The 144,179-nt window shown below is 39.6% G+C and overlaps 2 protein-coding genes, 1 non-coding gene and 2 pseudogenes across 4 annotated transcripts; 2 read left to right on the top strand and 3 right to left on the bottom strand.

Annotated features, from left to right (window-relative positions):
- Nucleotides 1-45,305: 45,305 nt before the first annotated feature.
- VCPKMT (valosin containing protein lysine methyltransferase) lies at nt 45,306-50,947 on the bottom strand. Of its 2 annotated transcripts, XM_049767536.1 has the most exons (6): nt 50,625-50,947; nt 50,387-50,497; nt 50,157-50,229; nt 49,072-49,191; nt 47,812-47,916; nt 45,306-46,368 (listed from the first exon to the last, which is right to left on the bottom strand). In XM_049767536.1, the coding sequence occupies exons 1-6, from the start codon at nt 50,888-50,890 to the stop codon at nt 46,354-46,356; spliced, it is 690 nt and encodes a 229-aa protein (XP_049623493.1). In that variant the 5' UTR covers nt 50,891-50,947; the 3' UTR covers nt 45,306-46,353. The 2 variants fall into 2 exon arrangements, with proteins under 2 accessions (XP_049623493.1, XP_049623500.1); XM_049767543.1 differs by lacking the exon at nt 49,072-49,191.
- A 987-nt stretch (nt 50,948-51,934) lies between these two features.
- Nucleotides 51,935-139,224, bottom strand: SOS2 (SOS Ras/Rho guanine nucleotide exchange factor 2). Its single transcript, XM_049767018.1, has 23 exons — nt 139,098-139,224; nt 109,780-109,905; nt 106,217-106,348; nt 105,156-105,320; nt 101,056-101,262; nt 98,160-98,303; nt 93,826-93,936; nt 85,300-85,398; nt 81,189-81,316; nt 80,093-80,745; nt 79,495-79,576; nt 77,524-77,646; nt 76,666-76,769; nt 73,915-74,137; nt 70,814-70,933; nt 70,465-70,627; nt 67,027-67,144; nt 64,642-64,814; nt 62,704-62,820; nt 60,635-60,896; nt 59,921-59,962; nt 54,989-55,098; nt 51,935-53,636 (listed from the first exon to the last, which is right to left on the bottom strand). Exons 1-23 carry the CDS (start codon nt 139,182-139,184, stop codon nt 53,124-53,126), a joined length of 4,002 nt encoding a protein of 1,333 aa, XP_049622975.1. The 5' UTR covers nt 139,185-139,224; the 3' UTR covers nt 51,935-53,123.
- Nucleotides 86,310-89,437, top strand: LOC126000993 (nuclear receptor-binding factor 2-like; annotated as a pseudogene).
- LOC126002750 (uncharacterized) lies at nt 115,739-115,854 on the bottom strand (annotated as a pseudogene).
- Nucleotides 121,206-121,312, top strand: LOC126003246 (U6 spliceosomal RNA). Its single transcript, XR_007493778.1, has one exon. It is a non-coding gene; the product is annotated as a U6 spliceosomal RNA (small nuclear RNA).
- Nucleotides 139,225-144,179: the final 4,955 nt, after the last annotated feature.

Genomic DNA, 144,179 nt, shown 5'->3' with positions numbered 1-144,179 from the left:
CCGGTGGTTTGAATCCTGGCATCTTATATGGTTCCCCGAGACTGACAGGGGCGATTTCTGAGCGTAGAGCCAGGAGTAACCCCTCAGCGCTGCCGGGTATGACCCAACCCCCCCCAAATATTTCTTTTACTGTGCTCTAAGACATCAATGCTACCTTGATTGATTATACCAAAATAAATGCAAAATAGTGTTGAGACTCTTTTGCCTGAAATTACAAATATGTGTTCATATATTTTTAACCATTTATTGCCATCTCAGCTTCTCTTCTAAATATTATTTATATGCCATTATTGAAAAGGGTTCCTCTGCCCAGTCACACAAATCAAACCTCCTTTTGCTTTATATCTCTCTCATTCTTTTTCCATCTCTTGTTACCAAACACAAACCAAACAGTCTCCTGATCTCTCTAGAATTGACCCTTTCCATTAAAACTCCCTTTTGCAAGTCTGTTCCTACATAATTCTAACAGTGATGGGTTTGTTTTGTTTTCAACCAAAGCCATACCTGGCAGTGCTAGGGGCTTACTTCTGGCTCTGTGCCCAGGGAATCACTCTTGGTGGGTTCTGGGACATCATATGCAGCGATGGGGATGAAACTAGGGTAAGTCAAATGCAATCAAGATAAAGCACTTAAACCCTCTTAAATGTCTCTCAAGACCCCATGACACATGAAACAGAGATTTTACTTGCTTCTGCTACAGTATTTTCTTCTTTTTTGTCAGTGGCTGCAAATCCAAGTTTTGCTTTTGAAATTTTTGTGTCCTGGTAATAGTTATAGTCAAAGCAGAACACAAAAAAAATAGCTCTTAGTCTTTTTTTCTACTCAAGAGCAACTATTGCAAAGCATGGAGTGTAAGGTTCAAAAACATTATTTTATTGCTGACATCTGCTTTAGACATGTAACTGAATTTTCCCTGATTGATGAATCAAGTTGATTAATCTTGATTTCATAGTCCAAACCATATTGAATGGACTCCAGGTCAGAGTTAGCTTTCTGGAACACCAGTTCCAGCTCATTGACCTCTGACTCCATGTTGAGTAGTTACTAGCTGCTGAGTTTTAAATATACACCTTGACTTGGAACTTGGCCCTGAACTTCAGACAGATTCTCTTATCAAATGGCTGGGTGAACTTGTCCACCTGGCCATCCTCCAAATTCATCAGGGTTGAGTCATCATTTCCCTTGCTAACCCACTCTCCTACACTTCTTGTCATCTGTAACTCTACCAGCAACTTAGTGCCAAAGATGATATTTTTGGTTTTCTGTTTTGTTTTGTTTGTGACTTCATCTTTCTTTTTTTAATTTTTAACATAATTTTTATTTTAATTGTTGTGGCTTACATATCGTTCAAAGTAATATTCCAGGTACATATTTACATTGGACTTCATCCTTTCTATCCATCCTACCACCACCCCCCAAATTTAGAAGGACTGTCTGGGGTTAGGAAAAGTAAAACGGGCTGTCCTGAGGTTTGTAGTTTTGGAGGATATGATGGCCTCTTCCTGGGAGAAGATTCCCCATAGCAGTATTTTGGTTTTGACTGACTCTGAATGTGCCAAAGCTGAATCTTAAGAACACTTAGAAAAGACCCCAGCTGGTGCACAGTATAACCCACTTCAACCCCTAGTATTCTGGATATTCATCATAATAATTAACTACACACCTCCAATGATATTTTTCCATCATTTTCTGTACATATATGACATATGTTTTTCTATGTTCCTCATTTTTATTACATGCTTACCTTTCTCCTTTGTGAATATGTGTTTCCTGAAAAGCAGAAAACTAAAGCCCCAACTCTGTCACTTTGAAGCTGTTCTCTAGCCCAAGCAAGTGGACATACTTCCCAACTTCAGTTGTTTCATTGCCATTGAAGCCTTCTGTTCTAATCAGTTGTTCCCATGTTTTTTTTTTTTTTCTAGAACAGCATTTCCAATGAGCCTCTGATCAATATGTCTGGAGTTCACTCTCTTTATTCCTAGTGTCAAGATCCAAGGCCACAGTTTCTCCAGCCTGAACAACTCTACAGCTCCTTCCTGGGCGCTTTTCAGTGTCTATATGTTCTTTGACCTCTGGAAGAACCAACTAAAACACAGTTTCAATCTTATCTCCTCTCCCTGAAATTCCTGTATATATAATAGTCAAACACAGATTTTCCAAGCTAGCTGGACTATCTCTTTAAAACATAGCTTCCTGAGACTCCATAAAGGCAAGGATCTGCTAAGAATGGCTGGGTATTGGTCTGCCTGATAAATGCCCTCTGCATGAGCCAGAGGTCTCACTCTCTACTCTGGACTCTCTCATGTCTTTTACACCCCAGGCATGCTCTTCCCTTTACACACTGCTCTCCTCCGTCATCTCACTTTTGACCTTTGTTCTGGCTTGTTTTCTGCCAGGGAAGCCTTCTCTGAATGACACTTCCTTTTTCTATTATTTATTTATTTATTTATTCATCTTGGTGTTTAGATGGAACCAAGGCATGTACTCTAGCCCTGAGCTACATCTAAGCCATAGACCCTGACTTAAATGGATAACTCTTTATATCATTATAACATTGCCCTCAAAGTATCATTTCACCCAGGAATTTTTTAGAAATGTAGAATTCCAGAGCTAGTACAACATGTAAAGTTCTTATATAGGGCTCTTGCCTTGACCGCAATGCAACAGGGTTCAATCCCAAGACACCATATGTTTCCCTAAATTCCACTAGGAGTCATCTTTGAGCACAAAGCCAAGAGAACCTGAGCATCACCATATATGGCTCAAAAACAAAAACAAAAACAAAAAAAAGAAAGAAAAGAAGAGGCCGGAGTGATAGCACAGTTGTAGGGCATTTGCCTTGCATGCAGTTGACCTTTGATGGACCCAGGTTCAATCTGAGGCATCCCATATAGTCCCCCGAGTCTGCCAGGAGTGATTTCTAAGCCCAGATCTAGGAGTAACTATGAGCACCTCTGGGTGTGGTCCCCCCCCCAAAAGAGAAAAAGGAAATGTAGAATTCCAGGTCCCACAATAGTCCTGCTGAATTAGAAGCCAAAGTCACTATGCACAGGACAGAATATGAACTTTATGACTTAACTGAAGAGCATTTTTATTTTCTAAATGTCTTCTCAGACTGCATGCACTTACTGGATATTCTTCAAGACAGACAATGCACATTCGAAACATTTCACAAATTCAATTTTCACAATCCTGTCACAAACTATTGCATTTAAAGTACTTTCCAAAGCTAACTGGAGAGATAATACAGTGGGTAGGTTATTTGCTTTGTATGATGCCAACCGGGTTCAATCTCCAGCACCACATTGTGCCCCATCCCCACTTCATTCCATCAGGAATGATCCCTGAGTGAAGAGCCAGGAGTAAGCCCTGAGCACAGCCAGGTGTGGCCCCAAAACAAAAATCACTGCCCAAAGCAGGTTTGGTTTTTAAAATAGAGACCACACCACACCATGTATTTTTCTGATGAACCACGTGGTGCCAGGGTTCAAATTGAGGGTCTTTGGTCAGAGATATAGTATAGTAGGTAAGGCTCTTTGTCCATTATCAACCTGGGTTCTATTATCCATAACCACATGTGGTCCTCAAAGTCACACTAGGACTAATTCCTGAGCACAAAGCCAGGAGTCATCCCTGAGCACTACCCAGTGTGGCTCCAGAATAAAAGCAAAAACATAAAACTCTGGGCTAAGCACATGCTCTACCACATGAGATATTCCCTCCCCCCACCCCCACAAGTGGAATTTCATTTGTTCAGCTCTTTCCTCTTCCTGCAATTTTATCTCTGGGTACAGGGGCCCACACATGCCATTGTGGACCTGATGTATTTACAGGGATTCTGCCTCCTGATCATGGTGCTCACACATTTCTTTTAGCTGCAGTGCTTGATGGCAGGGCACCCCTTTCACTGAGGTACTCAGGCACACCTGGCAGCAGTGTGGCCTCCACTGGTAGTTTTGGGGAATCATGGACAGCTGAGTTGCTCAGCACCTGGGAGACTGAGGGCATTGAGTCTAATCAGCCCGGCACTTGCAGGCAGGGTGCAGAGATTCAAACCCACACTTCTCAACTAGATCCATGTGAACTCCCCATAGGACCCCATGATAGTTTAAGGGGGCCACAAGTGACAATCACATCAATGGAGGTGGGGCACAGGTAGGACTGGGGGGCACAGGAAGAAACCAGCTCAGAGGGAACCAAGGTCAGAAAAGTTTTAGAAACACTGGGCCAAACCTCTGAGCTCTCTGTGGAGTCCCTTAAAGTATAATTCTACTCTCAGTCCTCAAAGATCAAAGGAACAACTTTTCTTTCTCCAAGTCCCATTCCCCATCAGGATGCCTCCACCATTTTTCCAGTTACACAGCAAAGTTCTCAACATTTCACTCCATGGATGATGCCATTCTCCTCTGCCCACTTTTCTGGAGAACTATCCTGGGACCTAGTCTCCTCCCCTCATAGAGTGAGGGGAAACTACAGGCCTGTTCTCAGCAGCTCCACTACTAGCTGGCAATGCTGCTCATGTCTTACTGAACCTCATCTTCCTAGTCTGTGCTATCTCTTGTGCTTGGCCGTGTCATTATTTTTATAGCACAGAGCAAAAATTCACCAGCCATAGATGGACTTTTTCCTGCTAATTGTGTCCCCAACATCTGTTGCTTGGACAGAAATGCCTGCACCATAGGTCACATTTCTTCTCTTTCAACTCCAGATTTGAACCTGGGGCTCTCTATATAAGACACCAGCACCCCTGTAGCATCCCTGGGCCAAAGGTCACTCTTCAGAGTTTTAGGCTTAGGGTATCTTGGAAAAGATCACAATCCTTTGGGAAATGAGTGGGGAACCTCCTATCAGCTGAGAGTAGGGATAATGAGCCCCTAGGAAAGGGGGCTTTCCCAGACCTCGGGTCTGCTTTCATTAGTACTGAGGCTGAGTTGATTATAGAAGCAGCCCAGGTGCTGCACAGAAGGTCCTTCCTGTCTTCAGGTCTCTGCTCACAGATCACCTCCTCAAACGGTCATGCCTGGCTCATCCTGTCCAACGCAGCCAACCTTGACGCCTTCTGTGCACTTTCTTCATGTCATGTTACCATCATTTATACTAATGGATTCGCTTGATTGCCTTTTCTGGTCCACCCTGGCAATGCTGAGCTGGTCTGTTGAGTTTATAATTATAGCCATGTAACTTAGCACAATTTTAGTACAATGAGTGTCACGTGATACAAGCTCAGCAAAAGGTTGTTGAACGAATAACTAAATGTATCTCAGATGTATCCTGGAGAAAATGCGTCTATTTAAAACAAGTATGGCTGTTTCAAAAAAAAAAGTAACAGTGGGTCTGAACTTTGCTACTTTGTTCTCCCCAACTTTTCCTCTTTTGAAGACTACTATATTCTAAGGAAGCTTTAGAAAGAAAATACGGAGGAGGTTTAGCTTTTTATGTACAAATCCAATAGGCATTATTTATTTTTTGGTTTCTGGGCCACACCTGGTGGTACTCAGAGTTTACTCCTGGCTCTGTGCTCAGAAATCACTCCTGGCAGGCTTAGAATTGAACTCGGGTTGGCCCCATGCAAGTCAAACGACCTATCCACTGTGCTATCACTCTGTCCCCACCAATAGACATTATTTTCAACAACAAACCTGTGAGTGCCTTTCCACATTAGACTACAGGATCAGTTAATCATTTTAAATCGTTAAATGATTTTTCACAGTCTGGGGAAGCAATAGTGTGTTTTATTGAATTGAGCTATTTCTCTATTTTTAAACAGCTTTTTGCTGTTATGAGCAAAGCCTTTCTGTGCATATGAATGGACATTCCTCAAAAGAAAGAGGAAGGTTCACTTGATGTCTAGAGCTTGTGTAGTTTTTAGTATCATAGCTGGAGGCCTTGAAACCATCCCTGGATGTCGGTAGATTGCTGCAGAGCTGTAGAAAGAAGATGCTCTAAAGAAAACTGTGTTGGTTCCTCCCTGGCATCTCACTGTGTGACTAGTGTCTCTCCCACAGTCTCTGATTCCTCATTGGGGAGAGAGGGAAAGTTCTAAAAGGGACTTAGCTCTATGATTTTACTCAGTCACTTCCTCTACCCATTGGGGTGGGATGGGAGCAGTGGGAATCAAGAAAATGAATGAAGTGTTTTTTGTTTAAGAAGAGCAGAGAGGGGCCAGAGATCTAATTCAGCTGGTAAGTTGCTTGATTTACACATGGCCAACTGGGTTTGACCCTATGGTTCCATAGATTCCTCTGAGCTCCACCATCTGGTCCTCTGAACTCCACCAGATTCCTGAGCGCAAAGTCAGAAGTAAGCCCTGAGCACTGCCAAGTATGACTAAACAAATAAAAAGTAAATAAAATTAAAAAGATAGGCTGGCGATATAGTACAGTGGAAAAGTGCTTGCATTACACTTAGCTGACCTGATTTCTATTCCTAGTACCAAACAGTATTCACCAAACACCAACAGGAGTAATCCTGGAGCACAGCCAGGAATCAGCCCTGAGCACTGCCAGATGTTTGGTTTGACCCAAAACCAAAAATGTCTGTATTTATAGTAATAATAAACAAACAAACAAACAATTGACCAAAAAAAGCAATCATGAAAAATCCAACTCTAAAACCTCTCAAATCTGAGGTGAACAAGATAAAGGCTGGTGCCATATTAGAATCCGGCAGTATTTCACTCAGCAAATATTTTTTGAATGCTGTAGGGCAGTCTAGGCACTAATGAATCAGGACATTATGACTTTAGTGACATAGCAACTTCCTGGAAGCTCATACTGTGTGAGTCAGTTAGCTGGTGGTGTGGGCTGAATGCTTGTATTTTCCAAAATTCGTATGCTGAAGCCCGAACCCCATAATCTGATGGTGATGGGAAGAGAGCATCTGAGGGTAAGATGAGGCCAAAAGGATGGAGCTCTGGTCTGATGGAATTGGAGAATTCTCTCTCCTTCTCTCTCTCTCTCTTCTCTCTCTCTCTTTCTCTCTCTCTCTCTCTCTCTCTCTCTTCGGGGATGGAGAGATAGCATGGAGGTAGTGCATTTGCCTTGCATGCAGAAGAACGGTGGTTCGAAGCCCAGCATCCCTATGTTCCCTGAGCCAGCCAGGAGAGATTTCTGAGTGTAGAGCCAGGAGTGGCCCTGAGCTCTGGGGTGTGACCCAAAACAAAAACAAAACAAAACAAAACAAAAGGCTGTTTTCTTGGGCCAGAGCGATAGCAACTGGTAGGGCATTTGCCTTGCATGTGGCCAATATGGGACAAACCCAGGATTGATCCTCAGCATCCCGTATGGTCCTCTGATCTTTCAGGAGGAGCCAGAAGTAATCCTGAGTGCCATTGGGTGTGGCCTCAAAATAAAATAAAAAAAAAAAACAAAACCATTTTCTCTTTCCAATAAACAATTCTCTCTCTCTCTCTCTCTCTCTCTCTCTCTCTCTCTCTTCCTCCTCCTCCTCCTCCTCTCTCTCTCTCTCTCTCTCATGAGAAAATACATTTCTATTGTCAAAACCCCATGTTCAGGGATGTTATTTGAGAGGAGGACAAAGGAAACAAACAAGAGAAAGAAAACAGCAAGTTCCCTTCTACAGGGGCTAATTCCTAAAGTGCACTTAAGAGATAGTACATCAGGTAAGGTATTTACTTATTTTTGCATGCAACTGATTTAGGTTCAATCCCCAACATCCTAAATGATCTCCAGAGCTGCCACCAGGAGTGATTTCTGAGCACAGAACCAGAAGTTAGTCATGAACTCTATTGGGTGACCCCTCTCCCAGAAAAGCCCATTTTGCAAAACCCCAATCACAACCCAAATTCCTCATTGCCTTGCTGCAGAGTAGAAGGGACTTTCAGACAGGACTGTCACTGGTCTCCCCTATGCAATGTACAGGTGGGCTGATGCAGCATAAGGAAGAATGTCTCCCTCCATAAAAGAGGCCAGGACAATCTGGCCCATCTCTTTGGTGGTAATGCAAACCACACCATGCACTGGTCTCTCTTAGCAAAGGTGACAGATTTATCTTAAGCATGTGGCCATGTGGCAGTGCCACCTAGTTTAGCAGGCTGGCCCAGAGCCCACCCCACCCCCCCCAATCCTAGAGTGAGCCACAGGCTGATGCACAGGGAGTGGAGGGTTCTATAACTTCATGACTTGATGTGGGCTGTTCCTAGTTCCAAAGCATACTGGGAGTTTCTGGGCAAATATTGTAATGGTATTTGAGTCTTGAGCAAGTCCCAGAGAGGATCCCCCTATGCCTTTCTTAAAAGCCTCTGCTTGGTGTTGGCAGCTCCATCAAGCCCAGGTGCAGTGGGGGCTGCAGCACCAGGCAAAAAACAGGCTTTCCAGAAACAGCTAGTCCTGCCAAGAAAGCTGTCCTTGGGGGAAGAGAGACAGGCGGAGAGAAGCAGAGGCCCAGTATGCTTCTCTCATCTCTCCTTCCAGGACACACAGCACTCCCCACCTTTCTGTCCCTTTCTCTGTCCCTGTTCAGGGGCAGATGAGTTAGTGTTGGATATCTGGAATGAGTCACACTCGAGTTTAGATTCCAGTTCCCCCAGCTACAACGGGGAATCATCTTGTATCTCCTCCAGGAACTAAGTGACAGACAGGGAAGGTGAACTGCAATCAGGGTTTCCCCCTAGGAATCCTGGCCCTGTTGGTGGGAGTAGGACCTCCACTGGGGGCGCGGAAGAGATTCTTTAGAGTAACAGCGATTCTGCAATCCCCCGCCAAACTGAAGAGGGGGAGGCACAGGGACTTTGCCTGTCTAATCTATGCACCTAAAATAAGCACAAGGCAGGAGATGCTGGGAATTTCCTATCATCCTACTTATACAGCTGAGTCACTGAAAACTACCCTGGTTCCTCAGCCACTCAGAGTGCGGAGGGGAAGACAGGCTTTAGCAGAAAGGAGGAGGCTCCCAACAGCCCTGCCTTGCACACAGAATAGCTTCACCTGGCCCAGCAGTGGAGCATCTCTCAGGCTCAGGGGCTGTGTGTCTGGACCCCCTTTATCATGGGTTCATGAAAAGCAGAGAAGGGGGGTAAGAGGGACAGATGTCAGGAAAGAAAAGCTGCACTCCATTGAGTCTATCATCTGTCCCAGCAAGCATTTAAGGACAGGTAGGTCAGGAGAAATGCCATAACTCAGATCACTGACTTTTATATCACTCAGCCAGTGGCTGAAACCACGGACCCACCGAGCTCCCCAGACTGCCTCCAGCAGTTCGCCAATCCTCTGCTGGCAGAATAGAGCCCCGTTTTACCATCTCGCCTCTCCCAGCCCAAAACAACCTAAATTCTTAGCTATAGTGATTCATTGAATCAGGCCAACTAGCTGCCTAGTTGGAGCCTGAGGAATACTATAGTGTGTAGAGCACTTGCCTTGCATGTGGACCCAGGTTCAATCTCTAGCATGATACAGAGCTAGGAGTAAGCTCTGAGCACCACCAGGTGTGAGAGAAGAAAGAAAAAGAAAGAAAGAAAAGAAAGAAAAGAAAGAAAGAAGAAAGAAAGAAAGAAAGAAGAAAGAAAAGAAAGAAAGAAAGAAAGAAAGAAAGAAAGAAAGAAAGAAAGAAAGAAAGAAAGAAAGAAAGAAAGAAAGAGAGAGAGAAAGAAGAAAGAGAAAAGAGAGAGAGAAAGAAAGAAAGAAAGAGAAAGAGAAAGAAAGAAGGAGAGAGAGAAAGGGAGAGAGAGAAAGAAAGAAAGAAAAGAAAGAAAGAAAGAAAGAAAGAAAGAAAAAAGAAAGAAAGAAAGAAAGAAGAAAGAAGAAGAAAGAAAAGAAAGAAAGAAAGAAAAAAAAAAAAAGAAAGAAAGAAAGAAAGAAAGGGAAAAAACTTCAACTCCTGACCCACCTTCAGGAAAAGCAAGAGGACTCCAGTTTGACTGGGGACTCAGCACTAACTTAACTTATGGGGTAGAAGATTTAGATCCCAAGTCTGCCCCTCCACCTCTGCACCACTGTCTTTGGCAGGACAGAAGCCCAACCCCCAACCTGTAGTAGGAGAGGAGGAAACATTTGCACTCCTTGGGGTTGAGTCAGCTTCGACAGCCCCTCCAACCACCTACCACAGAATTCGAAAGGGGAGGGAGGTGTGATTTTTACCTAGGCAATGGAAAAACAAAATGTCAACTCAGAAAAAACAGACTCAACAAAATGAGAACCTAATTCCATGCAGTGAGTTTGCCAGAGATGAGATCAACCTGCACAAATCAACTGAATCTCCTCTGCTAGCAAATGCTGCTCCAAAATCTTACTTAAAAGATGCCATTCACAATAGCAACCAAAATTGCAAAATATCTAGCCCTTCACCAAGAAAACACAAACTGGGCAGAGCAATGGTACAGCGTAGAGAGTGTTTGCATTTAATGAGGCCTATGCAGGTACAATCCCTGGCACCACATATGGTTTCCCAAGCTCTGCCAGGAGTGATCCCTGAGTGTAGAGTCAAGAATAAGCCCTGAACATTGCTTGGTGTGAGTCAGAAAGTAAAAAAACAAAACAAAGCAAAACAAAACAAAAACAAAACAAAACAACAACAAAAACACCCAAGTGTTTGCAATTCTAACCAAGGAAATAGAAAGTGATTAAACAAAGTCCACCCCATGCTTTGGAATTGGTAATCAAGTATAGGATGAAAAGTGGGATGGTTTGATAAAGACTAATTAGATTAATAATTAACCTAAAAGTTCAATGCAATCATAGTCAAGATCCCAGGGCGATTCATTTCTCTTTGAGGAACTCAAAAGATAAAGAAGTTAATTCTTAAAAAGAAGAACAAAGAAAAGAAACTAATTCAATCACACTGCAAATTCATCATAATCACAGCATGATACTGGCTTGATATCTAAGCTAGACCAGTAGAATGGAAAAGGAAGCTCAGTTATAGAGATACAGGAATATAAAGTGTCTCCAGTGAGGTGATATCTTGATCATTATTGAAACTAAGTCGTCTAAAGAGCAGCTTTCACATACTAATACCGCTGCTTCATTTTGGTTTTAAAATTCCCATAAAGAAAGTCTTTTTGGAAAAACTCCATGGATCAGTAAAACTAAATAAAAGCCAAAGGAAAGTGTCATAAGTTATTGGCATAGGGCTTGCACAGAGAAATTGAACCTCTAAAAATGTTGGCTCTAACCATTAACAGTGGCAATTTCTCACCTGCTATAAGTACTTACCAAAAATAAAAAAGATTACCACCACTATTTATTTATTTATTTATTTATTTATTTATTTGGTTGGTTTGGGGGCAAACTTGAGAGTGGTCAGGGCTTACAGCTGGTTCTGCATTCATTGGCTTATTGCTGGGGATTCTCAGGGGGGTTGTATGTTATATCAGGAATTCAAACAGAGTTGACTGTGTGCACGGTAAGTATCCTACGCCTGTACTGCCTCTTTTATTTTGGGCCCACTGCTGAGTCTTTTCAGGGCTTACTCCTGTATCTGTGCCCAGGAAACACTTTTGGCAGCTCAAGGGACCATATATGTTACTCAGGGATCAAACCAGGCTCAGCTGATATAACACAAGAGACCTATCCCCTGTATTATCTCTTAAACCCATTTTGAGATGTTTGGTTCTGTGAAGTTTCACTGACAGTGATGATTGTTAGCCACGAATCAGTCACATCATCTTCAACAAATAATGCCATCTATCACAGCCACATCTATTTCCTCTTTTATCAAGCAAAGGAACTAAGCTGTGAGTAGACACCTGCATGGACATGCCAACCTGCTTCTGTGAGCTTGTTCTTTTGACACACAAGGTAAAAAGTAGAAAAGGACATTTCTCAGGTTCCAGCATAGCTAGCCTTATGGTTATGATTGGTAAGAGGCATAGGGGTGAGATTAAAGCACAAAATTGATGCCAAACCCACCTTCCTATTTCTCGTTCTGCTGTGAGGGCTGACCAATGGTGTGCTGAGCAAGTGTGGAAGTGTGCAGCAGGAAGCATCTGGGAGTCCCATAGTGAATAGAGCTGACAGTGCTGAGAATACCTCTTGAAGGACTTGGGGACAAGGGTCAGTGGACAATAACAATTGCACTACTTGTGTCATTAAAGAACTATGAGGGAATAAAAACTATTTCCATAGGCTATTATGAGATAGCTATTAGTAGGAAAAGCTAAGTGGGGAAAAGGATGAAGGATGAAGGGTGTTACCCTTTAGAAAGTGGGACATGAGGAGTCAGAGAGATAGCACAGTTGAAGGGCATTTGCCTTGCATGCAGTTGACTCAGGATAGACCTGGGTTTGATTCCCGGCATCCCATATGGTCTCCCTGGCCTGCCAGGAGTGATTTCTGACCACAGAGCCAAGAGTAACACCTGAGCACTGCCGATGTGGTCCAACACCCCCCCCCCCCGCCACAAATGGGACATGCACACACACACATATATATATAGTGGGTGAGCCCTGGCATCACAGACAAGACCAGCAATATTGTGGCCAGTGTGTGGGTACCGTGGCCAGGAACTCAGCCCTCATGAAGAGTGTGAGAACCACCACTAAAGAACATGACCCAAGGGCACCACACCCAGAGGTGTGAACCCAACCACCAAGTGTGCCTGTGACCTCTGGTCATTGCAACAGCATCCACAGAGGGAGTGGAAGGGGACAATAAAATATTTCTTGGAAGAACAGATGAACATAAGAGTGTTCCCTGAGCAGAGCCAGAAGAAAGCCCTGAGCACAGCCAGGTATGTCCCTCGAGTCCCATAAAAATAAAACAAAATAAAAATGTGACTGAGACGTTACAGCCCAAGCTTTCATGAAGGTGGAAACAAAGGACAAGTGTCCTGACAGAGACTGGAGGGAAGGAGGAGCAGGTGGCAGGGAAAGTGGGGTGGGGCAGGGGGAGAGCAGGCATGAGGAACATTGACTGAGTGTCCCCTCCACAGCACCTGGCGCTTCAAATAAAGGCTCCTACTTTAATCTTTTACAGCTTTCCTTTGAGGTAGGTGTTTTTACTATCTCCATTTTTAAAGATAAGGAAAAGAGCAAAGAGAAGTCAAGTAACTTGATCATCTTCATTAAGCAAGTAGTCACTTTATAAAGTAACCAATTCAGAGCCAGAATAAAGCTCTTTATATGGAATTCTTTGAACCTCAGTGATAACCTATCTCTCTCTGTATGTGTGTGTGTGTGTGTGTGTGTGTGTGTGTGTGTGTGTGTGTGTGTGTGTGTGTGAGGGTGGTTCTATCCCTGTCTCTCTCTGTCCCCAGATGCCACATAGGCATGGACACAATGTTCCTTAAGAAACATCTTTTATTTTCTAGAAAGGGCACTAAGCATGGGTACATGGGGTGGACCCAAGCCTGGTCAACAATAACTCCTAAGCTCCAGACTAGACAGGAAGGGAGAGAATTTTCTCAACCACTGCCTTTGGGAGGGGGCAGTGTTCAGCACATGCTCTGGCTTTGTGCTCAGGGATCACTCCTGTTAAAGCTCAGGGAACCGTATATGATGCAGGGGTTGAAATAGGGTTGGCCACATGCAAGGCAAGTGCTCTACCCCCTTGTAGTATCTTGTCCAATGTCTTTGATTTGATTGCGTAGTAAACAAACATGAGGAACTTTAAAAAACAACTGATGTCAGGTCTCTTCCCCACAAATTCTAGTTTAATGGTGTGGGTCACAACCTTGGTTGGTGTAGAATTTCTAAAATCTTTCCAGAAAAGCTAAACGTGCTGCAGTTTGAAAACCAGGGCTTGAGCTTTTGCTGTGTGAGGGCTCAAACCCCTAGGGCCAGGGAAAATGTTAGAATGAGAATTGCTTTGTAGTAAAGGGCCTGAACTTATGGTGTATATAAGCAGCCTTATGCAGGATTCTGGTGTGTCCCAATGGTGTCCCTGCTCTAGGACTGACATTACTGCTCTAGGACTGACATTACTGCTCTAGGACTGACATTACTGCTCTATGTATGCAAATCTTTGGTGGTGGTGAATGTACACTTAGTTTTTATGTACATACAAAAGGTGCAATTGTAATCAGGTGCCTAAATTACAATGAAAAAAAAAATCACTGCTCTAGCTAGAAGACAGTTCTTCAGGTCATGATTTGCTTTTGTCAATTGGCACACAAAAAATAAGATAACTTTGACATCCCCAGGAAAAGGGATCGTCCATGTCTTTCCCCCAAGAACAAAATGTCACAGTCTATAAACATGTGTTTATATCAACTGAAACACAGAGCTGCTTTTGAGGCAGGAGCAGCAATCAAGATATGAAAGTACTGCTCAGTAATAGCTTAAGGCATGCTTGCCAAAGGAGCACTGGCAGCCCAAGAAAGGCAAGGTCCTTCAGGCAGAGAGAGTAGGCTGGCTGCTCCCCACTGCCAAGAATCAAACATATTTCCTGAGGCATCCATAGTAGACCACCACACACTCAATGACTTCACATGCCCAAGGCTGGCTTACACTTCTGAAGAAGAGTGGGCTGAAATCCAAGGGCTCATAGAGTGGGTTCCTGGGAGGTCTAAGGGAGATCCCTTTCCTGGGACAAGGAGATGTCTGCCCTGTCTACATGTGGCTGCTCTCCCCCCACATCCCCATATATGTCAGGTCTTTCTATACATGGCCATCCTCACATGTGCCAGCCCCCTCTTCTCTGTTTCATGAGGGCACCCATCACTGAACTCAGGGTCCACCCCTGATCTGTGATGATCTCATCTCAGGAGCCTTTATCTCATTATGTCTACAGAGAGTCTATTTCCAAATAAGGTCACTTTCACAGGTACTGAAAGTGAGGACTTGGGATATGCCTTTTTTGGGGAGAGAGGAGGGCCTTCAATCAAATCCAGATGCAGATGGGGAAAATTTTTCAATCTTTCTTTTGTCTGTTTGTGGGGTGGGGTAGGGTAGAGAGGGGAGAACTGGGCCATATCCAAAGGTGCTCAGGTTTATTTCTTGGCTTTGGGTCATGGGTCACTCCCAGTTAGGCTGGACAGATGTTTTGTGTCAGGGGAGACCATATGCAGTGTTGGACATGGAACCAGGGTGAGCTGTGAGGGAGATGAGTATCTAACCCTGTGCTAACTCTCCTGCCCAAATTCACTCTTACCCTGCCCTCCCTCCTGCTCACTCTGGGGAGAGAACTTGTATGCAATGTGTCAGCTTCCCCAGGAAACCTACGCCTGACCCGGAACCCAGAATTCCTGACTACCATTACAGAGTTTTAAGTGGAACAGCATTAATGGGTGCACTCAGGTATGCTCTGCACCATTAAATCCACATGTGTCAGAATGTGCTTGTGCCACTGCATCCAGGAGACAGAGGCTTTAGGAGGCTCTGTCATTTGCTCCTGCTTAAAGGACTTGCAAAGGGTAGAACCTGTCTTGATCTGGGTGATCCGCTGAGAACCTGCTGCCCCGTCAATGAAGATGACTCAAGACTTAGTCTCTCCTTTCCTCAAATAATTGTCCCCACTCCAGAGCTGCAGCCCTAATACAGCAGAGAAGGCACTTGCCTTGCACCCTGATGATCTGAATTCAATCCCCTGAACTCCAAATAGTCCTCCAAAATACAGAAAAGAGGGGCTCTGTCATGTGAGGTGCAGGCAGTGAGGAACTAGGGTGTTATCACCCCTCTAGTTTATTACCCGATGCCCATGGGAAATGGCCTGGTCTTTTCTTTCTCTTTCACTTTCCCATGATCTCATTTAACTCGTTAAAGAAACCCTGGATGCCAGGCAGCTTAGCCTCTGGGTGGAACTCAGTAAATGCTATGGAGTGATTGTGCTTGTTTGTTCCTGACCCTTGGAGCTGTAGAAAACCTGGTTGGTAGACCCAGTGCAATAAAAGACACTAGTAGCTACCACCCACTAATCCCAGGCACCTATAGCATGCTTGAATATACAGGAAGGCAGAAGTAGTAGGTTCTGATGCCAGTCCCTGGGAATTGGGGAAGAGGGTCTATTGTGCCTTGCAGGGTTGAGGCCATGCATCTCAGTGCTGCTAACATGCACTGAGTGTGATCAGTAGTTCTTCTGTTTGGGACCCCTGACACCTGTGCAAGCATCCCAAATTGAGTGAAACCCTCTCCCTGTAAGCCCTGCAACCAGGTGTGCAGCCCTGTCTTTCATGGTAGTAGTATCAGGGAAAGGTGAATGGGGGGAGGGAAATTTGAAAAAAAGTAAAAACAGAGCATGAACTTAACAGAGCAGCCAGGAAGAGTTTAGCGGCCATGGCTCCCCAGTTTTTGTCTGGAACAGGGATGTTGGCTTCACCCTCAGGGTCTACATGACCTCTAAAGGCTCAAGTTTGCAGTCTCACCTCAGCAAGGACCTTTGGCACTTCTGGAGGACACCCAAGACTCCTGTTGTTCAATTCTCTCTGCCAGCTCTCCACAGTTTTCAGTCACAACAGAAAAAGCTCCCCATCATGTGGAACTCCAAATGTGTGTGTATGTGTGTGTGTGTGTGTGTGTGTGTGTGTGTGTGTGTGTTGGGTTGGGGTGTGTGTTTGGGCCATACCCAGTGATGCTTAGAGGTTACTCCTGGTTCTGCATTCAGGAATTAGTACTAGAGGTACTCAAGGGACCAGATGGAGGGCCAGGGGCTGAATCCAGGTGGGCCAAGTGCTGTCCTACCCACTGCGCTATTTCTCCAGCCCCTAAGTAATTTAACTTCCTTCCTTCCTTCCTTCCTTCCTTCCTTCCTTCCTTCCTTCCTTCCTTCCTTCCTTCCTTCCTTCCTTCTTTCCTTCCTTCCTTCCTTCCTTCCCTCCCTCCCTCCATTCTCCCTCCCTCCGTTCCTTCTTCCTTCCTTCCTTCCTCCTTCCTTCCTTCCTTCTTCTTCCTTCCTTCCTTCCTTCCTTCCTTCCTTCCTTCCTTCCTTCCTTCCCTCCTTCCCTCCCTCCCTCCTTTCTCCCTCCCTCCCTCCGTTCCTTCCTTCCTTCCTTCCTTCGTTCCTTCCTTCCTTCCTTCCTTACTTCCTTCCTTCCTTCCTTCCTTCCTGCCTTCCTTCTTTCCTCTCCCCTCCCCCCCACCCTCCCTCCCTTTCTTCATTCCTTTTTCTGATTTTTTGGTTTGGGGGCCAGACCCGGCGGTGCTCAGAGATTACTTCTGGGTTTGGACTCAGAAATCACTCCTGGCAGGTTTGGAGGACCATATGGAATGCCGGGAATAGGACCCACATCCATCTTGGGTCGGCCTCATGCAAGGCAAATGCCCTACCACTGTATTATCTCTCCAGCTTTTCTCTTTTCTTCTTTCTTTCTTTTCTTTCTTTTTTCTTTCTCTCTTTCTCTCTCTCTTTCTTTCTTTCTTTCTTTCTTTCTCTTTCTTTCTTTCTTTCTTTCTTTTTCTCATTCTCTCTTTCTTTCTTTCTTTCTTTTTCTCATACTTTTGGAGAGTAGAGAGAAGTTCATGTTAATATAAAAAATGGATATGATTTGTTTGGTTACTCTATTTGTGAACTGACTGAAAATTAGAATTTAATCCTGATTTTTATCTAAAGCATAAAGGAGTGAATAGTGGATATTATAAAATAAAAGACTGCGCCATTGTTTTCAGGAAATGTCTATTTTTTCCAATGATATTTTAGATGTAGACAAAAAAGAGCAATGGAGACCAATGAACATTCTGGTCCCTACACATACTACAAATCATTATGTCATGAAATGCACATGCTTATGAAGAATGTCTATAGTTTCTATTTTTTTACCTTTACCACCTTGACTCTCTTGAGGCAGCTTTTGTATAGAGCAAAGTTTGTATAGAGCAAGATTCTGCTGTTGGTGAGAACTGTCATTCAGTTTAGTCTCTACGGAAAACTGTAGAGAGTTTCTCAAAAATTTAAAAACAAAACTCCCGTGTCTGCCTTGCAAGCGCTAGCCAAGGATCAGGACCGCGGTTCGATCCCCTGGCGTCCCATATTGTCTCCCCAAGCCAAGGGCGATTTCTGAGCACATAGCCAGGAGTAACCCCTGAGCGTCAAACGGGTGTGGCCCAAAAACAAACAAACAAAAAAAAACTCCCCTGTAATTCAGCAATTACCCTTTTTGGTGTCTATTTGAAAAATACAAGAACATTAATTAAAAATGTATATACACTTTGAAAATTATATATAATTTATAAGATCTGGAAACAACACAAATGCTCAACAGTAGATGAGTGGACATAGAATTCATGTTCTATACACACAATAGGATACTGCCTTAATAGAGTAGTTTTCTAGTAGAAAAAGGGAAATCTTGCCTTTTGCTACAACTTGGATGAAACTACAGGGTGTCGTGGTAAGTGAAATAAATCAGAGAATTAGGCCAAATTGTTTCACGCATATGAGATAAAGAATGAAATAAGCAAAGAGATTAAAACAAGCCCTGTATTTTGACAACAGAAAATACAAAGTAGCCTTTGAGGGAAGCCATTGGTGGAAGGAAAATGATGGACTATGGTGACAAACAGATAAAGAAGGATCTTTGGGGAACGTTTAAGTGGTAGAGGTGCAGTAACATAGCACATCAAAACATAAACATTAACACTTATTGTTTTTAAATGTAAGAAAGAAAGGCTCAGAAGTTTGATAAAATTTGGTTCCTGGGATGCTATTTATAAAATATTTGACCTTGAATAAGCTACTCTCTGATTTTAGTTTTATCATCTATAAAATAAGTCTAGCACTTATCTCCTAAGATGCTTACAAAAATTAAACAAGTAAATAAAGGTAAAACACATATTAAATTATTTATTAAAGCTAATGTGCTCTCAAAACTCAGCCTATTTAAGAATGTCATATTTCTGCACAGTAAGCATAAAAATAACTGCAAAAACGTTCCCAGCTCCAAGATCCTTGAGGCCACGAGTTAAAATAGCAAACATGCTCTTTGTCTCCTCGATCTAACAGAGCAATTTTCTTAGGCAATGTCCTCAACTGCAACACAATTAATGTAAACTCTTCATCTTTTCAAAATCATTCTGAAATCCCACTCATTAGTTTCAAACCCAGACTTGCCTTTGTATTTAATTTTACTTTTCTCAAGAGTAGAGAATGCCAACTTTCATATACAAAACATTTAGGTGATGAAGGTGGCAGTGATGGTAGGTGTCTGAAAGGATCTGATGGAGCATTTGGGCTGGTGTGTAAGGAATTTCTGTTGTTGCTACAGAAGTTGACATCACAGTGTCTGGCTGTTCTCCTCTGTGTAGGCAAAATGGGGGATTCCAGAAACCGTGTGAGCAAGCTCTCCCCTATCTGGATCTAAGTTTTGTTTCTTTAAAACAAAGGGTTTGAATACAGTGATTGAGGGGTTCATTCCAGTTCTAAAGATTCTCTTTGTCAATATGAATCTTCTCCCAGGAAGTTGGACTCTTTTTCTGGGACTACACAGACCCACCTGACAGACCTCCCTGACCCCAACCTCAACAACACACAACTGAAGCATACAGACACAGTAAAAGAGCCCGAATAGTCCCATTCACTAAGTGCTCAGCACTAAGGGCTTTATAGCCATTACTGCACTTAATGTTCACAATATACCTTTGAACAAAGAAGGGATTGATTTTTCAGGTACCTGAAGAGACCAAAGTAAATCCCAAATTGGTAGTCTAGAATCTTAAGTATAAAAAGCCAGGGTCAGATCAGTAGGGTGACTGAGAGCTCTTTACTTGTCTATAAATCCAAGTCCATTGCTTCTCAAGCCTTCTAACTCAGCCATATTTGGGATTGGGGATTGGGATAAATGGCCCTGTCCTCCTTGGATTCCTACTTTTGAACATTTTTTTGAGCCATGCTGATTTTATGAAACAACACTCATGGAATATTTTGAGGGTCCTGAGAACCTCCAGGGCAGAGAAATATTCTGTTTTTTAATTTTTTGCTCCTCCTCTCTTCTCATAGATTCACTCAAATGAGATTTAGCTCCTGTGGGTTTCAGTTTGTGTCAGACCCCAGGTAGAATGAATGAGGAGGGCTAGAGAAATAGACAGCATGTGAGGTCCTGCTTTGCACATGCTTTACCCAGGTTTAATCCCCATCTCAAATGGTTCCCAGGTACCGCTAGAACTAATTCCTGAGTGCGAGTTCAGGAGTAACCCCTGATCATTGCTGGGTGTGGCCATAAAAACAAAACAGAAAATTCCAATTAAATATTTGGGGCGAGGGCACACCCGGTGATGCTCAGGTGGGTTACTCCTGGCTATGCGCTCAGAAATTGCTCCTGGCTTATGGGAACCATATGGGATACCGGGGGATCAAATGGAGGTCCGTCCTGGGTCAGCCACGTGCAAGGCAAGCTCCCTACTGCTGCACTACCGCTCCAGCCCCTTAAAATTTTTTGAATGAGAAAACTGATGTACCCTGACTTTTTTGGGGGGGGGAGGTCACACCCAGCTATACTCAGGGGTTACTCCTGCTCTATGCTCAGAAGTTGCTCCCTGGCAGGCTTGGGGGGACCATAAGAAATGCCTGGTATTCGAACCACTGTCCTTCTGCATGTCAGGCAAACTCCTTACCTCCATGCTATCTCTCTGGCCCTCATACCCTGACTTCTAATGTCTGGTTTCAAGATACTTATGTCTTATTCTACCACTGTTACATAGATCCTTTATCTTCCATCTTTGCTTTAAGAACTGGTCAATCTCAATTTCTCTCCTACCTCTCTCTCTCTTTCTCTTTTTCCCTTTTCTCCCTCCCCTCCCTTGGTCTCCCCCCTCCTTCCCTCCCCTCCTCCACATATTTATGATCTCATTCACAATCTTTTGAAAGAGATTTCGGAGTACGAAAATAAGCACAGAAAAATTAAGACTGTCCCTTGATGAGACAGAATATTCCAACCAAGTGACAGTCAGGGCACTTAGAACCACAGTAACTAAGGAACATCTTTGGATCTGTCCTTTTTTTGACAAGTCAGAGAGCAGAGCAGTGATAAAATAGAAGTCAGAGAAACATATACTCAGATGGAGAAGCACTCACATTTGCTACTAAGCAGCTGTTTTTCCTCTGGATTCCCCCCAAGGAATTGGGGAGAGGGCTGGTATTCATTCATGGCTCTGGAAAAGGTGGATGCACACATCACCCAAAGGAGCAAGTAAGTCCCCAGAACCACGCACTGAACTGCACCCTATGGAACATGCCTTTCCCAGGGCAGAAGCACTGCTCCTTGGTCACTATGTCGGCTGCTTCCAACCTCTTTTCAGGCCTCCAGCCACTCAGAGGCAGACGAGCAGTGTGGGAGAACTTTTTGGCCCTCAGAAAGTTCAATTTAGCGGACAGGGCCTCATTGCAGCGGGGAAGGAGGGAGTCCGCAGCCTCACAGATGAAAATCCTACCCTCCTTGCTCTGTGCCTACTGGATCTTCATTTCCAGTAGATCTTTTCTTCCAGTATTCAGCCAAAAGAAATACAAAATGTCCAATTGAATTTTAGATAACGCCGTTTTATTATAAAATGGTCCTAAAGCCAGAGCTATGTACAGCAGTAGGGTGTTTGCCTTGCATGCTGCTGCCCCGGGAAAGACCTGGGTTTGATTCCTGGCATCCTATATGGTCCCCTATATGGTCAGGAGTAACCCTTGAGTGACGCCAGATGTGATCCCCCCCCCCAATAAAAGTCCTGAATACTGCATGGGGACCTATTCCCCTAATATTTGCATTTTAAAACAACACTAGTATTTAATTTCATTATTATAATATTTACTAAAACACCATGTGTAAATGGGCGCTGTACTTTTATTGACAACCAACACTATCACTCCGATTCACAGTGTTTTATTTTATTTTATTTTTTTTTTGGTTTTTGGGCCACACCCGTTTGACGCTCATGGGTTACTCCTGGCTATGTGCTCAGAAATCGCCCCTGGCTTGGAGGGACCATATGGGACGCCGGGGGATCGAACCGCGGTCCTTCCTTGGCTAGCGCTTGCAAGGCAGACACCTTACCTCCAGCGCCACCTACCCCGGCCCCGATTCACAGTGTTTTAATCTCTGTCAGTCTGAGCTATGTGTTATAAGGCAGACATTTATTCCATCCTGCTTTATCTGGCAGAGTGGAGAGGTGGCAGCGGGGGTTAGGGCATGTGCCCTGTATAGGCCTGGCCCATGTTCAATCTCCAGCATTGTAAGGTTCTGCAACATTGCTGGATGCAACCCTGGAGGCTCCCCAACACCCTATGACCTCAGCAGCACCTCCTCCACTCTAGCATTCTGTATTCCATGTAACTAATAGGGAGAATTGCAGGGGGAATTCTCTAAGCACTGCTCCGGAGGTCACCCCAAGCTCCAAATCCTAAATAAAAACCAGAAGTGCCTTTTATGAGAAGGTGAGAGGCAGAGGCTCTTGGCAGTTACTTAAAAAGAAGGGCCATGCCTAGCTGGAAGGTGGGACCCAAGGTGCATCCTCTCCTAACATCGGCAAACAAGTCTGACATTTTCCTTTTCATCGAGGCTGGCCTCTGGCTGACATCCTGAAGATGTGAATGGTTCAACAAAAGCCACACCACATACCTTTCATTTCCATTTTCATTTAGAATTAATCCCCAAACTGATTTATACTGTTCTGTCCAGAAAATACAGAGCTACCCAAAAGGTCAATTAACTCTTTTATATCCACAAGCATAAGTTTCCCAGAAAAATCTGGGTGCAGTACAGCAGGCTTTTTTCAGAGACACAGTTCTAAGAGTGTCGCCCTCCTCCTCTCAAGGGGCACCCTGACCCCACTACTCTTCTTGCCTCACTCTGTACTTCCAGGCTTATTATTTGGAAGAGTGTTTTGGTGGTAAGAAAGCAACTGTGAATTGTGTTCATGTTGCCACCGTAAGGGTAGTCCGCCAGCTATCAACCCCAAACAAAAGTGTTTTCCCACAACTTCCTTTTTCTCGAGAAACTCTTCTTTTGGTATGTAAAAAGCACACTGTGAGAGTTGGTTTGAATAAAGTAAAGGAATCTGGCTGTGTGTGTGTGTGTGTGTGTGTGTGTGTGTGTGTGTGTGTGTGTGGTGGTGTGTGTATGAGAGAGAGAGAGAGAGAGAAGAGAGAGAGAGAGAGAGAGAGAGAGAGGAGAGAGAGAGAGAGAGAGAGAGAGAGAGAGAGAGAGAGAGAGAGAGAGAGAGAAGTGAGTCCATGAGGCAGAAAGGCCATGAAGCAAAAAATAGGCTGATTCCAATGAATCTGTCCTAAAGGTTTGCTGTATTTCTCTAAGGATTCCTTCTGCCTGACTAAGGGTTAGAAATAGACGGTGCCTGGGGTGGGGGTCTCACCAACTTGTAGAACTTTATTTTTTATTTATTTTTTTATTTTTATTCTTCTTCTTCTGTGTTTTTTTTTGTTTTGTTTTTTTTGTTTTGTTTTGTTTTGTTGTTGTTGTTTTTTTTGCATCTCTTTACCAGTCCTGCACACTTCGATAATGCAAAATTTTGGAATCAAAACAGAGAGTGTCATTTGGGAATTACTTTATTTATGTATTTATTTATTTATTAGTTTTTGGGCCACACCTGGCAGCGCTCAGGGGTTATTTTCAACTCTGTGCTCAGAATCATCCCTGGCAGGTTCAGGGGACCATAGGGGATACTGGGGATCGAACCCCGGTCCATCGGCAACATGCAAGGCAAACACCCTACCACTGTGCTATTGCTCCAGCCCAGGATAGACTTTATCTTTGAGTTTTCTCATTTTGCAACAATGGTACCCACCCCCCTTATTATCTTCCTTACTCAGGCCCCAGATGTAAGTCCGGACATCTAACTAAAGCACTGCTCTAATAATACAGAAGAAATGTCATCTGGGTTTGGTCTTTGCTGTCACTTTACCATCATGTAAGATGCCCTTCTCTTTTAGTTTTGTTTTGTTTTTGGCGGAAATTACTCCCTGCAGGCTTGAGGGTGGAGGGGACAACCACATGAGTTGACCAGGATTGAATCAAGGTTGGCTGCAGTAAGGCAAATACCCTACCCTACCCCCATGTATTTTTTTGTTCTTATATTTTCTTTGGGGAAGCACTTGTTTTATTACACTTTCTCTTTTGACATGATTCAGCTATCTGGCCAGATTATTGTATTATTATTCACTTTGGTTACTAGGAGAGAATTTCTATTTATGGGCCTAGCAAGCAGAATGTAATGGTTATAAGACTCTTAATGTTGCCATAAAGTTGTTAACCTTGTGATTTCTGTTGTGTTCTAAGGTTGATTTCTTCCCTGCTCTTCAGGCACGCTGCCACCAAGTGGTGGTGTGACAAAATCAGTCTCCAAGGTGTGCCCTTTCCCTGACACTCAAGATGATGATACAATTTACAAAGAATTTAATATCTGGTGTTGTATTTTTCTACGAAGATGTGAAGTGTTTTAAAAATCTTTTAGCAGTTCTAGGTTTGGAAAGACAGTACAACACATAGGGTGCTTGCCTAGGGCACTTGCCTTGCATGCTGCCCTCCCTGTTCCATCTCCAGCCCCCATATGGTCCTCTGAGTCCACCAGGAGTAATCCCTAAGTACAGAGCCAGTGGTAAGCCTTGATCATGGCTGGATGTGATTTAAAAACAACAACAACAAAATCTATTAGTATTTCTGATGGAACAATATTGATTATTTTTTAAAACTTTATTTATTGATTGGTTAATTGATTGATTGGTTGTTGGGCCATACCCAGTGGTGCTCAGGGGTTACTCCTGGCTCTGCACTCAGAAATCGCCCCTGGCAGGCTGAGGAACTATATGGGATGGGATGCCAGGAGTTGAACCAGGTCCCTCCTGGGTTGGCTGCATGCAAGGCAAACACCCTACCGCTGTGCTATTTCTCCAGCCTCAAGATTGATTATTATTACTACTTCTAGTAGTAGTAGTTTAGGTAACATGGTTATAATATTTTAAACATTATAATGTATAATATAGTAATATAGACATATAGTATATAAATGTTATGTTATATATAAACATAACATTTATAATTTAAACATTATAAACATACCTAAATATTATAGTTTAGTTAACATGGTTATACTATTTTTATTTTATTTTTTATCTGATATACAATTACTATACCTCACCATACACCATACATGCCCAAGACCATATACTAATGTCCTTATTTTACTTCAAGTCCACTTCTTCATTCTCCTCCACCTCTTAAGGCGACGAACTTGTCATTATGAAGTACTGTCTGTTACTGTGTTTTGTTGTTCTATATTACATAGATAAGTGCAATCATCCAGTGTTTGTCTTTCACTCTCTCTGCCTATTTCACTTAATGACATATTTCACTAAACACAACACCCTCCAGTTTAATCCAGGTTGCATCAAATTGCAAGATTCTATTGTCCTTTACTGCTGTGTAGTATCCTATTGTGTATATATGCCATAACTTTTTTATCTGCTCATCTGAATAAAAATATTTTTTTAATTTTTATTTTTAATTATGAGAACAAAGATGCAAAGAAAGAGGACAAGGTAAAGTTACAGTGGAAGGACAATCACCAGTAACATAATTCTCAGAAGAAGTCCCCTTGCTGATATCTTAACTTTGAACTTTCAGCCAAAGAACATTAAGATAAATAAAACAGAATTCATGTACAATTACTTTGTCCCTCAAGTCCCCAGATTGTAACACATTATAATATTTCTTAACAGCACACAAGGCAATCTAAAGCCATAAAACTTACGTAACGCCTTAAATAGAGGCATAGTATTTTTTACATTTTCATGTACATGCATATTAGCTTAAGTTAACCTCAAATTTTAAGAGGTTTTTTTTTTTAAGGATTAGAGTCAAAGGAGCACAGTAAAAACGGTGTTAGAGTGGCAATTGTTGTTTGCATAGGCCCACCAAAATATGAGGGACATGGAAAGGAATAACCTTGGCCTAAATACAAAGAGACCCTACCCCTGAAGTTTCCTAGCATAAGACCAACTCTAGGTTCCAGGCAAGTTAGATCGCCCAATCCAAGACATTGTCTGTAGTGCCAACACACTTTTATTTTTCACACAGTCTCTGTTGTTGGTATCATGTTTCTGTATTAAAGATCCTGGAATCTGCATATCCTACATTGAAGTCAGGATGTGGAGTGTCCTCTCGTTTCACCTCACAATTAAAGGGCAATGCAGGGAACCCTGTCCTGTAAGCAGATCGTTGTTGTTATTAAGTCTTCTCAGTGTTAAGGGAAGTCTCTTTTGAGCAGGTCGATGTCTGAGCAGTGGTAGGGTCTTCTGTGGTAAAGGATTGCTTCCAGGTGATGTTATAGACAACCTGGATGTTTCGTGGATGGCTTTCCTGGTTCAGGGGTGAATGGAAAATGCCCTTTCTTCTAAGGCCTGTGCCAGGTCGTTATGTCAATGTTCAGGGTGTAAGGTCCCTTTGCACTACAAGATTTGTGTGTTCCAATCTCTATTAGATAGGATTTTATTTGTATGTATAGTATTTTTCAATTTTAATGTGCCTATGCAAAAAAGGAGGAATGCCACGTGGCATTATTGGCGCATATGGGGGCCATAAGAACAAGTCCAACAATCCCCATGACATGGTTCAATCATAAGCATTAAACTGGGGGACTATTTCACCAAAATTCCTTGTTGAACAACTCATAAAGAGAAGATAAAAAGTGGTTAGAATCGTCACTGTATTAGAGAACATTTAGTAAGACTTATAGCTGTCAGAGAAAAAACCCACAAAATATTCGAAAGAAATACGTGTACATTTTATGTCTCTTCAAACAGTTTGGGGTTGTTACACACAATGCATGGCTTTGGTCTGTGATTAGGATTGTGCAGTACTGAAGTTAAAAAAAGTAATGTGGGTTAGTGATGTTTGGGGGGGTGAGAGAGTTAAGGAGTAAAAGTGAGTTTTGTAGGGGTGTGGGAAAGGGTAGAATACAAAATGAACATTCTGGATACGCAAAACATAACATAAGGATAAGGAATACTCTTAATACATGCATATGTAGACTGGTCAGAAATTGCCAGTGACAAACAGTGCAACCGAGCAAATCTCAGTACACCCCAAGTTAGAACCCACCATTTCTGGCCGCCTGGGCTGGAACCCCAGAAGGCCTGTAGGTTGGGGGCAGAAGAGGGGAAGGCTGGGGGCCTATCAAGACTCCCAGCGCACCCAAGTTAGGGAGAAGGCCTTCCACATGGGGTCTCCCCAAATCCCATGCCGGCTAGAGCTATCCTCCAGCTCAAGAGAGGATCGATAGAGAGCCAGAAGCCAGGATCTGCCCGCCCTACACCCTGTGCCCTTCCCACCCTAGAGCTGGGGGAAGGACGGGGAAAGCTTGGGACCCCGTCCAGGAGGGACCCCCCGACACCACCTTGTCTGGCCTTGGGCTGCCATCCCAGAAGGCCTGGAGGCTGGGGGCAGAAGAGGGGAAGGCTGGGAGCCTATCAAGGCTCCCAGCGCACCCAAGTTAGGGAGAATGCCTTCCACAAGGGGTCTCCCCAAACCCCATGCCAGCTAGAGCTAGCCTCCAGCTCAAGAGAGCAAAAATCTATTTTTATGAATAATATTTAAATAAGCCTTAAACACATAATACCGGAAGCAACCCATAAGCAACAACCCAGTAGCAGCTCCTGAGTCCAGGAGTTATAGTCTAAAAACAGAAAGAAAAGGGGCAAAAGCAAAAAAGGAAAATAAAAGTTTACTTACAACTGTGCAAACAGATTAGAAGGGAATAGAATAAAAATTAAACAAATAAATTATTTTATTAGTTTTTTTTTACTCTAAAGGAGTATAAAAGCCTTTCTCTCTCTCTCTCTCTGTCTCTCTCTCTCTCTCTCTCTCTCTCTCTCTCACCATTTTAAGATGGAGGGAGTAAGGGCTCTGGATGGGACCATGCATAAATGCTTTTCCAACAAATTATTGATGGAACTGGCTGAGATGTGAGCATTAATTTTGTTTGTTTGTTTGTTTTTAGACCATACCTGGCAATGCTCAGGGGTTACTCATGGCTCTGCATTTAGGGATCACTTCTGGTAGTGCTTGGGGGACCATATGGGGTACTGAAGATCAAACTGATGTCAGCTACACAGAAAGCAAGTGCCATACTTGCTATACTATCACTGAGGTCCCCAGTGATCATTAATTTTATATGTCAACTTGATTAGACAATGAAAGTCAGATACTTGGTCAAAGGTTACAATGAATGGTTTTGTGAGGGTTTATTTGATAAGCTTAACACTTAGATGGGTGGTCTTTGAACAATGTATATTGCTCTCCCCAAGGTGGGTGGGCCCTGAACCAAGACAAATCATTAGCCCAGGGTAGGACCAGACTGAATCCTTCCATTTCTCTCATCTTTTGAAATACACTTTTGTTAAAGTGTTTATTTTGAAATGCTTGACAGATAATTTGTTAAATTTGATCATATGGTGAGTTGACATTTCTTTTGAATGGTCTCTCTGAGGATGAATAATTGGGCAAATTGACCCAGAGTTGGTAAAAAGCTTCTACAAGTTATTCATAAATTATAAAATCCCCATCTTTCCCCTTTAACCCATCCTTATGCTAGATGAATACCTTCTGAATTTGGCTAAACTATTAGTCAGAGTCGATGCAAAGTTGTCCTTAGGAACTCTAAACCTATGCCATGACAGGAATGTTCCTGAATGAGTGTGGACCATTAGGAACTGGGTCCTTCTCTGGCACAGATAGAATGCAGTCCTGGAAGGGGAAAAGATGGTAGGAAGATGGGAGAGGGAGGGCGGGCAGAGGAGCTCGATATAAGGGACCCCTCAGAGCAGAATGGGGAGCAGTGTGAGTGGGTTTTGGGGGGGGCCGTCTCAGTGTCTGAGGAACTAAAGCTGGATCCTGGTCCTGGCTTCTTTATCTGACATGATACTTGCAGTCCCTCCAACCCTAAACTCAGGGCTAATGATTTATAGTCAGGCAATCTTGTGCTTTCTAGATGTGTGTGTGTGTGTGTGTGTGTGTGTGTGTGTCTGTCTGTCTGTCTGTCTGTCTGTCTGTCTGTCTGTCTCTGTTTGTGTCTGTCTTTCTCATCCCTCCAACACCTCTCCCAACTTCCTAACAATTGGTCTGCCATCTTTGGGACCCGCAGGAGGAGGCCCATGAGCTTCCTCTCTCAGTGATACTGGCCACTGAGAAGAAACACCTGCAACCGAGCCCACCCCCCCCCAAGTTCTCTTGGAGGAAAGTCTGTCCAAAAGGCCTGATCTGAAGGATGCTATCACCCCTGTAAGCCCACTACAACTGGAGCTGCATCAGCTAAATTGCCATTGACAGCCTGTTTAAGATAACTTGCAATTCTAAAGTCTTTCTGGAATAATAAAATAAAACTCATTTAATAGGCTGGAAGAATCAAAGGAAACAGACACTTGAAAAACCTGGTCATTACTATGCTTCAATAAACAGAGTATAAAAATAATAATAAAGTAATAATATATTGCTACATTATTATGGAGGAGAAAGAAAGGAAGAGGAGGGGGAAGGAGATTGAGGAAGAGGAAGAAACAACTATGAAATTCCCAGCTCTGACCTCTCAAATTCCCTCCTTTAGAGAACAAACACTCACATAGAGAAGCTGACAACCCTCCAATGAATTCCTGGTGACCCTCTGAACAAAACAAATAAGAGATGGTGTCTAAAGAGAAGGAACACAGAGATAGAAGTTCTGACCCAAGATCAAGAGGTCCAAGAGGGTTTGAAAGGAAGCAAGCCTGAGGAGCCTTGGTGGCTGAGTTGTGAACTGCCTGCACATCTCTGGGCCTTCTGCTAAGAATCCTGGCTGGCTGGAGCTGCAGTCCATCCCTGACAATTGTGAACACTCTGGAGACCTGACCCTGATTATTTTCAGGGGAGAAGGGGGAAGAAGAATCCGGTCTTTTATGAACCGTGAACACCAAGCAGGATAATCCACATTCCATTCAGCAGTCAACTTGTCCTTCAGTTTTTCAATCCATTTTCCTGTTTCAGCATCCTCAACACACTGCAGGTGGCCAGAACAAACACTACCATTACCATCTCAGCCCGATCTGACAGACAAGACATAAACTGGGGCCCAAAGACCAGTCCTAGCATTGGCTGCTAAGCCACAGCAGAGCAGGAATTCATTCTTTGCCTCTGGCTCTTTTCTAGTTCAGGAAGTTGTCACCAAATGGCGTGAAGGCAAATCTTTAATCAGGACAGGGACAAAGTGACCCGAAGGGATTCTGCTACTCTGCTAATTGTGCTCAAGGCCTGCCTGCCATTCACTGTTTGGGATGATGTTAGCAAAATGCCCCTGATGAGTGAGAGCCATGGGAAGTCTGTGGTTGAAAGGTTCCCAGAGAAGATCAATTTTCTGGAGCAGTCAAATCATCCTCCTGATCAGGGGTTCCTGATTAAAGATCTGAAATCTCTCTTTTAAATTTCAGTCTCCCTATCAAGGTCTTGGAAAGACAGAAAATTGTGTCATTTTTATTGTTGTTGTTGCAGAATAATATATTTTAAAGGCTACCTGGGAAGTTATGCTTATGCTCTAAACCAGTGTCTCTCAACCTTCTTCCACTATATTTCTTCTGATTGTTTCTTCCTGTGACCCATTGTTTTACTGACTAGCTCCCTAGGTCTTTTGCCCTTGCTTGTTTTACACATGAGAACCCCGTGGAATATTCTTAGGGATCACAGTGGGTTATATAGACCCAGTTGAGAAATGCACCTCTAGAATCTTTCATTGGTAAGAAAGAGAAAGTGTCCAAGAACTAGGAAGAGAGCTCAGAGTTAGACCAATGTTTTGTATTGCAGGAGGTCCAGGTTCCATCTTGGTCTTTATTATCACACAAGTAGTACTTCTGGGAGTGGCCAGGAATGTGTGTCTCAAAAACAAAGGGAAAGTTGGCCAGAGAGATAGCATGAAGGTAGGGTGTTTGCCTTGCATGCAGAAGGACGGTGGTTCAAATCCTGGCATCCCATATGGTCCCCTGAGCCTGCCAGGAGCAATTTCTGAGTGTAGAGCCAGGAATAACCCTTGAGTGCAGCTGGATGTGACCCAAAAACCAACCAAACAAACAAGCAAACAAAACAGAGGGAAAGTAATAGTTAGAAAAAATAGAATAAAGCCTTTAGGTTTTTTTGTTTTGTTTTATTTATTTTTTTGGTCACACCCAGTGGGGCTCAGGGGTTATTCTTGGCTCTTGGTTATTCTTTTTTTTTTTAAATATATATTTTATTTAAACAACTTAATTACATACATGATTGTGTTTAGGTTTCAGCCATGTAAAGAACACCACCCATCACCAGTGCAACATTCCCATCACCAATGTCCCAAATCTCCCTCCTCCCCACCCTACCCCCATCTGTACTCTAGACAGGCTTTCTATTTCTATTTCCCTTATACATTCTCATTGTTAGGATAGTTCACAATGTAGTTATATCTCTAACTAAACTCATCCCTGTTTGTGGTGAGCTTTATGAGGTGGGCTGTAACTTCCAGCCCTCCTCTCTTTTGTGTCTGAAAACTATTATTGCAAGAATGTCTTTCATTTTTCTTAAAAGCTATAAATGAGTGAGACCATTCTGCGTCTCTCTCTCTCTCTCTCTCTCTCTGACTTATTTCATTCAGCATAATAGATTCCATGTATATCCATGTATAGGAAAATTTCATGACTTCATCTCTCCTAACAGCTGCATAATATTCCATTGTGTATATGTACCGCAGTTTCTTTTTTTTTGGTTTTTGGGCCACACCCAGCGATGCTCAGGGGTTACTCCTGGCTGTCTGCTCAGAAATAGCTCCTGGCAGGCACGGGGGACCATATGGGACACCGGGATTTGAACCAACCACCTTTGGTCCTGGATTGGCTGCTTGCAAGGCAAACGCTGCTGTGCTATCTCTCTGGGCCCCGTACCACAGTTTCTTTAGCCATTCATCTGTTGAAGGGTATCTTGGCTGTTTCCAGAGTCTTGCTATGGTAAATAGTGCTGCAATGAATGTAGGTGTAAGGAAAAAAATTTTGTATTGTATTTTTGTGTTCCTAGGGTATATTCCTAGGATTGGTATAGCTGGATCATATGGGAGCTCGATTTCAAGTTTTTGGAGGAATCTCCATATTGCTTTCCAGAAAGGTTGAACTAGATGGCATTCCCACCAGCAGTGGATAAGAGTTCCTTTCTCTCCACATCCCCACCAACACTGCTTTTTCTCATTCTTTGTGATGTGTGCCATTCTCTGTGGTGTGAGGTGGTACTTCATAGTTGTTTTGATTTGCATCTCCCTGATGATTAGTGATGTGGAGCATTTTTTCATGTGTCTTTTGGTCATTTGTATTTCTTCTTTGTCAAAGTGTCTGTTCATTTCTACTCCCCATTCTTTTTATTTGATTAGATGTTTTTTTTTTTCTTGTAAAGTTCTGTCAGTGCCTTGTATATTTTGGAGATTAGCCCCTTATCTGATGGGTATTGGGTGAATAGTTTCTCCCACTCAGTGGGGGTGCTCTTGTATCCTGGGCGCTATTTCCTTTGAGGTGCAGAAGCTTCTAAGCTTAATATATTCCCATCTGTTAATCTCTTGGTTAAGTAATCACTCCTGCAGAAACAGGGAACCATATGAGATGCTAGGGATCAAACCCAGATAAGCAGAGTGCATGGCAAATGCCTTACGAGCTGTGCTATCACAGCAGCCCCACCTTTAACATTATATAAATTATAAACCTGAACTCAGCTTTTCTTCTTTCTTGCACACACATACATAAACACACACAAACACACAAATCATACTCTAAACTTACATTTCATTGCTCTAAGTGAGAACTGTATCTAAAAGCAAAGCTCTAAATTGCTAAATTTCAATGTTTGCTTAGGTCTTATGTGCCTCTGATTATATTAAGCAAGATCACATAAGGCAACACCATCCGTATACAACTCCAATATTAAATCTGACTTCCTACTGGTGGTAATTTAATTCTCTTACAACTGCAGTCAATCATCTGTCAATTATCAGACTGGCTTTAAAAGAACTTCTAACTCTACTGTGGAAATAAGTGGTCATTTATGTCTTTAATAAATTAGTCTTTGAATCATTCTGGAGTTTTTTTTTTTATAATTATGCTTTTATTTTAGATTTTTGTTACTGAACCTGATTTTAAAAATACTGTTTAGTCAAAACACCAGGACTTCAGGCATCCATTATAGTAAATAACAGTTTAAAATATTACCTTACCAGGCTGAAGATATAAAACAATGGGTCAGTATTAGCCTTCCTTACAGTTGACCTAGGTTCAACCCCCAGCATCACAGAGGCTCCCTGAGCCCAGCTAGGAATAATTCTGAAGTGCAGAGCCAGGAGTAACACCTAGCATCTTTAGGTTTGGTTCCATAACCAATTAAAAAAAAAAAAAAAAAAAGGGCCCGGAGAGATAGCACAGCGGCGTTTGCCTTGCAAGCAGCCGATCCAGGACCAAAGGTGCTTGGTTCGAATCCTGGTGTCCCATATGGTCCCCCGTGCCTGCCAGGAGCTATTTCTGAGCAGACAGCCAGGAGTAACCCCTGAGCACCGCCGGGTGAGACCCAAAAAACAAAACAAAACAAACAAACAAACAAACAAAAAAAACCAGTGTACCAGTTTATTCAGAATAACACAGGAAAATAAGTTATATTGGCGGTGTCAAAGCTAGTGCTAAAAGGCTCACTAGTTTTTAAAATACCATGACTGTTCCAGACCATTACATTTAGTTGGTTTGGAGGTCACATTTTGGAGTGCTTAGGGGCCACATCTAGGTTTGGGCTCAGGTACAATATCTACAGGTGCAGGATTCAAACCAGGCACAACTGCATGCTAAGTAAGTACCTTTATCTTATGGAGGCTGCACCTAGTGGTCTCAGGACTTAGTTCTGGCTCTGTTCTCAGTGATTATACTCGCCAGTGCTTTGGGGCCCATATATGGTGCTGGGGCTCAAACCAGACCTGGCTTGGCTGTGTATAGTTACCACTTCTACCTGCATCTCTACATCCAGGAAAATACTTCATCCATACTAAAATGTATGTTGTGAAGTGCTCCCTTCTCACCCCTCTCACACCATCAGAGGATACTATTCTCTCCCAAGGTGGGACTCCCCAAGTGAATGAACATGGGGCAAGCATGATCCTATTCTGGCCTCTCTTCTTGTCTACTACCACCTGCAGGTAACACCACTTATCAGATTTTCCTCAAAGTTGGAAAACACAATGAAAAAATGTGAGTTCCACACTCAAAAGCAACAACAAGGGATAACCTTTTGGGGCCGGTGAGGTGGCGCTAGAGGTAAGGTGTCTGCCTTGCAAGTGCTAGCCAAGGAAGGACCGCGGTTTGATTCCCCGGCGCCCCATATGGTCCCCCCAAGCCAGGGGCAATTTCTGAGCGCTTAGGTAGGAGTAACCCCTGAGCACCAAATGGGAGTGGCCCAAATACCAAAAAAAAAGGGGGGTGAATAACCTTTTTTAGATGCTGGATCCTACTTGGGTCTTACTCTAAGACCTCCCTACTCAAATATCTCTCCTAACATGGGGTGGGGGGAATTCACCACCTACTTTCTGGTTTGCACTTCCAGAATCCTCAGCAATCTCCTAGGCAAGATGTTTCCTCATCTCTCCCTCTTGATTCTATAGTGGGAAAGGAGAGATGAAACGTTAAATGTTTACTCTCTGAATAAAAAATCAGGCAGATCTGGGGTTGGAGCAATAGTACAGGAGGTAAGGTGGAGTAGGTAAGGTTAGTAAGGTTGGCCTTGTACCCAGTCAACCCAGGTTGATCCCTGGCATCCCATATGGTTGCATGAGCCTTCCCAGAGTGATTCCTGAGAGTAGAGCCAGGAATAACCCCTTATCACTGCTGAGTGTGACATCCTTCCCCCCAAAAGGAGGCAGATTTTTTCTCTTGTTTGCATGTTTAAATTAAGTCACTCCCACATCACATCTCCTCCCTTCACTTTTGCTTTCTGGTTACTTTTCTGTTCACTATTCCACTTTAAGGTCTTGGTTCTGAGAAGCTGTTTTATTAACGGCTATAATGAATTGATTGCTGATAGTAAGGAGAAAGTGAGACTTCAAAAACAGAAATGGGGATTCTGAGGGCACAGCTGACGCAGGTATGGCTGGTTTGAGGGCTCAAACAAGGAGGACAGGTGTTCTCATTTCTCTTGCTTCTGGACTTTGATGTTCTGCATTGACTTTGCTTCTATGGCAGCTCTGCAGTGGCTCCCACGGGAAAGAGGAAGTGCCTCTCCCCAGCCTGGTTTAGTGACAGGCAAGCCTCCAAACCATGACTAGGGAGATGAGGCTGTTTGGCTCTCGGGCAGGCAGAGGGGACAATGCTGGGCTCTTGGATAGAAAGTTGGTCTTAATCAGAGGACTGAAATGACAGAATCACAGTTAGCAACTACCCACATGTCCAGAAAAAGATTGTGAGCCAAGGTGGATGCAGCAAAGTGTGCTGTGTATTCAAAAGTATCTCCCCTGGGTAAGAAAACAAGAGGAGAGCACAGGGGGCAATGTGGAAGAGGGATTGAGCACCCTGTGTGGGAGTTTCTAATTAACCTGGCAGGCACTAGAGAGGGTTTGGGGGCAAGATGATGAATAGTCTGGCACTCAGGCAAGGGAGAGTGCTCTGCCACCATTGTTTGCACAGATGTGTGTGGAGAGATATTCAAAGTGGGAGACTATTAGAGGAGCATAAATTAGAGGTAATGAGGCTTGACCTGAAGCATGGCAGTGAAAACAGAAAGGGAGGGATGCTGTGGGAGACCCTAGATGAGGGCAGTGGTAGAGCAGGAAGCAAGGAAAGCAAGTAAAAGGAGGATGAAGTCATCACTACATCTAGAAGGTACATACTTGCTGGGAGTGATAGTGTTCGGTAAGGAGCCAGAGCTTGAGAGAGGGGGATTCTCGAAGCTTAAAAGTGGAATCATGAGGAGCAAAGATCTAGGAGAATATTTATAAGGGAGCAGTCAGAGGAGAGCAATCTGAGGAACTGGGAGGTGGGTCAGAGAAGGAAAAGGAAGTGAGGTTGACAACCTAGAGGCAGCCGGATGTAGAGAGGGAGAGTAGAACCTAATGAAGTCAAGCAGAAAGAGAAAATAAATGACTACTATGTTTAACGTTTATTTTTCGGAGCTGGTTCCTTATTTCTTGTTTCATATTTCCCTCATTCCTTTTCACACATAAACTCACAAATGAATCCAAAAAGCAGCCATTGGAGGGAGAGACTGATGACTTTGTGCCCCCAGTTACTTTCACCCTGATCTTACTTGTATTAAGACCTCAACCATTGCCTTTTCTAATATTTTTGGGGTGTCCCTTCTCATTTTTATATACTAAGGACTAAGTATAAAAACAATCTCCCAAGCACAAATGAATTACATGACCATCAACATAAGAAAACCGTTTGTTCTTAAAGCCAAGACTTCACTTTCTTTGATTCTTTGAATTTTGAGATTTTATTTTTTTTAGGGAAATAAATTGAACCTTCCCTGTAGCTCTCATTCTATACTCAGGGTGACCTATTAGGACCTCCTCATTCGCTATTCACTCTCTCTTCTGCACCCAACTGTGTAATTGGCTTCCTATTAGATGCATCTAACTGGGGCTGCAGGATGTGGTTGTGCAGGCTGTGAACTGCAAACAGTGCCAGTGAGAGGGACACCATTAGTGCTCTGAAGTTAAAGCAAACCATATAAATAGTAGATTCCAAAATTTACATACTCAGCACATTTCTGACATGTGGCAATAAAGTTTCTAACTTGAATTAGTCTAACATTTTCCTATAGCACTTAAAGAAAAGGAACCTTTCCTTCTGTGCCCAGGGCATTGCTGGGCTGTGAGGCCTGGGCTATCAGGTTCACTGTCTCCAGTTCAGACTAGTTTCATAGAGGTGAGAGTCCATGGCTTCTTTGTTCCCTCCGCTACTGCTTGGTCTTTAGCTCTCCCTCTCCCATGTCTGGGTATTGCTAATCCCTGACCTCTTGGCTTCAGACATGATAGTTTACTATCAGAATAATTCTACAATGATTGAACTAAGTGTTTTCCCTGATTAAAGTATTTACATATACTCTCAATGCATACAGAATCTAACTTGCACTCTGAATATGGCACACACAAAAGTCTCCATGTCCTTCCCCTGACAGCCTGTCTCCAAACGTCCTATGTTCCAACAACATCCAAACCACATTTGATACTGTCGCGATCTGAGCAGGTTATTTGGTGAATTCCAATTCATCCTTTAGGAAGCAATGCAATATTACCTCATGAAATCAGATTAACCCAGGCAGAATATACCAGACCCTGCTTTGTACTACAATCATAACAAAAATGTATCTTTATCAGACTGGAGAGACAGTGGGTAGGATTTTGCCAAGCAAACAATTGACCCAGTTTCAATTCCTGGCACCATATATGGGCCCCAAAGTTCTACCAAAAATGATCCCTGAATGTAGAACTAGGAGTGAGCCCAGACTGAGCACAGCTGTGTGTGGCCCAGAACCCCCACCAAAATAGCTAAAAATTTTACCTTTATTAGTGCACTTCCCCCCAGAATATCCGTTTTGTTTTGTTTTGGTTTTTGAGTCACACCTGGCAGCACTCAGGGGTTACTCTTGGCAGGCTTGAGGACCATATGGGTTGCCGGGATTCGAACGACTGTCCGTTCTGGGTCAGCTGTGTGCAAGGCAAATGCCCTACTGCTGTGCTATCTGTTCAGCCCCAGTCTTTTCTCTCTCTTTTGAAAAAAAAAAAAAAACAACTAACATATGTATACTGTCCTATGAATGAGTGAGCACCTAAACAGTACAGATCACATGTTATTAACCTATTACCTAACAGAATATTAAGGTCTTATTCTAGACATCTTACATTATGCCTGTTTGTTGACTGAACTGACAAAATGAATAAACCTGTCCACTGTTTCCGTCATGGAGGAGTGGATTTAGACAATAATTGAAGAGAATTTGAATAGATTGAGTATCTTTGACATTCCTGTGTTATTCTAGCTATTTTATATGTAAGTCCACAGTTTCAAGCTAAGTAGGGAAATGAGAACAACAGCTATATTTATTTTTCTATCACTTTTTTGTAATGGGAGCTATTTCTCTGGGTTTTTAACTTTGTTTAGTTATTATATTCTGCTAAGAACTACCATAATGGTAACATTTTATATTTTATTCATATATTGCAGAATTTGAGAGGGGAAGTAATCACAAACTGTCAGGTTTTTTACCCCCTGACTTATCTTTTTCACATGTAATTCATCAAACCAAAAAACAAGAAAAAAAAATCTCCTATTTGTTTTTCCAGGACCATTTTTTTTTTTTTTTTTTTGGTTTTTGGGCTACACCTGATGATGCTCAGGGGTTACTCCTGGCTATGTGCCAGAAATTGCTCCTGGACTGGGGGGACCATATGGGATACCAGGGATCGAACCGAGGTCTGTCCTGGGTCAGTCATGTGCAAGGCAAATGCCCTACTGCTGTGTTATCACTCTGCCTCCCCCCGACTACTTTTTAATATTTATTTAGACGACTTTTTACTTCTCTTATTTTCAGGAGTTTCCCTGTTAGATTTCTCAGTGACTCTTGTTCTTACGCATCATCTGATTGACTATGACCACCATTGTGTCCAATAGACAGCCCTTTTTATTGTACAAACACTAGCAATCAAAGGCCTTAATGTGCTCAAGTACAAACAACTAATTAAGTAGTAATCAAATAAGCCATTTTCTACTTAAGAGAAAACATAATGTTCAAGCTTGGGTACATGAACAGGTGACTGGATTGGGAACTAAACTGGGCCAATCACTAAGTCTCTATGGTTCTCTCCAGCTCCTTGGAGCTCAGCTTCACGATAGCAGATATAAGCTTGATAAGTGAGGTGCTTCTATTTTCTGGGTTTTGGTTTTGGCCTCTCAAGCAGTGCTTGGGGACTGGGGTGGGGAGGGACCACTCCAGGTAATTTTTGGCCATGTGGGCCATTTGGTTGAAGACTAGGGTCTCAGGATCTGGTGCTGCTTGGCCTCTTGCAAGGGGGACTACCAAAGCCATACTGGCCTTATTTGGGGGCATCTAAGGTTACACCTGGTGCCATGCTGGTGCTCAAACCAGGGTTGGGTGTATGCAAAGCATGAACGAACTTTTACAATTCTGTAACAATATTTAGATAGAAGATTACTATTTAAAGACACCTTTTAAAAATACCATTCATAAATGTCACTGAAATCCAAAGACCTTCTTTGGTTAAACATTTATTATCTGTAAAAGTGTGAAACTTGATTTTCCCGAGTTTAAGTTTCAAGAAACCAAACTTATGTATGCATTACATATCATAAAGTGACTATACTTCTGAACTTAAACTAAGTTTTTCATTTAAATTTTAGGCAAACTTTATTTGTATTTGGAGCATCTCAATAACCTTTCAGTACATACCGTTGGGGGTTTGGGTCACATTCCTTAGATAAGCCATAGCTGAAAGAAGAGCTGAAAGAACAGTGTGTAATGTTGATATATGGGACTGTTTATACTGTATACTCCTAACTCTGGCAATGATTTGTCAGAGTGATGAAGAACCACATAGACCTGGAATTTAGACTGCTACTGTCTGGACTTCAAGACTATGACATTAGAACAAAGGTGAACTTCTTAAAAATTACTGGAGTATTTAAAAGAACTCTTATCAAGAGTTTGACTGGCTTCCAGTGTTATTTCATTAGAGCTAATAATCTAAAGGAAATTTGCTAACTACTAAAATATTTAAACTTCTAAGAACTACATGTAATCCAGCTCTTTTTCCCCCCAAGGACTTACTATTGATTTGGGAGAGAATATATACCATTGTTTTCCATCTTTTATTTAAAAATAGGTATTTTTATTTTATTTATTTTTTTAAAACTTGATTGATTGATTGGTTAGTTTTTGGGCCACACTCAGTGGCGCTCAGAGGTCACTCCTAGTTCCCGAACTCAAAAATTGCCCCTGGCAGGTCCCCTGGGGGACCATATGGGATGCTTGGAATCAAACTGGGCCCCTCCTGGGTCAGCCTCATGAAAGGCAAGCACCCCGCCGCCGCTGTGCTATCTCTCTGGCCCTGGTGTTTTTATTATTAAAATAAATTGGGATTACATAGGTAATAAGTTCCTAAAAATTAAGATCAGTTTTTTAGCACTCACAAAAATCCATCAATTAAAACAAAGGTCCTGAAAGTTTGACATCATGCAGTAAAGCATTGTTTCTTTTTATACTGCCAGAGAAGCAGATATATATAATTCAATCTTCTAATTCATACTTTTTTGTTTCTTTTTAGCCACCCTGGGATTGCTCAGGACTTAGTTCTGGTTCTGTGCTCAGTGACCACTCGTGGTGGTACTCAGAGGATAAGAGAGAGTGGCAGAGATTGAACCTAGATTGCATATGCAACCAAATTCCATATTCCCCCAAGCCTGCCAGGAACAATTTCTGAGCATAGAGCCAGGGGTAACCTCTGAGCGCAGCCAGGTGTGACCCCAAAACCAAACCAAAACAAAAAACAAAAACCTATTGTACTATCTCTTCAGCCCTTTAATTCTCATTTTTTGTCTATTGATAAAAACATGGTCATGATAAAAACATGATGGATAACTGAAGTGTCTATAACGAACCAAACTTATTACAAGAATAATTTAGTAACAATTTCTTTTTTAGAATTTAGACATAAACACTTGGAAAATACTGGCAGATACATCAAGTCCCACACTTAAGAGAAATGGCCCGCTGCTATACATTTCTTATCTATCTGGTTTTTAGCTCGAAAGATATAAGAATCACAGAAGAAATAGTAGCCTACGTTTTAGGAGTTTATGCCAGAATATTAATTTTGAAACTCTAGCTGGGAAGTCCATGCTCCTGTATTTAGAAATAAGGATTTCCTTTGCTGTTGCTTACTAACTTTAGAAAGCTCATGCATGGCCTTGGTTTCAGCACCCGAAAACGAGCATTTTTATTCAGTACATTTTCTGCTTTCTAAACAAACCTGCTCAAATAACAGTTGTGAAAGTGCTCTCTATTTCCTTCCATCCCACAATGAGGGGAAGATGATGCTTATCTCAGACCTTAAAAGATGCCTCTAGCTCCTACTGCAACACAGAAAGGTCAATTTGCATTATAATGTTTCCACATGTAAAGCAGTCCTACCCCTGTGATTAAAAAAATCACATTTTTGAATACTTTAATATGTGTGGGTACCTAAGTACTCTCTCTATATATTGACAATCCAAACTCCGCAAACTATGAGGTAGCTATTATTATAATCTTTATCTGATACCTAAGAAAACGGAAGCACAGAATTGAATTTCCTCAAATTCATCTTCTTACTAGATGAAAGAACTAGGATTCCAATGCAAAAATCTAGTCTCAGGTCTATGCCCTGACAGTTGTCAAAAAGCACATGAGAAAAAAAAAAATCATCAAAGAAATAGTTTGCTCCAACATTTTTAGAGCAAAAAAGGCCTGAAAAAAAATGATCTTGCAATTAAAAGTAAATGACAAAAACTAATTCATAATTGGTGTATACACACACCTTCAAGAATTCTACCCACATATGGATCTACAAGTTTTAAATGATTTCAAATACCTACATTTTAACCTAAACAATAAAAATGATTTCAGAATATATTGCTTGCCATCCCCAAATTATGTAAAATGACCTTTCTTTATCCAGTGTTGATTTTTTTTTTTTTGAAACTCCCCCTACCCACCTCCGTGTTTGTATCCAGCAAGGTCTCTGGTAGAAAAATAAAGTGTTGGGGCATCACCCCAGGGAGGGTTAGGTGTGGGGGATTAAACCTTCTCAGCCGCATACAAAACATGTATCTTATCTGCTACAGTATCTTAGTATCTCTAAATAAACTCTTAAGAGTTATTATCTCTTGATAATAGCTTTTAGCTTCCAGAAATGTTGAGAAAGCTTCTGTTGTTTTGGACATCATCCATTTATAGTATTTTGTCACAGCAGCTTGACAGCACTAAGACAACCATACTATAGTCAGAAAGGACAGGAAAGTTTATTTTGGTATTTGGGCCATACCCGGAAGTGCTCCTGGCTTACTTCTGGCTCTACTCAGTGATCACTACTGGTGATGCTCGGAAAATCAAATCCTGGTTGGATACATGCTAGAAAGTGCCGTCTGCTGTACTATCTCTCTATCCTCGGTTTATTTTAAAAATCTAAGTTCATTCAAGCATTTTAAAATAAATGTAGTTGAAAAACTTCCTCTATAAATGGTTTAAAAAGTCACGCAATGCCATCTACAGGGAACCTTTAGAATAACAGTCAGACTTCTATCACCCGCAGTCTATCAAATACCTTCTCTCTAGGCTGAATTAATTTCGTTGTTTGGCTTGTTCAGCTATCAGTCAAGGGACATTTCACAGAAAACGGCTAAGAAAAAAATTTAAATGTGCAATCAAAGAACTCTATGAACAATAATTTTGTAGTATTAATACTTCACACTCAATAATTCAAGGGGCTATTCTCAGCTTGGTGCGTGTTTGGAGGATCATCTGGTACCAGGGGATTCCACAAGCAAAAGCGTATGTTTCAGTCCTTTGAGCTGTCTTCCTGGCCTTTTTTAATACTTCTTAAAATAACTCACCCACGTTTGCCAAACATGATTAATAGACCCTTGTTAATGAATTGCACCAAGTGAAGATTCACCATTACACAAACCTCAAAATTCCTTTAAAGTCGTAACTGATATATAGGAAAGATTCAAATAACCGAAGTCTATGCCTGTAATGTGTTGCTGTTTGGGGGCCACACCCAATGGTGTTCAGGGATTGCTCCTGGCTCTACTAGGGGACCATGATACATAGGATTGAGCACAGGCCAACCATATGCAAAGCAAGTGATTTAAGCCCTGTACTATCTCTCTCTAGAGTCCAATATAGCTATGAAAGATTTTCCCCAGCTGCTTAGTTTTCTGATTTGCCTTATTTCTCATGCTCTACATCCTCAGATATTTAATCTTTAAAACTCAACTTTTAAAAAACATGTCATAGAAGGTTCCATGTCAGTCCCTCCCTATGTAATATAGTCATTCTAATTATAGGGCAGGTTGTCTTTATAGTTCTTCATTTTTCCATAATACTCTTCCTCTTTTTTTTTTTTTTTTTTTTTTTTTTTTTTTTTTTTTTGTTTTGGGCCACACCCAGTAACGCTCAGGGGTTACTCCTGGCTATGTGCTCAGAAGTTGCTCCTGGCTTGGGGGACCATATGGGACACCGGGGGATCGAACCGCGGTCCGTCCAAGGTTAGCGCAGGCAAGGCAGGCACCTTACCTTTAGCGCCACCGCCCGGCCCCAATACTCTTCCTCTTGAGGTGCTATGAAGAGGTTTTCTTATTGCAGTGGTTCTCAACTTGGGCTAAATATTAACAAGAATTCCATGTCGCTGACTTCATTGGATTTAGGATGGGGTCTGAACATGGTATTTGTTTTTCATTTTCCAAGTGATTCCATGTGCAGCCTCCTTGGAGAAAAAGCTTCTTTGTGGTTTCCTAATTGGTTAGGGATTTCATCAGGCAGTGGCGCCACTCACCTGTTTCCTTGGGTTCTTCCAGACCCTAAGAATTTAGTTGTTTTGTTTTTTTCTGGCTAATCTTCAGCTACTGACCCACATGTTCTTATCCATTACACCTGCCTTAGAACCTTCCAACATATGTTAGAACCTTCCAACATATGTGGAGAAACCCCTTGAGCTTCCATTTCATGTTTCAACTCTTATCTTGGTTACCTACCCAAAGTGACTTCTCCCAATTTTAGCCCAAGGGTAAACACAGATTCAGACAGAGAGGGGGGAAATACATTTGTTTTCTTTCTAGAGGCACCCCCCCCCATCTTAATAATTCCTTTTTTTTTTTTTTTGGTTTTAAAAGACAGAAGGATCTTACTTTCTCCCTCATGGGAGAGTCCAAATAACTTAACTCTCATTTCCCAAAGCTGCACATTGCCAAAAGGAGATCTCTTCAGGCTAGTCTGTTGAGAGTAAACAGGGAATTCAGAACTGGAAGCTCAGTCATTCCTGAAGTGCTCACTGTCCTAAGCACCAGTGGTTTTCTGGTTTTTACAATGTGACTTGGGACCTTCCCACTTCTGCTTTGGTCTTATTCAAAGTTGGGGGAGGGGGACCCCACTACCTTCTTTGTAGTTTTTGGGCCACACCCAGTAACACTCAGGGATATCTTTTGGCAGAGCTCCAGAAGCTGTGTGTGGTGCCAGGGATCAAAGGTTAGCTGCAATTAAAGCAAGTTCCTTACTTGCTGTAATATATGGCCCATTTTAAGACAGAAATTATCATTTTTCTTTTTGAGGACCTGGGGGCTCACACTGGGTAATATTCAAGGGTACTCCTGGCTCTGCATTCAGGAATTACTCCTAGCAGTGCTCAGGGAACCATATGGGATATAATCTGGGTCAGCTGGAAGGAAGGCAAGCACCCAACTGCTGTATTATTACTCCAGCCCCAGAAATGGTAATTTCACAGTCAGTAACTAAAGTTAACCAGAATCAGATGACAATAAATGTATGTGTATGTGACTTACCAGGGAAGTATAAAAAAGGGCTGGAGGGCTGGAAAGAGGATGGTGCACACAACAGTGTCAAATGAGACTGTGGAAAAGTGACATAAAAGAGCTGGGCAGGGGTTGGAGAGATAGCACAGTGGTAGGGTGTTTGCCTTGCATGCAGCCAACCAGGATAGATGGTTCGAATCCCGGCATCCCAAATGGTACCCTGTGCCTGCCAAAAGTGATTTCTGAGACCAGGAATAACCCCTGAACGGCGCAGGTGTGGCTCCCCCTCAAAAATAACCAAAAAAAAAAAAAAAAAAAAAAAAAAAAAAAAGAGCTGGACAGCCTGTGATAAGCTGGGTATTTCATAGCTGAAGACCTATTAAAAATGTTTATCAGAAGAACAGTGGAAGGGGGAAGCAAGAAGGGTTTGATGAACCTGCAGAGTCACTTATTTTTACAAGTTTAATAATGCCATGGAACCGGCTTGCAAGTTTATCATCAGTCTAGACTTCACTAATAATAGCTGGTGCTATCTGTAACTAACCAAGTATCATATATTCACTGTGGTGATTAAATAGCTTAATAGAATGCCAGGATAGTAAAAGTATTTTGAAAAAGAACAGCAAACTTACTTTAAAGACTGAGGCCTAAAAGAAAAAATTGCTTTTCCCTGTTTCTTGAGTCACTACTGGTGGTGCTCAGGAGCTACTCCCAGCTCAGTGCACAGAAGATTATGCTAAGGAAACCATGGAGTGCAGGGGATTGAACCTAGGGATTTTGAATGCAAAACATGGCCCAAGAAATTCTACTATGACTTTGAATCTAAATTTCTGCTTTCGGGAAAGCAGTCACATGTTTTAGAAACTCGTTTTCTTCATATTAATTCTGAAACATTCAGTCACAGTATCTCAAAAATAATGTTTATTTTAACACATAAAATTGCTAACTAGCACCAATATCTGTAAAAACTAGAATATTACTATTTCAGGTACTATTACTCTTTTGAAATGTTATGTCTGAAATCCTACACAGATAAGTCTAAGTGAGCAGATGATTACAACAAAACAGAACTATCAGTGTTTGGCAAGTATATACATAACTCTACTGTTGTCATTAAAATACCTTTTTGTTCCATGTAAACAGATTAACTTACCAGTGTTTTTAGTTAGATTTTCCAAAAGACATACATGAAGATAAGTGAATTCAAATGTGAGCCTAAAAATGAGTTTTTCTCTTTCCCTTTTCAAATAAAACATTTTATAGTCATTTTTCTCCCTTTCGATGCCAATTTCTCACTTTTGTTCTAAGCAACCCATTATAATGTAACGAACATAGACATGTACAGTGAAAAAAAGAGAAACTTTTGCCAATTTAGGCACACAACACATACTTTTAGTTTTAAAAGTAAATGAACATGTTTACAACCAATGAGAATGCTTAAAAGCAATGAAGTATAAGATAGACATCTGATAAATACTATTGCTTTATTATGTGAACATGATATTTCATCTTAAATATCTTACAAACTAAAATGTACTGATCTAAATTTAGTCAGTACTATAGAGTAATGTATTTCTCTTTAAGAAATTAAGTTGTCTCTTATTTCCTGGAAATATCCCAAGTCACCATGCTGTTCACTGTTCACTGTTTAGTTTTAGCAGATTTTACGTGAATCTCATCACCTATTTTGAGGAGTGACTGATACATGTTTCTTTTAAGCAGAGCTTGATGCTGATCTAATTATGTTGTATTTCAGACCCACTGGCAGGCAGGCAGTCACTTGTCATACTGCAGGCAAGACCATGGTGGTTGTCGTCTATACATGGAATCTCTAAGTCATGTTGGAAAAAATCTGTGAGCATAATCTTCCCATGCTGATACTGTATGCACATGCTCCATTCATACCTTTCTCTTACCCAGGTTGCTGGAGGTTTGGGTAAGGTAGTGAAAGATTTCATGATGGAAATTTCTATATATACAAAAAACAAATAGAAAACTTAACAGATAATTACTTACCACCAATTGCTAAATGTATTTACTTATACTGGGGTGCTTAGGGGCTATTCCTGGGGTAGGGGTTGTCATTGCTGGTGGTGCTTAGTGGACCATCCAGTGCCTAGCCTTGAATCTGGGGTGCCTACTTGCAAGATAAGCAACCTTAACCCTTGCACTATCTGGCCCTTTATCAGATACTAATTATTATTACTTAGGCAATATGCTTTGTAAATGCTAAATGCAATCCAACAACCAACCATGCTTAATGTTTAGAGATGGATCTTTGCTGATACCTAAAGCATTCCAAGCAGAGGAAAAAGATATAGGGTCAGAAAGATAGTACAAAGGGCTGGAGGGCATTCTGTGCTCTCAGGAAACCGTGACTAGATCCCCCATTCCTGGCAGTGCAAGGTTCTCTGCACCCCCAATCCCCAAAATCCCTAAACAGAGATACTGTGCTATATCAAAAGTATGCCCACAGACCAGACGATAGCACAATGGTAGGTATTTGCCTTGCATGTGGCTGACCTGGCACTGACCTGGGTTTGATTCTCATCATCCCATATGGTTCCCTGAGCTTGCCAAGGGGGCGATTCCTGAGCACAGGTAGAGCCAGGAGTAACTGGTGTGCCGCTGGGTGTGACCCAAAAATCTTTACACTTTGTTTTTATGTATTTATACAGCTTTTATGTCTTCAATTTTTTTTTCTAGTTTATTTTTTGTTTTTTGGGCCACACCTGGCTGTGTTCAGGGGTCATTCCTGGCAGGCTTAGAGGATCATAAAGGGTGCTGGGAATTGAATCCAGGTCAGTGGCATGCAAGGCAAATGCCATTACCTGCTATACCTCTAGATCCAACCTTTTCCAGTTTAAAAACTATGCAAAAGCTTCAGGAAAAACTTGATCTCTTGAGGAATGCAACTTTGAATTTTACCTTTGTCTCTAACATCATAAAAAAAATTAGTTGATCTAAATGACTAATCCCAACATTTTTCTTTATAGTCAAAATACCTAGTCTTGTTATTAGTTATCTGCTTTTGGTTAGAATACATGCACAACAGTTCCCCTAAAATGGAGCAAACATTCCAGTTCTCCCAAGCAGATGTTTGAAACCATGGACAATACAAACATTCCTATGATAAAATATAATCTACACATTTAAGCCTCCATGATTTAAAAAAAAAAAAAAAAAAAAAAAGGATTACATGGGACTGGAGCAATAGCACAGTCGGTAAGGTCCTTGTCTTGTAAGCAACCAGATTCAATCCCCCCAATTCAATATAGTCCCCTTGAGCACCACAGGGTGTGGCCCCCAAACTGGAAAACAAAAACAAAAACACTACCTCAAAACCCCAGTAAAAAACCATGAATATATTCCAAGAAATTTCTTCAGAAGATAACGTCAGGAAGGTATTTACCAATTTTTTCTTTCTGATGTGTAAAATATGGATATCTTCGCTTCGATACTCTTCATCATGTTTTTCCAAAGGAATTTTTTCAAAGTCAAAGTCTAGTTGAAGGAGCTATAGATTTGGACAAGAAAAACTTCAAATTCAGAAAACGAACTAGAGGATAGGGATGTAGCTTTGCAGTAAAATACTGGCCTTGTATGGATGAGACTCTGGGTCTGATCCCCAGCACCATAAACAAATAATTTTATTATAATAAATAAATAGCAATAATAATAAATAGCAACTGACATGTGGTGACAGAGGCCCAAGTATTGGTCACCTCTGGAGCAGTACTGACTGGGGTGGCACATATGTGAGCTTTCTGAGATCATAAAAATAAATGCTCTGGTCATTCTGTTCATTTGTTAATATATTTAAATTAGTTTTAAAGTTCATTAAGAAGTTTCAAGAGAAACATGAAAACCATATCTACAATATATGAAATAATCATGATTTCTCTAGTCCTTTTAGAGATTAAAACTGTAGGGCTGTATAGTAATACATGCAACCTGGAGTCCTTCATTCAAGAATGTTCTACTCTCCTTGCAGCTTCTAGTTCATTAAGGAACTCTTTCCTCTTTTAGGAGCCAGAAGCTTTCGCCAGCATGGGGAATAGCAAGGCTCCATGCCGAAGGCCTTTTTACCAAGCTTAAGGGGGGCTGTGGGGCTCAGGCTGCCCCCAACAGCCTTCCCTCTTCTTCCTCCCAGACCCCAGGACTATCCCTGTGTGCCGCCCATGGGGCCAGCGAGGTGGGTGCCAGGGAGGAGTTTAAAGGAAACCCCAGGCTTTCCCCAACCCCCACCCTGCACAAGAGGGGCTGGCTTGGGGAAGTTACCGGCAATTTTCCTTCCCACCAGTGTCCATTCTCAAACTGCGCAGGGGCACTAAAGTATAGATAGTTTATAATAGGATATCATAGGGTTTAATCTATATTTACAGTATACAGAGTGTCTATGTTGTATACTTTCCTTCCCTCCTTGGATCACCATCTTACAAGAATGTTCTACCCTCTCTAAAGTGTCCAAAATTTCATTGGACAGCCACACACTGCATCACTGAAAAATTATCACTAAAAAGACAGATTCAATAGAATGCCTTCTTTTATTTTACTTGTTTTTCCCTCTTTTTTTAAAATTTGGTCATCATAAAATTAGTTATTTATGTTGTGTTAGGCAAACAATGTTTCAACATGAACACACACCAACACCCTTAATTGAATACCTTACCTCAAAATATTTTTTCTCAATTTCTGGATTTTTCCCCATTGTTCTTTGTTCATAGCAACATATGATACAAGTATCAGTTCCGCTGAGATCTTTTAGGGTTTTCAACAACGGTTCCAAAGACTGTCCGAAAAGGAATATATTTTTGATTTATAGCTACGTCTATTTTTTTTACTCTTAACCAATTAGGGAGTTGGAAGGGAACTACTTCTAAAAGTAGTTCCAACTTAACATTTATGAAAATTAGATTTCTTTTAAATGAACCAACTATTATACTAATGTTTCCAGAGAAAGGTTTTCAAATGACTTCGTTTTCTACTTCTCAGGAGAAAACAAATGAATTGACTTTAATGGAAAGGGTTTATTTAACTTGGAATTTAAACAGTTAACACTTTGTCTACAGAATCAAGTCTCGTAGCTAAATTTAAGCCAGGGCCGACCTAGATTTGATAGCCAGCATCCCATAGGATTGGTCCCCTGAGTGCTACAGGTATGCTCCCAAATTAAAATTAAAAAAAAAAAATTCTGACTCTGGGGGCCGGAGCGATAGCACAGTAGTAAGGCTTGCCTTGCACGCAGCCAACACCAGACGGACCCTGGTTCGAATCCTAGTATCCCATATGGTCCCCCAGCATGTCAGGAGCGATTTCTGAGCACAGAGCCAGGAGTAACTCCTGAACGCCTCCAGGTGTGACCCAAAAACCAAAAACCAAAAAAAAAAAAAAAACAAAACAAAACACCTCAGTCTGATCAATCTTGCCACACCACAGAATTAATTCTTACAATGTTTATTTGTAAAGAATTAATTCTTTACAATCTAACTTAATTCTCTATGTCATGATTAACACATTAACTAGTAACTTAAAAAACTTAGCTTTTGCTAATAGATCCAATATTGATATTTTACGGAAAACTAACAAAATGCAAGTAATAAATTTCTTTATTCTGTTTCAAAGGCATGTAATATATACACTCACTTTTGATGTTTATTTTCCTTTACTGCGACAATAAAATGTAAAGAAAAGTGTGCTTTGAAATCTTTGAAAAATGCTACATCCTTTTTTAAGAAGGCTCATCTACTTGCTTACCTCTTCATAGTATATGCAGTCAGCCAGCAGTATGTAGTTTGGTGGCGAAGAAAAATCTTCTATTTCTTCCCCCCTTAAAAACGTCAACCAGACATTTTAACTGATGCTTTGACCATGTAAAACGTTCGTTTTAGAAACAAAACCCAGCCAGTTTCCCCACCCTTAGTCAATCCCATGCAATGAAAAGCAAGCCAGAAAAATGTTCAAACAAGCTGAAGGGCCATACAAACCATTTCAGTACCTTGGCTTGAACAGAACCAGTCACAAGATGCTTGTTCATATTAATGTTCACCTTGAGCAAGTCTTGCAATTCTTCCAGATCGGTCACTACAACATCTGCCCTAATAATCAAAATTAATGGACGTGAGGTCTAGGGAGGCGAATGGGCGGAAAGCAGCAGCTACTATTTCTTTCCCGGAAAAGCAAAGCCGAGCAAAGCTCGGCCCTTCCCGCCAACCCAGCTCTCACCCGAGGGTCGCAGCCATAAGGCCCACCGCCCCGGTCCCGGAGCCCAGCTCCAGCACCGAGCGCCGGCTCAGCGCGTGATCCCCGTCGCCCGCAAACGCCGGCGTTTCCAGGTACTTGGAAAGGACGATGGCGGCGTCCCAAACCACGCAGCCCACGCCGCCGGAGCCGTACTGCTGCAGCCGTAAGACGGTGCCATCGCGCTTCTCTACCACGCGAACGAAACTCCGCAGCGGATCGTCCGCAGGAGACTCCAAGGGAGCCGCCATTGCTGCTCCAAAAAGGGATGCGGCGCCCGGAGACGTCGCATCCCGCGCATGCGCCGAGGTACCGCCTAGTGGCCGCGCCAGCCACGGCGCAGGCGCGAAGGTACCAGCTGCAGAACCGGATTCCCTCCGTGACTTAGCGGAAATGACATACGGGTCAGTGGAGGGACTTAGGCTCTGTAGTGCTGGAGGATGTGTATGGAAACCATACATGGCAAAACAAATAAGATAGTCTAAAACATCACGTTTTGACAAGGCCATTCTAATTATATCTGCTGTTTAAAAAGCAAAACCAACCTGAGTGTTGCTCACCTGGCCGGAGACTAGATTACAGTGGTTATTATTGGCCCTTCCCAGGTAAACTGCTACGACTCTACCATTGGAATCAACTGTTCCTAGCTTGCTCCACATTTGTTCATCTAAAATGGATGAAAGTTACTACTGGAACTTGTATTCTTTTTTTTTTTTTTTTTTTTTTTTTTGGTTTTTGGGCCTCACCCGGTGATGCTCAGGGGTTACTCCTGGCTGTCTGCTCAGAAATAGCTCCTGGCAGGCACAGGGGACCATGTGGGACACCGGGACTCGAACCAACCACCTTTGGTCCTGGATCGGCTGCTTGCAAGGCAAACGCTGCTGTGCTATCTCTCCGGGCCCGGAACTTGTATTCTTTTGTTATGTGAAGAAAATATTTTTTTTTACCCTTTATTGATTTGATTGATTGATTGGTCTTTGGGTCACACCCTGCGATGCCCAGGAGTTACTCCTGGCTCTGCAATCTGAAATCACCCCTGGCTGGACGAGATCATGTGGGATGCCAGGAATCGAACCGGGTCCCTCCCGGTTTGGCTGAATGCAAGGCAAATGCCCAACGCTGTGCTATCTTTCCAGCCCTAATGTGAAGACAAGTTATCTCTTTAAAATCTCATCACTGAAATTCATTGGGATTACACAACAAATTGCACAGAATACTGAGAATTTGGTATACCCCTTCAGAACTCAACAGCCGCCCCATCCCGTTCCTTATAATGAAAACACATCTTTTAAACATTCTTTAAAAATTAAGACTGGGGTGATTTATTAATCTTGTTAAGAACTCTGATACAAAGCACAGTAAAAGGCCATAGACCAGTAAATAAACAATGTGGCTTTTGGCTACTTAACAACTGCTGCTACCACATAGTCAAGAAAACACCTTTTTTTTTTTTTTTTTTTTAACTTTGGAGTACAAATGGCAAAAGTTTTACTCACTTCTCTGATTAAAAAGTTTTAAGTATTTGCTGGTTTAAATATTACCAATCTAAAAACAGGTTTTGAAATTTTAGTTAACATGAAATTTAGAGAAAGTTACTAGTTTGATCCTATGCCATATGAGACTTTCCTTCGGAATTTATGAATTAGTAAAGTAGCAGTTTGCATTATAGGCCTCGAGTCACTTAAATTTATATAGGTTATTAGCATTATCTTTAAATATACAATATAAACAAAACTGTACATACATGGCATATTAACTGTTTTCCAAAACAATAGGCAACTCATTAGCTAAAGACACCATAGTCTGCCAAAATAAAAGGCACATCTGAATGAGACACATGTCCTATTTTCCTCTATGATTGGGCTAGAACATCATTTTAATAAAATAATTAACAATGCATTCTGATTTTTTCATTCTATTTTTCATTTTTGTCAAGCAGCAAATTCTGGTATTTAAGACATGGCATTACAAAATTTTAAGAACAGTGGGTGTTGTTCACAATTGTTTTCAATGTAAAAATTAGAAGTAAAATCTAGAAGATGGTCAAAGAAGTTTAAAAATCAGTAACACCATAAACTCCCTATATTTGTGTAAATTCACTGCCTTAAAAAGGCACCTGTTAACTCAAATTTGAAAAAAATCCACAAATGCACTATCCCCTTTCAGTGCAATCAACATCACTTTAACCATATTTTACCGGAGTCTACAGTGCAAATATAAATTCTTTATACTGGCCTTTTTGGCAGCACTGAGGATCCAAGACAAGGCAATGCTACTGATCACCTGAGGATAATGGTTGACTTTTGTATTTTTACTTTTTAAAAAATTTGTAAAAGCTTATTAGATCAGTAGCATTTTTATAAGAGCATTATTTGTAAAAAATACTAAAATACTATGCCTTTTTGAATAAATTAAAAAACAAAACAAAACAAAAGCAATCTTTACAAATACCATTCCAGTGTCAATGACTACATATGGCTAAGGTCATTGAGGAGTTTCTGCATTTTCTAACAAAGGCAGTCTATACAAGGGGGGATGTGAAAGCTCCCGTTTATAAGTCTTTGGTGGCAGTTTTGGTAGATGAGGGCTTGAATTCTGCCTTGGTGGAACAGGGGGAGCTTGAGGATGAGCAAGACTATTGTGACTAGAACTGAGCACATAGCATCGACGAGGTACCCTTGGAGAGGGTGTGCTAGGAGGAGTGTTTGGTGAATTGGGACATGTATTAACGTCTCTAAACCAGTCTGGATCTCTGTGCAGATGTCCCAGTGGAGGTGGCTGAAGATTAAATGGACAGTTTATAAAGTGTTCCGGAGGCCGAAGGGGAACTGGAGGAGGAGTATCAGGAAGAGGATCTCTTGGTGGTGGAGGAGGTGGACTATGAAGAGGCCCATCAAATGCACCAGTTGGAGCAGGAACTCTGGGTTTCACCTTTGGAGGAGGAGGAGGTTGTCTTGGTGGAATAGCAGGGGGATCGTCATCAGATTTTATGTTTCCCTTTAAAACAAAACAAAACAAAACTTATGCCTCTGTTCTAAAATTTTTATAAGTTTCTAGAAGACTGGTAATTTATGTGTCAAAATAGATCCAGAGGATCAAAATATAATGATTATATTTATTTTTTATTTACAGTTTTTTTGGGCCATGACCAGCAGTGTTCAAGACCTATTCTCAGTGTTGTTCTGGGGTCACTACTGGCAGTGTGTGGGGGACCATATGTGGTGGCAGAGATCAACCCCAGGTCAACTGCATGCTAAGCCAAGTGCCCTTCCTGCTCTAGTATCTTTCCAGTCCTTATTTTTTGGAGGGGAGGGAGTTATACTCAGCTTTGTTCAGGTTATTCTTGGCAAGTGCTGAGGCAAAGTGGGTGGGTGGATGGTGCAAGAAACCGAACCATGATAGGCCTCATGCAAGGCAAATGCATTAGCCCTTGCCTTATTTCACTGGCCCAGAAAAGGTTTAATAATCTAATTGGTGAAGAAATTACTTCCATTTTAATTCAAGGCTCATTTCAATATAATATATAAATGATTAAAGTGAACTCTTTAAATGAAACCTCAGGTTATCCTGCTTTATATATTGTTTTCAGAAATGAATGTAAACTATAAAAGGCAAATGAGTGAAAAGAATGTATAGTTTATATATAAAAAGATAAGACATCAAGAGAACTTAGTATACTACTTGGGCACTTTATTTCTACTTTGTCCAGTGAAATTTAGCAGGAGTAGGAAATCTGTCAAAAACACAAATTCTGGGGCTGGAGCGATAGCATAGTAGTAGGGCATTTGCCTTGCACGCGGATGACCAAGGATGGGTCAGGGTTCAATCCTCGGCATCCCATATGATCACCCAAGTTTGCTGGGAGCGATTTCTGAGTGCAGAGTCAGGAGTAACCCCTGAGCACTGCTGGATGTGGCCCAAAAAACAAAACAAAACAAACCACAAAAACAACACAAACTCTTGTGTTAATAACAAATAACACATACTAAACAAACTAACAAATAACACAACTAAACCAAAAAAATTTTGGAAATCAAATTTTAACAAGTCTTCTAGGCAATTATGATGTAGCCTAAAGTTTGGGGTGTCCTGGTATGACATTTATTCGGCTTAATAAAAAAGGTGTGTGTGTGTGTGTGTGTGTGTGTGTGTGTGTGTGTGTGTTGTGTGATGATTAAACAAATATTTATTTTCAAATAAAACCCCAAAATGTTTAAAACTATAAAAGGTGGACAAATGATAATTTATAAGCTCTTTTAAGAACAAACACTTTTTTAAGAGTTAAAACCTTTAGTAAGTTATAAAATAATTTGAATTAGTTAAGGTAGACCTAAATCCTGGGAGATTACCTTGGAATTTGAAGCATCGTGATCAAACTTTTTTCGTGGAGGAAGTGGAGGAGGAATCAGTGGCTCTTCACTTAGTTTATGTAAACTACCACATGAACTGAAAAAAGACTCTGAAGGGGTAAAAAGATTCATTTAACCACAGTTCACATAAGACAAAACTCAATTTCAACTTGTGATCACTCCTGCTATGGTGTCTGTTAGACTACACTATAGCTCCCTGTTTGTTAGTTATCCTCTTCAATTAATCTCTATATTTACTTTTGTCTTCCTATCACCTAACACAATGCCTGGTATACAGCAATTCTGAAGTTAAATGAAGGCACACTATTCAAGATTAACAATGATATCCTGCTATCTGAAAAGGGTTAAGATCTAAAACAACCCAAGTTCCTGAGAACAGATGAGTGGATAGAGAAATAGAGGTACATCTATACAATGGAATACTACGCAGCTATTAGGAAAAATAAAGTCATGAAATTTGCTTATACATGGATACTGAGATATGCTAAGTGAAACAAGTTAGAGGGAGAAGGATAGACAAAGAATAATTGTATTTATTTGTGGTATAAATAAAAAAGCGATAGTATGATAATAATATCGAGACAATAGAGACAAGGGCCAGTAGGAAACCTGACAAAAATAGTGGAGGAGTGCAGTTAGGGCAGAAGGGACTGCTATGATAATTATAACTAAAAATGATTACTCCGGACGAGAACTGGGTGCTGGAAGAAGATATAATAATATGCACGGTGTCCCTTCAGTAAAAGTAGTGCAAACCACACTGTCTAAAAGTGGGGGAGGAAGAGAACTAGAGTGAGAGAGAGTGAGAGCGAAGGGAGGGAGGAAGAAAGAGAAGAGAGGGGGGGAGGGAGAGAGAGAGAGAGAGAGAGAGAGGGAGAGAGAGAGAGAGAGAGAGAGAGAGAGAGAGAGAGAGAGAGAAGCAAGCAAGTAAAGAATGTGAGTGAGCCCTAGATCTAGGTAGGCAGGGAAAAGGTGGGAGGGAAATTGGGGATACAGGTGGTGGAAATTGTTTACTCATAAATATGTATGATTGAAACTCCATCCTGAACAACTTTGTAACTGTAAAAAAAACCCTCAACTGTATTATGAACAAACTTGTAACCATGGTGTTTAAATAATTTTTTAAAAAGATTTCAAACAAACATATTTGCATAAACTGCAGTAACGTCCAGATCAACCAAAATCAGAGGCCATATATTTCAAAGCAGTTGGTATCAGATTCATTTCTTTATATACAGGTAATAAAACTACATTAGAAGACTATCATGTAGGGCTGTATCTTTCTCTTTACACATTTCTAACAGATAACAGAATTGTTATATAGCTATATTCAAGAAAATTTATAAAATAAAGTATAGGAAAATTACCCCTAAACATGTCAGACATATATTGTATATGAACTGTTTTCGTTTTCATTTTTTTTTTTTTTTTTTGGTTTTTGGGCCACACCCGGCGGTGCTCAGGGGTGAATCCTGGCTGTCTGCTCAGGAATAGCTCCTGGCAGGCACGGGGGACCATATGGGACACCGGGATTTGAACCAACCACCTTTGGTCCTGGATTGGCTGCTTGCAAGGCAAACACCGCTGTGCTATCTCTCCGGGCCCTCGTTTTCATTTTTAATTCATGATTAAAATCATGTTCTGGGGGTCAGAGATAAACATGTCAGACATATACAGTATATGAGCTGTTTTCATTTTCATTTTAATTCATGATTAAAATCATGTTCTGGGGGGCCAGAGATAAGGCAGTTGCTTACACACACACACACACACACACACACACACACACACACACACACACACACACACACACACACACACACACACACACCCCACTCTGGTTTGAATCCTAGAACCATATATGGTCCTAAACATAAAGTCCTTGAAGACTTTAGTAGCTCTAAAGACTGCTATATGAAGCCCCTAACAAAAATAAAAACACGTCCTATGGCACAGTGACCAAGGGTTACTTATTATTATTATTATTATTATTATTATTATTATTATTATTACTACTATTATTACTTCGTAACTCTGCCAAGGATAAGTTGGGCTCACAAGAGGTTGTTGGGAAAGTGATGATTTTAATTTTTTGTTTTTGATCACTCCAGGTTTGATGCTCAGAAAGGTATCTGCAGTGGTTCAGGGTGGGTGGTGGTGGTGAATTCTGTGCTAATCCTTGGTGTTTTTCACATGCAGATCAGAACCTCAATGAGTTCAATTGTATTTATTTTTATGTAGTGGTTTGGGTCATACCTGGAGATGCTCAAAATTTACTCCTGGCTTGGCACTCAGTAATTATTCCTACAGTGCTTCGGGGATCATATGGAGAGCCAGGAATTGAACCTGGATAGGCAGCATACAAGACAAATGCCCTACCTGCTTTATTCTAGTCATTTCAGTCCCAAATAAATTCAATTTTAAAAACTGTATGAGCTGCTTAAGGAATATCCAAATCAAGATGTAAAACTCAATATTCCCTACCAAAAATTTTGTCTTGTTCAGAATCATAGACTCTGTAGTCATCTCAGACACTTTTGTTGGCTTCACAAAGTAATAATAGAAACAGGGAGCCAGAGAGATAGCATGGAGGAAAGGCAATTTGCCTTGCATGCAGAAGGATGGTGGTTCAAATCCTGGCATCCCATATGGTCCCCTGAGCCTTCCAGGAGCGATTTCTGAGCATAGAGCCAGGAATAACCCCTGAGTGGCGCCAGGTGTTACCCTCCCCCCCCTCAAAAAAAAGAAACAGTATATATTGGCACATGTGTGGAAATGTAGGCATATGTGTCTTAGAAATACTTCTTTGAAGCTCCAATCTAACTTCATTTGGCCAATGGAATGAGAGGATTTATGATGCATCTCTCAGTCTTTAAAAAAAATAACTAAGTATCTTGTCCTTCATCTTCCTGGGTAAAAATAATAGCAGCAACAAAAGTATATGCTTAAGATCAGAGATGAAGGTCAGAGTTTGAGAACCACAAATTTCCCTGCTATCTTGAAAATTCAGCACAGCAGAGCTGTATACTTGCGGACTACTGTGAAATAAAATTCTATTTTATTTAATGTAATAGCTATAAGGCACAATTTGCTATAGCAAGTACACTCTAGTTAAAAAAATAAATGAGAGTGCCGGAGCAGTGGCGCAAACTGTAGGATGTTAGCCTTGCTATGCACTAACCTAGGAAGAACTGCGTTTTGATCCCCTGGAGTCCTATAGGGTCCCCCAAGCCAAGAGTGATTTCTGAGCACATAGCCAGGAGTAACCCCTGAGCCTCAGCAGGTGGTGTGGCCCAAATCCCCACCCCCCAATTGAGAGGGGCCGGAGAGATAGCACAGCAGTAGGGAATTTGCCTAGCATGTGGCTGATCCAGGATGGGCCCGTTGTATTTCTGCCATCCCTTATGGTCCCTTGAGCTTGCCAGGAGCAATTTCTGAGCACAGAGCCAGGAGTAACCCCTGAGAATAGCCAGGTGTGGCATAAAAAACAACTAATCTATCAATAAATTGCTTTAAAAAATGAGAATATAGAATTACACAAGAAATTTTGTCTATTTTGTTCGGTGCTACATTTTTGTATAAATAATTCCAAGTATGTTAGGAAGATTAAAGGGTGTAATCCTCATGTCCAATAAAGAAAAGAAGTAAAGGCTGCTCCCAACATAATAACTAGAATACAAAAACACTGCTAAAAAATGTGGACCTAATGGTTCAAAGAGATGGAGTATATGTTTTGCATGTAGGAACCCTATGTTTGATTTTGGTTGTGTACAAATTCCCTCCAGCCCCTCACCTCCTAAGAGCCACCTGGTGTAGTTCGAAAAGCAAAACAAAAAAACAAAAGGTGGCTATGTCACTGGAGAAACAAGAAAACCAATGGGGATAAGTGAGAGATACTGAATAGCTATTACTTTTATTTTAAAGTGTTTTTAGCATTATATACCTTTTAACCTTTGAATTTGTCACTTTGATAAAATAATGAAAACGTATGGGCTTGAGCAATAATACAGCAGGTAGGGTGCTTGCCTTGCACAATTCGACCTGAGTTCAAACCTGAGTTCAAACCTTGGCACCCCAAATTACCCTGAAGCATTGCTTGAAGTGAGCCCAGAGTCAGGAATAAGCCCTGAATATCAACAGTGTGGCCCAAAAACCAAAAGAAAGAGAAAATTGAACATTTTAAAAGACTAAACTTAGTTTTCTCATAGACAGAGACTCTTACTACTATTTAATTGGGGGACTTCTTTCTAAAAAGGCGGTCTTTTTAAAACCGTAAAGAATAAAAGATAACAAAAGTTGATTGTATTTGTTGTTATTATTATTGCATGTGTAATTATGGAGTAAAAATGGCAAAAATGTATCTTAAAATTCTACTTTATAAGATGTGAGTGATTATGGGCTAACCTGAATACCTGATAAACATTTTATTATTTCCATGGAAAAAACCACGAATAAAATAGGGGAAAGACAGGCAACTGATAGGAAACTTCTGCTTATTCTGCACCAAGCAATATACTTTTTTTTTTTTTTTTTGGTTTTTGGGCCACACCCGGTGACGCTCAGGGGTTACTCCTGGCTATGCGCTCAGAAGTCGCTCCTGGCTTGGGGGACCATATGGGACGCTGGGGGATCGAACCGCGGTCCGTCCTAGGCTAGCGCAGGCAAGGCAGGCACCTTACCTCCAGCGCCACCGCCCGGCCCCCAAGCAATATACTTAATGTGTTACAATATTGTCTTATTTGATCATTAACAAAATTGGAGATGTTGAGTGATTCATACAAGGTCATACATCCCCAAGAACAGAAACAGGTAATAAAGTAATACCACAAAACAATTTAAGTTGTTACCAATAAAATGAAATTTAACTTATTTATAAAATTTTTATTAGCATCAACTCAAATTCATACTTACTTGAATGCGGCAAGAGGACTGGTGCAAAGATACTATTGCTGCCTATTGAAATGAAAAAGAGTGATTTGTAAGAGGAAGACGGTAAGTTTATTTTATTTTAAAAAATAAAGTGACTTTGCATAAAGTCACTTTTGTAACAATACACAGAATACAAGATAACTCTGTGCCTTACCTGCTTTTTTCCTTTCATGGCATTAAGTAATTCCCTCCCTATGACAGTCCTTTTTATTTGTTTTGTTTTTGGTCACACCAAATCCCTGGAGGCGCTCAGGGATTATTCCTAGCTCTGAGCTCAGAAATCATTCCTAGGAGGCTCAGGGGACCATATGAGATGCCGGGGATCGAACCCTGGTTGGCCCCAGAATGATGATAGTCTTTTTAAGTTTCTTTTATAGTCTTATCTGTTTATATAAGGTCACCTTAACCTTCTTTTACAGTCTTATCTATTTATTTTCTTATTTACTGCATTCATCCTATCCTTAGGATCAATATAGGGCGAAATAAAGCTTTACTGAATGAATAAATTAAAAGTGAATATGCATAAACAATACAAATGATAATTTATCCTATTGTACTAATCAGTATTTTCACATTTAGATGTCATTTTCACCACTACCATAGTTTGCAATGGATTTAATAGTTCCCTATTTAAAATGAAAACAATCTGAAATACACCATTCCTTTTTTATCAAGTGGTTTATAGCAAATACATACCACAGGAACTGTTGAGATCCACATCCAAAAACACACTAAGGTCTGAAGAAGCAGATACTGGTGGAGTAGAAGGTGTATTTGGAGAGGTTGGTGCTGACACTGTTGACTCAGCATCAGTTTCTGTAATTCGACTAAAGCTTATTTTACATGGTTCTCTTTCTAGAGGTGTTGGATGACCTCGTAAAGTGCCTGAGGTAGAGCCATGTCGGCCTGTATTAGGCCTTATTCCAGGAGATTTTAAAGAGAAATTTGATTTCCTAGCCTAGGAAAAGTAAACATAATCACCATTACTAACTTGCATGCATTTTTTTTAAAGAGCTGTCTAATTAATTCTTAGCAAACAGTTAAGGTAGTATGACAAAATCCCAACATGTAAGGAGAGTCTAACAATCATTCTAGGTTTAGAATACTTTGGGGGCCCGGAGAGATAGCACAGTGGTGTTTGCCTTGCAAGCAGCCGATCCAGGACCAAAGGTGGTTGGTTCGAATCCTGGTGTCCCATATGGTCCCCCGTGCCTGCCAGGAGCTATTTCTGAGCAGACAGCCAGGAGTAACCTTTGAGCACTGCCGGGTATGACCCAAAAACCAAAAAAAGAAAAAGAAAAAAAAAAAGAATACTTTGGGATATGATTGGCATAATTTTGAAGCCTGGGTATAAAATTATTGAAAATCCATGTGAAACCACCTTTTGCTTCTAAAACATCTAATCTTAAACTTCTAGTCACCAACACCAATTTTATATTTACTGTGAATGTAAGATGTGAATTTAGAATTTAAAAAATGCTTTAATTCTTTCTAATAGCAAATGACAAGCTTTAAGGTTTTATTTTTTGTTGTTAAAAATTGCTATCATTGTTCCCAATCGTTAACTCTGCTGCCTTTTAAAAACTCTTGCAGTGGAAAAAAAATAAAGAACTCAGGTTCAAACAACCTGAGAGTATAATCTTATCTGTGCCAATATTCTAATCTGTAGCTCTAAAAAGGTAAAAAAAATAAAAATAAAAAAAAATAAATTGAGTCAGTTTTTATGTTAGTAAAAACAAAATTCACATAAAATTTTAATGAACAAGATAATGAGACTAGCTTTCTGGTTGGCCCAAATGTGGCATGCTGCGCATGTTTTTTACTTCCACATCGTGCTTGACTTTCAGCTACATAGATCATTTTATCTTTCTTGACTCCAGTTAACATTGCAAACTAACAAATAATTATGGGCTTATGGACATGGTTCAAAGTGTCTAAGTACATGTTTTGCATGTCCAAGTCTCTTCAACCCCTAGCATCACAAATCCCTGCCCTCTCTCCCAATACATCCAGGAGTGACTACCAGGGTGGACATAAAAAAAAAAAAGAGCAAGGAACTAAATCAGGAAATTTTAGTGACAAGTGGGATCTAGTGGCAACCAAGTATCAAAGGCCGAGGTTAGACACATGTACTTACTCCTTCCCAGAGCTTTTAACTGCTATTCCATCCATCTACTGTCAATTAAGGTTCTCCCTTTCTCAAAGCTTTTCTCTCAATACTAGAAAGTTTCAAAAGTGAGCAAGTTAAGTGGCACTAAGATAAAGAACCAGCTAGATTTCATTAAAAGGCTGGAAGTTGTGGCTGGTGCGATAATACAGGCCTTGCATGTAGCTGACCTGGATTCAAAGTCTAGCATCCCATATGGTCCCTGACACCCCCACCACTACCCCCACCACCACCACCCCACAGAAAATTCCTGAGTGCAGAGCCAGGAGAAAGTCCTGAGCACTGTCAAATGTAGGACCCCTCTCTCACTCCAATAAAGAAAAGAGACTGACATTCTTCTGAAGTATTAATACAAATTTAAAAATAGAATTAAGAAGCAGTCTGGTAATAGATGTAGTGCTGGAAAAATGTATAATTGAAACAATCATTAACGGTACAGTAAATCATGGTACCTTAAAGAAATAAAAGAAAAAAACAGTACAGTAGTACAAGAAAACACTGTAAGAACTACATGATATAAATGATAATTTTAATGAATAGGTTGATAAAATATATTTAAATAAACAAAATAATTTTTCCAAAATTATAATAAACTTACAAATCGAGGTGGTTGTCTGCAATTTCGGGGTTCGATTTCTAGTGACTTGTTGAATAAATAATCTGTAAACTCTTTTTCAGAAGCACTTCCCATGGGATTAAGATTTTCAAAGAACCTCTAGAATTAAACAATATTTAGCTATCTAAAGTGTTCAAGACAAATTTAGAGTTAAAAACACATAAAACATTTACAATCAGAGAAAAGTAAAGATAAAGTGGATTAGATTTATTCAAAAGTAATTTCAAGAACAATTCTAAATTTAAACTTGCCTCTACTAGTTGCAAGACAAAATGTCCTATGCACTGTGCTATTGCTCCAGCCCTCTCTAAGTTTAATTTTTTTTGTTTTAATTTATCTTTTTGTTTTGTTTTGTTCTTGGGCCATACCCAGTGCCGCTCAGGGTTTAACTCCTGGCTCTGCACTCAGAAATTGCTCTTGGCAGGCACAGGGGATCGGGAACCACCATCTGTCTAAATCAGCTGCGTGCTATCTCTCTGGCCCCTAATTTTAATCTTTTAGATAGAAAAATTAGATGATTTAGCAAAGTACAAAAAAAGAACAGTAATTTCACTATTCATAAATTCCATTGCCAACATTTAACTACTAGAATATCCTTTTAATATTACGTGTGTGAGTGTGTGAGTGTGTGTGTGGGGGTGTGTGTGTGTGGGTGTGTGTGTCAGTCATACCCAGCAGCGCTCAGGGTTTACTCCTGGCAGGCTCGGGAGACCATATGGGATGCCAGAATTCAAACCACTGTCCAAGGCAAATGCCCTACCTCCATGCTATCTCTCTGGCCCCAAACATTACATTTTTTAAAATAAATCTTTAAGTACCATGATTATAAGCATGTTTGTGGTTGGATTTCAGTTATAAATAGATTACTCTCCTTCACCAGTGCAACATTCCCACCACCAATATCCCCTTTCTTCCCTGCCCTGCTTGTGTTCAGGCATTCTACTTCTCTCATTCTTTTTTTTCCTCCCTTATTCTTCTCTCTCATTCTTTAACATTGTATAACATTACATTTTTATTTTGTTTGATAATATATAATGAAAGAATTTCTTCCCACTATATCAATTCAGTGTTCTTAAAAAGGATAAAATGCTTGGGGCTGGAGAGATAGCATCAAGGTACGGCGTTTGCCTTGCATGCAGAAGTTGCATGCAAGGGTTCGAATCCCGGCATTCCATATGGGCCCCTGAGTTGCCAGGAGCGATTTCTGAGCGTAGAGCCAGGAGTGTGGACCCCCCCCCCCAAAAAAAAAAAACCAACAAAAAAGGATAAAATGCTTAATATTATTGTAATATATGTCAAATAGCAAATGGCTATTACTAATAGTCCTTATAGGGGAATTTTCCTTTTTCTGCATGAACATCAGAAAACTACTTTCATTCCATGTTGTCATTCATTCCTTGGCAGTGCTATTTTAAATCAGTGGCACAAAGAAGGGGAACGTAATTTATCTATTTTTGGTTTTGGAGCTACCCAGCAATGTTCAAGGCTTATTCTGTGCTGTGCTAAGGGGTCAATACTGGAGGTACTTGAGACCATATATAGAGACAATAATGGCAACACACAAGGCAAGTTCCTAAAGGCTCTCTCGGGCCCACAAAGAGGAAAGTACCTAATAATATAGTTTCTACATATTAGTAGCACAGTGTATCTAACATTTAACATTACTAATTCTAATAGCTTACTACTGTAAAAATTGCCTTTTAAAGAGTTTTTTTTTTTTAAAGGAAAGGGCTAAAGAGATTCTTCTATAGGGGCAAGACACACGTCTAGTATTGGTCGCTGGTACCACATGATCCCCTCAGCAACATTGCCAGGTGAAACCCTGGTGGCCCCTAAGCCTGTGTAATCACTGGCACTGCCGGGTCAATTAGCTAAAACCCACCTGTCCCACAAACGATAATAAGCAAAGGAAATACCTACCCTTATATCGGGTTCTATCCGTAAACAGTAAGGTTGATTCTGATACTGTTGAATTTCTCCAGTAATTTCAGCTACTTTCCTTCTCTTACTGAAATTGATCAAATCTTTCCCTTTCTTTTTTAAAAAGTCATTATTCCCTTCTTCAGTCTTCAGAATATTCGTTAAATATATCCCTAATTAAAAAAGTATTGAAGACGAGTTATAATAAAGTTGGTCACTTAACTATTTGGAAAAACAACTGACATAGAAAGTTGAAATACATCTTACAATTTAAGAATCCTATTTTAATAAAGTTAGAAATCCCTAACAGATTTAATCATTAATTAACCATTTTAGGACCAGGGAGAAAGCTCAGTGGGCTGAGTTCATGCTTTGCCAGTGGCAAATTGTGTTTAATTCCTAGCTCTAATGGTATCCCTGAGCATCACTGGAAATAATCCACAAGGAGAGGATTGACAGTAACCCGAGAACTGCCCAGGAATGGCCCCGACAGAAATCAATTTTTGAGTACACCATTCCTGTATTACCAGGTTGAACTAACTGGTCAATACTAGACTTTAGGTCAATACTAGGTGAATTAGTTTCTATTTCATTTCCCTGCTCCAAAAACCCATTTACTGTATTGTCCTAATAGTGGATGATAAGATTTAAACTTATAAGAACAGAGAGTACACTTAATCTTTAACCAAAGTTGAAAAGCCAATAAAAATCAAATTTGGGGGAGGGGGGTTTGGGCCACAGCTGGCAGTATTCAGGGGTTACTCCTATGCTCAGAAATTATTCCTGGCAGATGCAGTGAACCATATGGGACGTTGGCCAAACCTCAGTCAGTCACTTGCAAGGAAAACATTCTATCCACTGTGCTATTGCTCCGATCCAGAAACCAAATAATAATAATAAAAAAATAACATGAAGACATTTAAGCAAAAAGACAATTATGGTTTAATTTGCTAATCCTTAGGCTAAAGGATTAATTTACAAAGTATATTTCAAGTGCCAATTCTTCTCTAACCATTTTAATATTCGATTATAAATAGTAATGCCAATAGTCCTAAATAATCATGATTAAATATTAATTTTGGTTAATAAGATCACAGGCTTATATAGAAATTTTTCCAAATACCATAAAATTAGGCCCCAAAGTTTTTAGTTACTCTTTTATACACAATGCTAATTCATTTAAATAAATGGTTCTCCACTGGGAGCAATTCTGTCTCTTAAGGGACATTTAGGAATATTTTTTCTATATATCCCCCCTAATTTTTATTATAACATCACAATGTAGCAAGTTGTTCACAATACAGTCATTTCAGGCCTTAAATCTTCAAACATCAATTCCATCAGCAGTATGACCTCCTTCACCGGTGTCCCCAATTTCCTACCTACCACTATAGCCTGCTTCCATGTAGGAAAAAACATATTTCATATTGCTGATTACAACCCAAAGATAGATGGAATTATCAAAACTTAGATCAACAGGGGTCAATTTGAAATGACTGCTTTATCTCTTTCAGTGTGTCAAGTGAGATCAGTGTCTAAGGATTTATTGGGTAGTGGTTGGTGCTAATTAAGCTTTCACTGAGCTTGGCATATTACTAGGTAACTTTCTCATGATATTTCCTATGATACTACTGGACTGGCACTACTATAAAATATTGAGGTGTTTTTAGATCTGAACAAATTTTGTGGCTTGGAAGTATGATAAGGATAAGTTGAGGAGCTGGTCCGTTTTTGTCAATGGTTGTACATAGGTTGTGGCGTTAGGCTGTTGTAGTTCATTTAGAAAGGAAAATCTGATCCCCCTAACCCCCTTCTGAGAATACCACAGAAGTATCAGTCAGTATTAGTGGCCATTATTCTCATTTGGAGCTTATTTGTGTTGGAGTTATGCTGATTTCTGTCAGAAAGATGGAGACTGTGGGTGGGGCTGCTGGAGTTTGCAATGGTGGGTGGGTGTGAAATCCAGACATTTTGATGATCACAACTCTGTGTGTAGTCTGGGAGTGAAATAATTAAATGCTCAAAATCCAAAATTCATAACCTGGAATCCTAATGGCCAATGTAGTAGTATAAAAAGCTGGGGCCCAAAATAGTGGCATCTACATGGATGATATTAGTACTCTTACTGAAATTCCCACACAGAACATCTCTATCAGATAATTATCTATATTTTATAGATAAGGAGTCTAATTTTTATCAATATAGTTAATGAACATGATGACTCAAGGATTAGAGATGTGGCAAGTGATATTACTAGTATGTCTGAATTGGATTATACATACAAAGAATTCATGTATAAAACCAGGAAAATCCCCTGTAATAGCTGGTTTCACTGAGCTATGCTACACCCTTCATCAAAATATAAATCCATAAGTCGTAACTTACCAAAAAAAGGCACACAAGGTGGATTGATTGACTTGAGTTTTACTAGGTATTTTTTAAAGTGATCTTGACTTAGTTCTACAGCGTCATCCAAAATTCTCTTTTTTCTTTCCTGCAGTGCCTTCAAAATACAAAAGTTGAGTGTAATTTATAAACTGTAATTGTGACATAAATTATATGCAGTAAGAACTTTGAATTAAACATTTTATTTTTAGGCTATACCCATCAGTACTCAGGAATTACCTCTGCTTTGTGCTCTGAATTACTACTGGAAGTGCTCAGGGTATCCAGTGTGGTGCTGGCGATTAAACCCTGGTTGGCTGTGAGCAAGCAAGTGCTCTATCTCCTTTACTACTGTTGAGGCCATTACATTTTATTAAATTTTACACATTTAAAAAATAAAGTTTAAAGAAATGCAAAGTATGCCTTTCTATACTTATCTGTAATAATTTTGCCTAACATATAAAACTTAAAACTTGGCTTTTACTATAAATAGCCAATAAAAAAACTCTTGAGGCCACTTGAGATATACTCTGGGGTATATATGCTCAGGAGCCTTGGGGTGCCAGGAATCAGTCATGTGGCCTCATTGCTATACTATACCCTGACCCCTTAATTTAATTTAATTTTTTTAATTTATTTAAACACCTTAATTACATACATGATTGTGTTTGGGTTTCAGTCATGTATGACCCCTTAATTTTAAAACACATCTCCATACTGCTTTTTGGAAAGACTGCAATATTCACTTTCTCAAAGGTGATATCTTTTTATGGGTGAAAATCTAACTTTCTATCCACTTAAGGCATTTAAAAAATTTTATAAAGGCACAAACACAAAGAAATATATTCTCTAAAAACAAAGATTTGTTAAACTCAAATTATAAAACATCCATATGTGTTAGTTCTTTTATTAAAAAAAGAATAAAGGCAGTATAAACTGAAGAAAATATTGCCCAATATCTGCTAACAGAGATCATATACAAGTTAATGAAAGAAAATATCCAAATGAAAATAGGTAAGTTAAAAAATCAAAATGGCCAATAAATACATTTAAAATTATTTATTCTGTTAGTGATTAAAATACTAATTTATTTTAAAAAATTTATTAAAAATGAGAAAGTATGGGCTGAAGAGATAGTATAGGGTTTAAGGCGCCTGTTTTGCATGCAGCTGACCCCAGCTTAATCTCTGGTACTGCAAATAGTTCCTCAACAACTGCCATAAGTGACCCCTGAGCAGTCCAGGAACATTTCAACTCTGTATTTCTTTTTTTTTGTTTGTTTTGTTTTTTTGGGGGGGTCACACCCGGTCCTGCTCAGGGGTTACTCCTGGCTCTATGCTCAGAAATCACTCCTGGCAGGCTCAGGGGACCATATGGGATGCCGGGATTTGAACCAATGACCTTCTGCATGAAAGGCAAACGCCTCACCTCCATGCTATCTCTCCGGTCCCCTATATTTCTATATATAGATTCTGCATACTAGATTATAACAAAATATAACCAGATACAATTGTGCCACAATACAGTGGTGAAATAAATCAAGTCTCTATAAGGCAGAAAAGCATGTAATGAATTTTTGTTTTAAAAAATAAGCTTACTAGCTTATTAACAAAAAATATTCAGGCCATAAATATCTATGTATCACTTTTGTTATTAAAAATATATGTGCAGGGGCCGGGCAGTGGCGCTAGAGGTAAGGTGCCTGCCTTGCCTTCGCTAGCCTAGGATGGACCGTGGTTCGATCCCCCGGCATCCCATATGGTCCCCCAAGCCAGGAGCGACTTCTGAGCGCATAGCCAGGAGTAACCCCTGAGTGTCACCGGGTGTGGCCCAAAAACCAAAAACCAAAAAAAAAAAAAAAAAAATATATATATATATATATATATATATATATGTGCAAAGGCCAGCGAGGTGGCGCTAGAGGTAAGGTGTCTGTCTTGCAAGTGCTAGCCAAGGAAGGACCACGGTTTGATCCCCTGGTGTCCCATATGGTCCCCCCAAGCCAGGGGCAATTTCTGAGCGCTTAGCCAGGAGTAACCCCTGAGAATCAAACGGGTGTGGCCCGAAAAACCAAAAAACAAACAAATAAAAAAATATATGTGCAGGGACTGGAGAGATGGCATGGAGGTAAGGCATTTGCCTTGCATGCAGAAGGTCGGTGGTTCAAATCCTGGCATTCCATACGGTCCCCTGAGCCTGCCAGGAGCGATTTCTGAGCACAGATAGAGCCAGGAATAATCCCTGAGCATTGCCGGGTGTGACCAAAAACCAAAAATATGTGTGTGTGTGTGACCAAAGACCAAAAATGTGTGTGTGTGTGTGTGTGTGTGTGTGTGTGTGTGTGTGTGTGCCGGGTGTGACCAAAACCCAAAAAAGTGTGTGTGTGTGTGTGTGTAAAATACTCAAACCAATGTCAATGACAGTAGAATCAAGAGACCCAAATTATAACAATCTAACAATCTATACACAAAATGGACCTGTTATGATAGCAGTCTAGCGATTTCTGAGCAGATAGAGCCAGGAATAATCCCTGAGCATTGCCGGGCGTGACCCAAAATCCAAAAAAGTTTGTGTGTGTGTGTGTGTGTGTGTGTGTGTGTGTGTGTGTGTGCGTGCGTGCGTGCGTGTGTGTGTGCGTGTGTGTGTGTGCCGGGTGTGTGCTGGGCGTGACCCAAAATCCAAAAATGTGTGTGTGTGTTGTGTGTGTGTAAGCCCTAAATACTCAAACCAATGTCAACAACAGAATCAAGAGACCCCCAAATTATAACAATCTATACACAATATGGACCTGTTAAGATAGTAGTCTAGGGGGCTAAGGGTGAAGGTAATGGAATGCATGTTAGGAACTATGGTGGAGGGGGGGTCAGCACTGGTGGTGGGAATGGCCATAATTCAGTCACTATCATTATGTACCTTAAATACAACTATGAAAGACTTGTAATAAACAAACAAAAAAAAGAACTGAAAAAAATATATGTGCATTGTCCTTCCACATTCTGTAGTTTTAAATTTTTCCATAATAAACACTAGAATATTTTAAAGGAAAAATTTAAGTTTAGAATGGTTTCTCTCCATGTTACCCTTTGTTTTTAATAATACCATGGTAATTAGTTTGTATATTTATATTTAAGATCATTTGTCATTTATTTGAAATTATCAACATACCACTGAAAAAATCTCTTGGAACTTAAATAGTCATAAAGTCTTTATTTTAAGAGAGTCACAAGTCATCTATATTTTACTGAGTAATAGCTTACTAGAATACAGATATGTTTTCTAATTTCTTGATATTACCTTAGGAGTACAATGTCTTTACAAATGATTTACTCAAAAAGATCAATGAGGAAAAAAAAATCTTTTACATTAATTTTATCTACATTAAAAGGAAAAATATTATTTTTTTCCAAAAAGGAGAAAATAGTCAAATATTAAACTTACCTCAAAGGTATGATCTAGTCTGTAAACAGATACTGAATTTACTGCACTGACTATCTCCAATACACCGTTGAAATTATTCAAATCTTGAAAAACTTGGAGAATTTCTATAATTCTACTTAATACTGCCACCCGTTCCTCAAAATTTTCTGCTTCCACAATGCATCTAAGCCAAAGAAATAAAAAATTTAAAAACATGTATGCATGTGCACACACACATATTGTGGCCTAGAAAGAAATTTCCTCACATTATACAGAAAACAAGAAATGTATTTTCTGTTAGAAAATTTAACACATGCATACTTTAATATTAAGAAGTAATGAAAAAAAAAAAAAAACCCTGAAAACTCACTTTTCAAACCAGAGGGTAAGGTTTGTGGTATGACGAATCATTTTTAACAAATTTGGAGAATTTATTTCTTTATCTTCTTTGGTCCACACACTCCCTACAAGTTCAGATGGTTGGACTTTTCTGTAAACCAAAAATCAATGCAACTAAGTTATAAGATATAAGCATCAGAATTATTTAAAAATCTCCTAAATTTAACCAAGAAAATGTTAACCCTAAAGATAATGGGCAAACACAGTAATAGGTCACATATTTACAAAAGAATATAACCAAATAATGCACAAATCTGAAATATCTTTTACTCAGAAAAAAGAATACTAAAAGAAATGAAATCCCATTTACTCCTATTAGGTAAATAAAAGTCTTGTATAATAAAGAGTGAAAAAGCAGGAGTTCTCTTACGTGAAATAAAAACCAGATACAACCAATTTGCAAAGCAATTTGCCAATATTTTCTTTTCTTTTCTTTTTTTTTTTTTTTTGTGGTTTTTGGGTCACACCCGGCGGTGCTCAGGGGTTATTCCTGGCTCCATGCTCAGAAATTGCTCCTGGCAGGCATGGGGGACCATATGGGACGCCAGAATTCAAACCGATGACCTTCTGCATGAAAGGCAAACGCCTTACCTCCATACTATCTCTCCGGCCCCATTGCCAATATTTTCTAATAATGAAGATATACAAAATAGATAACTCAGCAATTCTATATCTAAATATATACTCAAAATAAGCAGATTAAAAGAGAACATTACTAAATGTTTGCAAGAGTGAAAACCCCCCAACAGGGACTGGAGCATTGGTGCAATCGGTAGGACATTTGCCTTGCGCGCGCTGACCGAGGACAACCACGGTTCCATCCCCCAGCATCCTGTATGGTCCCCCAAGTCAGGAATGATTTCTGAGTGCATAGACAGGAGTAACCCCTGAGCCTCACCAGGTGTGCTCCCCGCAAAAGAAAGAAAAGCCTCCAACAATCTAGAGGCTCATCAAGATATAAATCACAGAATATTCATACAATGAAATAACACACCACAAATTAACTAGAGCTATAATTTTAAACAAATACCAGAACAATTTAAGTAAAAAGTATGCTACAAAATGATACTTAGACATACAATCTAAAATATGTAAAGCAATGTTATAAATTGCTTATAGTTATTAATACAAATTATTATGAAAATACAAATCAATTACATGAATAATTGATAATGAAGAACAGATATAATAAACACTAAATACAGAATAGTAATTATTCCTTAGAAATAGAAATTGAGAATTACGAAAATAATTCCAATTTTATTTGTAATGATTTGTATTTACTTATAAACCTGCTTTACATTTTACATTTTTGAATGTCTGAAATATTTAATTAAAAAATCAGTCAAAAGGGGCCAGAGAGATAGCATAGCGGTGTTTGCCTTGCAAGCAGCCGATCCAGGACCTAAGGTGGTTGGTTCGAATCCCAGTGTCCCATATGGTCGCCTGTGCCTGCCAGGAGCTATTTCTGAGCAGATAGCCAGGAGTAACCCCTGCGCACCGCTGGGTGTGACCCAAAAAACAAAAAACAAACAAACAAACAAACAAAAACAATGTTAAAAAATCAGTTAAGGATCTGGCAGATGAATCAAAGAATCAAATGTATACTTTGCAATTGGGAGTGCATAGTTTCCTGAATACTGCTGAGATCCCTCCCAATATCAGAAAAATAAAGATCATATAATCATAATCATATATAGTTAGGTTAATAAAATGTAAATACTGACAAATGGAGTGCCAGGAATATCTTACTAAGTTGGCTAGTCATAAAAATCAAAGGCCAAAAACCACACTTTTTTTTTGGTGTGTGTGTAGCACTGCTGTTTATTATCATCAAGGTTTTTTGTTCTTTTATTTTCACAATTATATTTTTATAATTTTTATAAATTTATAAATTTTTATAATTTAATGACTCTGAATTACAATTCATTTATAACAGAATTTCAGGTGTCCAATGTTCCAACACCAAGCCCTTCACCACCAGTCTACTTCCATCCAATGATGTCTATAGTTTTCCTCTGGTCCCTCAGCCTGCCTCTATAGCAGACACTTCTTACTTTGTCCTTCTAGACACAATTATTTATAATATTGTTACCAATAGTATTGTAACTTTACCTCCTATAAGCTCCTTGTCCTTATCCAGAGTGATCACCTCCTATCACTGTCATAGTGGTCCCTTCCCTGACCCCACAGAGCAAGATTCCTCTAAGGATCAGTTCTGGTTGAAAAAATACACCACCTCTTTAAATCAGTTGACTTAAGTACAAACAGACTTTTTTTTAAGGGGACATTGAGCTGTTATCAAGGCTTACTCTTGGTTCTGTGCTCGGGGGTCTCTCATGTTGTGGTTTGAGGAACCATAACTGGTGCTGAGATTAAATCCAGTCATCTACATGCAATCACCTTACTACTGTGCTCTGTCTCTAACCCCAAATGGGCACTTAACAATTTTTGAAATACGTGTTCTATTATTTCTCAGAAATTTAGAAATTGTCTCATTATTCTATGTATATTACCCATCTTCCACAACAGACATCTCATTTAACAAAACAATTTCTGTTTTGAAAGTAGGTTCAGATAGAACAAAATTTCACACTTTTTTTTTAACTCATTAAAAGAGTTTTAGAAATATTTATTCCTGAAAGGATGCTGTTTGTTATTCATTTGCCTAGCAAACAAATTCATTTGTTGGGATTATTCCAGTTAGGACCCAAGATCTGGAAATAAAAGAAGAAACATTGTTTCATTCAATATTCTGTTAGCTACTCGGAACCTAGAATCCATACTGCTGGCTTAGCCAAACTACTGAAAAATAAAGCAATTTCAGAAAATATCAGAAATAGAATCTTGAACATAGTTGCTATTTCACTGTATCAGTCTCCATTCTACCACTCTTCTTGTGAAGAATTGACGATATCTAATCCAAGAATGAAATGTCACAAGACTTAAACTGAACTAGTAAATTCCCTCTAAGCCTACAACATATCTTTAAGCATTTGTGATTAGCAAAATGTTCTGAAAATAAAGGTCTTTGAAAGATCTTGAAATCGCAAAGTAATACAAAAATTCTACCTGTAGAGATCAGATTCCAAGAGTGTCAGCTGACGTGCAATTTCTATTGGGTGAAGTGTCATAAGCTCAAATGATTCAAAATGTCCTGGTTTGCTGAGATGCCATTCAATTGGTGGAGGCGGACTTTCAAAGGTAATATTATGGCTTATTCCATTTGCCTGAGCTTGTTTCTTTCTTTTGATTATCTTAGCGATGGACTCTACCCATTTCTTCATAGCTTTCCCTGGAATTAGAATGCACACAAAATGCTTTTTATGTGATAGAAGAAACAGGAGGATCTTGAACTAATTAACCTTCACCCATAATATCTAACTTACACCCAGTTCAATAATGATCAACTCCACCAATTTTTGTTTCATCTAGTCCCACTTCTGGCCTTCCTCCACTTGCTTTGATTGTGAAACAAATTTAAGACATATCATTTAATTCATTTTAAAGTATGTATCTCTGAAAGTTAGACTCCTGAAAATAACACGTCATACTATGTAAAAAATTCACAATAACTTTTTTTCACGATAACTTTTTAATTTCATCAAATATCTAGTTAATGTTTAAATATCCTACATAAAAATTTGATTACAATTGAAATAGGTTCTGAGAAAAACCTATACATACATTAAATTAAATGCTAAATATCATTATCAAATACCAGTATCTCTTTATCTCACTTTTGCTTGCAATTTATTAACTGGAATTGAATAATTTGCCTCTATGTTATTTCCCAAATTTGTATTTTGCCAATCATATCCCTGTAGTGTAATCTGCTTTGTTTCTCTGCTCTTCTATTTTCTATAAAACAGATATGTAGAACCTTTGTCTGATTCAGGATCAGTATTTTATCACTGGTGGTATAGTGGGGAGCATAGCTGCCTTCTTGGGTCAATATTTTAAATGACTGTTTCATATGAATATCTATCAGGAGGCATATTTTCCCTATCTTTCTGTAATTTACCAAGTCTTAATAAATAATATTCTAATTAATTTATTTTCACTTATTAGTTGAAATAGTTTTACAATTGCTTTTTTGAGGGGATGCTACAAGCAGGGATGCTCAGGGCATATTCCTGGTGGCGCTTGGGAGAACCATAAGCAGTACTAGGGATCAAATCCACATTGGTTGCATGCAAATCAAGCAAGCACCCTACCTGCTGTACTATCTTCTCTAGCCTCAGTTAAAATACTTTTATTAAAATAAATTTTTACCCATCAAAAAAGCATTAACCTCTGATATATATAACTTATAAAAAGTCTTTAGACATTTACCATAGATATTAACAGAACCATTTTCTGCTTTATGTATTTTAGAAGTTCTTTAAGTCACATACAATCTATAATCTAATATCTTTCAGAATACAACAAAAATTACTTAATACCATATACAATTTAGGGCACCACAGCTATAAAAATATCAAAGTTACAATCAAAATATCACAACCTCTGTTTTATCAAAAATTTTTTTGTTTTATTTTGGGTCACAACCAGTGATACTCAGGTGTTACTCCTGGGTCCGCACTCAAGAATTACTCCTGGTGGTCCTTGCGGGATCATATGTGATGCTGGGAGTTGAACCTGAGTTGGGAACATGCAAGGCAAGCACCTCACCCACTGTACTATCTCTCCAGCCCTAAATCCCCTATTTTAAGGAAAACTCCCCCATAAGAAACAACCAGAAAGTGAGATAAACTAGGCTGAGTGAAGATTTCTTCGTTAATGCCTTAAACTGTCACATGAAATATGAATGTTTTTGATTCAATAATATATTTGATGATATATTTGTTTATAGTTCACAACTTCAACTTATGGGTTGTATTGTAAAATTTCAGATAAAAAAATCATTTTTCAGATGCTAAAAAACTTTACCATACAAAATAAATATCTTTAAAACTGTTAGCCATCCAAAATTAAAAAAGATTAAAGAGAACTAGAAACATAAAATTACATTAAATTTAATTTGATGAAGAAATGACAACTTTAGGAGAAAATTGAATAAAGATAAAGTTTATCATAGAGGACTTTTGACTTCTTTAAAAGAAATATTTCTGGGCTGGAGACATGTTAATCAAAACCCAGCAATCCTTATATTCCCCCAAGCCCATCAAATGATTTTTTTGTTTGTTTTTTTTGGGCCACACTCAGTGGTGCTCAGGAATTACTCCTGGCTCTGTGCTTAGAAATAGCTCCTGGCAGGCTCAGGGGACCATATGGGATGCCCAGGATTGAACCCGGGTTTGTCCTGGGTCGTCTTCATGCAAGGCTAACGCCTTACCACTATGCTATCGTGCCAGCCCAGGAGTGATTCTTTCTTTTCTTTTTTTTTTTGGTTTTTGGGCCACACCCGTTTGATGTTCAGGGGTTACTCCTGGCTATGCGCTCAGAAGTTACTCCTGGCTTGGGGGGACCATATGGGACACTGGGGGATCGAACTGCGGTCCGTCCTATGCTAGCGCTTGCAAGGCAGACACCTTACCTCTAGCGCCACCTTCCCGCACCCCCCCCCCCCCGGAATGATTCTTAAGTGCAAAATCAGGAATAACCCTTGAGCACTAAAAAAAACAACTTCCAAAAAGGCAAAGTTGTAGGACTTCAGATGGTTCTTAATACATGCACATTTCTTACAGTCTATACAAATTATTCCAAATGCGATTTCAGCTTTTTAAAAATGAGAATTTTATTTTCTCAAACTAAGTCACACAAACTTAAAGGTAAATACATGTGTGACCTAAGATTCAATCAAACCTTTAAATAATATACCTCTTACACTTGAAATGAAGGATTCTAGTCTTTCCAGCAACTCCAAATCTCTTTCAAAGTCATAAAAATGATGCTCAACCCAGTGACGAAACACATTTAAGATCCTGATAAAATGGAAAGAAACATCAGTGAAACCCAAGTATTTAGTCCTATTTCTTTCACTGCTGTAATAACTATAATCGAAGGCCAAAGTAATGCCAACCTCTCTAATTTAATACCTTAAATGCTTCAATGATATAGAAAACAATGTTCCCAAATTGTTAATCAAAATACATATTTAAAAAAAACCTGTGTAAGCATTAATAACTGTGATTTCTGTACCTACTTACCAATTATGTTAGAAAATGTATTTTGTTTATAGTAGAAAATTTTTGCACATTAAATATAAGGTGTATAAATTAATAAAATATAAATATATTTATAGTATATAATATAAAGAACTTAATATAAAGTTATAAATGAGAGGCAACCTGCATCAGTTAGAAAAGAAGAGTGGACAGCACCCAGGACAACAAAGCAGATATCTCAAAAGTTTCCTGAGTGGAGGCTAGCTCCCCACAGAAGACTAGACTGGCTGGCTTCCCCAAATTCTAAGTGAAAGTTGAGGATCAGTCGAAGAAGAGAAACAGTGATGGGTCAAAACTGGCAACATGTCTGCAAGTTAAAAGATGGTGGACGCCATGTCCTCAAAACAGTTATCTTTAATAATTTAATTTCATCAAGACATTTAAAGAGCTTCACATAGAATTTGGGAGGTTTACCATTATGAAGTCAACAACAATACCTATAACTTGATATAAGACCTAACTACTATATGTTGAAAATATATATTAGATATTGAAAATATTCAGGCCATACCTAAGTTGTACCGGTTGAACATATTCCTTGCGAAATCTTTTAAGGTCTGCACTGATTGGCTGCTCGCCTTTCTCTACTGCCAACTTATCTGCTTCAGTAGGTTCTGGCTCTGGAATTTCAAACCTAAGAATAAAAGTTAAATGACAAAATATGTAGGATTAAAAAAAACAAACTTGTTTTTCGGTCTTTGATTTTTGGGTCACATCCAGTGGCACTCGGGTTACTCCTGGCTCTGTGCTCAGAAATCATTCCTGGTAGGCACGGAGGACCGTTTGGGATGCCAGAATTCAAACCACCTAGATCAGCTTACTGCAAGGCAAATGCCCTACCACTGTGCTATCGCTCCAACCCTGATATTGTTTTAAATGTGAAATATTTTGAATTTTAGCTAATTTAATTTACAAATCAATGTGTCATTGTGTCATTAGTATATGCAATAAAAAGAATTTAGGGGGATGGAGAGAGTGTATAGTAGATAAGCATCTGCCCTGCATGTAGCCAACCCAGGTTCCATCTCTGGCACCCCATAAGGTTATTCAAGATTTGCTAAGGAGTGATTAACAAATACAGAGTCAGAGACAAGCCCTGTGCATATCCAGATGTGGCCCAAAATCCAAAAAAGAAAAAAGAAAAGAAAAATTTAGGGCCAGAGAAATAGTATAGGGTTTAAGTTGCTTGCCTGCATGTGGCAAACTCTTGTTCAATCCTGGTGTTATAAATCCCTTGAACAGAGTCTAGAGGACTGCCAGGTATGGCCAAACAAATTCTTAAAAACTAAGAAAATGTAAAGTTCAGTATTGAAAAAGTAATCTTAATAAAGAAATTGTTCATTTTAAGTTTTTTTTCCTGAGGCACAATGATTTACAATATTGTTAATGATAGGATTACATAAATACAATGGCCCAACAATTATTCAATTTTTTAGGTCTAATATTGTTTTCAGTAAGTTCTTTCAGAAGTACAAATGAAAATATTTACATATAGTATTACTATCTAATTTTTTGGTTTTTATCTTATTTTTTGGTTTTTGGGTCACTCCCAGTGGCACTCGGGTTACTCCGGGCTCTGCTCTCAGAAGTTGCTCCTGGCAGGCTCAGGAGACATATAGGATGCTGGATTTGAACCAGGGTCTGTTCTGTGTTGGCCGCATGCAAGGGTGCAAGGCAAACGCCTTACCGCTGTGCTATTGCTCTGGCCCCTAGGATTAACTTCAAACTAGGCCTTGAGTTACAGGTATTAGGATCTTGAGTTGATAATTACTGACGTTAAAGTATTTATAAATGGGTTTCCTATAGTATTCTACTTACTCATTTATATTTAAAAATTTTCCATTACAGAAGTTTGTTTTGGGGGTAGAGAGATAGCTCAAAGGGCTGACAGATATTCCTGGCACGGGAGTAGGGATGGGCAGAGTTTGATTCCTGGCACTTGGAACCCCGATTGCCATCCTCCCAAAATGTTTGTATAAAGTAAAATTCTCTCTTTTATTGGTTGTGGAGAAGTTTGGGTCACACTCAATTGTACTCAGGGCATGCTCAGGAATCATATGAGGAGCTGGAAATTGAAACCAGGGTGGCTGCATGCAAACCAATCGCCCTACCCACTTAATAAATACTAAATTAAATACAAAATACTAAAAGCCCTTTTTTTTCTTCTTTTTTTTCTTTCAGGGTGTGAAAGAAGGAAGGAGAGGAAGAAGGCTAAAAGCCCTTTTTAGTATTATTTTATTGCACAAAAGATTAAATGGTACTTTTTTAAATCATCTAAACCTGGAATTTTTTGATGACTACTATTAAATGTTGTTAAGATTTGAACAGACTTCTGTTTAGATTTCAGTAAGCACAGTATTTGAAAAATGCTGTTAATGTCAGAATAAATCATGTTCAAAACAATGGACTCAGCTTCACATGGTTCGGAACAACTTAATTTTTAAAGAATGTTAGCTATAAATGAAACATGTATTTTTCTTACCTTTCAATCAGTAAACTTAGCAATTCCTGTGGCTTACAAAATGAACGATATGTAGTAAGAAAAGTACGAACAAAATTGGGATCTGAAAAAAAAAACAAAGTATGATCCATGTATAATTTATTCAGTTTAATTAATTCAAATCATATTTTAAAGTTCACTTTTTTAAATATTCTGGCTCCTCCCACTGTGGCTCTTCTTAATAATACAGGTTATTTCTTGATAAAAACTGTCTTCAGCTTCAAGATACACACATATTTTTATGAATATCTAATAAGTCAACTATTATATTTTAGAGGCAGTTATTTATTCCTATTGATTCTGCAGTATATATATATATATTTATGTTTATGGGCCACACCTGATTGCGCTCAGGGGTTACTCCTGGCTCTGTGCTCAGAAGTCACTCCTGGCAAGCTTGGGGGAACCATATGGGATGCCAGAGATAAAACCCAGGTCAGCAGTGTGCACGGCAAAGTCCTATCCGTTGTGCTATCGGTCCATCCCCTCTTTTTATATTTTAATGGCAATTCAATTTTTCCTGGCCTGAAAAGCATTTAAATCCTAAGCTAAGTAAGAGCTTGTAACATATTTCACATACCTGCATACATATGATAAGTTAATCTTTCAATTAATTTCACCACAGTTCCTCCTTTAATAATGGGGATTCCACTTCTACTTTGCAAATTGTCTTCAAAGACTATGTTTTCCTCAGAGTCTTTAACTACAAAACGATATACTTCAGGGCTTGGTAATCTCAGTGGTTGTTCATTTTCTTCTTTCAATAATACTGAATCTAGCATTCTATCTAGAGTACTACGATAATGAAGAGAAATAAGTGCTGCCATCCAATTATTTTTCTCTTCAGAAGACTTAGCAGCAAAAGTAGTGTTTTCTTCTTTGGATACTATTTCAAAAGCATGTTTGCAGTCACAAGTATCTTCTTTATCACATATTTGTATTTTCCTCATGATAAATTTTTCTTTTAATCTGTATTCTGCACTACTATAGCCAGGAAGTCGAGACTGGCTGTGATTGGCTTTACAGCTAATCATTAAGCCATCAAAAAGAAAAATATGCCGTTCATGTTTAGCACCAATTCTTGTCAATGGGCCTTCCATGATGAATTCATTACAACACTGTCCAATATCTTTGCCTTCCCATCCATCTATGTTTTTCTGAATTTCATTCATTTTTTTAATTGCCAAATGCTTGCTTCTTAATTGGCGATTATAAAAAGGGCAAATAGGATCCCTAAAAAAGACAATAGCAAATTCCGTTTATTCAGTAGCTAAACTGCTATAAATCACAAATTACCTAAAATCAAGTAACAAAGAAATGAAATGAGCAAACACTACATTTTTTCTACTTTTGTCACTAAATGATAGATGTCTTAAATCCAGTATTGTGAAAGAGAAGTACTAGAAGATCTGTTTTGCTTCTAATGCCACAAGAAATAAAGTACTAAAGTATTAAATTTCTCCTGTATAACATACAAGTATTAAATAAATGTTAAATTAAAAATATCTTAATATGTAATGGCAATCTTAAGAGAATAAAAACTAGAAGAAAAATGCAGACATGTATAAGTTTCAAGTGTTAGTGGCAAAACTTCCACACAAATAATACTTTTTTAGAAAACCAGTACCGTATATAATCATGCAGAAACATTTATGTTTTCAACAGTTTAAAATTACCCAGGTCGTCGTCTAGGTGAATACTGCTTGTAAATTCGATCCATACTACCTTGGAGATTCATGAGTGCAGTAATTGCTTGGTTTAAACATTCTCTGTCTTCTTGCTCTTCACTACATGCTTTCAATTGCTAAGAAAAAAAACAAAAAGAAAAATTAAGTCTGCATTATTCAACATTTCTTTCTTGTGTTATAATTAGAGAATACAGCACAAATCTAATAAACTCTAACAATGATCTAAAATACCTATTAAAATTACTATCATGAATATCTACTGATGCTTTTATGTTTCTACATTAAAAACAAATACAATATGGGGTCAGAGAGATAGCACAACAGTAAGGCATTTGCCTTGCATGCAGAAGGACCATGGTTTGAATCCCCGCATCCCATATGGGGTCCCCCCAAGCCTGCCAGGGATGATTTCTGAACGCAGAGCCAGGAGTAAGTAACCCCTGAGAGCTGGCAGGTGTGACCCAAAAATTAAAAACCCCCAAAACCCCAAATACAATAGAAATATAAAGTACAGCCAAAGGAATAAAGAAAAGTAAAACATGCAATGGTAAAATTTGGACATTTTCCAGATGTATTAAAATAATTTAAAATGTGAAGCTGAAGTAACTTTTATTGGGAGTTATGACTATAAAAATAAATTATTTAATATACTAATTATATTCTAAATTTTAGAGATTTTTTAAGATTGCAGAATTTTGTTATAAAACATAATCAATTACCAACTCAAGCACTTAATAGCATCATAAACTTGCAAACAATACCTCACAAAGGATTCATAACCTAAAATTCAATAATTCTGATAAATATTAGTATATCCAAAAAATTACTATCTAGAAATAAGATCTACAAGTTACATTATTTTTTTTTTTTTTTTTTTTTTTTGGTTTTTGGGCCACACCCGGTAACGCTCAGGGGTTACTCCTGGCTATGCGCTCAGAAGTCGCTCCTGGCTTGGGGGACCATATGGGACGCCGGGGGATCGAACCGCGGTCCGTCTCCTAGGCTAGCGCAGGTAAGGCAGGCACCTTACCTCCAGCGCCACCGCCCGGCCCCTACAAGTTACATTATTAATTTTAGCAACTGATTTTATTTAATTAAAAAAGCTTTCTCGTGTAATCATTCTTGAAATGAAATAAATTTACTTGTAACATAATTTAGACTAGATGATAATCTAATGCATAAATATGTCAAAATTCAAAGTGGACTGTTAAACAGATACAAATTATACACTTATGCAAAAAGAAATATGACTAACTATGATCACTTGAGAAATTTTTCAATTGTAAATCTATATCATGATTGGGGGGGCCACATCCAATGGTGTTCAAGGCTTCCTCCTAGCTGTGTGCTCAGAGATCATTTTTGTCAGGCTCAAGGGTTCCATACCCAGCTGTGTTTAAAGTTTACTCCTGGCTCTGTTCTCAGGGAAATTCTAAGTCTTCCCATTACTTATATTTCAGAGTATAACAGAGAGTTAATGAGTACAAAACTTTTACTTAGTTTTGAGTAACCCAATTCTTTTTTTTGGAGGGGGGGGGGGTTTGAGCCACACTGAACAGTGCCCAAGGATTACTCCTGGCTCTGCACTCAGAAATCACTTTTGTCAGGCTCAGGGAACCAGATGGGATGCTGGGGATCAAACCCAGATCCCAGGTCAGCCACATGAAAGGCAAATACCCTACCACTGTGCTATCTATCACTCCAGCCCCATGAGTAACTCAATTCTGAAGTGAGAGAAATAACTAAATTTTTAGTAACAGAAGGTTAAATACCTTCTCTTCTTAGTGTATTTTAAAGTTACTTATAAATTAGATTAGTTGGTTTATGTGAAAAGTAAAAGTAGCCTGCAATCAATCAACCCGAGTGATTTGAACTTGAAAAGAAAAAAAGGATATTATATATAAGAAAGGGTTTTAAGTATTAATATAAATAATTCAACAACATACCATAAAATGTTAGGCAACATAGAATATCATATAATTTTTTCATTATGTAGTTGTTTTTCCATCCCACTTATCAGAAACAAATAAAACTCAAATAATAGTTTAATACTCTGTTCACAAGTAAATATTTCTTTTAACAGGGTGTGGCCCAAAAACCAAAAAAAAAAAAAAAAATGGGGGGAGCTAGCGTAGGATAATTGCCTTGCAGTGACCAAACCGGATTTAATCCCTGATACCATTTGATTCCCTGAGCTCTGCTCATGAGTGATCCCTGAACAGAGAGCCAGGATTAAATTCAGGATTAAATCCTGAACCCACTGGGTGTGGATCCAAAGACAAAACAAAAACCAAACAAACAGCATAACAGTTTATCTCTGCTGTCCTTACACATTTATTACATATGTTTGGTTTTAGAATTTCCCCCTATGCACCATAGTAAAGCATTATATTTAAAAACCCTCAGCAATTAAATTAGTTGTTGTTATTGAACAACATCCAGTCTGGCTGAGTGCCTGAATGTTACTTATAGCAGTACTCGGGGAATGATGCAATGCCAGAAGATCAAACCCTGGGATCGTCTATGTAAAGCATATACTTTAGCCACTGAGCTGTTTCCCAGCCCAGGAATTCAGTGTGTGTTTATGTTCACTGTTTTTGAAAGGAGTTTAATTTTTATTTGATCTTTTAAAAATATGTAACTAAAAATAAAGAAATGTGGGGCTGAAACGGTGATGCACGTGATAGGGCGTTTGCCTTGCATATGCTAATCTAAGACAGACCTTGGTTTGATCCCGTGTCCCATATGGTCCCCCAAGCCAGGAGCGATTTCTGAGTGCATAGCCAGAGGTAACCTCTGAGTATCACTGGGTGTGGCCCAAAATGGGGGAAAAAAACGAAGATAAAAAAGAAAAAAATATATATGTGGCACCGGTCTGGCTTAAAAGGGAAGAATATTATACTGCAGTAGGGAGAGGGGGAGAATGTGAACTTTCAAGGTGCTTTCTTTCTTAGTAAGTTTATTTATTTATTGCTTTTTGGGCTACACCCAATAGCACTCCTGGCAGGCTCAGGGGACCTATGGGATGCTGGGGAGCGAACCCAGGTCCATCCTGGGTCAGTCGCATGCAAGGCAAATGCCCTATCGCTGTGTATTGCTATAGCCCTTAGTACATTTAAATAAGGGATGTTTAGAATAATGTGATGTTTGAGGCCTGAGTACAGGGTGTAAGGCACTTGCCTTACACTTCACTAATCCAGGCTCAGTCCCCACCATCCCATAAGGATCCCTGAGCACCAAGAGTGATTCCTGAGTGTAGAACCAGGAGTAACTCCTGAGCTCACCAGGTGTGGCCCTGAAATAATAAACAAAAATAATGTGATTTACAGAGATAAATTATTATGCACTATGGCACTTGACTTGCATGTGGCTGACTGTGATTTGATCCTTTGCACCATGCATACAGCTTCCCATGGTGAATCCAAGGACAGTGCCAGAACTAGGCCTGAAAACTTCCAGATGTGACCACCTACCCAGAAACTTAACAAAAGTTATTACTTAATTGCTTAAGAGATAAACCATTGCTGCTACATACATTCTGTATATGTAAAAATTAGTAAGTAAACTATCTTACAATGTTAGAAGTTTTAGAATATACATTGTAAGTGACTTTATAAAGCTAAGTTTTCTTTCTACTATCCACTATTTAGAAATCAGTTGATGACAAAAAATACAGGTTTGCAGAAATAAGGCAGACTCTAAAAATAATTTTTAAAAATGTGGTGGACTGAACTCAGGACCTCAGCAAAGTCATATCCTAAGATACTTTCTTTTTATGAGAATATTTTAAAAAGTTATATAATCAGATAAAAACCTAGTTTATTTATTTTTATTTTTCCCTTCCTGCCCCCCATATTTATTTTTATTTTTTATTTAGGGGCCAAACATAGATGTGCTCAAGGTTTCCTCCTGGTTCTGTTCTTAGGAATCATTCCTGGCAGTACTTGGGGGACCATTCGTGATATCAGTTACTGAATCCAGAGCATCTTCATGAAAGGTAAGTTAAATACCTTACCTGCTATACTATTTCTCCAGGCTCAAAAACTAGTTTTTAAACATCATAATCACAGGCATTACATTCAGGTAGCTTTCACCTTACCTTTAATAATTCAAAATAGTGCCAGCAATGATATACTGGCACCAGCATAAGGCGTGGAAGGACGTAACGAACTGCCTCTTTAAAACCATCAGCAATGGACTAAAAAGCAAAAAGAATTAATAGTTTAGCGCTGATATCAAGGTTGTAACAACAGAAACTAACAAAACAAGCATTTAAAAATTTAAGATAAACTTATCTTATTATGTATTACTTATTATGTAACTCATATGGAAAGCATGTTCTATACTAAAACTGAAGTGGTGTAAATCAACGTTTTCCTTTTCTTCCTCCAGTCATTATATACATTTCTCCATTTCAAAAATGGGCAAAATAATGTTAACAAAAGCACTTAATAGCTTTTCCTCAAAAGTTTCCATTTCCTTAAAAATAAGGTAAATTTGATATTTAAAAGTTTCAGCTTCTTATATTCAAGAAAATATGAAAAACTATTATAGCCTAACTCACATTTTCAATGGCATCATTTGAAATGTTTTAAGTTCAATAGCTACAAAGGATGACATTAAATACTACAGATGTCATTTAAATAGTCAATGCTTAAATACTTTTTTGTGGCTTTTTGGGCCACACCTGTGATGCTCAGGGGTTACTCTTGGCTATGTGTCACAAATCGTTCCTGGCTCGGGGGACCAAATGGGACACAGGGGATCAAATCAAGAGCCATCCTGATTGGCTGTGTGCAAGGCAAATAAATGCCCTACCTCTGTGCTATTGCTCCAACCCCTGCTTAAATAATTATTTAGTTCATTATAAATTCCATATTTAATTTTATATTTTTTATTTTTTGCTGACAAACATTAGACCTGATTTCTGTAAAAAGCCATATTTCTTTTTTGTTATATATTTCTAATTTTTATTATAACATCATGATTAGAAAGCCATACGTCATTCTTAAATTCAAATATAAATATTGTCAGTTTTAAGTACAGAAGCGTCTATCTGGAAGACTCTATAACTGCTATTAGTATACATTCTACAGGTGTCCTCAAACTATGGCCTGTGAGCCACATGTGACCCATCAAGGACATTCATTCAACCCACTGAGGACATTTATCTGACCCACCCGGTGTTTTTCCCGCCACTGCCTGTTCTGCTTAGCAGGGTACTCGCAAGGGCTGCAGTGCACATGTGTGGAATGTGCACCACACTCTCTGACTCCTCTCCTCTCTCTGTCTTTTGACTCCTCTCAGTCTCAAACTATGGTCCAAGGGCAAGGGCCACTATTGTTCAATTTGTTTTTAAACTATATTCCAGCTTTCCAATGGCCTAAGTGACAGTGAACTGGCCCCTTTTAAAAAGTTTCAGGACTCTGGTATAGAACATCCAAATTTAAGAATTTTACCAACCTCCCTTCTCCTTTATCCCAAATAAGAAAGTACTTTTAATTTATTTAAATAATTTATTTAAGCACGATTATAAAATTTTTTCAAATTTGAGTTTCAGTCATGAAAGTACTCCACCCTTCTTCACCAGTACACTTTTCCTGCCACTTTTTCCTTGTTCTCCTCCCATCCACGCCCCCAACCCGCCTGTCTCTGGGGCGGGCATTTTGATTCTCTCTTGTTCCTTTTAGAAACTGTGGTTTGTACTATCATTAATTAAAGGTACCATGCATGTTACTTAATCCTCTTTAAGCACCTAGTTCTTGTCCAGAGTAATAAGTTCCAACTATCATTGTCATAGTGGACCTTTCTCTACTCTAACTGCACTCACTGCTCTTTGTGGCAATCTTTCTACCATGGACTGGTCCCCTTGTCTCTCATATATATTGTTTCTGGATATTATTACCATATTGCCTCTTATTTATTTTTAAAAAACCTTTATTATTTGATTGATTAATTGGCTGGTTGGTTGTTGGGCCATACCTAGTGGTGCTCAGGGGTTTACTCCTGGTTTCTGCACTCAGAAATTGCCCCTGGCAGGCTGGGGAACCATATGGGATGCCAGGAATCGAACTAGGCCCCTCCCAGGTTGGCCGCATGCAAGGCAAATGCCCTACTACTGTGTGATCTCTCTGGCCCTTATTTTTCATATATTCCACAAATGAGTGAAACTTTTCTATGTCTATCCCTCTCCCTCTGACTCATTTCACTCAGCATAATAATCTCCATATCCAGAAAGTACTTATTAAAAAAGTTAATCTTCACCAGTGTAACAACCATGTCACTCTTAATTCTTAAAAAAAAAAAAAAAATCAAGACATGGGGCCAGAGAGATAGCATGGAGGTAAGGTGTTTGCCTTTCATGCAGAAGGTCATTGGTTCAAATCCCGGCATCCCATATGGTCCCCCGAGCCTGCCAGGAGCAATTTCTGAGTGTGGAGCCAGGAGTAACCCCTGAGAGTTGCCAGGTGTGACCCAAAAATCAAAAACCAAAAAAAAAAAAAAGAAAAGAAAAACAAGACATTGACAGATATGACAGAACATTCTAGTTACCAAGCATTTTTAACCCAATCACCCCACTTTTTATTTGAACTCTTTGCTCTGCATTCAGTGATACTCAAAAGAAGAAATGCCCCTTATGCCCCTTTTTTTCCTGGTTGGCACCCTGGAGATTTTCATATCTTGGATCAAAACATAATGGAAAATTCAATATGGCAAGACAGGTGTGGGAGACAGAATGAAAACTGATTCCTTTAAGGAAATCTGTGACCTCATATAGTCTAAAAAATCTTTGCAGCAAACAGGTAGGCATAATATATCCCAGTTTTGAAAGATGGTAAGTCTACAGAATAGAGATTTAAAAGTTTCTCAATGAGCCTGGCTGCCCGCTCGCAGGGGATTGGTGCTGGCAACTCGGCGCTCCTCTGCCATCTGCCACCCTTCCATGTGCCTCATCCCAGGCGCTTGCCTTCCAGAGGCCTCCACATGCCCTGGGGTCTATAGAAGTAATGGAAAGACCCCTCAATCTGGCTCAAAACAGAGCAGATAAGCAGATCACTTATTAGCTGCAGGGAAATACTAAGAGGCTATTTCTTGTCATAAAAAAGCCTTGTCTTGGGGCTGGAGAGATAGCATGGAGGTAAGGCGTTTGCCTTTCATGCAAGAGGTCATCGGTTCGAATCCCAGCGTCCCATATGGTCCCCCGTGCCTGCCAGGAGCAATTTCTGAGCATGGAGCCAGGAGTAACCCTGAGCACTGCCGGGTGTGACCCAAAAACCACAAAAAAAAAAAAAAAAAAAAAAAAAAAAAAAAAAGCCTTGTCTTTCTGAAGCCTTGAAGCTGACAAAGTCTGAGCAGACTCATTTATCACATTAACTGCAAAGGAACAGTCACTTGAAGCAGCTGCTGCTCATCCAAGAGCGGTGGAAGAGGGCAAAGCTGGAGGAAAGATTGAAAGCTCAGCAGAACACTGACAAGGAAGCAGCTGCCCAGCTATAAGCAGCACTCAATCCTGGTGCTGAGGATGCTGATAGCCAGAGTTCACTTCTTTTCCACAACAGCCCTTCTGCAGAGAAGCGCCTGAAATAGATACACTCCTGTTTTTACTGCAGCAGAAGAGTGAGCTGGCAGAGCCCCTGCCTTGGAAGCAATGCCCTAAAAGATGATAAAACAATAGTAGAAGAGCAGGCAACCAAAACTGCAAATTTTAAGAAGCAAGTGTAATTCCTTGTGGCCGAGAATGAAAGATCAAAAAAAAAAGAAAATAAACAGCTGAGAGCCGAAAAGGCCAGACTTCTAGAGTCCAAAAGAAAAGAAGTTAGGGGCTGGAGAGATAGCATGGAGGTAAGACATTTGCCTTGCATGCATAAGGTTGGTGGTTCGAATCCCGGCATCCCATCTTATCTTCTGAGCCTGCCAGGAGCGATTTCTGAGCATAAAGCCAGGAGTAACCCCTGAGCGCAGCCAAGTGTGACCCAAAAACCAAAACCAAAAAAAAGAAAGAAAAAGAAAAAGGATTTAGAGGTAAATGCTGATTTTGTAGAAAAATCAGAGCTATGGAGCTTGCTACCACATCCTGAAACTGCTATAGCCTCTTCTGGATGGCAGAAGTTTGCAGCAAACATGGGGAGAGCTAAGGACATTCTGATACCCAATCTTCTTCCCTTGGATTTTTCATCTCCAGACTTCCCATTATGGAGCTCTCTGAGGATATTCTGAAAGGTCTAATGAATAACTAAGATGAAGGCCCAGAGAGGAGGTAAATAAAATAAAATATAGAAGTACAGGTAATCTGGAGGTGAGGAAAGGGAAAGCCACATGCAAGGGTGATTCCAGAGGTGTTTCATCACCGAGAGTGCTGCAGAGAACAGGCTGTGCCAGGACTTGAAAACAGACACTGTGAAATAAGTTGAGTATCTGATTTACTGACTCAAGCTAATGATTCCAGTCTGGGCAAAAACTAAACTCTTGTAGGTTCATTTTCTCAAATCATGGCTACCTAGAATAATTTTTTTCAAGCAACAATTATTTTTTCTTATCTTCAGTGTTAAAATGTATAAAAGTATGTTCTGTGTAATTAATCTCATGCCACAAATGATAATGCAACACCTAAAACAAATTTGGCGATCCTAGAAGCTGCCTTGTATTTGAAACATGCTTTCTTTCATGCATTGTTGACTGTAGGCATTTTGTTATGCACATTATGTTTAATAAGGTAAGATGTCTTTCTAGATGAAACTGTGCCACACTTTGTAATACTCATAACATAATGATAACCTCAAGACTATCGGGAGAAATATCTAAATTTTCATTTTAATGAAGAAGAAGCCAAATTATTAGTTACGCTTTTTTTTTTTAAATGACCAGTTTACATAATTAATCAGGGTGCATTTTAAGCATTTTAATCAGGGTGCATATTTTGTTTTTGTATGCTGCATGATTTGAAAATACCAAGGAAACAATCCTTTTGTTTTTAATGATGCATGAGTGGAAGTAATGCTAGTTGGCAATATTTGTTTTAAGAAATCAATAAAATAATTGTATTTTCTACCTTTATTGAATGTGGTTGGCAGTATAAAAGGCAAGTTTTGTGTGGATTCTATGTTGGAATACTTGAATATGAATTTGAACAATTTTGAGCATATGATTACTTTGACTAAACTTTGTTTGTTTTTGGGCCACACCACTCAGGGGTTACTCCTGGCTATTTGCTCAGAAATAATTCCTGGCTCGGGGACCATATGGGACGCCAGGTATAGAACCGAGGTCCATCTTGGGTCAGCCATGTGCAAAGCAAATGCCCTACCACTGTGCTATCACTCTGGCCCTACTTTGACTAAATTATTTTTTATTTTTATTTTTTTTTTTTGGTTTTTGGGCCACATCTGGCAGTGCTCAGGGGTTACTCCTGGCTGTCTGCTCAGAAATAGCTCCTGGCAGGCACGGGGGACCATATGGGACACCGGGATTCGAACCAACCACATTTGGTCCTGGATCAGCTGCTTGCAAGGCAAACGCTGCTGTGCTATCTCTCCGGGCCCACTTTGACTAAATTCTATTAAAGATTTTTTTCAGTAAAAAAAGTCACTCAATGAGAAGTAGAATGACTGTCTCAAATACACGCAGGGAGTGGGGGAGGAAAGAAACAGAGGGCATTTTGGTGGGAATGTTGCAATGGTAAAGAGGGTTGTTCTTTTATGACTGAACCCTAACTATAGTCATGTTTATAATCATGGTGTTTAAATAAAGATATTATTTTAAAAGTCACTCAAGTTTATTTTAAATGTAATTAATACTAATGTATTTATACTATTAATTCTATCAAATAAATGAAGGCAATACATATGGATAATATAACATCAGGCAATATATACTGGAGATATATTATTTGGGGCTAGAGAAATAGCACAGCTGGTAGGTGCTTCCTCTGCATGCAACTGGTCTGATTCTGGTTTGATCTCTGGCACCTCATATGGTCCTGAGTCCCACAGGAATTAACCCTGAGTATAGAGTTAGGAGTAAGCCCTAAGCATCACTGGATCTGGCCCTCTCAAATATATATATGTATATCCTTATAAATAGCCCTATAATTTTCAAGTAAAAAAAAATCAGTTAGGAAAAAACTGCCAATTTCTTCAATGGACCTGCTATAAAAAATACATTTTCCTAAAGACAAATCTCTTTTGGGGTTAAATTATTAGTCCTAAATTAACCCTAAAAAACTAGTAAAAGTATTATTATCATAATAAAATTATTACAGTATACTTTGGACAAATTAGTATTTTTAACCCCCACCTTTATTTCTATACTGTTTTTGGTTTTGCAGTCAGAAGAGTGATACTCAAGGATTTCTCTTGGCAGTATGTAGGTCATAGCTTATATGGATTAAATTTGATATAGAATGAACCAGGCTAGTGTTAACTCCTGTGTTATTTCTTCCAAAATTTTTGAATTACCATTCAGTAAATAGTTACAAGACTGTTAAAATTCATGATATTGATAGAGAGCATATCACCCATCAAAGTGTTAAATTTCCTTAATATATAATTTATATAGTGTTTTACTTTCTTGAAACTAAGATAAATCTTTTGTTTACAAAGCTTACCTACATTGTTAAGCACTATATGGTTACTAAAATGCATAATAAAATTTAAATGTAATGTAAGTTCTTTTGTAATACAAGCTAACACCTGTGCATTCAGTAGCATGCATAACATAGTCTTATTTAATTTTCATAATGATAATCATTATTATAATACATTATAATCATTATTATAATACATTAGCATTTTGTAAAGAAACCGTCTCAGAGATGACTTGCATATTATTAGTTATTAATTGAAGATCTGACTCTAAATCTACTTTAATTGTTATATGGTTTGTTTGTGGCACACACCTGTTGGCACTCTGTGCTTATGCCTAATTCTGAGCTCAGAGATTACTCCTGGTGACTGGCTTGGGGGACATAAGCGGTGCCAGAGAATGAGCACGGGCTGGGTGCATGCAAGCGCTACCCCCTGATCTGTCACACCAGCCCCTAAATCTGTTAATTTTAAAGTGTGTTACTTTCATCTTATACTACAATGCATCTTCTTTGTTCTTTTTTTGTGTTGCCATGCCCAGCAGTGCTTAGGGGTTGGTTCTAGCTCTGTGCTCAGGGATCACTCCAGTTGGAGCTCAGGGTTAGACCCTCAATGGTGCCAGGATCATATCTGGGTTAGCCATGTGCATGCAAGTGCTCTACTACTAAACAATCAATTTGGCCCATACAATGCATCTTTTAAGTGTTAATACAGTACAAGTGAAGAAGTCTTGATTTTATCTAATTCCTTTAATTTCACAAAAACTTTGGGGCTTGGGGCCAGAGAGATAGCATGGAGGTGAGGTGTTTGCCTTTCATGTAGGAGGTCATCGGTTCGAATCCTGGTGTCCCATATGGTCCCCCGTGCCTGCCAGGAGCAATTTCTGAGCCTGGAGCCAGGAATAACTCCTGAGCACTGCCTGGTGTGACCCAAAAACCACACACACAAAACAAACAAACAAACAAACAAAAAAAACAAAAAAAACTTTGGGGCTTAAAGTCCTAATCATTCAATTATCACAATATTATTTCTAATAAAATAGGAATAAAAGAAATATGTAAATTATTTTAATGAATATACAAAGACATTATAGACATTATTATCATTTTTCAATGCTTACTGTAGGGCATATAAATTTGTAAGATTTAGTTTTAAATAATTATTCCTTAACTGAATTGAACTGTGAGATTAGGGGCTAGAGTGATAGTACAGCCGCTGGGTGTTTGCCTTGCACTCAGCCAACACAGGACGAACCTGGTTTGATTCCGAGCATCCCATATACTCCCCCCACACCTGTCAAAAGTGATTTCTGAGCACAGAGCCAGGAGTAACCCCTGAGCGCTGCCGGATGTGACCAAAAATAAAATAAAATAAAATAAAATAAATTGCGAGATTAGGCATAATTTTTATTCCAAGATGACAAGTTTTTAAGTGAAACAAATAGAAGATAATAAGTGCAAACAGTAGCGAAAGGAAAGATGTAGAGTTCAGTTCTGAACATACTATCTCAAGTGCCTGTAGACAAATTATTTGAGAGACATGTATATGCACATGACACACACACAATGTGTGTATACACACAGTGTTCAAGAGTTAGGGCTTGAGAACAGAAATAGGAAGTCACCAACATAAAGATGGTAGTTAAAAGTAAATGAAAAGTTATATGAAGAAGTCATCCACACAGAGAATAGAAGGGCAAAGCAGGACCTATTTAAATAAGAAGTTAAGAAACACATGCAAAAAAAAAAAGGTGAGAAATAGGGCTAGAAAGAAAATATCAGGTAGGGTGCTTGGCTTGCATATAGCCAACTTGTGGCAACCCATGTGCTATCCCAAGCACTGGCAGGGGTAATTCCTGAGTGGAGAGCCTTGCTGGGTATAAGCCCAAAACAAAACAAAACAAAACAAAAAGCTTACAATGTTTTCAATGAATGAATTACGGCTTTATGAAAGTTTTCTAAATACAAATATTTCACAAGAAGATGAACTATTTCCTAAAGCTGCTTTCCTTGAGGAGAATAAAAAGTCATTCAACTAAATTTTACCTGAAAGTGTTGAGTTACTTCAGGTCTGGTCATCAACTTACTAAAATGTTCATTAAACTTTGGTGAAAGAATGTCCTGTGATAATGTTTCATAAGGATCAAACGCTTGCTCCTATTAAAAAAAAAAAAGAAAAGTGTATTAGGCTTAAAGGAGTATCTTTTCTATTAACATGCAACAGACTGCTTAGCAGATATTTCTTACTCAAGTCTTCAAGTAGATTTCAGAAACTTTCGCCATGTATAATTTAAGGGAAAAAGTTATGATTGTAGCTGAAAAAATATCAAAAAGCATGAGTAATAACTAAAAAAGATAACAAGAAACTACTGCCACTGACTTTGTGAACACAAGTATGAAGCTATTAATTTTCATATCTTTTAATATCAGTAAATTTAAAATGCTGTGGGGGCCGGAGAGACAGCATGGAGGTAAGGCGTTTGCCTTTCATGCAGAAGATCACTGGTTCGAATCCCGGCATCCCATATGGTCCCCTGAGCCTGCCAGGTACGTAGAGCCAGGAGTAACCCGAGTGCTGCCAGGTGCGACCGAAAAACAAACAAAAAAAATTTTTTTAAATGTTGTTTATTTTTATGTTCTGGTTTTGAATCACACATAGCAGTACTAGGGGCTTACTCCTAGCTTTGCACTCAGGAATTATTCCTGGCAGGCTCGGTGGGCCATATGGGATTCTGGGAATTGAACTTGGGTCAGCCACAAGCAAGGCAAAGGGCCTACTCACTGTGCTATCGCTCCGGCCCCTTCTTTCTGTATTTTAAAAATACAATGTATTTTTCAGAAAGTAAAGTGTGTTGGCAAGGATTCAGAGAACATGGAAACCTTTCCATTGCCAGGCTGAAGTCAGTCCTTGTGAAAAATAATCTGGCAGTTCCTCAATCAGCTAAACAAAGAATTACCATATGACTCAGCAACTCCACTCTTTGGAATATTCAAAATAAGTGAAAACACAGACTCAAAACAGATACATCAGTGTTTACTGGAGCATTACTTACAATAACCAAAAGGTAAGGAAGCATCCATCAACAAATGGAAAAACAAAATGTGGCATACATATAACAACATTTTTTTGTTTTTTTGTTTTTTTGGGCCACATCTGTTTGATGCTCAGGGGTTAGTTACTCCTGGCTAAGCGCTCAGATATTGCCCCTGGCTTGGGGGGACCATATGGGACGCCGGGGCATCGAACTGCGGTCCTTCCTTGGCTAGCGCATACAAGGCAGACACCTTATCTCTAGCGCCACCTCTCTGGCCCCATAACAATGTATTTTTATAATTAGAAAGCAATGATGAAGTTCTGATATATGCTAAGACATGGATAAACATTGAAATATTCAGCTAACTAAAATAAGAATATTATAAATATTGTGGTCCCACTTAAATATCAAGGCTCAGATAGTTCATTGATATTGGAAGACACTGCAGAGTCTGGAGGAAGAAAGACTATAGTTACAGCAGAATCAGTACAGTGTTTCTGTTTGGGGTGAAAAGATTTCAAAGATAAAGACAATGAGTATAAAACTGGGATCTTATTAATGCCACCTGCATACTAAAAATGATTAAAATAGTATAGCAGCAGCTAAGGCATCTATCTGCCTTACAATGGCCAGGCTGAATTCTATCCCTGGCATCATAATTGGTCCCTCTTGCACTTTTAGGGGTGATCCCTAAGTACAAAGTCTTGAGCACAGCCACACCTGTCCCCCAAAAGGGAAAAACTAGGGGACAAAGCAAATGTACAATGGATACATATATATTTTTTGCAAGTACATTCTTTTTTTTTTTTTTTTTTTTTTTTTGGTTTTAGGGCCACACCCGGCGGCACTCAGGGGTTACTCCTGGCTATCTGCTCAGAAATAGCTCCTGGCAGGCACGGGGGACCACATGGGACACCGGGATTCAAACCAATGACCTTAGGTCCTGGATCGGCTGATTGCAAGGCAAACACCGCTGTGCTATCTCTCCGGGCCCGCAAGTACATTCTTGCATGTGGCAGATCTGGTTTCAATCCTCTGCATCCCATATGGTACAGAGCACCCACCACCAGGTGTGATTCCTGAATGTCAGTAGTAACCATTAAATAACCACTGAACATGCCAGGTGTGGCCCAAAAACAAACAAAACAAGACGAGAGAGGAGAGAGAGGAGAGAGAGGAGAGAAAGGAGAGAGAGAGAGGCTGGTTTATTTTTCATCTATTAATTAGCAAGAATGAATGGGATAATATCCAGTTAGAGAAAAAAGTGTAAGCAAGAAAAAGCAGTCCTATAAATGCTGGAACGTACCTGGAAGGAAATTTCACAAAGTATTTAAAAGTTCTAAAAAAATGTATCTAGCATTTATTTCTACAGTTGTAATTCCAAGAAAATACGCTAAAACAATTATTAAACTATAGAGACATGTTTTAGTATCATTCATTAAAAAATTAAAACAATTTAGGCTTATTAAAAACTGACAGTTAAATATATAATGGTATCCACTTAAAATGGTTTCTTTAGACTTTAAAAATTATGATGAAGTATAGGAGAGGAAGACAGAATAGACTGCAGAAGCACTCATTCAATCTGATCCCAGGCAACACCTGCTCCTCAGGAATCACTGTGAGTAGCTGGAGTTTCCCAAGCACCACTCTATGTGGCTCTAGTAGTCCCTAGCACCAGCTCAGCAATGCAGGACTTGGGCAGCAGTGTATCCTTAGGCCCTCCCAGTAAATTGCTAGGCTGGGCTGAGAATTGTCAGGAAGATTCCTAATTAGGGCTGCCTGACCACTGCTTGTGAGATGTTTCCATCCAAAACAAGTCATTTGTATTGAGGCATATTTTGTAATATGGAAAAATATAGTGAATAAAAAAAGCAGGTTATAAAACAGTAAAGATTCTATTTCTAGGGCTGGAGTGACAGCACGGTAGTAGGGTGTTTGTCTTGCACCCGGCCAACACAGGACGGATCCCAGTTCAAATCCTGGCATTCCACATGGTCCCCGGAGTCTGTCAAGAGTGACTTCTGAGTGCAGAGTGCTACCAGGTATAACCCCCCCACCCCCGCAAAAAGATTCTGTTTCTATAAATAAAAGAAATTTTGCAAACATTACTATTTAGTAAGGATGAATAATATAAAAACACTTAAAATATACAAAGTAGGGGTTGGAGCAACAGTACAGTAAATAGGGCTTTTCCCTTGCATGTGGCTAACCTGGGTTCAATCCCTAGAACCCTCACTCCATGGACCCCATGATCCCACCAGAAGTGATTCTTGAGTGCAGAGCCAGCTATCATCATGGTCAAGTATGGCCCAAAATCTAAATAGATAAATACAAAAAATAAAACAAATAAAAAAAATACAAAGTAATTTTGGGTGAAGAAATTTTTGTTTTATTATTTGTATGTTTTGCTTTGTTATGTAAGCTCTACTGTCTTTTATAATTATTTTAAAGTTAAAATAATTTCACTTTTGGGGGGATTTTGTTTGCTTTTTTGGGAGGCCACACCTGGGAGTGCTCAGGATTTACTCTTGGCTCTGTGCTCTGGAATCACTCCTGGCAGAACTTGGCTGAGGGGGACCATATGGGATGCTGGGGATTGAACTAGGGTAGTCAGTCAAGTGCAAGGCAAGTGCCTTCCCCACTATACTATATCTCACTGACCACTTGGGTAAAAATGAAAACTTTTTAATCTTTGAAAATTAAAATTAAAATTGACATCTGCTGAAATAGCAGTAGTCAAATTTATTTTCTTTCACTTTATGAGCAATTATTAAAAATCATTAATATAAATATGATCACAAATACATTATAAATTTACGCAATGTAATCTTGACCTATTATTAACTCTTAAGGGTAGTTTTACTTTTTGGTGTTTAAGTCACAAACTGCAGTGCTCAAGGTTTAATCCTGGCTCTGTGCACAGGAATCACTTCTGGCAGTGTTCAGGGGACCATATACAAAGCCAGGGATCCAATCCGGGTGAAGCAAGTATCTTCCTTACCCAGTGGACTGTCTCTCTCTGGCCCTTGAGGTTTTTTGTTTGTTTGTTTTGGTTTTCTTGTGCCACACCCGGTGACGCTCAGTGGTTACTCCTGGCTATTCGCTCAGAAATCGCTCGTGGCTTGGGGGACCATATGGGATGCTGGAGATTAGAACCGCAGTCTGTCCTAGGTTAGCGTGTGCAAGGCAAAAAGCTTTACTGCTTGCACCAGTGCCCCGGCCCCTCTGGGCCTTGAGTTTTTTAAATAGTACCTAGAAGTGTCTTGATTTTCAAAGGTATCTTATTACGTTTCTTAATACAGTGCTTAAAATTTCAATGAGAATATGCAGTTGTAAACTTACTTCTGCCAAATCTTCAAAACAGCTGCCAGCTAAGGGATGAGGACTGCTTTCATCAGTCATTTCAACTGTATCTTCAATCAATCCTAAAAGTTTCACAGTCAATTCATGTATATCTGAAATGTTACTGAAAATCTTTTCAATATCCTGAAGAAATAAAAAAAAGGAAAGTTAAGATGTGCGACGTTGGGATTTTTGTAAAAACAGTACTAAATGCAGGGGCCAGAGATACAGTCAGGGGTTAAAGTGCTTGCCTTGCATCCTGCTGACCCTGGTTTTGAATCTCTGGCACTGTCCAGGGCTAAGCCTGACAACATAGCCTGAAATAGTCCCTGAGCACCATTGGATATCACTTCCCCCACACACAAATTACTAAATATAACTAATGTGTTAGGTTATATTTTTATCTAATTGCATACTTGCAGATTCCAAGACACATAGTTTAAAACCTAAAAAAAATGGGGCTGCAATGACAGCACTATCATGGTATGGCATTTGCACTACATGTGGCCAATAGGGAGGGGGTCAAATCCCAGGTCCCCCTTTATGGTTCCCTAAGGCCCACCAGAAGGAATTCCCTGGCACAAAGCAAGTAATATGCCTTGAGCACTGCCAGGCATGCCCCCCCCCAAAAAGGAGAAGGAAATAAAGTATCTTAAATTAATATACAGCAAAACATACAAACTGTACATTGTTCAATTATTCTAATATCTCATATAAATGTTTCTATATGTCTCATATAGAAACACTGTTTCTAAGTTTTATAGAAAGCATATAGGCATGCATTATAAAATTAACTAAGATTTGAAGACTTTATCAAGGTTTTATAGCATCGGCTTATGATATAAACAGCGATTGAAATGAAGATCTGACAGAATCCAGATAAAATCTGGTTTCCCAATTTGCAGTTTGTTTTCTTTATTTGATGAAAGATTAAAGATTTCATTCAATATCCATGCATGAGTTACTTGTGATTAAAATATGCCATATTCTCTAAAACATAGAGATCATATTGTTGATATCCTGGGTTGCAGTTAAGTATTCACTATAACATCATAGGCAATGAATCCTGAGACCTGAGCTTAAATCCTAATCCTACTACTTAGCCTGGATTTAAGACAATAATAACAACAGTTAATGTTTCTTAGCCATTATTTATGTTCCAGACACTACTGTTTTTTCCATGTGGCTCTAACAGTCTTACTAGATAGGCATTATCAACATTCTTTTAGAAATGAAGAAACAGAGCATAGTATATTTATGTAAATTGTAAATTTAAGTAAATTACCTAGGGTAATATAGCTAATGCTTATTTCATTTGTAAGAGAATTAAATTTCTGCAAAACATTTATGGTATGTATTAGATCCTCCACAAATGTGACCTTAGTACAGCATAGAAATAGGGCTCAAAGAAGAAAAGATCAAGCTTAGGTGTATTCACTCATCAAATGTTTGCTGCATGCAATATATACTGATTTCAGATGGTCTATTTCAAGTTTACAATCAGTCTATTTAAAAAGTAAATTAGATTCATAGAAAAGAATTCTTTTCTCGAAACTTTAGTATTATATAAATGTTCTATCTAATTAGCTCTAATTACAAATATTACTTATGAATAAAGACTAATGGGATACAGAAAAGGCAAAGAAAAATATTATTTTTTTAGCATTTTGTAGTATTTTTCTTATACTACTATACTATTATATCTGAAAATCACAAGTTCATGTCTGTAGAACTGAATAAGTCATAGCCATTTTTGTGTCACTTTCCCACCAAAAAGGTAGACAGTAATAACTCAACCTGTCTATCTCACAATCTCACAGGCTTCTTATAAAGGCTGCACACACAAAGCAGAATCACACTTATTTTAAAATGCTGAAAAATTAAGGCACTGTAATGTTAGAATTCAAACAAATTAAATCATTAAAATTTATTCTTTTGGGAGAATGATAAAAAACTACATCATTGGCTAATCTTAAGTACTCAGTAAACTGTGTCTGAGTATCAATTCTATTCACTAATTTAATAGTTAGTAGGGATAGAAATCAGGAGGTAGAAAAGGCTGAGTATTTAAAAACGATACCTAGCTAAGGAAAAGGAAACCTCTATATATAGAGAAAAATCACTCATTTTTTTTTTTTGGTTGTTGTTTTGTTTTGGTTATTTTTGTTGTTTTTGGGTCACCCCTGGAGCTGCTCAAGGATTACTCCTGACTCTGTGCTCAGAAATCACTCCTGGTAGTCTTGGGGGACCATGAGATACCGGGAATTGAACTTGGATCCATCCTGGGTTGGCCAAGTGCAAGGCAAACACCCTACCGCTGTGCTATCTCTCCGGCCCCTTACTTTTGTTTTTTTGCTTCTAAGAGTAGAAAAGAAAATCAATTGTTTTTGCTTCTTTTTTTATTTTGTTTCATTTTTTGCTTTTTGGGCCACACCTGATAGGAAGTCATTTCTAGATCATTCATTTTTTCCAATAAAAAGGTAACTTAGATACTGCATAGCAGAAAAAGATTTCGCTCCATCACAATTCCCTTTCTAATTTTTTTGGTTTTGGGGTCACACCCAACAGCGTTCAGGGGTTGCTCCTGGCTCTACACTCAGAAATCACTCCTGGCAGGCTCAGGGGACTATATGGGATGCTGGAATTCGAACCACTGTCATTCTGCATGCAAGGCAAACGCTCTACCTCCATGCTATTTCTCCGGCCCCCCTTCTAATTTTTGTCAATGCACTTATACAATGTACAGTATAACAATCTGTATTTTAAAAATTGGCAAAACAAATTAAAAAGATATTTTGTTTCATATACTAATAAAGTACATACTAATTATTTATTATTGTAAGATGGTATTTAATTTCCAGGATATATAGAATTCTAGAACCCAAGAGGTACTTACAGAAGGTTTAAACAGTTTCCTGTCTGAAAGGAAAGCTTCTCGAAACACTTTTATGATCATATTTAGCTCCCGGAGATACTGTCTTTCTTCTGCAATTTCAGTTCTGACAAGGTCATAATAATTTAATTCACCTGAAGAACTAGGCTCATCTTCACAAAGAGACACCAAACCTATGTCATCATCCTGATCAAACATGTCCATTAAAACCTGAAAAAAATAAATCAGACGTATAAAGTTGTTTTTACTTCCTTATCGCTATAAAACTAGCTCCAAGTTATTGGAATTCAACATTAAAATTTTCATTTATATATGAAAATCTAATATAGTGGCCAGAGCAATAATATGGGGAGCAAGGAGCTTGTCTTATAAATACTAACTGGGTTTGATCCTCAGCACTATAGATAGTTCTTGGAGCCTTAGCAGGAGTAATCCCTGAGCAATACTTAGTGTAGCCACAAAACAAAATGGAAAAACTAAAATAAATGAAATATGAAAGTAAAAGAGGGAACTATCCAACAAAATGGAAGATGGAAAAATAAAAACTGTTTTTGGGGCCAAAGAGACAATCCTTTTCTAAATGTATCAAGAGGCTGTACAGTTATGGTTGAGATCCCTATACTATCCCACGATCTCAAAATTAATCTTTCTTTTTTTTGGGGGGGGGGCAAACAACTTTATTCATGGCTTATTCATGGCTTTGAGCTCAGAGACCACTCTAGGTAGTGCTTGGGGAGAACATATGCAATGCTAGAAATTTAACCCTAAACCAGCTGCATGCAAAGGAAATGCCTGTTTTGTTATACCTGTCTGTTCCTCAAGATTGATTTTCATTTAAATATTATGACATAACTTCCATACTGCCTATTTGAAATAACACTGCTTTACAACAATGTATAAACTTTATGAGTAGAGTTGTATCCCTCAACATCCATATCTATCATACCTCACTCCCTACTCTAGGTCTTGTTTCTATCCACTATCATCTAGTCAAATTCCTCTATCTGTTCTATTAACCACTCCCCATTCAAGTTCTGATAACCACCAAAGGGTTGTCAGTCACAATTTGTTTTTGCTGGTTTGTAAATTTTCTGATTCCTTATCTTCCCTTATCAGTGAAATATATGATTTCACTTTTTTTTCTTTTTTTTATTGTGACTGAAGTTCATTTACATAGAATTATTGATTTCACTTTTTCTATCAGGTTTTTAGCATAGATGCCTCCATGCTGTCAAAAAAATGACAAGATTTCTTCTTCTTTTAAAAAATCCACATTTTTTTTATCCATGTATCTATAGATAACTTTTTAAGTTATTTCTTTATCTTGGTAACTGAGAATAATGAGTGATTCAATGAACAGAGGTGCATATATTCTCTCTTTCAAATTAGTGCTTTTACAATCTCTAGCATTGTTTCTTGATTTGCTGATAAAATTCATTCTAATAAGAGTAAAGTTATATCTCACTTGATTTTGATTTGATTTCCCTAATGAACAGCCATAAAGAACATCTTTTTCAAAAAAAAAAAAACTAGTCACAATGTAATTACATTATTCATGACTAGCTTTCAGGCATAAAATGTTTCAATGCCAATCACTTTACTAGTTTCTACTTTCCTCCACCAATGCCTCCTCCCACTCTTTGCCTCCCACACATCAACCTGCCTCTAAGAGAGGCACTTAAAAAAAATGTCCTTTCATTGTGGTTTATAGTACTGCTGCAATACTGTTGTTGTTCATACATAACACTTTTATCACCTTTCAATACCACCTCCTCCTCCTGGTTGAATGCTTCCCTCTACCATTGTCACTGCCCTTCCTATCTTAGTCTCAAATCCCCACAAATTGCCTGCTTTCTATTAGACACAGTTATGTTCTTTGCCTACATTTACATTGTTTTTTGGGTATTCGTTATTCCATCGTTGTTTCTTTATATCCCACACATGAGAGATTATTCTCAAAATTAGTTTCTTTCTCCCTCTAACTTCACTCAGTATAATACTCTTCAGGACCTTCCATGTAGCAGCAAATTACATGGTTTTATCTTTCCTTATGGTCAAGTAATATACCATTGTGTATTATGAACCAATTTATTTTATCCAGTCATCTATTCATGGGAACTTGGGTAATTTCCAAATGTTGGCAATTGTAGATAGTATTCCAAAGAACACAGGGGTGCAAATATCTTTTCTCCATTTTGTTTTGGGGCTTTTGGGGTTGGCCACATGCAAGACAAATGACAGTGTTTAGAGGCTACTTCTGGCTCAGGGTTCACTCTTGCTCAGGATACCATATGTATATGTATACCATATACCAGCACCATATATTGAACTAGTATTAACCATAAGAAAGAAACCACTTTATCTCAAAGTCAAGGAAGGTGATTTAAAACCATGGAGGAAAGGTGATTAGACAGTGACTGTCCAACCCCAAACCCTAGACCCCAGACATAGAACCAACACAGTTCTCCACAACAGCTCCAGGAACCAATCTCTCTCTGGGATATTTTTAATACTGTTCTGACACCAACATGCGCCAGTTATTGTTGGTTTTGTGAGTGTGTGTGTGTGTGTGTATGTGTGTGTGTGCTTTATCTTGTTTTTTATTTCAGGACGATGGTTATTGTGTGGTTGGTGTCTTTATTGCTGTGGTGCTTTTTGAGTTGTTTTTCTTCCTTTTTCCCTTTCTTTTCTTAAATTGATATTTCTAACCTCTAGAAGAACTCCTCCCATTTTTTGCTTGATTTTTGCCCCATTTTTTTTCTTCTTTCCTTCAAAAAGAACCACATAAATTGAACCATTTTGTTCCGCCTCACAAATTGAGGGGAAAAAATGGAGGGTACCAAGACCACACAATCATATGAACATTAAGTAGAAATAAAAAAATGATTAGACTTAAAATACCACATCCAAAGCCAACGACAACAGAATCGATACCCAATCTACAAGCTAGACACAGAGGAGACCACTTATAGTAGCAGCCCAGGAGGTAAAGGAGGGGGATATGGGATGCATGCTGGGAACAGGGTGGAGAGAGGACAACATTGGGTGGGAATGCCCCTGATTCAATGTCGCTATGTACCTAAAATACAACTGTGAAAGATTTGTAATCCATTTTGGTCAAAATAAAAATTTAAAAAATAAAAAAGTATGGAGGAAATATTTCCCAGGAGACCTGGGTTCAATCCCTTGCATGGCATGGTCCTTTATGCACTACTGGGATTGCACAGGGAGCCAGTAATAGCTTCTGAGCTCCATCAGATATGGTGTAGCCCAAAAACCAAAAACAAAACAAAAAAAAAAGATTTGGCAGCTTCATAAATCAGTTTCTTAGAGTAAGACACAGAAATCTGTATTCTTTCAGAGTTTCCCAGTAATTCTGATGTTCAGTAAAAGTAAAGACCACATCTTGGTATCATACAATTGCCTAACTTAGGCATCCTATGAAATGTTCTTGGGTTCCCCTTCATCAAAGTTAATTATTTTCTATTCTGCTCTATTGGCTATATAATAATCATACTGTATTGTAATTGACTGTCATAAATTTTTTTATCTCTCACAAAAATAAATCTTTTCTCATTTTCTTATTTAGTGCAGTATCTTGAATGTTCAGGAACGTAACAGATAACAGATAAATATTTATATAAATGTATGCAAAATAAAATATATATAGAAAAGATAATGAAGATTTAATTTCTTCCTTTAGTAACTTATACAAGGAAGAAAGAAAAAGAAAAAATTATCAGAGGCAGTAACTTTGGTAGAATAGTCTATAAGTATGAAAAGCAAGGTATATTTTTCAAAATCCTCATATTTTAAAATACCTTAATATATTGCATACATTCTCTTTGTAAAAATACAAGAAAAACTACTTTTTTTCAACTGCTGTGAAACTTTGGGTGTTTTTTCCTACATGTAAAGAATTTTTTATAGAAAAAAATGATTCTTATGTCTTATATTAAAATCAGGAAATACCGTAACAGTTGATATAATCAGCATATTTTTATATTTTCCAGTACCAAACATACTAAATCATTATACATTTAAAATTATGACAGAATAATAAATCACAATTAAGTAAATTTTAAATAGCTTCTGAAACTTACCTTATCTGCACACATTGAAACTTTAATATCCTGCTGAGATATTTCATAATGTCGAATATTAAAAACATAATTACCAGCCAATTTCAATATGTCAGCTGAGATATACTCCAGTACAGCCACAATGTACAGAGAAACATGGTAGTCGACTTTGTACCCTAAAACTTCCTATGAAGAAAATAAAGAATTTATTTCTGGATAACAGCAGTTAAGCATCACTAAGTACTTCAAATTTTTATCTAACAACTTTGCTTACAAAGAAATTTCTATATGCCAAAGATCTAATCTAGTATGTTGGCCACAGCATCATGTTTGTTTTATTATTTTTGTTGTTGTTGCTGTTGATCTCCCAGCAGTACTCAAAAGGCCCAAGGACTCCACTAAACAACATTTGACCTTAACCAAGAGGATCTTTAGTTCAATAGCTGTAATGGTACTGCTGCTGTGAGGAACTGCCCAGGCTACTTCCCTTCTGCTCAGGGTCATATTGGGCCTACTCCTGGTTATTCTCAGAAGTGACACCTGGCAGTGCTTGGGGGAACCATATGCAGTGCCAGTAACTGAACTATGGTTGGCTTCCTTGCAAGGTAAGCACATTTCCTCCCATACTTCTGACCCTCAAAACAAATTAATTTTGAAAGATTTGAGGGCTGGGGAAATGAACTCAAATAATAGAGCATATGGCAAGTACCACCCTTCCTTAGTATCTCTGGATATGGTCCTAAATATGAGCACCATTTGGGGGTGATTTCTGTTTATAAATAAAACCATTTTGATATATAATACATTGAGAGTGATTGTCTCCTATAAGAGAAAAAAAAATAGCAGTCATCAGAAGATGGCATTCAGGGTCTTGGAAATAGATCAAAGGGCTGAAACACATGCTTTGCATGCAGGAGCCCCAAACTGATTCCCAGCACCTCACAGTTCCTGAGCACTATAGAGAAAGCAATCTAGAATTTGAAGTAGCCATTCAGCACCACCAGGTAAGCCCCCAAACCAAGTATTCCTTCCCCAAAATGGCTTCTTTAAATGCAATTATACAAATGCTAATTAAAAATTACCTTCAATGAGGGATGGATTTTGTCCACAGGCAGTAAAAGAGGATTTCTTCGTTTTCGTTTCTCTATAGCAGATTGTGCATCAGCAATAGCCCATTTATCAATTGGATGAGGAAAGGTCTTTTGAACTCGTTCCTATTCAGATCACAGAAGTACTGTTATTAATAGATGTGCTCATAAATAGAAGATTCCTACATAATTAAACCTTGTCACCAACTTTCATGTAAACAGATAATAGTAATATGTACTCTGAATCTTTTAATAAATGACATTTTTGTTAAAGAGAACAGGAGCAACAATGGCCAAATATAATTGGAGAGTTGGTCTATAGAACTGTGTTTCTCGGTGGTGAGAAAGGGGTAGGGAAAGATCCATGGGACACTGGTAGAAGGAAGCAAGCACTCTGGTGTTGGGTCTAGTGTTGAAATGGTATCTGTATTCAACTATCATCAACAGAACTGTGAAGCATATTACTTCAATGAAAAGGGCAAGGAAGAGATTAATTAACTATCTTCACAGTTCTTAAACATATTACAATGGATAAAGAAAAAGGAACCGTTTTTGGTTTTGTTTAGTTTTTAGGCTGCATGTTGCAGTGGCTTAGGAAGTAGTCTTGATTCTATGTTCAGAAATAATCCCTGGTGGGGCATGTAGAATAATATATGGTCCTGGTTAGCAAGCCAGGGTAAACTGACTGCTAGAACAGAAACTTAGTCCCAAGAAAAAGGAAGAAATTTAAGCAAAGTTTTAAACATAAGCATAATTAAGACTGAATTGGAAGGGCAAGAGAAATACCATATTTCACTATATGACTGTCAGCAGCATATAATTATTACACACAATTTTTTCAGCCTAAAACCTAGTTTATAGCCTTTCAAAAAGGTTCTCATAATGAACATATAACACTTTTTTGCAAGAAAAAAACATGTCATAAAATCTGTAGTAAGTAGTCAGTAAGAAATTTTGGGGCCAGAGTGATAGCACAGCAGTAGGGCATTTGCCTTGCACATGGCTGGCCTGGGACAAACCCTGGTTCTATCTCCAACATCCCACATGGTCCCCTGAGCATGCCAATAGTGATTTCTGAGCACAGATCCAGCTGTAACCAGAATATAATGGGTGTAGCCCCCTTTGCATTATGCAGCCAAACTTAGATCAAGCCCTAGCATTGCATGTAGTTCCTCTGAACAACACCAGGAGTAATCCCTGAGCAGATTTTCCACCCAAAATAAAATAAAACAAAGTGACTAAAAGCAAAATATTATACAACTAATTTTAAGAAGCTTTCCTAACACATATTTCTAATAACATTCTCATGGAACTGAGTAGTCCATCAAAATGAGCACTAACTCATCTTTTATAGATTTTTTGTTTTGTCTTTTTCTGGCCACGCCCGGTGGTGCTCATGGGTTATTCCTGGCTCTGTGCTCCTGGCAGGCGTGGTGAACCTTTTGGGATGCAGGAGATTAAACTTGGATTGGCTGCATACAAAGCAAATACCCTACTCACTGTGCTATCGCTCAAGTCCCAAGTAACAGATTTTTTTAAATAAGTAAAATATCCTCCAGATTAACATCTTGAGGTAATAAGTGTACACAATGAAATACAAAGATGCCATATAAAACTAAAGTGAGTTTTGGAAAATGCTAATTATATATCACCCAAATCAAAATATAGAACATTTCCCGACTCAGTCTCCACTCATATGCATTCATCATCCTGATTTCTATCACTATTAATTGTAGCCATTTCTGAATTCCACATAAATGATACCATATGGAAGAAACAGATGAATGGGAGGGTTCATGGGACATTGGTGGAAAGGAGGCTAGCACTCTGGGGGAGGTGGCATTGCAACAGGGTATGCATGAAGCTACCAGTAACAATATTGTAAACCACAGTACAATGATAAAATGGGGGAAATGATATACAATAGTAAAAACTGGATATTTTTCTACATATAATGCCAAACAATTATAGTCATGTTATTATAGTATCAAGACATTATATTTTATTACTAAATATTCCATATTATGATGCTTCAACTTTGTTTACCCATTTTTTTATTGTTAGAAATTTGAAATATTGGGGCTGGGAAGGTGGTGCTAGAGGTAAGGTGTTTGCCTTGCAAGCGCTACTGTAGGACGGACCGTGGGTCGATCCCCTCGGCGTCCCATATTGTCCCCCCAAGTCAGGAGTGACTTCTGAGCACATAGCCAGGAGTAACCCCTGAGCATCAAATGGGTGTGGCCCAAAAAACAAAAACAAAAAAAAAAAAAAAGAAAAAAGAAATTTGAAATATATTCAATTTGAAGCTATTATAAAAATGTCTGAACACTCATCTTTTTGTGAAGATACATTTTCATTTTCTAGTGTTAAATTACAAGGAAAATTGCTGAGTTATAGACTATATATTTAGCTTTATAAGAAATGATCAATTTCCAAAGTGATTTTATAGTCTCACTACAATGTGTGAATCCTAATGGTCAAAAACCTCACCGACAATTATTAATCATCACACTTTAATTCTATCTTTTTAATGGATATAAAGTTATAGCTCATAGTAGTCAATTTTTCCATTTCTTTGATCATCAATGAGCTTTAAACACCTTTGCACATGCTTCTTAGCCATTAATCTTTTTGACATGTACAAGAAACAAATCTATGTATGTAAGAGAAACTGTAAACATTTTCTTCTTGTCTATAAAATATATTTTTCATTTCTCATCGATTTTATTATTTAAGGGAAAGGTTCTGCTCAATGTTCAAGCTCGAGTGCCCCGGGGCCCCACTAGCCCTCATAACCTCAACCCCAGTATTATTTCTCTAGATTTGTTTTTATGTTTTTAATACTGATCCTCCTTTAATTTTTATGTAATACTGACTCATAATTGTTATGTAATACTGATTATTAGATAAATATGTATTACATATTTATGTAATAAATTCAACCCTTGAATTTATTTAATCAGACTTTGTTTGAAAATGTTTCTTTTGGGGCCGGAGAGATAGCATGGAGGTAAGGTATTTGCCTTGCATGTAGAAGGACAGTGGTTCGAATCCCGGCATCCCATATGGTTCCCCAAGCATGCCAGGAGCGATTTCTGAGCGTAGAGCCAGGAATAACCCCTGAGTGCTGCTGGGTATGACCCAAAAACCAAAAAAAAAAAAGTTTCTTTTCCTTTTTTTTTTTTTTTTTTTTTGGTTTTGGGGCCACACCACGTGGCACACAGGGGTTACTCCTGGCTCTCTGCTCAGAAATCGCTCCTGGCAGGCACAGGGGACCATATGGGATGCTGGGATTTGAACCACCATCTGTCCTGGATCAGCTGCATGTGAGACAAATGCCCTACTGCTGTGCTGTCTCTCTGGCCCCATGAAAATGTTTCTTTTCCCTTGAGAATTACTTTGATAACATTGTTGAAAATGTAACACTGGCCACAAATAAACCACTTATAATTTCTATGGTTTTATATTCAAAGTAAATTAGAATAACATAAATTCATATACAAAAGTTAACTTGCACAATGGATAGTGACTATTTTTAATTACAAAATAGTTTTTACCTCCACATCTTGAACAGTCCTTGGTTGAGCCATGCATAATTTATTGAGCAACTGAAAAATTAGCTCTTCAATATAATAGAGAGACTCTTCATTTGCTGAGAGATTGGGATGTACTTGCTCCTGAACCTTAAAAAATAAATTTCAGTTTAAGTACAGGTAAAATGACATTTATTGAAGAAAAGTCAGTCAGTATTATAAAGAATGGTTACTCAAATATAAACATAAAATATCAAAATCAGTAAAAGAAAAATGCGTATTTGTTCGTCAAATATTTCTTAATCCATAAAACAGTACTTAATTTTTAGTGTTCATTAGCTTCTAGTGGTCATTTGTTAACCTCAGTTTATCTATGCTCTCTGACAGCTTTATAGAATACTTAAGGGTATATATTTTTTGGTGGTAGAGAGGAAAGGGGACAATATTTTTTGATCAATTTCCATAGGGCTCAAAAGTAAAGACTATCAGTAATACTCTCAAAGTACTAAACAAATTAAATATCTTAAAAGAGAATAATAAATCCTGTCATATTCCTACAATAGAAAATATATACAACAGGGGCCAGAGCAATAGCATAGCAGAGGCAGAGCAAATGATCTACCATCCCATATGGTTCCCCCGAGCCTGCTAGGAGCAATTTCTGAGGGCAGAGCAAAGGAGTAACCCCAGAGCGTAGTGAGTATTCCCCCGCCCAAAGAAAGAAAATATATACAATAAAACCTGGAAAACTAGTAATATAAAATGTGGAATTATTTTCAAAATACTAAGATTCCATGTGCAAAGTTCAAGATCAGACAAAACTGAACTTTAGAATCTCATCTAAGGTTTTTTTAAATTGATTGGTTGTTGAGCCACACCCAGCAGTGCTCAGGGGCCACTCCTGGTTCTGCACTGAGAAATCGGCCCTGGCAGGTCGGGGGACCATATAGGATGCTGGGAATCAACCGGGTCACTCCCGGGTTGGCCACGTGCAAGGCAAATGCCCTACTGCTGTGCTATCTCTCCGGCCCTTCATCTAAGGTTTTTAATAGAAAACTTAGTTGTTTTTTTTTTTACCTAGATAGTAAATTTAAAAAATGTCATGAGTACCATAAAATGATTATCTTCTGGAACATTCTATCAAGAAAAGTACCTATTAATGCGCTGTTCCTAACTCAATAACAGAGGTATTCCTTAAATTGTATATTTAAGCCTAATGCACTTTTTTGAGGTGCTTATATTTCATCATGGTTAAGGTCTTAAAAACTGTGGGCTTAAGAAATAGTATAGTGGGTGAGATGCGTGCCTTGCATGAGGTTGACTGGTTAAGTTCACAGCAGCCTTTACAATCTCCCGAGCACTACCAAAATAATCCCTGAGTACAGAGATTGGAATAAACCCTGAGCACTTCTGGGTGTGGCTCAATAAAAGAAAAGACAAGAAAATTTGCAGAATTGTTTAGGAACTCAAAAGGAAAGTGGACCACACCTGGTGGTGCTCAGGAGTTATTGCTAACTCCATGCTTAGAAGAGAATGCTGGAGGTGTTTGGAGAATCAGATGTGATTCCAGGAATCAAACCAGGATTGGCTAGAAGAGATCACTTGTAAAGCCACTTTTAAATGCCTTACCCCAGTTCTCTGTTACACAAAATAATAAAGTTCAAAGGGCCTTCCAAGTGACCAGTTCACTGGATGAAATAAAAATGTAAGAATATAACAACATAGACAAAGAGAACAATCTACAAGCTTAAGGCAGAGAATAGTTTCTATAAAAATGATGAAAATATTATTAGAACAGTTCCAAATTTTAGTATTAAAACCTAGAAGACAATGATTTCCAACCCAAAAGAGTCTAACACACTATCAATCCAAATTGCATCATAAAATGAAGACAAAATAAGGCAAAAAGTTTTTTTCAGGAGGTTGAAGAAAAGTTGGGCCCATACCCAGTGGTGCTCAGGGGCTACACCTGGTTTTGTGTTCATGAATCACACCTAAAGATGGCAGAGTAAGAGGAGATGCAACAGCCTTCTAGGCAAGCATCTTATATTTCTCTATACTCTCAAGGACCAAAGTTTTATCTACCGTATGCCCTCTTTCAATAACCTTCAGTAGTTTGTAGCACACTAAAATAAGAGTGCAAATAGAGAAAAGAACATTTATAGTAAATGAAAGTGCCAATACAGAAAGAAAAGCCAAAGGAATACCCGGGATTGAAGTAAAGGTAAATTGTGAGAGCTGTACAACAGGCATAAAAATTGCCAGTTCAAAATAAAGCATGAAGATCAGAAATCTCTGAAAGAAACTGTCAAAAAGGTAAAATGAGACTATTTGCTAGACCTAATAGTTTTTTTTGTTGTTGTTTATTTTTGGGGAGGGGCCACACCCGGTGGTGCTCAGGGGTTACTCCTGGCTGTCTGCTCAGAAATAGCTCCTGGCAGGCACAGGGAACCATATGGGACACCAGGATTCGAACCAACCACCTTTAGTCCTGGGATGGCTGCTTACAAGACAAACACCACTGTGCTATCTCTCCGGCCCGGACCTAATAGTCTTGAGGACATTTAAGACAATGGGTAGATAGTATGAGCTTGAATAAATACAAAAAATACTAATAAAAAGGCATTATTAACTACAATTAAAAGCAAAAGGTTAATGAGGAAAGAAAAGTGATTTAATTATAAATAGTACTTATAGTCATGATATAAATCCAACTAAAATTATGTTATAACCAGAGTAAGGTAAATGTGATTGAGGTGGAATATATATGTACATATAGATATATATGTTAAAGAACATTTAGTCTAGGCTGAACTATTATAGTACAGAAGTTAAAGTGTTTTTCCTTGCATACAGCTAACCCCAGATCGATCATTGACACTACATATGGTCTCCAACTACTTAAGGTCCCTCAATACCTCCAGGAGTGATCCCTGAGTATGAAACCAGGAGAATCCTGAGCATTTCCAGGAATGGTCCAAAAGTAAAAAACAAAATAAACCATTAAATTCTTATGCTCATGGTAGAAAGTCAACAGACAATAATCATATAGAAAAAGGAATGGCGGGGCCGGGGAGGTGGCGCTGGAGGTAAGGTGTCTGCCTTGCAAGCGCTAGCCAAGGAAGGACCGCGGTTCGATCCCCCGGCGTCCCATATGGTCCCCCCAAGCCAGGGGCGATTTCTGAGCACATAGCCAGGAGTAACCCCTGAGCGTCAAACGGGTGTGGCCCAAAAACCAAAAAAAAAAAAAAAAAAAAGAAAAAGGAATGGCAATATTAGCATCATTTTATTCCCTTAGAGATAAAGATTTGCTTTGAAAAGTTTAAAGTAATAGTACAAAGGAAGGTAAAACTTTTCATAAAAGGCCTTATATAGCTATATCTTTTTGCTTGCATGAATAATTTTGACGAATACAAACTAACTTATAAAGAAACATGACTTGAAGTGGGGAAGTGGAAAAGAGGAAGGATGCATAAAACTGGAGGCAGTAAGTAAAGCCTACTTTTTGAAGAAGTTTGAGTAAAACAAATTTTTTAATGAGCTTATATGGCAGTAAGAAATTCACAGGACACCCAACATCTACCCTCTAGTATGTATATATACATATGTAAAATATATGTATTTTATAAATTTGAAACATATTGGGGCCAGTGAGGTGGTGCTAGAGGTAAGGTGTCTGCCTTGCAAGCGCTAGCCAAGGATCAGGATCACAGTTCGATCCCCCGGCGTCCCATATGGTCCCCCCAAGCCAGGGGCAATTTCTGAGTGCTTAGCCAGGAGTAACCCCTGAGCATCAAACGGGTGTGGCCCGAAAAAAAAATTAAAACATATTATAAATATTTCCTCCTATATCCTTTACACTTCTTTAGTAAGAAAATTTAATCTTACCATATTTCTCTGTGATCAATAGAATGAAAATAGATGCCTTTTTGTAATATAAAACAAACATTTAGACTAAACATCTGGACTAAAAGTACAGCAATAGTATATAAGGCTATTTCTCTTTCAACATTCTTTGATAAGAGCCATGAGCTCTACATAGTGAAAATATTGTGCATAGGACTTAACTAATACTTTTCCCAGGTGATTATGACTTTAGTAAATAAACTGCAAAGCAACTTTAATAAATGAGCATCAATGTTTCTTATATCAAATTTGTTAGTCATTGTAGACTTACTTGAAAGACATAAAACATATAGGGATAGAGATACAATACAGCAGATAAGACACTTGCCTTGCAGGCAGACAACCCAGGTTCAATTTTGAGGCCCCATACCCAATAGTGCCAATAGTGATTCTTGAGTAGCAGCAGAAATCCTGAGCACAATTAGGCATAACCCCAAAACAAAACAAAACAAAACAACACACACACAGAGTCAAAATCCCACACATAAATATTTAAACAACATCAAAATGACAACAAAAGAGAACCATGCTTTACAATTCCATAATATTTTAGCACCCAGGAGACAGTAAACATAAATTACCACATCAGAATAAACTTATCTATCATATTTTTCTGAAAGACTAATCAGAAAAGGAGCAATTAAAATAATTTTCATCTTTAACAGAAGATTAACAAGTCAGACCTGTATTTTAGTTACACCATATTTTCAAATTGCCAGAAGGCATTCCTTGCACATTCACTGTAAACAAAACAGACACAATACTATATAGATCGATGTATTAATTTTTATTTTCTAATCTAATAATCACTAGAGTCAATAAGTTTATAAGTGCTATTTTCTTCTGAAAAGTTATATTTTTCAGTTCTCCAGGTCCATAATCAAATGAAAAATCTAGCCAGTGCATTTTGTTTAATGAATTAATCATTTACATTTATTATATAATGTAGCATTAAGTAATTTATTAATCCCTTTGGTTGCATAGCCTGTTATTTACATATGTTGAGTTTTTCACTCCATTACCAAGACTTTTGCAAGGATTCAAATCAATTAAGAACACAAACATCAATTAAGAACAGTAGGGGATTATAAGCAGGGTTGCTGGCATGTGGCTTCACAGAGCATATACCTTGTGTATGTGAAGCTGTGAAACCAAATGGGTTCAAGCTGAAAGCACCACATGAACACCTTTGATCCCCTGGAATAAAACAACTAGGGAAATGGTTCCAGATCTCAAGGACTAGAGATATGGTCCCCAATGAATCAAAATTCAATGGAAAAATTTTAGTAAAGGAAAACAGCCCTTTCAATAAATTATTGTACAATAGTCAGGTATAAAGTAAAAAATGAACAAAACATGAGCAAAATTATCTCATCAGATGTAAAAATGAACTCGAACAGGTAATAGACCTAAAGTAAAACCTAGAAATATAAAAAAAGTAGAAGAAAAAATTTGTAACCCCAAGTTAATCAACCTGTCTTGAGATAAGACTGAGACTAAAGGCAAAAGTATCGATAAACATAATGAATGTATTATATGTCATAAAAATTCAAATAGTTGCATTTCAAAATATCAAGAAAATAAAACAAGCTACAAACAAGGAAAAGAATGCAGAGACTATATCTATAAAAAAAGATTTGAATACAGATATGAAGGAACTCAAAACTCAACAATAAAAAACAAAGTGAATAAAAAAATCTGAACCAGAACTGATCAGAGTAAGTACAGCATGCTTTGCACAAGGCTGACCTGGGTTTGATCCCTGGCTTTCTGAGACCACCAGGAGTGATCCCCAAGAGCAGAGCCAGGTGTGGCCCAAAACCTAATTATAAATAAGAAACTTCTCTAAATATATATGAATGGCAAATAAGAACATAAAAGATGTTCTAATATCATTAATCACTAGGAAGATACAAATGAATACCATGAGATATCAGTATATACTGCTAGAATGATTAAAATTAAATTAATGCTAATTGTTGACAGGAGGAAACTAGGACTCTCATATGCTACTGGTAGAAATGTAAAACTGAACAAAGGTTTTTGAATGGAAAAGGCTTAACAGTTATTTTATTTTTTTTGTCCCCCAATTCACAATACAGACCAGGCAAAGGGCCTGTGTTGAGGTGTATATGGGGTGCATTTTAAAATATTTATTATTAAATATATTAAAATATATTAATATATAAAATTTTAATATATTAAAATATATTATTTTAAAATAATATACACCATTAGCTAATGATCAGGAGAAAATCATCTCAGAGAATATATGTCCATGCAAAAATACAGCAACTCCTCTACTTGCAAAAATCATGATAGGAAAAACAAATGTACATCAATAGTAAATATTGGTATAGCTATACCCTGGGTTACTACTGGGCAACTAAAGAATCACTGATACATGCAACAACATATGTGAATCTTAAAATATAATGAGTGAAAAAAATGAGTGAAAAAAGTCAGATCAAAAAAGAAATGGATCGGGCCCGGAGAGATAGCACAGTGGCGTTTGCCTTGCAAGCAGCTGATCCAGGACCCAAGGTGGTTGGTTCGAATCCCGGTGTCTCATATGGTCCCCTGTGCCTGCCAGGAGCTATTTCTGAGCAGACAGCCAGGAGTAACCCCTGAGCACCGCCGGGTGTGGCCCAAAAATTAAAAAAAAAAAAAAAGAAAAGAAATGGATCATATGATTTATGATTGCTAACAAATTCTACAAAAAGCACTTGATACTGGTGGAATGTATTAACAGTGATTGCTTGGGATGAGAAATTGAGGATATACTATCTTTACTGTAATCTTTTACTGATGTCTGTCAACAATAAAACTTAGCAGGCTGTGTGTGGTACACAGTAGTGTGTATGAAGTGTGTGTGGGTGGTGTGTGTGTGTGTGTGTGTGGTACACAGTAGTGTGTGTAGTGTGTGTGGTGTGTGTGGTGTGTGTGGTGTGTGTGTGTGTGTGTGTGTGTGTGTGTGTGTGTGTGTGTGTGTGTGTGTGTGTGTGTGTGTGAACTTTGAGGCCAGGCTCAGAGCTTACTCCTGATTCTGTTCAGGGATCACTCCTTGTATGTTTGTTGGAGGGAGGAAGTTCATGTGTATGTGTGTGTGTGTGTTTGTTGGAGGGAGGAGGTTCATGTGTGTGTGTGTGTGTTTGTTGGAGGGAGGAGGTTCATGTGTGTGTGTGTGTGTGTGTGTGTGTGTGTGTGTTAACTTTGAGGCCAGGCTCAGAGCTTACTCCTGATTCTGTTCAGGGATCACTCCTTGTATGTTTGTTGGAGGGAGGAAGTTCGTGTGTGTGTGTGTGTGTGTGTGTGTGTGTGTGTGTGTGTGTGTGTGTGTGTGTGTTTGTTGGAGGGAGGAGGTTCATATGTGTGTGTGTGTGTTAACTTTGAGGCCAGGCTCAGAGCTTACTCCTGATTCTGTTCAGGGATCACTCCTTGTATATTTGTTGGAGGAAGGAGGTTCATATGTGGTGCCAGGGATCAAACTCGACTTGGCCATGTGCAGAAAGCAAGTGTCTTAACCCTCGCCCCCCGTACTATCACTTTGATCCATTAGTTTATTTAGACTGTGCCAGTGATCATACCCAGTCTCATACTTTCCAGGCGATTACTCTGCTGATGAGCTATATTCCCACAATCTACTCAATCATATACTATAAATGTACTTTAGGGACAGGGATATAGCTTAGGAGCAGGAATCAGGCACAAAGACCCAAACTGGATCCCTTACACTGCCAGCCACTCCACCCATGCAAGACAAGACCTAGAGGTTCACATGGACAACCCTCAAGCACCAGCAGTATAATCCTGGGGTCCCTTACTACCACTGGGCCTAAGTAATGCCACATCACCAGGGCCTGGACATTAATTAAACTGGAGCTGGTGATGATGTTACATTAAACCATTTGGTTAAGTATTGCTAAGAATATTCCTGGGGGTTTCTGAGCACTGAATGAGGACCTTTCCCTAAATTATTGCAGTTTATTCTCTATCACTTAATTTCCAATAAAGTAAAAATAGTAAAATAAATACTCTAAGGTAACATATTTCTGTTCAGGATATATAACCACAAATTCATGCCAAAATTGTACACTATAAACTCATTAAGATCATGAATCAACACCACAGAAATAGTGCTGCATGTAGGATGCTTGTTGCATGCAGCCAATCCAGGTTTAATCCCAGCATCATATATGGTTCCCCGACCCAGCAAGGCATGATCCCTCAGCAGAGAAACAGGAGTAAGCCCTGAGCACAGCTAGTATCCCCCCAACGCCCCACACACACAAATCAGGAATCATTTCTTAACCTTTTAAATTTCCTATTTCCCAATTCTCTTAGTTCTAACATAAATAACTTGGCACCATGTCTTATATAAAGAAAGCAACTCAGCAAATACTTATTATACCATCCTACACTTACAACATTAGAATGGTAAGAAACTATAGGGTATCTCTTTCCACTCTAACAACGTGTGGCCCCCAGAATACAAGAAAAATAAAGAAACCACTAAGTTTAAACAGAGGGCTAGAGTTACAAACAGTGTGGTATTTGTTGTTTGGGGCCATTCTTGGTGGTATTCAGAAGCTATTCATAGCTCTGTGCTCAGGAACAATGTGGTGTTGAAGATCAAATCCAAATTTCTGCAAGCAACCTTAAACTCAGCCCTTTCAGCTATTTCTCCTGCACTATGAGGCACCATCTTGATGATGACCTTTCAAATCCTTGTTGAAGATAGCTCTGGTGGACAGTCTTGCTCTCATTTTCCTAGTAACAGACCCTGAGGGCAAATCCCTGAGACAGCGCCACTCACCCCCAATGAAACAGAGCTAGCAGGGATCAGAGAGATAATTATCAAGAGTGCAACAGACAGTCCCAGTCAGTCCACCTCTGACATTCTTTGTCTGACAGCAAATAAGCACGGTCATTCCTAAAGAGGAAAAGTACACAGTGGTGCTTCCCAAGCATATCCAGTTAGCAAAGAAGGCTCTAACTGCCTGCTAGGCTCCTTTGTCAACCCATAGTCAGCAAGATTTCTTTTGGCTAGCTCTAGGGTATGTGCAGGTGAGACTAAGACCCTACCTTCCTCTGAAACCAGCCCTGGCAAGGTTTCCCCAGCCAAGACCCAAGGTCAACTTGATAGAGGCTGCCAGGTAGCTTCTGGAAACAGGCAATCTTGAGCTACTAGTCACTGCCAGGCAAACTGAAATTCTAAAACTCAAAGCCACAGCTGGGGGTCAGGTACCCAAGACCGAAAATTTCCTGATTACTGATCAAATATAGACTTCAGTTCCATCCAGGTCTTACTGGAGCACCAGAGAGAATGGGGTAGGGAGATCTTCAAAAGAATTCACTTATATCAAAGGGTCAGGACAACAACTTGGAAAAAATTCCTAACATAGGGGACAAAGTAATAGCACAGAGGTAAGACATTTGCCTTGCATGTGGATGAGCCAGAACGAATCTGGGTTAAATCCCCAGCATCCTATATGGTTCCCCAAGCCTGCCAGGAGCAATTTCTGAATGCAGAGCTAGAAGTAACTCCTGAGCACCACAAGGTGTGGGCCAAAGCCAAAAGATAAAAAAAAAAAAAGAATTCCTAATACAACAGATTTATGCAGCTACCTCAAAGTTTTCAAAGCAACAAGTCCAATGATGCTAATACAATGAAGTTATTAATGGGAGAGAGCTTGGACAATGATAGAATACATAAAGTATGGAAAAGTCCAAATAGAAATCATAGAGCTATGGGGACGGAGAGATAGCATGGAGGTAAGACATTTATTTGCCTTGCATGCAGAAGGTCGGTGGTTCAAATCCTGACATCCCATATGGTCCCCCGAGCCTGCCAGGAGTGATTTCTGAGTGTAGAGCCAGGAGTGACCCCTAAGCGCTGCCGGGTGTGACCACCCAAAAAACAAAAACAAAAACAAAAGAAAACAAAAAAGAAATCATAGAGCTAAGGAATAGAGCAGCTAAATTAAAGAAGCCAAATTTGAATCAGCTCACAAAGTACTGAACACTATCCAAAATATCCAACAAAGAGAATTAAAAACAATGAGGAGAGACAGTGCAAAAGTTTAGGTGCTTGCCTTGCATGTGACAAACCCCAGAACTGAGACAAGTGATTCTTGAGTACAGTGTCAAGAGTTAATTTGGGTGAAACCCCAAGTGACACCTCTTCAGTAAGTAGGGACAACGTAAATGCTAGGTAGATGGTTCAGAATCAAAAAAAAGCAACACATTTCAGGGGGATCAACTGAGTGAGAATTTGAAGAGAGTTGAGAATTTTCCTAAGCTGAAAAGGGGATTAGACACCAGACATAGACAATTCAAAGCTCCAGGGCTGGAAGGACAGTGGCTTGAATCCCGGCATCCCCTGAGCCTGCCAGGAGCGATTTCTGAGCATAAAGCCAGGAGTAACCCCTGAGCACTGCCGAGTGTGACCCAAAAACCAAAGAAAAAACTTTTTTTCAAAGCTCCAAAACAAATAAATCCTAACAGATACACATGACACATGTAATTAAACTGGCAAAACTCAAAGACAAGTGGATGAGGGAGGAACCTGAGTCTGATCCCAAGTACCACCACATGTCCTTACAGCTGGCTAACTGTGACCAGTTGTGCTGCAAGATTTCCAGCCCACTACAACTAGGTTTGTGCAAGCACTGCAACTGAGATGTGTGATCCCTAGGGAGAATGACAACCAGAATGCACAGGAATACAACTAAAAGGAGTGATTCCCCAGCAAAAGTGTGCAATCACAACTTAAGTATGTGAATTACAATCAGACATGCTTGTCACCCCATCAACAAAGTAATAACTGAGACTGATAAAATTAAATACTACGTGTTACTTTAAAAAGAAGCAAAAAATAAAGTTTCTAAAGGCAACAAGATAGAAGGCTACACATCAGACTTAAAGAAACCCTCAAAGGCTGTATTAGATTTAGCCACAGAAATTTTATAAGGCCAAAAGGCACATGATATAAACAAAGCGTTAAATTCTTCATTAAAAAAACTCCAACCAACCAAAAAATCTAGGGGCCAGTGAGGTGAGGCTAGAGGTAAGGTGTCAGCCTTGCAAGCGCTAGCCAAGGAAGGACCATGGTTCGATCTCCCGGTGTCCCATATGGTCTGCCCAAGCCAGGGGCAATATCTGAGCGCTTAGCCAGGAGTAACCCAGAGCATCAAACGGGTGTGCCCCCCCCCCAAAAAACCAAAAACAAACAAAAACAAACAAACAAAAAAAAAGACTGTTAACTGAATGGAAAAAAAAATTCTCCTCTAATTCGGGCTGGTGAGGTAGCGCTAGAGGTAAGGTGTCAGCCTTGCAAGCGCTAGCCAAGGAAGGACCATGGTTCCATCCCCCAGCATCCCATATGGTCCCCCCAAGCCAGGGGCAATTTCTGAGTGCTTAGCCAGGAGTAACCCCTGAGCATCAAACAGGTGTGGCCCGAAAAAAAATAAAAATGAAAAACTCCAACCAAGACTTTTCTACCCATCTAGGTTATCACTCAGATTTGAATTAGAAAGTTACTAGTGCTCACTTTGGCAGCACATATACTAAAACTGGAACAATACAGAGAAGATTAGTGTGGCCCCTGCGCAAGGATGGCATGCAAATTCGTGAAGCGTTCCATATTTTAATAAAATAAAACAAAATATAAAAAAAAAGAAAGTTATGACTACTTTTTTGTTTGTTTTGGGGTCACACCTAGCAGTTATCAAAATTTCTCCTGGCTCAGGAGTCAATTCTGGCAGAGCTTGGGGAGACCATATGGAAAGCTAGGGATTAGGGTGGGTTGTGTGCAAGGAAAACACCCTACCCACTGTGCTATCGCTCAGGCCCCCAAACTTCTGAGGAATTTTTCAGACAACAGTTCAGACTTACTTCCACTAAACAGACACACCATATCTTGGTTTTCAGAAAAACCTGTGGTGCTTTGGTGTTGCTTCCATCTTGTGCTTGATGGCTGCGACTAACAAGTTTGAGGAGCCATGTGCAGGGACTAAACTCAGGGTTTGGGAATGCAAAGTATGCATTCCAGTCTTTTGAGCTATCTTCTCAGCCCCTCCAAGATATACTTTAAAGACTTTATACTTTAAATAGTATATACTTTAAAGAAAAGGACATCCCATTTGGATGTATCAAGATATCTAAAAACATAAAATGTTAGAGAATAACAGTAAGAATTCTTTATTTGCAAATTAGTTTAAATTTTAGATACTGTACTTGTTAGTATAAAAGTTATATTTGTTATTTTAATATTTACTGCTTCTCACCATGTTCGAACTAGGGCAGCTCCATAGACTCATTCTTTTTCCGAATGAGATGTAAACTGAGCCATGAAAGATCATTGAGTACACCAATCCATGCATCTTCAGTCACACACACACTCTCTCTCTCTCCCTTCTTCCCTCCTTCCCTCCTTCCAGGCAGCTGAATCCATTCCCTCTTCTCTCCTCCCCCCTCCTTCTTCCCTCCCCTCCCCTCCCCTCTCCTCTTCTCTCCTCTCACCCTCCCTCCTTAAAGGGGGCATGTTTGACCTCAGCAAACACTGTCATAACAAGCTAAGCCCCGTGTTTATGTCTTTGTATGTCTCTGGAGCTGAGAGTTGCTATGTCCTGCTTCAAAAAGCTACGCATTGCAAAACGTGCTAATTGTAGCCATTAATCCAGACATCACCTCTGATTAAAAACTCAGCTCGAATTATTTTATATATTTTTGTTTTGCAGGTTAAAGTTTTTTTTAATAAAGATACTATTTACAGTCACACGGGGGGGGGGGCGCAAAAATGTTTTCTTCTTCTTTGGGGGGCATGACAGAAAATGATTGAGAAGCACTGGACTACACCAATTTAATAGAACAGTAAACAGAGCTTACTAAATCTTTTGCCATTGTATTAATAACATCATTAGAGATACAATAATTTTCACTAATGTGCTTGATATTGCATGTTTTCCTTCTCTTTTGTCAGTCAAAAGCTTCATCGAAGTCAGTCTGCTTTTTGCTTCATGGCCTCTCTCTCTGCCATGTGACTGCCCCGCCAAAGCCAAACTCCTTTCTTTATTCAAACCAACTCCCATACCAGAGGGGGAAGATCAAGTCAGATACAAAAGCAACTATCCAGTGGGCTTCTACATCTCAAATAAAGAGGTTACTGGGAAGTGGAAGTTGGGGAATACCTTTGTTTAGGGTTTTACCTAGATTCACCTTACATTATGTGATGCATTTTCTTTAAATAAATGTAAAAAATAAATAATAAAATAAAATGGACTGTTTCTGGGCTGGAAAGATAATACAGTGGATAGGGGCTTTCCTTTCATGTAACAAACCTGGATTCAATCCCCAGCACCCCATCTGATCCCCCAAACCCACTAGGAGTGATTACTGAGAGCCCTCAAGAGTAAGCCCTGGGCCCGGAGAAATAGGACAGCAGTGTTTGCCTTGCAAAGGTGGTTGGTTTCGAATCCCCGGTGTCCCATATGGTCCCCCGTGCCTGCCAGGGGCTATTTCTGAGCAGACAGCCAAGAGTAACCCCTGAGCACCGCCAGGTGTGGCCCAAAAACCAAAAAAAAAAAAAAAAAGAGTAAGCCCTAAATATTCTGGGTATCGCCCCCAGGAAACAAAATAATAATAAATTTAAAACAATGAAAAATAACAAAGCAAAATAAAATAAATGACTATGAAAAACATTTTAAGACTACTCTGTTTATCTACTTTATCTGGATAAAGTTTTAGTAGTTTGTAGATTTTAAGAAATAAGTTTGTGGGACAGGCCGGGAGAGATAGCACAGCGGTGTTTGTCTTGCAAGCAGCTGATCCAGGACCTAAGGTGGTTGGTTCGAATCCTGATGTCCCATATGGTCCCCCGTGCCTGCCAAGAGCTATTTCTGAGCAGACAGCCAGGAGTAACCCCTGAGCACTGCTGGGTGTGGCCCAAAATCAAAAAAAAAAAAGAAAAGAAAAAAAAAAAGAAATGAGTTTGTGGGCTGGAGAGTGACACTAGAGGTAAGGCATCTGCCTTGCAAGCGCTAGCCTAGGACAGACCACGATTTGATCTCCTGATGTTCCATATGGCCCTCCCAAGCCAGGGGCGATTTCTGAGCCCATAGCTAGGAGTAACCCCTGAGTGTCAAACAGGTGTGGCCAAAAAAAAACAAACAACAACAACAACAAAAAAGAAATGTTTGTTTCATTCAAGTTTGCAAAAGTTGTGTTCCCAAAAACTCCTTATGATCCTTCTAATATTTTGGGGCCACAGGCTTTATAATGAAATCTTTAATCCATTCCTGATAATGATATGGCATTTGATATTTTGAGCTTCCGGAATAATCTCTGTAAGTTATGGCATAGGCTTGTGAAGTAAAATAAAGTGCAGTTTATTGAGCTGCCATTTGAAATTCTCTGGTAGGCGAAGCAATAGCACAGTGGTGGGGAGTTTCCCTTGCACACAGCCATCCCGGGACAGACCCAGGTTCGATTCAGGGCATCTCACATGAAATTCTCTGGGAGAAAATCCTGGTGTCTGGACTAACTTACTAAGCTAATAAATTGAGCGACTACCCAATACTCATTTTTTTTCCTAGCTTCATTATGTTTGGCTTGTCATTGCAAATATTCTTTATAGACAAACCAAACTAAGTGATTTAGTTTAAGACTGCTTCCACCAAATACTCATGTTTCTTAGCAGATAGTCCATTTTATTTTATTGAACTTCAAGATAACATGTTTCACAGATACCATGTGTGGTATCATTTTTCTAACAGCTTAGATGAAGAAAGATAGTACTTTTGAATTAAAGTATGTGCATTTTTGAACTCATAATATTACCGCACATTTAGGATAGTGTGATTTGACCAACTTTTATATGCTCTGAAAAACCAGAACATTTGTGCGCTCCCCTTACCACGATACTTGCTAGTTTAGAATTGAACTTGCAAAATCTCAGCGGTAAAGCCTAATAATCAAAATTACCACATGAGAGGCTGGAAAGATAACACACTGAGAAGGGTGCATGCCTTGCATGCAGCAAACCCAATTTGATCCCACCGTTCCTTATGGTCCTCCAAAGCATTGTCAAGAGTAAATCCTGAATGCAGAGCCCTACGCATCACTAAATGTGGCTCAAAACCAAACAAAATTACAATATGTACTCCTTCTTAAAGAACTACTTGACAAAGTGACTTCACTTTAGGAGCAAATCAGGTTTTCCTTTCCCATCTCTTTTTTCATAAATGCAGTCCCCTAGTTTTTCTGAAGAAAGCCATATCTCTGACTTGCATTGTATCTCTCTGTGGTATACAACCAAGAGATTTAACAAAAAACTAACTCTAGGCCAGAACTAGAAATATTTGTAATTTTTTTCAGTTCAGTACCTTGACTATTCTATTCCCTATTATCAAACACACTGATGAGGGGAAAAGGTAATCAGAATAATGAAAGAAATCATGTTCAAGAAATTCTAAATGTATTATTAACTTATTTAACTCAAAAAATTAAAAGCAGAATGAACTGAGATGCTGTCACGTATTTATTATCACATTCATTTGAATAGAAAAATCAAATCAAAATTTGTCTGAAGAAGATAGCTTGGACTGGTTGGCTTAACAATTAAAACCGACCTTAAAAATTACATTAAATCAGGGCCGGGAAGGTGGTGCTAGAGGTAAGGTGTCTGCCTTGCAAGCGCTAGCGTAGGACGGACCGCGGTTCGATCCCCCGGCGGTCCCCCCAAGCCAGGGGCGATTTCTGAGTGCATAGCCAGGAGTAACCCCTGAGCGTCAAACGGATGTGGCCCAAAAACCAAAAAAAAAAAAAAATACATTAAATCACGGTTATTTTCATAAAATGAATCAATGAAGCAGGCAGAATTCTAAGATGGTTTCTAAGATTATTTCCCCTTGACTGGGGTTAGAGCTGTATGAGAGAATATCGCTATAGGGATCGGTTTACCATATAAATCAATGGTATTTGTAAAGTCTCTTGTTGACTTTGAGTTTGTCAAATGAAGTCTAAATGAAGTTAGACTTGAAAAGACAGTTTAGAAACAAAAAAGATGAGCATTATATACATTTCTGTAAGTTCAAAAAAAGTAAACACAGGTTACAAGCAGTTTTTTTGTTTGTTTGTTTATTTGGTTTTGAGGTCACACCCGGCAGCGGTCAGGGGTTACTCCTGGCTCTGCACTCAGAAATCGCTCTTGGCAGGCTCAGGGAACCATATGGGATGCCGGGATTCGATCAACTGTCCTTCTGTATGCAAGGCAAACGTCTTACTTCCATGCTATCTCTCCAGCCCCATTACTGTTCTTCTTAATGTGTGTTAGTCTCTGTAGAATGAGATATCCATTGTTTTGATTTCTATCTCCCTGATGATTAATAACGTGGTGCATTTTTCATGTGCCTTTTGGCCAAATATTCATATTTCATTTTTGAGGAATTTTCTGTTCCCCATTTTTTAATCTGTTCCCCATTTTATGATGGGGTTAGATTTTTTGTTAAATTTTACCAGAGCCTTTTATATTGGGTAAATAATCTCTCCCATTCCATGGGCAAACTTTGCAACTTGGTCAATATTTCCTTTGGAATACAGAAGCTTCTTAGTTTAATGTAGTCCATCAATTCATATTTGCTTCCAATTGCTTGGTCAATTGAAGATGCCTTTAGTATCAATGTCATGGAGAATTCTGGCTACGTTTTCTTCTATGTACCTATGGATTCAGGACTGATATTGAGGACTTTAATCAATTTTGATCTTACTTTTTGTGCATGGCATTAAAAAGAGGCTTGAATTTGTTTCTCTGCATGCTGTCAACCAGTTTTACCAAGACCACTTGTTGAAGAGGCTTTCCTTGCTCCATTTCGTGTGTGTGTGTGTGTGTGTGTGTGTGTGTGTATTTTTGGGTCACACCCAGCTGTGCTCAGAGGTTACTCCTGGCTCTGCACTCAGAAATCACTCCTCCCAGGCTTAGGGGACAATATGGGATGCAGGGAAACTAACCAGGGTCCTCCTAGGTTGGCCGCATGCAAGGCAAACACCCTACCATTGTGCTATCACTCTGGCACCTACTTTTTCTTTTATCAAAGATTAACTGTTCATATGTCTGAGGGTCTCTCTTAAGATATTCAACTATTCCATCAATCTGAACTTCTGCCTTTATTCCAATACCATTCTGGTTTTCTTTTCTTTTCTTTTTTTGCTTTTGGGCCACACCCTATGATGCTGTGCCACAAGCTTTGGCCCAACCAATACCATGCTGGCTTTTTTTTTTTTTGGTTTTTCAGGCCACACCTGTTTGATGCTCAGGGGTTACTCCTGGCTAAGCGCTCAGAAATTGCCCCTGGCTTGGCTTGGGGGGACCATATGGGACACCAGGGGATCGAACAATGGTCCTTCCTTGGCTAGCGCTTGCAAAGCAGACACCTTACCTCTAGCGCCACCTTACGGCCCCATACCATGCTGTTTTAACTACTACTACTACTTTGTAATACAATTTGAAGTTGGGGAAAGTGAAGCCTCCCATCTTTTTCCCAAAGATTGCATTAGCTATTCGGGGTGGTGATGGTGGTGGTGGTAGTACTTGTTGCAAAAGTTTCAGGAGTGACTGATCTATTTCTGTGAAAAATGGCATGAGTATCTTTATAGGGACCACACTGAGTTTGTATAATGGCTTGGGAGTACTGCTATTTTAATGATATTAATACTCCCAAAGAGCAGGAGATCCTAGTATCCTCTTCTATTACTTGAGGTAGTGTTCTATAGTTTTCTTTGTATAGGTCTTTCACCTATTTAGTTGAGTCCAAAGTTTTGATTTTGTATGAATGGGATTTTTGTTGTGGTGGTAGTGTTTTGGTTTTTGTTGGGGGACACAACCAATGATGCTCAGGGGTTATTCCTGGCTCTGCTCTCAGGAATAACTCCTGGCAACTGCAGGGAACCATGTACAATGCCAGGGATCAAACCCTGGTTGGTCTTTTGCAAAACAAGCGCTCTACCCTCTATCACTCTAGCTTGGTAATTTTGTTTGTTTGTTTGTTTTGTTTGGGTCAGACCCAGCAGTGCTCAGGGATTACTCCTGGCTCTATAATCAGAAATTGCTCCTGGCAGGCTCGGGAGACCATATGGGATGCTGGGATTTGAACCACCATCCTTCTGCATGCAAGGCAAAAAGCCCTACCTCCATGTTATCTCTCCAGCCCTAGAAATTTTTTTAATACCTCTTCTCTTTCATTATTTGTATATAGGTAAGCCTGGGAATTTTGTGTCTTACTTTGTAGACTGTTGTCTTGCTATAAAAATCTACTGTTTTTAGAAGCTTGTTGGTAGTCTTGGATTTTTTAAAATATGACATCTACAAATTGTGTGAACTTAACTTCCTTTCCTATCCGGATGCTCTTGATATAATTTCCTTGTCTGATTGCTATGGCAAGTACTTACAGTATTATATTGAATACAAATGGTCGAAATGGGCAACCTTGTCTTATGCCAGATCTTGGTTTTAGTTTTTCTCTATCGAGTACAATGTTTACTGTAGACTTGTAAATAGCATTGACTATATTATGGAAAGTTCCTTCAATTTCTATTTGTTGAGTTTTTATTTTGATAGATACTGGATCTTATAAAATACATTCTCTGCATCTACTGATATATGATTTTTATATTTTATCTACATGATATATTATTATGTTGATTGACTTGCGCATGTTAAACCATTCTTGCATGCCCAGCATGAATCTACTTTGCCATGGTATATGGTCTTTTGTTTCGTTTTGTTTTGTTTTTTTTGGACCACACCTGGTGACACTCAGGGGTTACTCCTGGCTATGCACTCAGAAATTGCTCCTGGTTTGGGAGACTATATGGGACGCCAGCAGATCGAACCATGGTCTGTCCTAGGCTAGTGCTGGCAAGGCAGACACCTTACTGCTCTGCACCACTGCTCTGGCCATTTGTTTTTTGTTTTTGTGTCACACCCAGTGGCACTCAGGGGTTACTCCAAACTCTGTGCTCAGAAATCGCTCCTAGCAGGCTCAGGGGACAGATGGGATGCTGGGAATCAAACCAAGGTCCATTCGGGGTTGACTGCGTGCAAGACAAACACCCCAATCTCTCCAGCCCCTCTTTTGCTTTTTCTTTGTGAGTCTTGCTAGTGGCATATCAATCTTGATTATTTTTCAAATAAAAAAGTTCTTAGTTTTATTATCTTTTGAATTGGTTGTTGGTATCCAGTTCATTAATTTCTGCTCAAAGTTTTAGTAATTCCTTCTTTCTGCACACTTTTGGGTGCTTTTGTTGCTTATTTTCCAATTTCTTAAGCTAGACAGTCAAATTATTTATTTGGGCCCTTTCTTCCTTTCTGGTGAGTGCTTGCAGATCTATAAACTTTCTTAACACTGCTTTTGCCAAATCCCTCAAGTCTTGATAGCTCATGTCTTCATTCTCGTTTGTTTCCAAGAATCTTTTGATTTTCTTTTTGATTTCCCTTCTGACCTACTTGTTGCTCAGTAGTCAGCTGTTTCACATCCAAGTGTTATGATTTATTTCTCAGTTTGTTTGTAATTTACTTCTATTTTCAGTGCATCATGAGCTACAAAGATAACTGATACAATTTCTAGCCTCTTGATATTTATGGAGGCATTTTGTGTCCTAGCATGTGGTCTACCATGGAGAATGTCTCATGTATATTGAAGAATGAAGCAAATAATTAAAAAAATTTTAATACATAGTTTGCTTGCTTTAAATTACTGTAAATAAGCGATCTTACAAGCAAAGATCTTACCAGCGAAATTACATCTACAGAAATAGAAACTACTAACAGAATTGATTCAGAATCTCAATTCACTCTGCAAAAACTAGCAATAATATTTACTCACAGAATGAATTAACTTTAAATAGAGCAAACAGCCACACAGATGTCACTAAATGCATATCAATGGTTTTGTAATTATTTTTCTGTTATTGCTTATATCTTTTTAGTCAACTATATTTTATTAATAATTCAATCCAAAAGCAAGGTTTTGAAATCTTATTATCATAGGGAAAATCTGAAAAAACTGGGGTGGGGAGACACTGGAATGAAAGTGGAGGGAAGTGGACATTCTGGGGGAGGGTGTGGTACTACAAGTTTCATAAACCACAATGATTAAATTAAATGTAAAAGAAAAAAGTGGAAAAGTCAAAAATTTCAAAAATATAGTTTCCTGTTATAGAAAATTATGAAATAAATTAAGAATATACATTTTTAGGCTTAGAAAATATTAATTCTTTCCCTCTCTCATGCTCCAATTTATTATTGTTCTGTTAGGACAACAAGAGGAGGTCACAAGATAATAAGAGAATATGCCACATAGTTGTGGCGCGGTGCTACTAGAGGTAAGGTGTCTGCCTTGCCAGCACTAGCCTAGGACGAACTGTGGTTCGATCCCCCGGCATCCCATATGGTTTCTTGAGCCAGGAGCGACTTCTGAGCGCATAGCCAGCAGTAACCCCTGAGCATCACTGGGTGTGGCCCAAAAAACAAAACAAAACAAAAAAAAACCAACAAAAAAAAAAACCTCACATACTTGGCTGTATACTTTAATCGTAATGCTTACATATACATTTGGTCACAGTGAACTTTGTGGAAGTGCCACAGATCCAGATCCTGAAAGTCAGCCCTGCAGGAACCACACTCAACAACAAGGGGAGATATAAAATAATCTGACCAAGTCACACCTCAAGGCTAGCACTCTACCATTAAACTACTCTCGAGCTCCATTAATGATTTCCAAACATAAAAATGTTGTGTATACATATATATAATATGTAATAACTATGTAGGGGATGTGGGATAAAAGTTAACAGAGAAAATATAATGTTTAATTTTCTGCTTCTAAATACTTTTTCATGTATGTGAGAATAGTAGAAATAAAATGATTAAATCTTTTTTTGTGTGTGTGTGTGTGTGGTTTTTGGGTCACACCCGGCAATGCTCAGGGGTTACTCCTGGCTCCACGGTCAGAAATCACTCCTGGCAGACTCGGGGACCATATGGGATGCCAGGATTCGAACCAATGACCTTCTGCATGAAAGGCAAACACCTTACCTCCATGCTATCTCTTTGGCCCCGAAATGATTAAATCTTATTTCCAGATTGTTATATTTTAAAAAACAGATGGGACTTCTAAACTTTTAATATTTAATATGGGCCAGAGAGATACTTTAACAGTTAAGACACTTGCCTTACATGTAACTAATCTAAATTTAATCCCCAACACCACACGCAGTCCCCAGAGTCCCACTAGAACTAAGACTGAGTCATGTTATGAACATTTATACAGGAATGTCCTGAAAGCAGGGGATGCACCAGTTTTAGATTGGACACAAGAGAAAGCGTCATCAGGAAAGAAATGTCTGTCAAATATTTAAAAGTAGTAGAAAAGATCCAGATATCTGAGGCAAAGTTGGTTTAGGCAAAATAAATATCTAGAATAAATTAAAAAAAAAACCTGCGATACTAGGAACATGCCTCTGTGTTACAGGAAAAATGAAATCTGTACAGATAGGAATAAAATAAAAAAGGAAAGGAACAGTAGTAAACTAAGTAGAAGTAAAGACAGAAGGAGAACAATAACAGATTGTGGAGGACCTAGCAGGCCTTTCACAAGACTTTAAGTTTCAGCACTGAGAGTTGAACAAAGCAATGACAAGAACTTGTATTGATAGACTCAATAGGCAAAGGTAGAAGAGAGAAAATTAATTAAAACAGGCTATGTTAATAATCTAGGACATTGGTTATAATGACTAGTTCCAGGCTAGAAAAGAAAGAAAAGATTGTTGAATATAATTCATAATAACCTGAATCTCGCATAAATTACATTAACATAAGCATCATTGAAAGCAGAGTTCAAAATGATTACCTGGCAGATTAGATGTCAGTTATAAAAGAAAAAAAAGGAATCAAAAGGATAACTCAAGATTTTTTTTTTTTTTGGTTTTTGGGCCACACCCGTTTGACGCTCAGGGGTTACTCCTGGCTATGTGCTCAGAAATCGCCCCTGGCTTGGGGGGACCATATGGGACGCCGGGGGATCGAACCATGGTCCTTCCTTGACTAGCGCTTGCAAGGCAGACACCTTACCTCCAGCGCCACCTACCCGGCCCCATAACTCAAGATTTTTATATTGTACAATTATTAAGGGCAGAGTAGCCATTTGCAGATATGGTCATACTACAAAAGGATTTAAGTTTTCAGGGCAAAAGAGACTCAGCTTGGTTGAGATGTGCTTCAAACCTCTATGTGAAAGTATCCAGAAGCTTTTTAAGTTTGATTACCATGCTCAAGCCAGAAATAAAAATTCAGAAGGCGGGGCCAGAGAGATAGCATGGAGGTAGGGTGTTTGCCTTGTATGAAGAAGGACGGTGGTTAGAATCCCGGCATCTCATGTTGCCCCCCCCCCCCCCCACCGAGCCTGCCAGGAATGATTTCTGAGCCTAGAGCCAGGAGTAACCCCTGAGTGCTGCCCGGTGTGACCCAAAAACAAAAAAATTCAGAAGGCAGGGCCAGAGCAATAGCACAGCAGAGAGGGCTTTTGCCCTGCAAGCAGCCAACACAGGACTGACTGGTTTGATCCCCATCAACCCATATGTCCCCTGAGCCTGCCAGGTGTGATTCTTCATTGCAGAGCCAGGAGTAACCCCTGAGCACCACCGGATGTGGCCCAACAACAAACAAAAAACTCAGAAGACATTAGTTGCGAATGTGAATTAATCGGATCTCAAAGAAAATGACTGTAAATAAAAATAGAAGTCTAAATACTAAGTTCTAAGGATGTCAAAATGATGTAGATGAAGATATACTAAGGAGAAAACCTTAAATTAAGCTGGAGTGGGATTGAGAGGATAGAGTTTGGTGTCCTAGAATCAAATGAAAGAATTTCAGAGAGTAAGAATAAAAGGGTGGGCCCGGAGAGATAGCACAGCGGCGTTTGCCTTGCAAGCAGCCAATCCAGGACCAAAGGTGGTTGGTTCGAATCCCGGTGTCCCATATGGTCCCCCGTGCCTGCCAGGAGCTATTTCTGAGCAGACAGCCAGGAGTAACCCCTGAGCACCCCCGGGTGTGGCCCAAAAAAACCAAAAAAAAAAAAAAAAAAAAGAATAAAAGGGTAACCTTCAAGAGCTGTTCATCAGTCCACTGAGGGGGTAAAAAATAAAATTCTCTATAAGCAAGATGTTTAAGAGGGGAAAAAAAAAAAACCCTGGCATTAAGAATTATTAGAGTGTAAGAGTAGTTCAAAGGTCTAGATCTTACTATTATTTTTACTATGTTGTTTCATCTATACATATAACAATGAAGTATACAATATCTCTCACATTTCAAAAACTTTCTACTCGCTATCATACTTCTTAAGTACAAGAGGAAAAGGAATCTTAGGTTGTTAATTTTTAACATGACTATGAGATAATGCTAAATCCATTAGCTCCATTAAAATTCATTCCAGTTTCAAATATGCACACTATAGAGGATATAATCAACTACTATTCCCTTGAAAGAGAAAGAAGCACTGGCTATATAAAAGTCTAATGCTTAATTTATGTCAAATTCTAACATAGGTAATGCTTTATATGCTTAGCAGAAAATACTGTAATAGAACACTACTGCTCCAAATACTCCATACAAAAATTGAACTGAAAATAGAATATTATTACTAAATCATGACTGACCAGGAGCTAAATGCAGCGAAGTAAAACACATTCCAAATGGAATTCTGACTGAACCTCTGAGGTCAGTCTGGGTCATCATTAGTTTGGAATAATTCCAACTGATGCCTTTTAGCTATTCTGTGGCTTTAAAAAATCTATACTAGACCGCATGTCACAAAAAGAGGATTTCCTATTAATTTCTAGCTTTCAGTTTAGAGTAATGAGAAGTAATTTTCATCAAATTATTCTAATGAATCTGTTAAATAAACAACCCTTTAGGGTTTCCTATTAACAGGTAGCCCACCTATAATCGTCCCCAAACCTCTTTCCTTTCACTAAGTCTTAATCCATTAAAACAAAGTTCCATTCTAATTTTTCCCTAAACATCAAATTCATTCTTCCCTTCTGTTTTGTTAACCCTACTGATCTTTTAGATAACTGCTTACTTCTTTTCTGCTGTCTCTCCTGGGCTTCTCTGCCACAGCCACTTAAAATTAGGAGGCTTTAAACACGGAGAGCACACCAAAGAATCAAACTCCCATACCACTCAGCAATACCACTTTTTGGCATCTATCCCCAAAATGCACAAACACTAATTCTAAAGGATATATGCATAACATATGTTCATCTCAGTGCTTTAAGATAATTTAAAAGTTTTATTAATGTGGACTGGAGAGATAGTATAGCCAGTAGAGTGCTCGCATTGCATGCAGCCAAACCAGGTTCAAGCCTCAGTAGCGCATAAGGTACTCCTGAGCCTCCAGGAATGATCCCTGAGCACAGAGCCAGAAATAAGTCATGAGCACTGATAGATGTGGCCCAAAACATATATTATATAATAATAATAATAATAACAACAATAAGAAGAAGAAGAATAGGGAAGAGACTTTTTTTAAGGTGCAGGACTTTACTCTGAGGAGCTGGGGGAGGGCATGCCAGTCAACAGGACTTCAACCCTAGGTACAGTACCTACAAACTACAGGGTAGAAATAGGTTTTGTGGTCACTGGCAGGCCCCTACTTAACAATCTCTTCCACCCTTGCTGATAATAATACTGTTGAATACCATATTGGATCTCATTCTCCATAGTAACAAACTTGGGGTGGTTGTGGTGGTTGTGGTGGTAGTGGTGAGTTCCTGCAGAAAGCTCTACTACTCTTTGTAAACAGTTAAACTATCTGGGGGTTGAGAAACATTTATCAAAATTGCTTAAGACTAGCAGAAAAACTGGGGCTGAAGAAACAGTACAGAAGATAGGACACTTGTTTGCACACGGCCAATCCGGATTCAATCACCAGCAAGCTGCCAGGAGTAGTAATTCCTAAGTGTAGAGCCAGAAATAACCCCTGAGCATCACCAGGTGTGGCCCAAAAACAGAATTAGCAACAAATAGACTCATCCCACATGTGAGTGCTAACAAGTAAGCAGGACCATTACCAAGAGAAAGCACCCTGCAAAAATTCCAATGTATCCAGTTAGCAAGAGGCCCCCATGGCCTCTGCTATGTTCTTTTGCCAGCCCAAAGCCTGTCAGATTTTGCTCTCCAGCTGTACAGTGTGTGTTATGTTACCAGCTGGGGTTGAGGTCCCAGGGTCTTCTTAAACACTTATTCACATTCCTCAGTCAATGCCAAGGTCAACTTAACAAAGGATGTGAAGACCTGTTTGAGCATGGTACACAAAGTACCTAGGTACTTCCTGTCTCCAACCCCTGGTCACTGCTAAGGTCTACTTAAACTTGGTGCCAAAGATAGGGCAAAGCATCTGCATTTGTAAATTCCCACACTCCTGCCAGGCTGTCATGGAACACCAAACATAAGAGATATAGAACAGGGTCCCGGAGAGATAGCACAGCGGCGTTTGCCTTGCAAGCAGCCGATCCAGGACCAAAGGTGGTTGGTTTGAATCCCGGTGTCCCATATGGTCCCCCGTGCCTGCCAGGAGCTATTTCTGAGCAGACAGCCAGGAGTAACCCCTGAGCACCGCCGGGTGTGGCTCAAAAACCAAAAAAAAAAAAAAAAGAGATATAGAACAACTTACTTCTTCATTAGCTCAATCCAGGAAAAAAGCCTCGTAAAATGACAATTGTTACTTAAAGACTTCAAATTAACAATTCCAATAATGCTCACAGAAAGGAGATCAATGGAATAGATCTCCAATGAAGGCAGAGAAAGCACAAGAAAGTACAAATAAAAGACCAAACAGAAATCAGAACTACAGAAAAAAGTATCAAAAGCCATGGAAATAGCTTAAAAGACTAGTGAACATACTTTACAAGGCATGGTTCAATAGCTCACTTGCTTAGGTTAACTGCTTTGCAGACATATGGCCTAGAGCCCAAAATTGGCACTTCTGCTCTATAAGCCTGGCAGCTCTGTAATCTGTGCCCCTACTACGCTACAAAATCATAAACTACTACTGGCCACACAGCCAGATACATGTTAAGGACCACTAAAAGAGGAGTGATGACCAATGAACACCATAACCAATGAATGACTATTGCTGTCAGGATATGCAACCCCTAGTTAGCACTTGATAAGCACCATAAGTTGTGTGCTCAACTACGACTGCAAGCTTTGGAGAACAAGTATGCAAGCACCACGACTAAAGGAGTGCAACCTCCATAAGCACTGTAGCCTAGAGTGCAAGCAACTCAACTAAAACTTTAAAAGGTGAGTACAGCCAGGCATATACCTGTGTAGCCATCAGTCACCATATTATAACAAACAACACAAGTAAAGAGGAGAGACAAGGTAATTTAAAAAAGAAAAAGAATACCTACCTAGGAGCCGAAGCGATAGTACAGCAGGAGAGCATTTGCTTTGTACGCAGCTGCCCAGAATGGACCTGGGTTCGATCCCCAGCACCCCATATGTCTCCCTAAGCCAGGAGCGATTTCTGAGCACATAACCAGGAGTAACCCCTGAGAGTTACTGGGTGTGGCTCAAAAACAAAACAAACAAACAAACAAAAAACAACTATCTAAAACAAAGCAAAACAGTAGCTCAATTGAAAAACAGAAGAGTGTGTCAACAGCAGAAAGGAAGAAATAGAAAATTAAATCAGTGATTAAGCCCAGAGATCTGAGAAAAGTGGTGGAAATCATCCAAAAAGATCAGCATCAGGTTGGGTTAAAGAGCATATAGTGAGAAAGGTGCACCCAGCCTTGCACCTAGCCACGGGGGTTTTATCCAGTAACCCATAGAATGCCCCAGAGTCCCCCAAAAAGTGATCCCTGAGTCCAGAGCCAGGAGTATGCCCTGAGCACTGCCAGATGTAACCTAACACTTAAAAAAAAAGCATCTAAAAGAATTAAAGACAGTAAGGATGACAAAGAGTCATTAGGAAAGCATGAAGAAAACAATATTCTCATCATAGGGTTTCCAGAGAAAAGAAAAAGGGAGCAGTATTCTTATTTTAAGAAATAGCTGGGAACTTCCTACAGGTAAGAGGTAAGACACCCAGATCTAGGAAGCTTGACTAAAGAGTTCCAAGTAAAATAAACCTGGACAGATGACTACCAAGATGCATTATAATCCAAGGTTAAAGAATCCTAAAAGTAATCAAGAGAAAGTGAAGAAGTTCATGTATACACAAACACTATAAGGCTATCAGAAGATTTCTACACAGAAATTTCAGAAGCCGAGAGAATGACACGATTTATACAAAATATTAAAATGACTTCTAACTAATGCTACCCACTAAGGTTACCACAGATTTAAAGGAGAAATAAAAGGTGTTTCAGGCAAAGAACGGTTAAAGGAATTCACTCTGACTGGCCCTTCAAAAAGTACTTCAGGGACTTGTATAAAAGCAAAGATAGTAAGATACCTACGAAAACTAAAATGTGGAAAAGAAAAAGAATGATGGCTCTTTAACTATTTTCAAATTTATTGACTTTTTCTAATTATTTCCATCCTGTTAAGTTGGAGAATTTTCAATTTCCACTATTGTATACTCAGTTCTTCAATCGTATATTTGTTTTTTAACTAGATCTTATTTCACTGATGAGTTCATACGATATGATTAGCAATTTCTCATTCCATCATAATAGTATTTATAATAGATGCCTAATATTATTTTGCTCCGTTCAACATCTGGCTCACATAAGGGATGATTTATATTGATTTTACTTTTCTCTGAGGATAGGCCGTGTTATTCTAATTCTTTTCCTTAATAATTTTGAGTTGTATATCAGCTACTTAATATAGTCCGAGTATCTAGATTTTATTACATTGTACCTCCGAAAAAATATTGTTTATTTTTCAGATTTTAACTCAGCTGACTCCTGCAGTCTACGTCTTGGGTAGCAGCTCAAATTTCTGCTCAGTTCTTTTATCCTTTAACAGGATTCGTACCAGTCCTACATCACTGTACATTCCTACGGCTTTAAATAGTGGTAGTTTCTTTCGGTTTTCGATTTTTGTACTACTAAGAACTGTTTTCTAACAATACTAATGCAACATGAACAGATTTCACCAAAAAAAAAAAAAACAAAAAACAAAAACCAACTAACTCAATTATGATTGTACAAGAACTACCAGAACCCGATTCCTATCTACCTCCTTTTGACCTCTTCTTGTTCCACTCTGTTCCTGCTAGTAAATCACCAAACACACAAAACCTTCTAAAAATACATCAAAGTAGTTCTTCAGGATCATCTTCTTTGCTTTTTCACTGCCTGGCATTTCGAATCCTTAATCTTCTTCACTTACACTTAGGTATAATGATAACTTTTATTTAAATTACCTAACCTATATGTCAAAAAACCATGAAACTTCTTTGCAGACGTCACCTGACGCTTTCTTCAAAACTCAACTCTGAATAAGGAAAACTGCGACTGTATAAAATGGGACTTGCCTATAAACACAAACATGCGAATAGACCTGTGTGAAGGTCCAGAATACTAGAACTGAATACCACAAGATGTCTTTTCACAAAAAAAAAAAAAATGCTACCTTAGAAGCTGGTGCTTAGTTGACTCTCCGTTATTTTCAAACTTCTTTCGGGGCAATTTTGCACGAAAGAAACAAGCGGGATGGAGCTTCTGACACCTCCTACTCCGCCTCCCAGCCCAGCTCCCATCCTGAACTGTGTCCCCCAGGACCTTTGGGGGTAGGTAGGATGAAAAAGGACCAATGCGACTGGAACCTAAATTCAGCTGCAGCGACCAGAGACGCCCCCAAACTTGGAAGACTGCAGAATCTCGAGCTGCATCGTGCCCTTAACAACACTACCAAGTGAGAACTGGCACCGGGTGGAGGAGGAGACGCTTCTCCAGTTTTCCGGGGGTGGGTAGGTAAAGGGGATCCCTTAGGAACCCGATCTCAGAGTCAGGGCCTGCCTGTCATCCCCTCCCTGGGGGCGGGGGGGGGCACATCTGCACGCAGCTGGAGAAAGAGGGGGGGGGGGAGATACCGCCTGCAGCGAGCGTCCTAGAGGCCTGGCTTGGGCCCTGCAAGCGAGCACGCGAGGGGCACCCCCCAAAAAAAACAGCAGCTCCGTTGCCAACCATCCCGGGGCCTGCAAGCGCGCCTCCGGTGGCGGCCACTTTCCCTTTTTGCGCGGATCCCGCCGGGGACGGGGTCCCGGGCGGAAGTCTGCGGGCGGGCCCGAGAAAGGGAGGCGAGAGGCGAGCGACGCCCTCTCCGCGCGTCCTTCCGAGCACCGGGCCGGGAGTCAACACACAAAAGCGGAGAGACCCCCAACGTCCTCTTGGGGGGGGGCGCCCGGCCGCCCGGCACTGACCTTGCGCAGGGCCGCCACCAAGAGGCCCCGCCATTTCGGGCTGTTCTCGTCGCTGAAGAACTCGTAGGGCTGCGGCGCCTGCTGCATGGCCCCGGCGGCGGCGCTGTCCGCATCGGGGGGCGGCCGGGCCGGGCCGGGCCTGGACCTGACCCGAAGGGCGGGCGCACGGGCGGACGGGCGGGCGGGACGTCCCGGGGCCGCCTCGCCCGTCCTCGCCTCGGTGAACAGCGCCGCGCCGCGCCGCGCCGCGCCCCGCCGCCGCCCGCCGCCGCCTCCCGCCCGGGCCAAGGCTCGCGGACGGCCGGGGCGGCTGGAGCGAGGGCGGCGCCGGCGAGCGGGCGCTGCGGCTCCCTCCGAGGGCGGCTGCCGCGGCCCGGCCTCCCTTCGCCTGGCCTGGCCTGGCCTGGCCTGCCGCAGCGTCTCAGGCGGCCGCGGCCGAGATCCTCCGCCGCCTCCTCCCGCAGGCCCCGCGGCTCGGGCGGCTCCTCCTCCTTTGTCTGGCTCCGCGGTCCGGGACGCCGCGGCCGCCGCGCCTCGCCTCGCCGCGCCGCGCCGCGCCGCGCCCCCGCCCCGACTCCCGCTACGCTACGGCCGAGGCGGGCGGAGAGCGGCGGCGGCGGCGGCTCCTCTGCTCATCGCCTCGTCTCCTCCCTCCGGAGCGACGCCTCCAGAGGCCGTGAGGGAGCGCGACCGCCCTCCCTCCGCCCGCAGCCCGGCGCTGCAACCCCGGGCCCGGCAGGACAGGACAGGAGGGGAGAGGAGAGAGAGAAGAGGAGAGGAGAGGCGCGGCGCGGCCTGGCCTGGCCTGGCCCGCCCCCTTGGCCCGGGCTCCGGCTGGAGGCTCGCGGGAGCCCCGCCGCACTGAGCATGCGCGCCGCGCCGCGGCCTGGCCGCTGAGGGACCCGGCTGACAGAAAAAAAGACGGAGAGACGCGGGGAGAGGCTGAGTCTCTCTTTGGCCCTTGGCCCAGGGAAGGGGAAGACGTATTGCCTCTCCCCGCCCGGGACTACGGCTGGAAGCCTGCCCGCCTGCTTGTGAAGAAATCCCAGCATAAGTGAATGGACTCGGCCCTTCCCTCCTCTTGGAATATGGTGTCTGATTTTATTATGCCTTTGTGCAACCCCAGGGTTGGCTGCTCTGCACTGAGATGATAGTCACTAGGTAGTAAGCACATTAAGTCATTAGGTGGTACTAAACCAGTTAGAAGAGCCGTGTTACAGGAATTGAAAACAAAACAAAAGCAAAACAAAAAACAAAATAACCCTCTCAATCACCGTAGGACCTGGACAGGCTGATGACAGTGATGTTCTTCCTCAAACTTGAATTTTCAAGATCTTTTCGCTCTTACAGGTGTTTTAGAGAATCGTTGCTTTTTGGGAAAAACTCTCCAAAGATCTTTTGCCTTTTTTGTTTTTGTTTATGTTCCTTAATGGTGCTCTACAAAGAGTGTAGGTAGTAGGGCCCATAAAACTTGTCTCAGTCCTCGGAGTTGAGGGATACTCGTTAACAACCCAGAAAAAACTATTCCAACCTTCTGAGCGACCAGGCACAGGCTCTGAGAACATCTCATTAGTATCCACACCATCCCACTAAAAGCGTCTCAGCCCGTAAAGGGAGAAAGACTGTCCTCACCACCAGCAGTGAAAGAGGCGAAGCAAGGAAAGGGTGCAAAAATCCCAGTAGATCTTTGTCACCCTTCTGTAACAGGTTCAGTAACCAAACCTCTCCTACTAACACGCAGCATTTGTGAATCTAGCAATATCAAAGTGGCAGAGTTAGGAATTTTAGAACAGATCATGTCAACTGGGCCAGAGCAATAGTATAGTAAGTGGCTAATGTGTTTGCCTTTCACATCAAGGACCAGGGATAATCTACTTGGTCTCCAAGTACACATGGAATGATTCTTGAGTGCAGCCAGGGTGGCCCTAAAATGAAAAGATAATGTTAACTATACCTTAATTTTTTTAAGTTTGTTTTTCTAATACAATTGTACGTTGAATCTGAACTATCATCCGAATTCCCATGAATAAAAGGATAGTGCAATACTTGTATTTTACCAATTCATTATTCTGTGAGGACAAATAGGCTTATGTAGTGTATTCACTTTTCTCTCTTCCCCAATACCACCTATCAACTACCAAGCTATCAAATTACTACTACTGTGATTTTATTTTCTTATATGAGAGTAAAGCTGTTATTAGGAAGTTCGTTCTTGGCTAAGGAGATTCAAAGCCCTCTCTGGGTAGTCTGCCCTACAAAAAAAAATTTTTTTTCCTCAGAGTCATGGTTCAGTGCCAATCCCATATGCAAGGCAAGTGCTCTGCCACTGAACCACATCCCTGGACCCTAATAGTTAACATTTTACTTCTTTTTAATATGGATACTTTAATATATATTGGGGAGGGCTGGATCCCACACTACTGCTAGGCTTGGGGGATCATATAGTCTCCAGGGATTGAATCCAGGTCAGCCAGATGCAAGCTTTTCTGTACTATTGTTCTAGTCTCCCCTAATTGTTTGCACTTTTTACTAAATTTCACATACAGGGGCCAGAAAGATAGCATGGAAGTAGTGCATTTGCCTTGCATGTAGAAGGAAGGTCGTTCAAATCCCAATATCCAATATAAAAACAAAACAAAAACAAAACAAAAAAAAAAGAAAAAGATAAAAAGAAAAAGAAGTTTCACATACAAACCTGGATTTCCAGTTTCTTTTGACACAGATCTGACAACACTGGATCATACTGCATTCTGTAAAGAAATAATTAGCAGACAGTAGATAGTGGCTGTCCTCTTTAGGAAAGTATGCCATCCCATTTCCAGTTGGTCATACCACCTGGCACTCTTCACACTTTTACATAACCTGCCTAGTCTCTACAGGCATTAGAGCTGTGATCTCTGGGCTAGGCAAACAGAAATGTGATCCACGGGCATGTGATGGATAATTCAAGAATGACAGCACTAAAATTTCCCAACAGACAAATGTGCCAGCAAAAAAAATATGCTGCCTGATTCAGGGACATGCATGGAACCCAGAGCACCAAGAGGCAGGTTTGCCTCCAGCAACAACAAAATGTTGGATTCATATCCCACATTCTACACTAGGAATAAGTTCCAGATGTGTCAAAGATTTAAATGTAAAAATGAAAACAAAATAACTTACAGTGCAAAAGACTGAGCTTCAATATAAAATCTAGAACACTGATAAATTCCATTTTTTTAATGTTATGGATAAAAACCCACTAGCTGAGCCAAAAGCACACAACAAACTAGAAAGGAATGTCTGCAACATACTTTCTAAATGGTTGCTTTCCTTATATCTTAGAAGAGTTCCTATAAATAAATAAATAAGATTAAAACTGAATTACAAGGGCCGAAGCAATAATACAACAAGTAGGGAGGGCACTTGTCTTGCATACAGCAGTCCTGGGTTCAATCTCCAGCACCCCATATGGTCACTTGAACCCAGCAGGAGTGACTCCAGAGAGACAGGAGTAAGTCCTGAGCACCTCTCGTGTGTCCATAAAAATAAATAAATTTGAAGAGAGTAAAAAGGATAATGGATAATGAAAAGAGAGTTCACAAAAATAGATGTTTATTCAAGACACTCAACTTCACTCATGTTTTAAAAAATACAAATTAAAATCATACTAAATAATCACTTCTTACGTATCAGAATAGCATGAGTAAAAAATCAGATTACATACTATAACTGATCAGAAGTAAGAGGAAACAAATACTCTAATATTAGTGAAGATTTACATTGGTTCAATATCCATTAAGGACATTGACAATTATCTTCCAAAGCTACAAAACTACATAACCTTTGACCCCCAAAATTCTAGGAATATGCCCTATGGGTATATTTGCTCATATGTGAAATTTAAATATAGACACTCACTAAAGCAAATTTCTTAGAGTAAAACTGTTTGCAATTACAGCAAAAACAATACCCCAGAGAATCCATAAATAAACAATTAAAATAACATTTGTAGGAATAGGGAACTGGTTAAATCCAGAAAATGAAACGTTATTTAAAAATAACCAATCTAGGGCCTGGAGAGATAGCACAGCGGCATTTGCCTTGCAAGCAGCCGATCCAGGACCAAAGGTGGTTGGTTCAAATCCCGGTGTCCCATATGGTCCCCCATGCCTGCCAGGAGCTATTTCTGAGCAGACAGCCAGGAGTAACCCCTGAGCATTGCTGGGTGTGGCCCAAAAAACAAAAAAACAAAACAAAACAAAAAAATAACCAATCTAGGGCCCGGAGAGATAGCACAGCGGCGTTTGCCTTGCAAGCAGCCGATCCAGGACCAAAGGTGGTTGGTTCGAATCCCGGTGTCCCATATGGTCCCCCGTGCCTGCCAGGAGCTATTTCTGAGCAGACAGCCAGGAGTAACCCCTGAGCACTGCCGGGTGTGGCCCAAAAACCAAAATAAAATAAAATAAAATAAAATAAAATAACCAATCTAGGAATTGTTGTCTTCCATGCAACAGACATCAGCTCAATCTTCAACATTCCATATGGTCCCTGAACACTACCAGGAGTGATTTCTGAGTGCAAAGCCAGTAGTAAGCCCTGAGGACCACAGGGTGTGGCCCTTTACACAAACACAAGATTAAAAAGTAGTCTAGGGAAAAAAAAAAAAGTAGTCTAGGGGCTGAAGAGGTACTACAGCCAAGAGAGCACTTTCTTGTATGGTTGTCTTGCGCACTGATCAAATATTCCCAGCATCACATGTGGTTTAATGAGTCCACTTTGCCAGGAGTGGTCTCTGAACAGTGCCAGGAATAAACTTTGAGCACTACCCAAAATCAGAAATAACCAGGTTATAGTGTAACATTCTCTAAGACACTGCAAAGTGAATAATGCAAGGTGTATACTATAGCATGCAGAATATACTACCATGTGTATTAAAGAAGTGTTATTTTATTATATATGCATTATATCTCTGAGGTCACAAAAGATACTAACAATTTTTGTTTTTTCAAGAACGAGTACCAGAAGGCTAGAGGCATGAGGGAGACTTCACCATGTACCTTGTTGTAACTTGTAAACTCTCAAGTCAATAACAATGTTGTG

Source organism: Suncus etruscus, chromosome 2, assembly GCF_024139225.1.
Source record: "Suncus etruscus isolate mSunEtr1 chromosome 2, mSunEtr1.pri.cur, whole genome shotgun sequence".
Taxonomy (NCBI): Eukaryota; Metazoa; Chordata; class Mammalia; order Eulipotyphla; family Soricidae; genus Suncus; species Suncus etruscus.
Note: the sequence above shows the minus strand (reverse complement) of the source record. Positions and strands in the feature narration are given on the sequence as shown.

Bases quoted from the DNA above. Each gene is read 5' to 3' on its own strand.
- SOS2 (XM_049767018.1), bottom strand. From the start codon at position 139,184: ATGCAGCAGGCGCCGCAGCCCTACGAGTTCTTCAGCGACGAGAACAGC. The intron at 106,349-109,779 runs GTAAAAACTATT...TGATCTGAATAG, and splicing joins GGACTGTTCAAGATGTGGAG to GAACGAGTTCAAAAGACCTT. The intron at 70,628-70,813 runs GTGAGTTTTCAG...TCTTTGGCTTAG, and splicing joins CTTACCCTCTGGTTTGAAAA to ATGCATTGTGGAAGCAGAAA.
- VCPKMT (XM_049767536.1), bottom strand. From the start codon at position 50,890: ATGGCGGCTCCCTTGGAGTCTCCTGCGGACGATCCGCTGCGGAGTTTC. The intron at 50,498-50,624 runs GTGAGAGCTGGG...TTTGATTATTAG, and splicing joins CTTATGGCTGCGACCCTCGG to GGCAGATGTTGTAGTGACCG. The intron at 49,192-50,156 runs GTAAGCAAGTAG...CTTTTCGGACAG, and splicing joins ACTGCATATACTATGAAGAG to TCTTTGGAACCGTTGTTGAA.